Source organism: Erpetoichthys calabaricus, chromosome 2, assembly GCF_900747795.2.
Source record: "Erpetoichthys calabaricus chromosome 2, fErpCal1.3, whole genome shotgun sequence".
NCBI lineage: Eukaryota > Metazoa > Chordata > Cladistia > Polypteriformes > Polypteridae > Erpetoichthys > Erpetoichthys calabaricus.
The window spans coordinates 190,782,170-190,926,348 of NC_041395.2; positions in this window are offsets into that span (position 1 = coordinate 190,782,170).

Consider the following 144,179-nt stretch of genomic DNA (forward strand, 5'->3'; position numbering starts at 1 on the left):
TGGATTCAGAGCCCTACATAGCACTGAAACTTGGTTCATATCATACCTCAGTGATCGTCAGTATTATGTCTTCATTAGGGCATACAAATCTGCCACTACTTCAACTCATACAAGGTATCCCTTAAGGGTCAGTTCTAGTTCCAATCTTCTTTAATATATATATGTTCCCATTAGGTGAGATTATTCTTCGGTATGGTCTAAGCTTCTACTGCCATTCTGATGACACACAACTTTATATAAGTGCTGAAGCAACTGCAACATCTTCACCAGTTGCACTGACTGATTGCATTCGGGAAATAAATCATTAGATGACAGTTAATTTTTTACGACTTAATCCTGATATTGGCTGGTAACAAATTTGTCCTCTCTACCCTTTGTGGGCTAAAAATAGATGTTGATGGGACCCTGGTTGAACCTTCAGCATCAGTCCATTATTTTAGTGACATCTTTGATCAGCTCCTTACTTTCCAACCACACATTAACTTAATAGTACAGACAGCTTTGTTTTATGTCCTCCCGACTAAATATATCAATAGATTATAGTATGTTCAGAATTCTGCTGCTTGTTTACTTACACACACTAAAAAATCTGCTCACATCACTCCTGTCCTCTGTGATTTGCATTGGTTACCAGTTTCTTCAAGAATCAAATATGAAATTTTTCTCATCACCTTTAAAGCCCCTCATGCTTTAGCCCCTCAATATCTGTCTGAGCTACTGCTTCCTTACACTCCTTTCCATGCATTAAGATCATCGGATGCTAACTTACTCACTGTACCTAAATACAGGTTAATAACTGTGAGTGGCAGAGCTTTCAGTGTGATGGCCCCTAGTGTGCCCAGACTTGCCTCAGGAGCACCTGCAGCTGGTGTGGGTTCCATTGAGTTCCACACCACAAACGCTTTCTCATTGTAGTTTATGATCTGTACTCCAAGTGGTTCAAAGTGCTGTTTAAAGGGTCAATTACAACACGTACAGTGACTGATTTCTTGGATTCTCTGTTTGCCCTCTGCTATCATCACTGACAATGGACCCCAGCTGATCTCAGCAGAGTTCTCTTCTTTTCTAACCACCTGGGGCATTCATTACATTTGGACAGCTTTTCATCATCCCCAGGCAAATGGGGAAGTAGAAAGACTTTAAAAATGGTATTAGGGCTCACTTGGTTGAGTGCTGAATATTTTCAACTGTTCTTCTCCGCTCTCTTTCCCAGGGGAACATAACACTCAACTACAGGCAACTCTGATTGTTTGCAGCCCCAGACTTTTCACACTTCCTCAATGCCTCAGAGAAATATAGTTTCCAAACTCCAGCAAAAGATGAACTCATACTTTGATCAGAGGAGTATGGTGAAAGTTAAAAAAATTCAAGGCTCCTAACTCAGTAAGACTTTGTCGTCTCCACCATCACCATAAACTACAGTCTTTCTGGTCCTCACCTCTAAATTTCTTGACCAACTCCATCCTTTTACTTTCCACTTCTCAGATGGATCACAGTGGCATGCTGGTTGCCTATGCAAAGTGTCCCCCCAGTCAGTGCTGAGACAGAGAGAAATTTAGGCCTGGATGACTTAGAGAAAGTCCTCTTCCTTCACCTCTGCCGTACTCCAAGCCAGAGCAACCACTTTCATTCTCCCTGACCTGTTAGAACTCAGTCTAATCCAGACTAAGAAAAGTCAATGACTTTTAGATTTTCATAAGAATAATTCCTCCTAGTGATTTAGAAAAAGAGTGAACTGCTCTATTTCTCTTGTTCCAGCTTTTCATATTATGATTATTTCTGGTGGGGGTTATTTGAGGGGTGATGATTGTTAAATCTGCTCAGCCTTACGAAAATGCTGTGTTTAGTGCTGTCTTTTGCAATGCATTAGTAAAGCATGAGCATTTTTAAAATGGAGATACTGTGTCATGTAAAGAGATGCATGCATATTGACCATTGTGCTGTCTTCATTTTAGTGATATAACATTACCAGGTAAATATGACAATAAACATGAACTTGTCAGAGGGGGACACTTGTACATTTTTTTGTGCACTGGGTGGTTCCATTAGGCACCCACTGTTGGGACTGGGGGGTGAGAAGTTAAAAGGCTGTCTGTACTTATTAATGGTATTTGCTGTCTTGCAAGGGAGTCACTGCATTGAAGTCTGACCTTGGAGGATGCCTGTATTTACCTGGCTTGGAAATATTGGTTCCTAATCAGCATATCTGTACTTATTAATATTTGGTAACCATACATTTTGTTAACTTGTGTTTTCATTAATTGTTAAACCCAGGCAATTTAGATGTGCCATTGATTAAACTGTTTGTCCAGGACTGACAACAGCAGGGACTGAAGTAAATATAAACTCCTGGCCAGCAGAAGGCAGGAGGGAGAGTCCACAGGAAACGCTGCCAAGACACTCGGACAGGGCACAGGGGCTCGTAGGCAGAATAGGGTACCTGGCTGGCACGACGTAAGGCACAAGGACGGCAACATTTACTTCCAGGGAGGAAGAGACAGCTCCACAAGGAGACGCCAGTTGTGGGTCCAGCGAAAGAGGGAAGCCACATGAGAGGACCAAGCAAAGCTGACAGACGAGAAATGAGGCGTGCCTAGGTCCCAGCAACACAAGGAGCCCAGAGTGGAAGAAAAAGGAACAACGAAGAGACGCTGACAGGGAGTCAACAATTTGACACAACTTCTGTAGGGGAACGAGTGCCCGGGGAACAGAGTGCATCCATGGACAGTTGAACGATTATGTGTTGGGGTAACACAGTGAGCAACTTGGACTCTGCACCACTAAAGGTTGTATCCTCCAATTCTTGTTTTTACGGACTTTTAGAGTGTGGACTGTGTATTTTCCTTTTAAAAAAAAGGAAATTAATTCCTGATATGTTTAGGTTCTGTTATGTTCGTTTATCCTTTTTATGTACCTTATTTTGTTTTGTACAATAGAACTTACTGTTGCTTTTTTCTGAAATTACTGTTGTGTCTTTCATTGTGTGTTTACTCACCGCCCAATTTAAAGAAACCTGTGTGCTATTATTGGTAAATTTCAGGAGTTCCCAGTCTCTTAATAAAACTGGGTGGCGTAGTCGGATATTTTAATGGTGTCTAAGTTAGATTACCTATAAGTGTGACCAGACACCTGTTACAAACTGACTAGACCAAGATATTGATATTTGCTTGTGCCTGTTTTGGAAGTGGTATTAGTTGTTGGTTATATAGTACCACTGAGTATCTCCTTTCCAGTTTACTGAGTTTCTGGTATGCAGCAATAAATGCCCAATGTTCCTTGGAGTAAAGCTGTCAATCAGCCAGATGGCCACTTTAGTGAGTGTGTATCCAAAAGCAGTTGATACAGAGTTGAAAGGTAAGCGGGTCTTCTGTGTCATCCTGGACTCCACTGCATTTGCATTCTCCACCTCTTGAAAGTTATCTGCAAAATTCAGCACAGGAAACAAAACAATGCACTACACAAAGTCCAGTACATAAACTCTTATTATACTGAGTACAATATTGTCATTACTAACAACCTGTTCTTTCAGAAGTACAACATTCTGGAAGGAAAAAAATCTTTCTAGCTAGGGTATTACTTAAAGCAAGAATTACCACAGTATAATCTTAAAAAATGTATCTTACAAGCTAAAATCCACTGTAGATAGATAGATAGATAGATAGATACTTTATTAATCCCAATGGGAAATTCACATAAATAATTTTCTCATATTGCCCCATATAACTTTGACTTTTAATAAAATATACAGTCAGTGCCGGTGCTAGGCTATTTTGTGCCATAGGAGTAGCTTATTAGTGTGCCTAGCCGAATGTCTAATTTGCTTTAATGGTGTTGCTGGCCCTGTATACTGTTAAACATAAAATAAATCTAAAAGACACCAGTAAATTGAAATAAACATAGATTGCTTTTGTGAACTGTGCTCCATTCCGCCTTGAACTGGATAATATCACTACACATGGAGAATCCAGTTTTTGTGAAAAGCTTGTTCTTATATAGCATATTTATACTATGTTTGAATATATACAGCACTTAATTTCAATATTTGTATTTAACTTTTAATTTTTGGCTAATTTTACAGTTCTACTGTAAACAATTTCTTTTGTGAAATGCAAAGAAATCTCTGTTCTAGAGATTCAGCATATCTCTGTCTCAGTGTTGTTACTACTGGGTTCAAACGTGTTTTGCTGCTTACCTTCTTGTAATATATCCAGTGTTCCTCAGGGTTGACATCTATATAACAGTCCGAAAGGTGAGAAATCTGTGCAGGTTTATGGGACTTCCAAATAGGCAAACAGCACGAGGGGGAGTTATTGATCACAGTTCCACCCATCCTCGCTGTTACCTTGTGCCCACATTGTAAGCATCCATTCTCAGTAGGATGGCTTCCGTTATAATCCACCATTACTAGCATGTATTTTTGTCCCCTGGTTCAAAGAGCCTGACAATATCAACCCCGCTTTTTCATCAAAAGTAATGTCAGTGAGTGGGGCAGGAATAAGAGGAATGTGATCCTTTTTAGGAATCTGTCTCAATTGACACTCTGGACAAGAAGAGCCAAAGTGACAGACCTACTCCTCAATTCCTGTCCAATAAAAGAGGAGTTTGACACTCTCCAAAGTTTTTTCGGTTTTCAAGTGGTAACCTAAGTAATGGGCATGGGCTAGTTTGCAAACCAGCCGCTGGTAGTTCCGCGGGACATAACAAAAATGATCTCACCTCACCCTTATGCTTTGCTATGCGATAATATATCACTATTTAATACAAAGGGCAGCCCTTGGGGTATGGGATAATTTGTACGGTTTCCATTAATCAGAACTACTGAATTTATGGCTATTTAAGAGCCCACTTAAGGGTGTCATCTTTCTGTTGTTTCCTTTTAAATGATGCCAGTGTTTGCCTAAACTGAAAATGTAATTCAGAGAGTGGATCAGTGCTGACCACAAGGAGTGAAACAACACTCTGTAACACCTTGCATTCTTTCTCTGTAGAAACATCAGAATATGATGGCTGAGAGTCATTGACGTCCAACTGAGTAGCAACGTGACCTTGCTTAGAAGACGGCTGAAAGCATGATGTGGAGACAGGTTGTGATGGGTCTTCACCATCAATTACTACGCCCAGGGTCTTGACAGATAGATAGATAGATAGATAGATAGATAGATAGATAGATAGATAGATAGATAGATAGATAGATAGATAGATAGATAGATAGATAGATAGATAGATAGATAGATACTTTCTTAATCCCAAGGGGAAATTCACATACTCCAGCAGCAGCATACTGATAAAAAAACAATATTAAAGAGTGATAAAAATGCAGGTATAACAGACAATAACTATGTATAATGTTAACGTTTACCCCCCCCCCCCCCCTCCCCCAGGTGGTATTGAAGAGTCGCATAGTGTGGGGGAGGAACGACCTCCTTAGTCTGTCAGCGGAGCAGGACAGTGACAGCAGTCTGTCGCTGAAGCTGCTCCTCTGTCTGGAGATGATATTGTTCAGTGGATGCAGTGGATTCTCCATGATTGATAGGAGCCTGCTCAGCACCCGTTGCTCCGCCACAGATGTCAGACTGTCCATCTCCGTGCCAACAATAGAGCCTGCCTTCCTCACCAGTTTGCCCAGGTGTGAGGCGTCCCTCTTTTTTATGCTGCTTCACCAGCACACCACCGTGTAGAAGAGGGCGCTCGCCACAACCGTCTGATAGAGCATCTGCAGCATCTTATTGCAGATGTTGAAGGACGCCAGCCTTCTAAGGAAGTACAGTCATCTCTGTCCTCTCTTGCACAGAGCATCAGTATTGGCAGTCCAGTCCAATTTATCATCCAACTGCACTCCCAGGTATTTATAGGTCTGCACCCTCTGCACACAGTCACCTCTGATGATCACGCGGTCCATGAGGGGCCTGGTCCTCCTAAAATCCACCACCAGCTCCTTGGTTTTGCTGGTGTTCAGTTGTAGGTGGTTTGAGTCGCACCATTTATCAAAATCCTTGATTAGGTTCCTATACTCCTCCTCCTGCCCATTCCTGATGCAGCCCACAATAGCAGTGTCATCAGCGAACTGTTGCACGTGGCAGGTCTCCGAGTTGTATTGGAAATCCGATATATATAGGCTGAACAGGACCGGAGAAAGTACAGTCCCCTGCGGCTCCCCTGTGCTGCTGACCACAACGTCTGACCTGCAGTTCCCAAGACGCACATACTGAGGTCTGTCGGTAAGATAGTCCACGATCCATGCCACCAGGTATGAATCTGCTCCCATCTCTGTCAACTTGTCTCTAAGGAGCAGAGGTTGGATGGAGTTGAAGGTGCTAGAGAAGTCCAGAAACATAATTCTTACAGCACCACTGCCTCTGTCCAAGTGGGAGAGGGATCGGTGTAGCATATAGATGATGGCATCCTCCGCTCCCACCCTCTCCTGGTATGCGAACTGCAGAGGGTCAAGTGCGTGGCGGATCTGTGGCCTCAGGTGGTGAAGCAGCAGCCGCTCCATGGTTTTCATCACATGTGACGTCAGAGCGACAGGCCGGAAGTCATTCAGCTCACTAGGATGTGATACCTTTGGGACTGGGGAGATGCAAGATGTTTTCCAAAGTCTCGGGACTCTCTCCTGTTCCAGACTCAGGTTGAAGATGCGCTGTAGAGGACCCCCCAGCTCCAACGCACAGGCCTTCAGCAGTCATGGTGATACTCCATTTGGACCCGCTGCTTTGCTGGCACGAAGTCTCCTCAGCTCTCTGCTTACCTGGGCTGCTGTAATTGTGGGTGGGGGGAAACTCTCTCCTATGCTGGTATCAGCATAAGGATGGGTGGAGGGTGCAGTACTCCGAGGTGAGAGTGGATTAGGGTGGTCAAACCTGTTAAAGAAATTGTTCATCTGGTTTGCTCTCTCCATGTCTCTCTCGATGGTGGCACCCCACTTCGAGCTGCAGCCAGTGATGATCTTCATCCCATCCCACACTTCCTTCATGCTGTTATTCTGCAACTTCTGCTCCAGCTTTCTTCTGTACTGCTCCTTCGCCTCCCTGAGCTGGACTCGGAGTTCCTTCTGTATGTGCTTGAGCTCATGCTGATCACCGCCTTTAAAAGCCCTTTTCTTCTGGTTCAAAAGGCCCTTGATGTCACTTGTAATCCATGGCTTGTTGTTAGCATAGCAGCGTACTGTTCTTACTGGAACAGTGTTGAAGGAAGGGTAGGTGCTTTTCCGCTTTTATTTTGTGACCAGTCCTGTCTGAGGATGACCGGACAGGGTGGGCTGCGCATGACATCTGCCCTGATCTTTTTTGTCATCCTCTGATATGTAATGATGCAACTGGCTGAACTGTACCATAGAATTTCACCATGCTTATTGATTACAATCCCACATTGATGGATTCCTACATTGATGAATGATTGATGAACCAGAAGTCCACGTGACCGTCATCATTAAGTCATTCCATGAGAACCCTGAATACAATGAGGACTGATTGATGTCATTTATGTTAGGTAGAATGCCCAGAGGGGGCTGGGCGGTCTCATGGCCTGGAACCCCTGCAGATGTAATTTTTTTCCAGCTGTCTGGAGTTTTTTTTGCTTTTTCTGTCCTCCCTGGACCTTACTTTCATTCAATGTTAATTAGTGTTCTCTTATTTAAATTCTTATTTTGTCTTTTTTTTCTCTTTCTTCATCATGTAAAGCACTTTGAGCTACATTATTTGTATGAAAATGTGCTATATAAATAAATGTTGTTGTTATTAGACTGGTTGAACTAGTTTCCCACTGTTGCAGAATGATGGGCAATAATGGAAATGTTGCTGCCGGAATCAGTAAGTGCAGATATCTTGTACCCATTCATAACAGCCACCTCATTATGTGGAAGAGACAGAGGTTAGCAGTCAGTTAAACAGTACCTTTCTCCTTGTGCCCAACTGCAGTCCATTGGTTCATCAAAGAGGTGTGTGAACCTTGAACCTGGACACAGACAGACATGGACTCCAAATGTTCCAAAACACACGTTTTATTTTCATCACAACCCACAGTGCACAAACTAACCAGAATTATGCTCTTTTCTCTCTCTTCTGCTGCCTCTACTCCTCTCCCCACAAGCTCCGTCTTCCTCCTCCCGACTGAAATGGACTGAGGTGGCCTCTTTTATAGTGCACTCGGAAGTACTCCAGGTGTTCCCCAATTAACAACTGGCAGTACTTCTGGGTGTGGTGGAAGTGCTGCATAGGCATCAAGCTCCTCTTCTGTCAGCACCTCCGGTTGTGGCGGAAGTGCTGCGGACCCCAGTTCTGGAGCTGTCCGGGCGCCCCCTGGTGGTGACCACGTCCTCCCATCAGGTTGAACTTCCATGATCTGTGGCCCCTATACAATCCAGAGAGGTTGCTCTCTTGCGTTCCGGGGAAGATATAGCCCCTCTCCCAGTCCTTCCCGTCTCCAGGTGTCCCAGTGGGGCAAGGTCCCCGGACCTCTATCACACTGCCCCTCCCCATGGTGAAACCAGTAGGGCGAAGCGGCACGTCCTTCGAGGGCTGGCTCCTTCTGTGCAAGGGTGCCGGTATACCGCAGTCCACAGTCTCCTCCTGCAATAGAAAACGAGGAAAACGGCGCAGAGACGCTGCACTGATGCCAGCTCCAGGCATCCTCCGCAATCCAATGCGGACAGTGTCTCCACATGTTTCCAATACCATGGCACTCGTAACACCGGCATCCTATTTTGAACCGAACCCTCGAGGTATAAAAACAAGCAGGGTATCTCCGCTCCGCCTTGTTCTCCGGCTCACGCTTCTTCTTATAGAGAGACCTTCCCTTTTCCTGCGGTTTCCTGTTACTCTGGGGTAATATAACAGCTTGGACCCTCTTCTGACATGCTGTTTGTACCCCTCTCAACCAAGACGCAACTGTGGCCACTTTTAGGTGTGGGTCTGTTTGGGTGCAGACACACACAAGCCAACCCCTTCCCCACGCCCTAGATGCTTCTAGTGGAATGGTGCATTCGATCCATGTTTCCCGGTCTACTGTCGGATGCTCCGCTACTTGAGTCCGTTCAACAATATCACGGGTCCCTTTGCTAGGGCTTCCATTTTTATTTACGGTGCCGGTATCACTTACCTGAACCGCCGCGTGTGTTGTGAGAAGGCAGCCCCCGAGGTGCCGCAGATACCGTTCTACCTTCTCCAGTGGCAGCCTCGCTGTCTTCTCTAATTCGCAGATCACCGTTTTAATCATCCCGACGATCTTCAGCAGTACTTCAACGGGTTTTAATTCCTCTTGTAACTCCTGCAACGCAAAAACATTTACTTCAGCCAGCGAGGGGAACAGGCCCCTACCCCTTCGGTTCTCCGGCCAGGAGCCATTATGCAGGTGCCTTTGTTGCGCATGCATTGTCGGGTGCAGCACTGGCGTGGGGTGGTGATTCACCGTCCCTGGCTGCGGTTTCTGTCTGTACAGTGGGCCCTCGTCCTCCTCAGACTTTGCCCCACCACCGGCTCTGGAATCGGCACCTTTCAGCCAGCCAAACATCTCCGGATGGTCTCCCCCTGCGAGGTAGGGGCACGGAACAGCGCTACATCACTCCCAGGGCATAATGTAGGCTTTTCCAAGGTGGCCGCTGCCATCAGAATGTGCCCAGCCTTCTTCCTTCTCATTGGAAATGAAGGGCTTCCATGGCTGAACGACGAACTGCTGGCTGCAGAGTGCAAAGGTGTGCCTTGGCGTGCGCAAGTCTTTGTCTGCTGTGCCAGGCGGTTCACAAAATTATTTTTAACGATGGGTTCTTGCCTTGAACCAGGCAGAGAGTCCCATCTGGAATGCCATTGTGAACCTTGAACACGGACACAGACAGATATGGACTCCAAATGTTCCAAAACACACACGTTTTATTTTCAGTACCACCCACAGTGCACAAACTTTTATAGCGCACCTGGAAGTACTCCAGGTGTTCCCCCAATTAACAACCGGCAGTACTTCCGGTTCTGGCGGAAGTGCTGTGGACCCCAGTTCTGGACCTGTCCGGGCGCCCCCTGGTGGTGACCATGTCCTCCCATAAGGTTGAGCTTCCATGCTCTGTGGCCCCCATACAATATAGGGAGGTCACCCTCTTGCGTTCCGGGGAAGATATAGCCCCTTTCCCGGTCCTTCCTGTCTCCAGGTGTCCCGGTGGGGCAAGGTCCCCGGACCTCTATCACAGGGTGCATTTGGGGATGGTATGGCCCAGCTCCCTGTACATGTAGCAGTGGAGAGGATTTGCATGCTTCTTCTTCAGTCAAACTAATGGTACTATGTTGCAATGGGTAGGCTCAGGGATTGGTGATATGTCCAGGATGGGACTTATGGCAATCAGTTAACCATTCCATTGGTATCAAGCAGTCTAGATTTTTATGCTCTTGTCTTCGGACCAGCTGGGTGAGGTAATCAGTTACATTCCTCTGCTTCAGCAAGCTGAGTCTGATGTTCTCCCACCTGGACCTTTAGAGTCTGAATTTTGGACTTCATGGCCTGGATGATCGACGATTCATCTTGTGGTTCAGTCATCTCCTTAACCCACTCCAAATCCTCCTGAGTCCACTGTAATAAGATGACAAACAACATTAATGTTTTGAGGCACCTTGCGGCCAACCTGTTATTACATAATGTCATCTCCTGTCTTGGCAGAGAATTATATAATAATGATAGTAATAATACATTTTATGTATATAGCACCTTTCCCATGCCATCACCCAAGCCTTTAAATTGTCTCCCATGCCCACGTGGATTAAAACATCAAAGCCAGAAGCTGGAATAAACCAAATACTCAAACTTCCCCTTAAATTAAAATTGAATTCATTTATAAATGTCATTTTAAAACATGATTGAAGACAGATTGAATAGGGAACTATTTTTAAAATGTGGATTTCACATAAACACGTCAGAATGTTATTTTATTATAAATTAAGTCTTTAAGGAAAGCAACATTCATATGTATTTGATGCAAGACACACAAAATTTAGTATTCTTGGTCTCGCTCAACAGTCAAACCCACACACAGATTACACTAAAGCCTTTTCACTCCTATAAGAGGTAGTCTGACCTGACACCTCAAATATTACAAACATTATATCTATAGCACATTTTCATACACAGGATTTAGTTCGAAGTGCTTTACAAGATGTCAAAGAAATAATTACACAAAAAGAAGACAAAACAATTAGATTGAAATAATGAATAAATAACATACAAAAAATCAATATGCACTTACATAAAATAGATATATAAGTAGACCTTATGATCAGATGGCCATGAGGACAGAAAAAAATGAATAATAAAAACTCCAGAGGTGAGATGCTAGAGATAAAAAAAACAAAATCTAAAGGGATTCAAAGACTTAAAGACCATCCAGCCCCTCACTGGGCATTCTGCCTATAAATATACTTAAGTCATTCTTAATTTTTTTTAGGCTTCTTTCAAGAGGGTTCAATGCAGTGGGTCTCATGAATAGTTGGGTATCTGCTTTCATTTGAGCATCACAAACAGCTGCACAGTGCTTTGATCAGGTGGTGAATAGTAATGATTACAAATCCACTGAAGAATATAACCAATTCTATGCATGTATAATCTAACAGGAGTAGAACTAAAATGTAGCTATGAAAAAACAAAATTTAAAAAGTGGGTTTTTAAGAGTTTTTAAAGTGTTCCATGGTGCTAGAACATTAGAACAATCTAGAGGAGAACAGGCCATTCAGCCCAACAAAGCTTGCCAGTCCTATCCACTTATTTCTTCCAAAAAAACATCAAGTCGAGTTTTGAAAGTCCCGAAAGTCTTACAGTCTACCACACTACATGGTAGGTTATTCCAAGTGTCTATTGTTCTTTGTGTAAAGAAAAATCTCCTAATTTTTGCGTGAAATTTACCCTTAAGTATCCAACTGTATCCCCATGTTCTTCATGAACTCATTTTAAAATAACAGTCCTGATCCACTGTACTAATTCCCTTCATAATTTTAAACACTTCCATCATGTCACCTCTTAATCTTATTTTGCTTAAACTGTACAGGCTCAGCTCTTTTAATCTTTCCTCATAATTCAACCCCTGTAGCCCTGGAATCAGCCTAGTCGCTCTTCTCTGGACCTTTTCTTGTGTTAGTCTGGCAAATCCAGTGCCCAGTGTCACAACACACAGCATACAGGGTTACATTGGAGTACCTTCAGACCTTGTGGAATATTAAATACTTTAGCCTGTGTTTTCTTATCTTCCCAGTTTCAGTTCTAGCCTGCCTCTATTGTGAAAGCCAGTCAAAGATGCACGCTGTCCCCTCAGCACTAACTCACTTCCTGAGCCTATTCATAAAAAATTTTTGACTAATGCCTAAGGTCACTACTCTAGTTGACTGCCAATTAGTGAACTAGTAACATGCTTGTGTTTGTGTATGCATAGGAATTCCACAATTGATAATTAACCAAGAAGAAAAATTTCTATTTGGGAGACAGATATTCCAATTTATGACATACTTTTTAAACAGATTAATTAAAATTATATCATACCCAATAAATGGGCAATCGTAATCTACATACTTAACACTCCAGCATATCTATGTTAAAACATTAGAATATCAGAAAAATTTAGACAAGAACAGGCCATTCACCCCAACAAATCTCGCCAGTCCTATCCAGTTAATTCCTCCAAAATAACATCAAGTCATGTTTTGAAGGTACTTAAAGTCCTAGGGCCTCACGTATAACTGGTGTGTATGCACAAAAATATTGCGTATGCCCCTTTCCACTCTCACTTTGAGATGTATAAAAACTAAACATTGCGCAAAGCCATGTACATTTTCAGCCTCATACTGTTCATATGCACTTTTCTGCGTGGTTTTGTAAACTGGCAGCACCCAGCGTCTAAGCATTGGTACTGTTTATGTGTGGTTTACCTTTCTTTTTCATATTTGCATCCAAGATACAGGCCATACCAAATACACCAAAATTAATTGTATATTGTTTACAAATTTAAAACACTTGATTGTAATCATTTTTAACAGTATAATGGTGCACGGAATGGTCAAACTATTCCATCTACCATAGCTCATTTGGTGTTATTAGAAGACATTGCAAATGGAAGAATTAGAAGAGAGTACATATTTGTAGATGATAATGATTGGCTTCCAAGTCGATTTTGATTTCCAAGAACTATCCCCTTGGAGTTGTGTGCTGAACTGGTGCTGGATTTACAAGGGCAGACTTTGAGGAATTGTGCTCCTTTGCAAGTTCTGCCCATTCTTGGATTTTTAGCCACAGGACCTTTTCAATGTGAACTTGCTGACCAATCGAGTGTTTCACAAACATGAGTCGCGTCATGCCAACAGTATAAGATGGTATTATCTGCTTGTCATCCAGATAGATAAGATTTCCTTACACTGTGCAATTCACAGCAATGTCTGGTTTTCCAGATGTAATCGGAGCAGTCAACTGCACACACATTGCTATTGCAATGAGGTTGGACAAGTCACAACAGCCAAGGATGAAACACCAAAAGAATGGGCTGGCATTACATCATCTATAGCAGGAGAGCCTATAAAAACGACAACTCTGAACAGTGACAGGTGCTTTTTCCAACTAGTGTGGCAAAAGGTAAGCAGTCCTTTTAAAGATAGTGAGTTACCTCAAAGAGCCATGTAAAGAGCAGAGAATGGATCTGTTGTGGAGCTTGGTGCCAATGCTACACTATAAAGGTGCCTTCAGAGAATTTATTTGCTTATGTAAATATAAAGCATTTCCACTCTATCAATGTGCTGCTCTATAGTGCACAGAAAGTGTATTGCATTGTGCAACACGTAATGTGCTGCATAATGCGGCACACAATTGTGGCTTGCCCGTATCTAAAGAGATGCAGTATGATGAACCTGACCCTGACCCACCAAGTTATCAGGCAAATCGGACAACGTTACAGCTTCGTTTGAATGTAATTAGCAGAATGTAAAAAACAGGTAAACAGATGCTGCATTTACTTTTTAACCAATTTATTTAGTTTGTGGTCAATATTACATAGTACAGTCCTTATATTCCTTAGTTCATTGGCCACATCTTTTATAGCCTCCACTATTGCATTTTGTGACTCCAGAACAGCATCCATCAGTGCATGGCCAGATGGTCGCCCAGCACTTTGCAAGGTAGAGGTACAGTATGTGAGCAGCCAGTGTCTGAAGATGTACTGGGCACAGCAGCACCTGGAGTCACATTACACGGGAGTCAGCTTTTGTAATATTGTCTCAAATATAATAAACAGACTGTGGGTTGCGAGTAGCTTTTCACACTTTGATATCTAACCACTTCATTTTTATTTCAGGCACTATGAGACTTTCTGAACTTGAACTTTCGAGTGTGTCTTTCACACTGTATCACTCCATCACTTTCCTTTTGTTGCAACAAATAGTATGTTCATTGGGATTTATAAAGGAGAAGTGCATGGAACTTGGCACAGGCACAGTTTTATGCATGTGGATTGTTTTGTGTGTACGCGCATTTCCTAGTTTTGTCCGTAAGCTATCTTTTAGTGTGAATTCTACACACAACGTTATATATGAGGCTCCTACTGTTTGAAAGTTTATAGTGACAAGTCTGCGACGACTCCTAAATCCTTCTCATATGGTGTGCTTCAGTTTTCAGACCCCCACTGTGTATTCAAATCTAACATTTATAGTTCCTACTTATAATACTTTTATTTCTACTTACATTAAATTTAATTTGTCACAAATCTGCCCAAGCCCATATGGTGTTCAAATCCAACTGTAATGATTCAATGAATTCTAGAATATCTGCCAATTGTTCTAGCTTAATATCATCTGCAGACTTACCCAGCTTGTTATTTATTACTTACTCCTATCCAAATCATGTATATATATTTAAAAGAGTAGCTGCCCTAGCACTGACCCCTGTGGACATCACTCTTAAATTTACCAGATTCTGATAAAGTTTATTGCATCACCACCCTATCCTGTGTTATAGTTGATTCTGCATGCATCTATACATTATACCCTGGACTCCAACCTATTTTAGTTTGATGCCCAACCTCTCATGTGAGTTATTAGTCTTATACACCTTATACAACTGTTTTATCCTTTGCATCTTATTTTTTATCTCCTTACATACTGTGGACTTTTTTTAAACCTGTTCCAGTGTTTCTTGACTGTCTTTACACATAAAAACTTATCCCAGTTTATCTCTTTTATACTTTGCCTGTTTAAAATTTGCCCTTAACAGTTTCAGTCTTTATACCCATGGCTTTAAAAAAACACTAAGAATTGTATTATATTATGGTCATTTGACCCGATCGGTTCAATTACCTTTTCAACCTCAACCCTATCCTGGTTATTACAAAATACTAAATCTAGACAGGCTTCCCCCCACATTGGTAGTTTAACATACAGTATTGCAAGGTTTATCCAGTTAATATTCAGGTATTTAAGGTAGTTAAAGTCCTCAATGACTATCAGATCTCCCTGTAAACCTGCCTTTTTAATATTGCTAAAAAGTTGTGCATGTATTAATATTACTGTTTGCACTGAGGGGTCCATAGCACACTCCTAAAATAAGGCCTACTTTTGTTAATACTTTCCAGACAAATCTAGTCATCCTAACTCAGATGTGGCTCATTATCTAACTGAAGAAGACTTGGATTTAAATTCATCCATCCATCCATCCATTTTCCAACCCGCTGAATCCGAACACAGGGTCACGGGGGTCTGCTGGAGCCAATCCCAGCCAACACAGGGCACAAGGCAGGAAACAATCCTGGGCAGGGTGCCAACCCACCACAGGGGATTTAAATTCAGCATTACATAAACTGTAAACTCCTCTTTTTCTTTTCTGTCTGTCCTTATTAAAAAGGTGTAGCCATCTGTATTATACTCATCTTTTTTTATTTAAGCAGGTTTCTGTAATTGCTATCATTATGCTCAGCTACATACAACTCCAACTCAATTGTTTTATTTTTGATTCTCCTAGGATTAAGGCAAGCTATTTTAATGTGTTACTCATTTTATGTTTGCACTTAAACTTTGGTTTAGAAATAATGTTATTATGGATATTTGTTTTGATACCATTGTTCATCTTCTCCTATACAGGTCTAAACTGTTTCTTGCCACTCCCATTTCATAGTTTAAACAAACTAACCTACTTATAAGCCTTCCCAACACACTGGTGCCCCTCAGGTTCAGATGTAACCCATCGCAGCAGAACTGCCCCAATGCCTCATAAATCTATGCATATCTGTCCCACACCAAGATTTCAGCCATACATTAAGCCTTCTGACCTCCTAAATCTTACCTGGATTGGCATATGGTAAAGGTAGAACTTCACAGAAGACTACCTTGTCAGTTCTAACTCCTAACTCACTTGAGCACCCGGAAGGCAATAGACTGTGCAAGACTGTCTGTGTCTGAGAAAACCTGTGTTTCAATCCCTCAAATGATTGAAATTATCACAACCTTTCCCTTTCTTGGGACTGGTTTAGAGGTGGCCCTTTGGGGATCCTCTTTCCTGCCTACCTTCTCAAAGTTATCTTAGATACTGTCAAGCTCCATAAGGACCTGGGGCCTCATGTATAACGGCGTGCGTAGAACTCACACTATAACATGGTGTAAGCACAAAAGCGGAAATGTTCATATGCATAAAAAATCCAGATGCATAAATCTGTGCGACTGCTAACTTCCACGTTCTTCCACTACATAAATCCCAGTCAGCGTGAAATTTAATGCACATGCACGTGCTGTTCCGCCCCGTCTCCTCCCAGAATTATGCCTCTTTGAATATGCAAATCAATATAAATAGCCCTTAAGCTCAGCATTCTGTGAAAAGGAAATGGCAAAAGCAAGGGGGGAAATAGAAGAATTTCAGCGAATACCAAGAGGAGGCAAGGAAAAACGTACTATTTGTTGGTTTAAACAGTGGTATAAACAACAAAAGGAAGTTGATCGAGTGACATAGCGTGTCGGAGAAACTTGAAAGCTCAAGTTCACAAAGTCGCACAGTGCCCGAAACAAAAAAGAAGTTGAAACATATCAAAGTCGCCGTGAAAAGGCGAGTCATAGCCCACCATCTGAGTGTTATATGAAAGCTTATTAGGGTACAGAGAAAAAAAAAATAGGCACACAGTGTGAAAAAAGCATGAAATGTCAACTTTAATTTCGAAATTTCCACTTTAATCATGTAGTTTATTTTGTCATTAAAGTAGAACATCATAAACTTCATCTTAAAATCGTTTAATTTGGTAGTTTCACAAATCCCATTGTAACTAAAGTAGCACGTTAAATGCTTTGTTTTGTATTTGATCTTCTATGTGCTCTATGTGTGTGAATCACTACGTGCTTCTTAAACCGGCTTCCTCTTCCTCTGACAGGACACAGAATCCATTACATTCGTGATATTACAGCTCTCTGAATAATTAAAATACTGAGATGTATACTTGATATCATTTTCATGATGATAGGAGTTAAAGCATGTTATTAAACATGGGAAGACGGTGGTGCAGTGATTGTTCATGTCTCACGCAAGATGCTTGCTACGCCATGTGCGACCTTAAATACTTTATTGCAGCAGCACTGTCTCTTTCAAACGTACTAACCCCCAATTCCTGTCCTTACTTTTCTTTCTCCAAATACCCAATCGCCACACAATCAGCTCTGTAATAGACGTTAAGCCATCTGTAAGCTTAGAACACAGATTCTTCAAAACTTTTAAGGAACACTGAAATGTCTTCATAGTACTTGTTAAATTATTCTGTCCATCCAGTGTCGTGCCAGTCCCAGCAAGAATACAGCGCGAGGCAGTAACAATCTGTGAACGGAGTGCCAGCTCCTTGTTAGCGCTGCGACACCGTATCCTCAAGTTAATTTATTAACAATATAGATTATTTAAGTTAAGTTAAAGTTTTATCTGTATAATATAATAAACATATTTTGCTGCATTTCATCTTAAAAATGATATGATCATCATATGTAAAAACGCTCTTTATAAAGTGGCTCAGGTTGTGCAATATTATAACTATTGCAAGTTTACAGTGAGGTAATTGTACTTATAAGTACTGTAATAAGAACAAGACAGATAGATCAAGGTTTGGGGTTTTAAGCCCTGTATACTGTAAATCAAGGTCAAAATTCTTTCCAAGAAATCATAAGACCAAGAAGGGATGGGTGGACAGACAATTTAAAGAGCCGGACTGGAAATTAGAAACGTGGAATGCTGGGAAGGCGTGGTGGTGGATGGGTAATGGACATTATCAGTGTGGGACCAGAGGAGAGAAAGGAACCTGGAAGTGCTGTTCTTTTGGTTGTCCAGGTAGGATTATAGTGGCGGCGCTTTGGGAAGAGAGAGAGAGAGGTTAGTACCCTGCCATTGTCCCCTGGCACGACTTGTCGCGATGCGCGTTGGGTCTTTAAGCTGCTCCCCATGCGCTCGTGCGTGACATGACCCCCCCTTCAGCCCAGACCCATCGCTAACCCGGGAGAGAGCATCAGCGTTGGCTTGGAGGTTGCCCCGGCGATAAGTGACGGTAAACTTGTAGGGCTGCAAGTCCAAAAACCACCTAGTGACCCGAGGGTTCGAGTCCCTGTGGAGAGCCATCCACTGGAGAGCAGCATGGTCTGTCACCAGGGTGAACCCTCGACCCAAAAGGTAGTACCGCAGGTACGTTACCGCCCACTTGATGGCCAGGGCTTCTCGTTCCACCACTGCATACCTGGTCTACCGGTCCAACAGTTTCCGGCTGAGGTATTTCACGGGGTGCTCGACACCATCGATGCTCTGCCTCAGCACGGCACCTAGACCTGTGTCTGAAGCATTGGTCTGGAGGAGAAAAGGAAGAGAAAAATCAGGTGTTCTCAAAACAAGTGCCGTCGTGAGGGCCATCTTCAAGTCACTGAATACTTGCTCCATCACGCGATTCCACACCACATGATAAGGGGCCCGTTTCTTAGTCAAATCTGTCGAGGGTGAGGCCCTCTCAGAAAAACGAGGCACAAACCGGCGATAGTAACTTGCTAGTCCTAAGAAAGCTTGCACCTGCTTCTTGACTAACGGCCTGGGCCATTCTAGGATGTCCTTGATTTTGGAATACTGCGGCTTCACCATTCCCCCTCCAACCAGGTAGCCCAAGTATTTGGCCTCGTTCAAGCCAAAACAACACTTTTGGGGGCTGATACAAAGCCCGGCTTTTGCTAGCGTCAAGAGAACAGCATATACCTGCAATACATGCTCCTCCCAGAAAAAATGACCACGTCATCGAGGTAGGCGGCACAATAGGACCGGTGGGGCCATAGAACTCTATCTACCAGACGCTGGAAAGTCGCTGGCGCCCCGAGCAGCCCAAATGGAAGGATCTTGTATTGCCAGTGCCCACTAGGGGTGCTGAAAGCTGTTTTTTCTCTCGCGGATGCCGTTAAGGAAATTTGCCAGTATTCCTTTGTCATGTCAAGAGTAGTCAGATAATGGGCCGTTCCTAGTTTCTCGAGGAGTTCGTCTACTTGAGGCATAGGATAGGCATCAAATTGGAGACCTGATTGAGACATCTAAAGTCATTACAGAATCTCCAGGAGCCGTCTGGCTTGGATACGAGGACGATAGGACTAGACCAAGGGCTATGGCTTTCCTCGATGATGTCCATATCCAACATTCGTTGTACCTCTAGCTCCACCTCAACGACAATAGGGTCATTCCCTGACTACCACCCCTGGGTCCGTCACGATGTTGTGCTGAATCAGCGAGGTCTGGCCTGGTGCTTCACTGACCACTTCCGGGACAGACCAGATTGCACCCTCTAGCTCCTGTCGTTGGTGGGCAGTCTTATTGGAACCGAGGTTAAGCTTGGATTTCATCGAGAAAAGGGAGAGGGACGGTTCGGAGGGATGTAGCTCTTCCTTAACCCTCCAGGGTTTCAAAAGGTACACATGTTACACCTTCTTGCTTGGTCGACAATTTGGCTGAAGCACCAAATAGTCTACGAGCCCTTTCCTTTCTTTAACCTCGTATGGGCCCTGCCAATGTGCCAGTAATTTGGAATGGGAAGTGGGCACAAGCACCATTACGTGGTCTCCCGGCTGAAATTCGTGTAGGGAGGAATTCCTATTATAATTCTGGACCTGTGCTGCTTGAGCCCGAGACATGTGATCTTTTAGGAGGGGCTCTAGTCTTTTCTAGGATTTTCTCTAGTCTATCGCGTAACTGCACAATATGTTCTAGGATGTTGGTGGAGGAAATGGGCCTGCCCTTCCCAACCTTCTTTCAACACATCCAATATGCCCTGGGGTTGGCGCCCGTACAGGAGTTCAAAAGGGGAAAACTCCGTGGAGGCCTGTGGCACCAGCGAGTTGGTCCCAGTTCCTACTGTCCACGCTGACTACCTTGCGGAGCATCTGTTTCAGGGTCTGGTTAAAGCGTTCCATCAGCCCGTCTGTCTGGGGGTGGTACACCGACATCCTGAGTTGCTTAATACGGAGTAACTTGGCGACTTCCCTGAATGTATCCGAAGTAAACGACGTCCCTTGGTCCGTAAGGACTTCTTTAGGTATGCCCACCTGGGAAAAAAGTGCTACTAGTTCCCGTGCGATATTTTTTGAAATGGCAGCTTGCAGGGGAACCACTTCGGGAGATCGAGTTGCATAGTCGACCATCACCAGTATATATTTATGGCCTCATGTCGAAGGCTCTAGGGGTCCTACTAGATCGGCACCGATCCTTTCAAATGGCATGTCTATGAGGGGAATCGGGATGACAGGAATCAGGATGCAATTGACAGACTTGGCAAGACTGACAAAACCGTCGGACCTCCTCGTTGATCCCAGGCCAGTAAAACCGGAGCTTCACTCTCTCCAGTGTTTTTTCAGCCCCGAGGTGGGCGCCTAAGAGGTGGGCATGTGCTAGTTCACACACTTGCTGCCGGTAGGTCCGCAGGACTAACAGTAACTTCTGCACCTTGCTTTCATGTTCCGCAACTTGATACAACAATTCATTATCTAATACAAAGTAGGGTCCCGGTGGAGTGGAATCAGCTAATGATATGTCATTCGCGGAGACAATAGCATTCTGGGCAAACTTCAGGGAATCATTGTTCCACTGTTCTCTTTTAAAGGATGCCGGCGTGAACCGAAACTGATATTCCACGCCAGCGAGTGGATCAGGGCTAGCCTCATCCCGACCCGAAACCTCCTCCAGTTGTGTTTCCGGGGTGAAGTCCGTAGCCAAAAAGGGCTCGCCCGGCTCATCCACGTCATCACCAGTCGCCGAAGAGCACGGCGTGGGAGCAGCTGGGAGGGGCGCTTGCCCTTCCATAATCAGACCCAACTTGGGTTTCAGAGTGGTAACAGTTCTACCGCATTTACTCTCCGACAAGTCTTGTCCCAGTATAACAGGGAAGGGGGGCTCGGGCAGCACAGCGACGAGCATCTCTCTAGGCTCCCCCTCCCAGGTTATGAAGCACTTTGCAGACCTATACGACCTGATCTTCCCATGTATACAAGTGACTCTTGTGTTTGGAGCTCTCCACTGTCGCAGTAAAACGTAACGATGAGCAACAATTGTAATGTTACTCCCAGAATCGAACAACGCCACCACCGAATGCCTATTTATTAACACCACTCCTGTATTATTGATGGCCAGAGGATTAGACAGAGCACAATACCTCTCACCCTTGGCCCAGCTGCAGTCCATTGGTTCCTGGTTGAGGGGACAGGAGGTGATGATATGCCCCACCTCACCACACTTGAAACATCGCATTGGGGTGCATACCCTGTCCCTTGGTCTAGCCGGAGCCTCCGGAGCGCGGCGGGTGGGCTCCGAGGTGGTCACCCGTCCCTGTCGGACCCCGCGAGCCGGCTTCTCAGACTACCCGAGTTGGTTCACCGCCAGCTGTCACTCGAGTATCTCCAAAAGGCTGTCCATATCCTTAAACGGATGTCTCCGGACCTGCTGGGCGAGGCAGTCCTGTGCTTTAGCTGGGCCGCTGGAATCAAATTTCCAGTGCCGCCATTCCCTCGCCTGCTGGCCGGAGGTTACGCCGTAGTGCTTATAGATCACAGCCTTAAGGAGGTCGTATTGGGCGGCTACCTCCTCGGGAAGGTCATAATAGGCCCGCTGTGCCCGGCCCTTCAAGTTTGGGGCCAAAATGGACGCCCACTCTGCCCGCGGCCACTGGTTACGGGTGGCCATCCTCTCGAAAATCGAGACGTAGGATTCTATGTCATCCGCCTCCGAGAGAGGAATGATAGGAGGAGGTGGGGGTTGTGAGGGCTCCGGCTTTACCATCTCTGCCGCTGCCAGCCGTCTCTTTGTCTCAGCGAGCTCCGCCTTTGTGGCCGCCTGGTCCACCTGGAGCGCCTGGAGCTCGTTGGCCATAGTGGTGAGGACCGTGTTCAGATCCTGCCCTTCTGACATTGTTTTTCAGGCTGTATCCTGCCGGCTACACCACTGTAATAAGAACAAGACAGATAGATCAAGGTTTGGGGTTTTGAGCCCCGTATACTGTAAATCAAGGTTAAAATTCTTTCCAAGAAATCATAAGACAAAAAAGGGATGGGTAGATGGACAATTTAAAGAGCCGGACCAGAAATTAGAAACGTGGAATGCTGGGAAGGCGTGGTGGTGGATGGGTAATGGACATCATCAGTGTAGGACCAGAGGAGAGAAAGGAACCTGGAAGTGTTGTTCTTTTGGTTGTCCAGGTAGGATTATGGCAGCGGTGCTTCGTCTTTTCTACGGGAAGAGAGAGAGAGAGGTTAGTACCCCGCCATTGTCCCCTTGCACGACTTGTCGCGACACGCATCAGGTCTTTAAGTTGCTCCCCATGCGCTCGTGTGTGACAGTACAAACAGTTCTACATGGAGCACTTGATGGACTGATTGAGTGCGTTTATAGTTCCTAGGATGAAACTGTTTCTGAACTATGAGGAAAGGCTCTGAAGTGTTTGCCGTATGAGAACAGTTCAATAGACAGCATGGCTGAGGCAGCGTGTGCTTGATGCTGTATACCGATAATTCTCTTTCCAATCAGCTGCTGTACAGCTGTGATTCCACAATGAGATACAGTGATATAAATACTCCGAGTGGTGCAATGAGAGTAATATGGAAAAAGATGATCCGCTGTGGCAACCCCTAATGGGAACAGCTGAAAGGAGAAGAAGAAGATGCAGTGAGAGTAACAATGCTAAAGCAGCTATTGTATTTAGAATAGTTTGACTACTCTGTGGACCATTACATTGTTACAGGTTAATTACAGTCAGATGCATTAAACTAATAAACAATATGCGGTTAATTTCAGTGTATTTATAAAGCTGCGTCAGGGATGTGGATCTAAAAAGAAAGGGAAACCACACTGGAACAGGTGCACTGCTTTGATGCTGGGTGCCGCCAGTCTGCAAAACAGAGCAGAGAAGTTGTGTACACCAGGGTATGAGTTACCGTGGAAATGTGCGTGGCTTTATGCCACGTTTAGGTTTTATACATCGCGATTTGAACGTGGAAACGTTCGTACGCAATATTTTTGTGCATACGCACCGTTTATACATGAGGCCCCTGAAAACAAGTTGACACATTCAATTGGGGGTTGATGCCCCTGAACTTTGTACACCCTTTGTCTTGCACCTTGCCTGTGACCCACCTCTATATTTCTGGACCAGAGTCTCCTTACACTGCACATTAGGGGTGCACACTATCTCTCTAAAGGACACTTGGGCCAGGTCTGTCAATTCTTTATACATCACAGGCCTGCCAATTCCTTTTCCAATTCAGTGATTCTGAACTTGAGGTGCTGGATCAGCTGGCATTTCCTCTAGATGTAGTCTTCAGGGAGGACTGACTCCTCCAAGCCATCCTCCAAAAATTCCAATATCCAATCAATATTTACTGTATAATGTTATTTCATTTTTCATCATTTTCGCCTTCTTACCCCTCCTACTACCCCTACTACCACTGACAAGAGATCGCCAAGCATCTCTGTTCTGTTTTTTCTCTTCAGCTGGTTCCAGGTCATCCCCATGGTCTTGATATCTACCTCCAAATCCCAGCGCCAGGTGTTCTTTGGTCAGCCTCTTTTCCGCGTTCTCTAGGGATTCCATGTTAGTACTTGTCTGATAATATAACTTGCAGACTTTCGCAGGGTGTGTCCTATCCACCCCCAACGGCATTTCTTGATTTCTTCTTCTATGGGCAGCTGGTTTGTTATCTGCCAGAGGTCACTGTTGTTGATTGTGTCTGGCCAATGAATACGGAGAATCTTTCGCAGGCAGCTGTTAATGAAAACCTGCACTTTCTTGATGGTGGGAGCTGTAGTTCTTCATGTCTCTGCTCTGTATGGAAGGACTGCCTTAATTTTGGTGTTGATGAGCCTGACTTTGGTGTAGACTGGCAGTTGCTTGGAACTCCAGATGTTCCATAGTTGCACGAATGCTGCTCATGCTTTCCTGATTCGTGGTCTGACGTTGGCGTTTGTGCTGCTCTGCTTGTCAATGACATTGCCCAAGTAAATAAAGGAATCCTCCTCCTCTAGTGCTTCACCATCCAGCATGACCGGATTGGTGCTGACTTAATTTATTTTGAAAATCTTGTTCTTGTGTATGCTAAGCCCCACTTGCACAGAGGTGGCTGCTATGTTGTCAGTCTTCTCTTGCATCTGCAGTTGGGTGTGTGACAGTAGTGCTAAGTTATCAGCAAAGTCCAAGTCATCCAATTGTGTCCAAGGTGTCCACTATATCCCCTGTCTTCTCTGTGCTGTGGTGGTCTTCATGATCCAGTCAATCACCAATAGAAAGAGAAATGGTGATAGTAGACAGCCTTATCTAACACTAGTCCTTACTTTGAATGCCTCTGTAAGGTGCATGCTGTGGACCACTTTTTAGTTCAGTCTCTCATATGAACTTCTGATGATATTGGTAATCTTGGCTGGCACAGCATAATACCTGAGAAGCTTCCAGAGGGTCTCCCTGTCCACACTGTCAAAGGCTTTCTCGTAGTCAACATAGTTGATGTACAGGGATGAGTTCCACTTTATCAACTGCTCAGTGACGGGTTTCTTGAAGTGTTCTATCCATCTGTTCTTCTGTTGCTCATCACCCATGATTGGTCTTCCTTCTTCATCCCTCACAAGTCGCTCTGGTTTGCTACTTTCCTAACAGCTTCTTGGTTGTTTTGTACAGTTCTTTCATGTTGCCATCTCTTGCTGCTTGTTCTGCTTCTATTGCCAGGTCCTCTATTTATTTTCGCTTGTCTCTTCTGATGCTGTTCTTGGCCTTCTCTGCTCTTGTATGGGCTGTGGTTGATCACCATCCTCTTTAATTTCTTCCTGGATCTTGCACAGGCTGTCCACTGAGATCCACTCCTTGTGCTAGTACTTCTTGGGGCCAAGCACTTCCTCACATGTTGACATCACTGTCTCCTTTATCTCTTTCCATTTATTCTCCAGGGTACTCTTCTTTCAGCACGTCTTGTAGTAATTGAAACTTATCTGAGTGTGACTCTGAATTCTTCCAGCTTGCTAGTCTCTCTCAAGAGAGACTATGCTTATGTTGTGCTGTGTGTGCTGTCATCCAGTTTTGCTTCAGCTTCACAACGAAGTGATGATCCGAACCCATGTCCACTCCTCTCTTTACTCTCACATCCTGTATTGATCTTCTGAACTTTGCATTGATGCAGATGTGGTCAATCTGGTTCTCACTTATGTAATCTGGCGATACCCAAGTATCTTTGTGGATGTTCTTGTGGGGAAAACCGCTTCCACCGATGACAAAGTTGTTCAATGCACAGAGGTCTGCCAGCTTCTCTTCATTCTTGTTCATGTCCCCTAGTCCATGGTTTCCCATGATATCTTTGTACCCAGTGTTGTCTATTCCGATCTTAGCATTGAAGTCACCCAGCAGGATGTTAACGTCCCTCTCTGGGTGTAGAACTGGTTTTTGTCTGCCTCCTCACTGTCATTTGTTGGAGTGAATCACTATACAATGTTCATATTTATCTTCTTCTCAGTTTGGAAGGATGCTGTGATGATCCTTGAGCCATGGACTACTCCTTGGTTGAGGGAATATTATCCATTTGATATCTAGATTATAATATCATCTCTCCCGAGACTAGTCATTTTTGTCTAGACTTTGTCCATCTGGTCTCACTGACTCCAAGTAGTGTGAGGTTGTAGTTTTTCATCTCCACTGCTACCCGAAAAGTCTTCCCTGTCTCTTACATGGTTCTCACGTTCCATGTTTCAGTATTGGCTGCCCAGGTCGAAAGAAGGGTTGAAGGTCTTGTGACTTCCAGAGACTCTCAGCACATGTATACATGTATAATGTACATAGTAAATATATGGGAAGAAGAGATACATTTTGTTGTTTGTACCGACATTTTTACACTGCAGTAAGAAGGTGGTACATTTATTAGTACTGCTGTTTCATAGTTTGGACAGAGCTTCATCCCTATTTGTATTTGCATTCGTATATGTTCACATGGGGTTTCTCTGGTCTCATCGTTCTTGCCATATCCCAAAAACGTATAGTTGAGATTATTTGCAAGTCTAAATAGGCCCCATATGAAAGAATGTAGTGTATGCATTAGACTGACATGCTGTTCAGGCCTGAGTCCTGGCTGTGATCCAGCTCTACTGTCCTACTCTGCGTGCCACCATGATCCTATACTGGAATAAAATGGCCAAGAAATTAAATTAGATTAATTTGTTTTTCCATTTGATATTGTACTGTATACATACTTGCACTTTATATTATTGTTATTTTTTTATATTTTTTGTGCTATAAAGGTTATAATTTTCTTTATTTGTTAGATGTAATGTCAAAAAGAACAACACATCTTCAAGGTGCACTAGAAGCTTTGATTCTGTGTTTAATGTGCTTTCTAAGTTCTAATGCTACAGCAATTATCAAGAAGACACAGCTGAAACTGCTTGCCAGATCATTTTTCTCACTTACCTGCTAATTCTGTTAATGTATTAAGGATTCTCTCTAATCAACTGGTTTAAACAACTCAAAGCCCCATTTAATTAGAACCATTTTTGTTTTCAAACAAACTACTAGCAAAGCTGCTTTCCACAACTCCTTTCAAGCTGAATGGATAATCCTTGAATGGAAATGAATCTGTCTCAGCTGAGACAGAAAAAGTAAAGTATCAAACTGCTGCTGCTGGATAGGAAGTCTAAAGAATATCCAGTTTCTTTACATTGCTTTTACAGAAACCTTAGCTAGCAGCCATCCCAATTCAACAAGGTCATGTGAAAAGCAGAGAGGAAAACAAAAGCAGCACAATAGAGTAATTTAAACCATTGCGTCAAAACAACAGACTTTATATTTTTCTAGAAGGATGCCAGTTAAATTTTAGGTTTTTGGGATGGCAATATATTATTCAAATATATTGAATATTTAAAAGGAATTTTCTGCAGAACTAAGCACAGAAATACTATTGTATTATATATTGGATATACTTGTAAAAAGTCTACCTGAAGGTGGAAATGTAATTTTAATGACATTGTGGCCAAAATTAGACAACAATCCTTTTAGGCATCAAATCTCTCTTGTGCATATTTCAAGTAGAAAACATAGTCAGAGAAAGAGAGATTTTGGGATTAGCATATATTTATTTTCCTTGGATTTAACAGAAATTCAAGCATGTCATTAACAATGCCCACACTGTTTCTAGTCCCATTTGTGGGCAAACCTACATTTACCTTTATTTAGTCCTGAGCAATGACTATAAATATTCATTGTATTTAGCTGAAACTATATTCATTTTTGGAACATGCTTTCTTCAAGCGCATTCAATGTTGGAAGGCATTTAAACTGTAATCAGTGTTTGAACATGGCTAAAACCACTGCCAGTCAAAGGTTCAAATGAAATGTCATGTGTTTCAGACCAGTAATTGAAACCAGGGGTTCTTATGTATAAATGGTGCGTATGTACAAAAATGTTGCGTATGCCCGTTTCCATGCTCACATCGCAAGGTATAAAAACTAAACTTTGTGTAAAGCCACGCACAATTTCACACCAGCGAAATCCCTGTATGCAAGTTCTCCGCTTGGTTTTGCAAACTGGCGGCACATCGTGTCAAAGCAGTGCTTTTGTTCCAGTGTGGTTTCCCTTTCTTTTTTAGATCCACATCCCTAACGCTGCTTTATCAAATACACTGAAATTAACAGCATATTGTTTATTAGTTTAAGGCATCTGATTGTAATTAACCCGTAACAATATAATGGTCCACGGAATGGCCAAACTATTCCAAATACCATAGCTGCTTTAGCGTTATTACCTTCAATGCACCACTCAGAGTATTTATTCCACTGTGTCTAAGTGTGGAATCACAGCTCTACAGAAGCTGATCGGAAAGAGAATTATCGGGATACAGCATCAAGCACACGCTGCCTCAGCCAAGCGCACAGTCTGTTGAACTGCTCTCATACGACAAATGCTTCAGAGCCTTTCCTTTAGGGACATTGTGGTTCAAAAACAGTTTCATCCCAAGAACTATAAACGCACTCAATCAGTCCATCAAGTGATCCTTGTAGAACTGTTTGTACTTATAAGTACAATTACCTAACTGTAAACTTGCGGTACTGTTATAATATTGCACAAACAAAGTCACTTTATAAAGCCTGTATTTACATATGATGACGATTTCATTTTTAAGATGAAATGCAGCAAACTATATTTATTACATTGTACAGATAAAATGTTAACATCACTTAAATAATCTATATTGTTAATAATTAAACATCTGAGGACACAGTGTCACAGTGCTAGCGACAAACTGGCGCCCCATTCAGGAATTGTTCCTGCCTTTCGCTGTATTCTTGCTGGAACATGCGCAACACTGGATGGATAGATGGATAGAATAATTAAACATGTACTATGAATATATTTCAATGTTGCTTAAAAGTTTTGAAGAATCGGCGTTCTAAGCTTACAGGTGGCTTGACATCTATTACAGAGCTGATTGTGTGGCTATTGGGAACTTGAAGAAAGAAAAGGAAGGACAGGAATTGGTACACATTTGAAAGAGACAGTACTGGTGCAATAAATTATTTCATCGAAGGTCACGCACGGCGCAGCAAGCATCTTGCAGGAGGCGGGAACAATCTTTGGACAGGGCGCCAGCTCATAACTATCACTGTGCCACCGTGTTCCCATGTTTAATAACATGCTTTAATTCCTATCATCATGAAAATGATATCAAGTATACATCGCGGTATTTAAATTATTCAGAGAGCTGTAATATCACGAATGTAATGGATTCTGTGTCCTGTCGGAGGAAGAGAAAACCCATTTAAGAATCATGTAGTGATTCACACACATAGAGCACATAGAAGAAAACATACAATACAAAGCATTTAACATGCTGCTTTAGTTACGATGGTATTTGAGAAACTAGTAAATTAAACGATTTTAAGATGAAATTTATGATGTTCTACTTTAATGACAAAATAAACTACATTATTAAAGTGAAAATGTTTTTCCCCATTGTGTGCCTATTTTTTTTTTCTCTCTGTACCCTAATAAGCTTCCATATGATTCTCAGACAGTGGGCTACGACTCACCTTTACATGGCGACTTTGATATGTGACAACTTTTTTTTATTTTGGGCACTGTGCAACTTTGTGAACTTGAGCTTTCGAGTTGCTCCGACACTCTATGTCACTCAATCAACTTCCTTTTGTTGTTTATACCACTGTTTAAAACAGCAAATAGTGTGTTTTTCCTTGCCTCCACTTTGTATTCGCTGAAATTCTTCTATTTTCCCAGTGCTTTTGCCATTGCCTTTTCACAGAACGCTGAGCTTAAGGGCTATTTATATTGATTTGCATATTCAAAGAGACATAATTCTTGGAGGAGTTGGGGAGTGGTGACAGGCGCATGCACGTGTGTTACTTTTCACGCTGACTGAGATTTATGCATCTGGATTTTTTTGTACGTATGCACATTTCCTCTTTTGTCTGTACGCCATGTTTTAGTGTGAATACGCCATTATGCATTAGGCCCCAGATCTTGTTCAAGACAATAAAGTAAACTATCCCATACTGATATCTACTTTTAGTTCTAATTAGAGCTACACATATTTAAGGAGAGCTACCAAAATATGTCCAGTTCTACATATATCCCCACAACTAGCTCTAATTAACTGATGTGATTAGGAATGCAAAGGGTACGCTGCATGGGGTCCATAAATAACTTCACAGTTTCCTGGTTGCAGAAGACATATGTGAAAAAAAACAGTGCTCTGTCTTTAGCAGCAAATTCAAGTTTAGTACTTTGACTTCTAAGGAAGCAAACACATATCTCCAAAATGAACTAATGTTAATCTTATTTTTTTCAAATGGCTGCAATGAAAATGCCTGAAAAACATCCAGCTCTACACATATTTTCATATGCCATTTAGTATTGAAAAACACCTGACAAAAAAGCTTTATTCAGTCCCTGGTGAAATGGAAACTAAATGTTTTAGAATTTATACACAATGCAATATTGAATGCCATGCAGTCTTTATTAACTTCATTGAAATAGTGGAAATGTCTTTGGACAATAATATAAGTAAAATTCAGTTCCAATGAATATCTGTACAGCAAAATTTTCATTACAACAAAGTATTTTTATAGTCCCGACAGTTTCCCCATAAGACACGAGTCTATCGAAATCTCGTTACTACGAAGTACATTCAGCAGATATTTTCATTACAATGAAGTGCCCAAAAGACCTTGAAATGCCTGAATGAATCATCCACAGAGCAGTTAGTTCTGTGGTCGCAGCTTAGTTGTGCACCATGATCCCCAAACAAAAACATTGTAAAAAAAAATGTCTTTCTTCGAACTTTCCTCGTAGTGTTTTTTTTTGCTGTTTTTGTTTTCGGTGGTTTTCAGTGATATCTTTTGCTTATTGCTCGTCAACATTTGAAAAACATCCATTGGAATTTAACTCATTGTCACCCTTCTATAGAAATGGCAGACATAAAAAAATTATAATAGTTCATATTAGAAAAACAAAAACTTTACATTTTTGCAGCTCTCGATTGTGGCAAAAAGAAAAAAGACGTTGCCAGTGAATTCGGAATTTCGCCATTGACACTGTGAACTTTCTTGAAAGACCGAGCAAAAAAAGAAGAAAAATCTAGGGTTGCAAATGTATGTGTACTGCTGCATTTAAAGACGCAGAAAAAGTTTCTATGTTATTCAGTGATGCTCATTCAAGAAACATTCCTATTAATGCGGCACTCATTCAAGAAAATGTGAAGGACCTCCCCCAACTGGACAACACGCCGAAGAGCGTCCCGAAGTGCAATCACCATATCTGTGAAGACTGTTGCTGGGGCGACTGCTGAGGCTCAGCACTAAAGCAAACAGAAAAGATCTCGATGGGGGAACATTATAAATGCAGGGAACAGGATTACTTGGTCACTAAACTGGTCACAACTCTGTCTGACTGCTCTGTCTGTTTATAGGAGAGTGGCAGATCCCGCTACAGTAAATAACCCTGCTGTTCCTGTTTCAAGCTGAATAAAGCTGGTTTTGCTAAAGTACTGAGACTTAGTCTCATGTTTTAGGGTGTAAGACAGGGACTTATAGCATGCCAACAGTCTTTTAGGATTTGCTTCTGTGGAGTATCACTGCACCACTGTGAGCCTGCTGTTGCCCTGCCCCGGCAACGGACAAACAATCTTCCACAGAAGCGGCAATCACGCTTTGGGACACACTTCAGCATGACGTTCCCGTTCGGGTGGGGGGATCCCAAAAGAGTTCAGAAACCATCACAATTTGAAGAAGAAGAAAAGGATGATTCGGCTTCTTATTGATAACTGCTTCCGCATTTAGATAATGTTTGCATTGAATTCCTCCCACCCAATTGCACAGCAGTGCTTCAGCCATTGGATATGGGCATCATTCGCACCTTGAAAGTGTATTATTGCGAGGAAATGCTGAGAAAAATTCTCATCAGCATAACTTGTAGAGAGGAGGAGATTAAAATTAACGTGAAAACAGCTATTGAAATGATTGCAAAAGCTTGGATGCAAGTTAAAGAAAGTATTATAGTGACAAATACAGAATCTCATTACAACTAAATTTTCATTACAACTAAATATTTTTTAGGTCCCTGGCAGTTCGTTGTAAAGGAATTTTACCTGTATCTGTGAACCTGTGAGTAAAGGCAGTTGCAGCTTTTTTGGTTATAGCCAGAGCTAAAGTAATGAAGTATTTTGTAACTTGTTAAACAAATTAAAATCAAATTTTATATTATCCACCAAACTATGTAAACGTCATTCTCCTTATTAATTTTGTAGTTCACAATATTTTTGAAATGAAAATATCACATTCTTTACATTAATTCCAGTTTAACCCCAGATTCTATCCACTGGTGGTCATCAATAAGTTAAAGATTTTTTTTATTGTCTTCTTATATTTTATTGACTTATATTATTTTCTGAAGAAGACTAGCACTACTTTTTTTCTTCATTATTATGTTTTGTCTCCTGTTATGTTAAGACTTTAATATCCTGTAGGGCACAATTAATTGGTAAACATGATTGCACTCACTCTTTGGTATTAGTGTGAACCATTTTCCTCTACTAGTTTATCTATTGTAAGGGACAGCTGGCATCCTTACCTGACTGGGACGCCAATGAGGTGGATGGATGGGGGAAGGTAGCTGCTTTAGGGCACTGCCTTTCCTGAAACACTGGATGGGGGACCTCACGGATTACAGCAGTGCCCTGGATTCCCACAGGGCATCATGGCACATGGAATTCTTTGGCTTAGTCCTGTTGGGTTCCATGGGATCCACACTGCAAGAACTGGGGAGCCCTACTTTGTCTAGTTCCCATCTCACCCGGAAGTGCTCCTGGGCCAATTCTTTGGGATGCTGGAAGTACTTCTAAGTACTCTATTAAAGAATCACACTGCCTCAGTTCCAGTGAGCCAGACTCAGGAGGAAGAAGACGAAGCTTGAGAGGAAGAGTGGAGGAGGCAGTGACTGAGAAAAAGAGTGAGAAAAGACAAAAAGTTGCTAGTGTGCTTTACTGTTCTTGTGATTGTGGTGAGAAATGTTGATTGTGGAAGAGTTTCCCACTCTAACTAGAATAAGATGTCTTGAGGATGTGCAATTTCAATTCACAAAGCTTCCCCCTTCATAGCTACTGAGATAAGACTCTGAATGGTGCTATATTAAGGTGGAGCAGACACTCAATGAAGCTAAATTAATTCTGGCTAGATGATAAAAATGTCTTGACATAAGTTGTTACACTAGTTGTTCTGCAGGCAGAGCCATCTTTAAGAGAGGGTGGGCACCATGGACCCCATGCTGGTCAAAGCTACCCCCATGACCCCTGTTCAAACATGCATGAAAATATAAATACATCCCCCTTCTTATATTTTAACGCTTGTGTCACTCTTGGCCCCAGTCACCTCTTGAGATAGACCTCTTTGCCAGTTAGGAAAAAGAACAAGGAGACAGAAAATAAACAATATTGCTACCAGGAATCAACAAACTGCGTTATTATAAACAATTACAGTAAATGAATCACATCATACAAATAAACACAAAGAAACCCATTTATCAAAAAGTTAACCAAAAAACATAATCCTTAAAGGCAAAAGGGAAGGTTTAACCGCAAATAATCTTGTTTACCAGGCTACATTACATCACTCTTTTGTGATTGGCTCAGAACATTTCAGATATTGAGGAATTAGTGAATGCCCCAAACTCACATCATTTACAGTTATTTCAGGTCCTTTAACAGTATTATATGTAGTGGCACCATACATAATAAATGTACCAAAAATCTATAAGGGATATCCTTCACTACACTGCTTCATTGTAGCCTAGACTAGACCTTACTTAGCTGGAAGAATCCAACCCATTCACTATAACTGAATGGGAAAGTGATGTCTTAAATGATCTAAAAATAGATTCTCGTCCAAACCCACTGAAACTTGTAGCTTAACTATTCTCTAAAATAATTGGACAGGACTTCAAATCAGAAATTGAGATAGCACCAGTTTACCCCATATGTGGATTGAAAACCTCAAAACCTAGAACTCTCATTGTGCTTTTTGAAAAATCACAATTTAAATTACATATAATGTTACTTCTCAAACAGAAGCAAGAGATTATATCTGAAAATAACTACATTCGTATTTTTCCTGATTTCTTACTCTCAACAGCTACTAAGCATGCCGCATTTTACAAAATTAAACAACACTTATGGAAAGCCATTATCAGATACAGCCTCTTGTATCCCGCCAAACTGAAAGTGAATATTCAAAACAAATTCTACATTTTTACTTCTACGGATCCTGACACTTTTTGAAATTCGATCGTGAATCACATTTGGTCCTAGCATGGCAAAGAATATCTTACCTGCTGTTTGATCCACTCGCAGTAATACTGGTACCATAATTATACATCCTATTTCCTTCTCAGCCAGTTTTTGTTTACATTTTAATTACAACTATATGCGTGTATGTATGTGTAGTTTTTTTTTCATAGGGGACTGTTTAACATCATACCCTTTGTTTATTGTATTAGGGTTTACTATCAAATGTTATCGGCTTATCCAGGGCTCTTGTTTAACATCATTCTCTGGGTTTACTCTCTCAAGACTGTTTAAGATTGTATTTTATGTTTATAGTATTTGGTCTGTACTGTCAGTAGATATTTCTATTTTAATCCTTATATGCTGATCCTGGGGGGGCTTGTTTTATTTTGGATGTGCTCTGTCTCTAGGTATGTCAGAGGACTGGGACTTTATGAAGTGTGGTCTAGCCTCACATGGGGAGGCAAAATGGGGGGGGGGTCAGGGGGATTTAGGGGGAAAGAGAGTGACCTATTTCTAATCTATCCTTTTAATCCTTATAATTGTAAAAGTAAATGTAACAATAGGCTTCATGGTAATAACTCCTGGAAAAACTGGAAATTAAGGACACAGCTGTTTAATGTAATAATGTGCTGTCTTAAATTAAGACTACAAAATGTCATCAAAAGTTCAGAAACAATGTCTCCATGACCAAACTGTTAACTTTGTGAACTGGAATGTTAAAGGTCTCAATCAGGAATTAAAGATAAAGAATGTATTCTCTCATCTAACAGGTCTAAACACTAAAATAATACATTTACATTAGACCCACTTATTAAGCAAGAGACTTCACTGGCCAAATATTCCATTCCAGCTTTACAAAGAAAACTACAGGTGTGGGAATTTTTATACATAAAACAATCTCATTTTTAGTATCAGATTTAGTATCTGATCCTGAAGGGCGATATGTGATCGTCATGGGTAATTTTGTTTAACTGTAAAGTGATTTGGATAAATATCTATACACCCAATGTGGATGATAGGGACTTCATCCAAAACATATTTGCATCCATCCCCAATGTGAACACTCATAAAATTATAATGGCTGGTGACTTTAATTGTGTTTTAAATCCTGACTTAGATAGGTCTCCTGCCACAGGGGCGATGACATCTAACATTGCAAAAACAATTACACAGTTTATAACTGATCACAACTTATCAGACCCCTGGAGAATTGACTATTTCTTTATAGATAATAATTTCTTGCCTATGGTTAAATCTTGTAAGTACGACGGTATTGTTATGTCCGACCACACCCCTTTGATCATGGAGCTTAAATCACTATGCCCAACATACTCATCTTGCAGCTGGCGTCTTAACCCACTTTTATTAGCAGACGAGAACTGCACAGAATTTGTATCCAAGCAAATCGATTTTTTTAGAGACAAATATATCCTCAGCGGTGTCTGCAGAAATACTCTGGGAAACTCTGAAGGCGTTCTTAAGAGGACAGATTATCTCATATCTTTCCCACAAAAATAAATCGGAAACCAAGAAGTTATCAGAGCTAATCAGTGAAATTGCCAGAATAGATCAAGAACATGCCAGGTGTCCAAATGTGGCACTTCTTAGTAAAAGACAGGCACTGTATACAAAACTCAACCTCTTGACAACTAAAAAAACAGAACAACTAATTTTTAAATCAAGACATCATTACTATGAACATGGAGAGAATGCTGATAAGTTCTTAGCTCAACAAATCCATAAGCAATGCAATCCCAGCAATTACCAACAACGATGGAGACAAAATCATTGACCATAAAAATATAATGCACACATTTAGAAAAAACTATAACTCCTTATATTGTACTCAGTTTAACACTAGAATTCCTGAAACCTATGAAAAAACTTGTTATCCCGGCCCACCTTAAATCCCTTCACACCTCTACATTCAGTGTCTTTTGTTTTGTAAATGTGTTGATTAGCACAAGGAGCAAACAGCCTGCTATCCCGTCCCCCCACCAACGCATAAAGAGGAAAAAGCTCTCCCATCTCAAGTCTTGTTTATCTGGGAGTGAGGTACCTGAACCTATATAGGGTAAATAATATATCACTATTTGGAATACATACATTTCATGTGTGTTTCATGTCTACAAAGATCTATGTAAGTGTAGAATGACAGGAAATGCAAGAAATGTTGAACACATACCTAAAAGACAAACTTTTTTCATGTTTTAGTAATAACGACAAAATTTTGACATGAAGTTTATAATGTGTGAAGACTGAAGTACAAATATCAAATTAACACTTTCACAAAAGGTACAAGTATAGCAATACCTAGACACATAGCTTCCAAACTTCGACACCTGTTTAATATAATATATTCACCCACAAAGTCTAACACACCGGAGATATTATTATCATTGGATGCAGAAAAAGCATTTTATATGGTTGAATGGAACAACCCCTTCACTACATTGGAAAAATTTGGGTTTGGTCCAAACATACTGTATGTACATGGATCAAACTACTGTATACCAGTCAAGACTCTTCAGTTTGTATTAACAACATTATTTCAGACTACTTCAAACTAGAACGTGGTACTAGACAAGGATTCCCCTTGTCACCACTGCTTTTTGCAATCGCCATTGACCTACTGGCAGTTCACTTTCGAAATGCTTATGAGATAAAGGGGATTATCAGTGAAGAACTTGAACAGAAAATTTCACTTTATGCAGATGATATGGTTCTATATAGAGTATATCAGATCCACAAAATACTGTGCCTAACAGCACAAACAGAATTTCAAAAGATTTCTGGTCTCAGAATTAATTTGAATAAAAGTGTGCTCTTTCCAGTCAACTCTCAATCACACAATATTAGGTTGGACACCTTCCATTTTATCATTGCAGATCCATTTAAATATTTATGGGTGAACATCACAAGTAAAAATAAAGCCCTTTATTAACAAAATTTTGCTATCTGCATGGAAAAACTTAAGCAAGACTTGCATAGACGGTTTACCCTTCATCTCACTTTAGCTGGAATAATTAAAACTGTCAAGATGAATATCCTTCCTAAGCTTCTTTTTCTGCTTCAAAGCATTCCTACATAAATACAATCATAACCTCATTTACAGTAATCCCTCCTCCATCGCGGGGGTTGCGTTCCAGAGCCACCCGCAAAATAAGAATATCCGCGAAGTAGAAACCATATGTTTATATGGTTATTTTTATATTGTCATGCTTGGGTCACAGATTTGCGCAGAAACGCAGGAGGTTGTAGAGAGACAGGAACGTTATTCAAACACTGCAAACAAACATTTGTCTCTTTCAAAAGTTTAAACTGTGCTCCATGACAAGACAGAGATGACAGTTCCGTCTCACAATTAAAAGAATGCAAACATATCTTCCTCTTCAAAGGAGTGCGTGTCAGGAGCAGTGACTGTCACAGAGATAGAGAGAAAAGCAAACAAATCAATAGGGCTGTTTGGCTTTTAAGTATGCGAAGCACCGCGGCACAAAGCTGTTGAAGGCGGCAGCTCACACCCCCTCCATCAGGAGCAGACAAAGAGAGAGAGAGAGAGATAGAGAGAGACAGAGTTTGTTTTTCAATCAAAAATCAATACGTGCCCTTCGAGCTTTTAAGTATGCAAAGCACCGTGCAGCATGTCGTTTCAGGAAGCAGCTGCACAAAAGATAGCAACGTGAAGATAATCTTTCAGCATTTTTAGACGAGCGTCCGTATTGTCTAGGTGTGCGAACAGCCCCCCTGCTCAATCCCCCTACGTCAGGATCAGAGAAAGTCAGAGCAAGAGAAAGAGATAAGTAAGCTGGGTAGCTTCTCAGCCAACTGCCAATAGCGTCCCTTGTATGAAATCAACTGGGCAAACCAACTGAGGAAGCATGATCCAGAAACTAAAAGACCCATTGTCCGCAGAAACCCGCGAAGAACCGAAAAAACCGCGATATATATTTAAATATGCTTACATATAAAATCCGCGATGGAGTGAAGCCGCGAAAGGCGAAGCGCGATATAGCGAGGGATTACTGTATTTGGAATTCAAAATATCCACATATCCAAAGGGTGACCCTACAAAGACCTAATGCGGCATGGCTCTACCTAACTTTCAATTTTATTACTGGGCAGCAAATAAACAAGCTAAAAAAACATGGACATGGACACAAATAGATGAACATACACAAGCTTGGTCTGCAGTAGAAATGAAATCCTGCATTACTTCTTTATATTCCTTGCTTTGTACCCCAGTAAATACAAATTATTGCCAATATACTAACAACCCAATTGTGCTTCATTTACTCAGAATTTGAAGTCAATGTAGGAAGTACTTCAAGATAGAGAAGCTTTTATCTGTGGCACCTTTGCACGATAACCACCTTTTTCCACCTTCTTAAACGTACACAGTTTTTAAAGTCTAGAAAACATTTGGGATTAGATCACTTAGAGATCTGTACATAAACAACGTCTTTACATCCTGCAAACAATTACACTCCAAATTTAACTTTCCAGCAACACATTTCTTTCACTAACTTCAAATTAGAAACTTTGTTAAACAGAACCTGCCCAATTTTCCTCACCTCCCACCTCCCTCTATGCTGGAAAAAATATTGACCAGTCTTGAGGACTAAAACAATAATATACAAAACCATTTTACAGTCCCTCCCTTTCAAAGATCCCAGAGTACAGTGGGAAAAGGATCTCTCACTCAGCATTTCAGAAAAGGAATGGAAAGTAGCAATGCACAGAATTCACTCTAGTTCCATATGTGTAAAGAATACAATTATTCAACTTAATATCATCTATCGAACACATCTGTCTCGTTTAAAATTGTCCAAAATGTTTCTAGGGCAAGATCCAACCTGCGAACACTGCAGTCAAGTTCCAGCCTCATTGGGTCATATGTTTTGGGCCTGCACCAAATTAACATAATTTTGCCTTGGAGTCAAAATCCCACCTAATCCACTAACAGCTTTGTTTGGTGTACTGTACTTCCAGATGGGTTTAAAATGGAGAAGGACAAGCAAACTGTAATTGCCTTTACTAAACTATTATCACATAGACTTATCTTGTTCAACTGGAAGAATCCTAACCCACCTATTTTAAGTCAGTGGGTCACTGATATTATAGATTATTTGAAACTGGAAAAAATCAAATTCTCCCTTAGAGCATCTGTGCAAAACTTTTAAAAAGCCTGGCAGGATCTAATGAATAACATTTCAGAAAAAGCATTTAAATTGAGAAAATAGATTTTCTTCCCTTATTTATTTATTTATTTTCCTACTATTAAAGTTTTGCTCTGTTGGCCTAGCTCTCTTTCTCATGGGTGAGGGTTGATTTGATTTGAACTTAGTTTTGTAAAATTTGACTTGCTTGTATGGAATGTTATTTGCTTTTCACAAATTCAATAAAATGTTATAAAAAATGAATAAAAAAAAACTAAATAAAAATAGATTCTCTTTCTACCAGAAAAGTTTTAAACCTTATTCAGAATTTAGGAAAACTTAAACACTACTGTTCCAAAGTAAAAGCACCCTAATTAATTTCTTTGATATCTCAATTTAAAATCTGCTTTATACTGGGTAGTCTATTTGCATAGCTCTCAGAACTGTGTAGGCAATGGGTGTTCATTTTGATTTTGTTTAATTTGACTTTAATCATAAATGTTTGGAATGTAGTGTTGAATGCATTTTTAGCTTAACTACTTTTTACTCACTGTACTGTGATTTGTAAGCTCAAAAGAACTGAAAAAATGAAATGTTATGAATAAAGAAATTATTAGGTGTACTGTTCAAGAAATAAAAGCAAATTATGTAAAAAATGTGAAAATCATAACTTTGCTGTGAATCATAACTAAATTAAGTATGAAAAGAGATAAAAAAACTAAACTAAAATAACTCCTAATTTTTAAACAGCAATTACAAAACAGTTACAAAAGTGTCATGAAACCCCACAGTTTATAATATATTTGTGGAGATTTTTAAAATATTATTTATAAAGATTATTATGAGAATAATGACTTTTAAATTGAATTCCACAGTTTTAGAGTTTTTTTTATCTGAAAGAAAGTGAAAGATGGAATTTTTTAAATCTACTCTTCCCTCAAACTGTTGTATAAAACAAGTGCCGTCTTGTAGTCCTTCCTTGACAAATTTAAAGGAGCCCATTTGTTTTCAGTTTAATTTTATGTGCTTCTGGTTATGCTTAAATCTCAGCAGCATATATCCACATGCAGTTTGCATTTTCATATGTTCAGTTCCTAGTACATTGCAGATTGATTGTTGTGAATAAATCCTTAAGGCTGGATTTTAGATTACTCATGTAACTAATGTATTTCCAGTTAGAAGTGAAAAAGAGCAGGGTTGGATTGGGACACTACATTTTACCAGAAAAGATGCCTGTTCATAAATTAATGTGATTGATCTGTGCACCGTGATGTACATAAACAGTCCACACAGATAACAAGCTCAAACAATAACAATTAAAAAATGTAAAAAATATATAAATATATTGTGACAGTCAGCAGGATGCAGAGGCACACAGTGGGGTTTTCTTGTGCTGTCCAGGGGCTGGTCGGGACCACTGCCCAGACAGAAAGTCAAAATGCTGTCTGGGAGATAGTCGGGAGAAATTGCTCATCAATGGGAATGTATTCCCTTTCTTATAATTAATGAAGCAGTGCTACATAAAGTGTGTCAAGTGTCTGATATAGCAGTAAAGCTGTCAACAGGTAAAGTGTGCAGCAGCATCAATTTTACATGGGGAAAAAGAGAACTCTTGCTTGCAATGTTTTTACAGACATGAAAGATATGATAATGTATGCATTTGGTTTATTCATTCATGTCAGGCTGAGTCTGTGAAAACTTTGTGAATGAGGTATCATCACTCTGTCCACTATGTTCAATTGAGTTATAGTCATTTTTACCTATAGTTTTCAGATTTCTTTTCTTGCAGTGAAACAGTGTGTGCGATTAGAAGTATGAGATTTTTTTCTTTGATTAATTCATAGTTGTCTTATTATTATGACTAGGAGCTCTAAAGCATGTAAATTCCAAAAAGTTTCAAAACACTCTTCGAACAATGCATACTAATGGGGGATATATTGCCAAATCCCGGCTAGATACAGGGACTATTCTGTTCCCACTTTTGTCTCAAACATTGCCACTTAAGAACAGCCATCATTTTAAGCATTACTTTGTTAAGATTGTTCAGTCCTTTCTTTGAAGGCAGTGGTAGTGATGTTCCAGATACAGTGTGCCATCAGTTCTTTTACGTGAAAGTCTTGGCGAAGATATGCCTGTAAGTTTCTCATTTAAATGTTTATTTGGTAAATCATTGTCAGGATGTTCATCTGCCACAGCTAATTTGCTATATGCAGACGTTATTGCTGATGTACTTCCAGTGAAATCTCAGCCAGCTCTGTCACTTCCATCGTCCCTACTGCAGTTGTGATTTTTGTTTAGTGGTTAGAATGTCAGAGAAAAAGAAGTTTAAGTTTGAGCGTACATATAGCTGTTGTGGAAGTCCAGCCCTGGACACAGACAGGCACACACCGATTCCTACATAAAGCACACATTTATTTATAAATAATGTTCACAGCACACAGTGCCCTTGCAGCAATCACCCACTTCTTCACGTCTTCACCGCCTCCACTCCTCTCCTCCGAGCTCTGTCTTCTTTCTCCCGTCTGCAGCTCCCGACTGGAGGGAGGCGGTCCCTTTTATATCCACCTGGACGTGCTCCTTGTGCTTTCTGATGGACTTCCTGCGGCACTTCCTGGTGTGGCGGAAGTGCCACATGAGCACCCAGAAGCACTCCAGGTATCCTCGGTATTCCTTTCGCCAACACCTCCAGGTGTGGCGGAAGTGCTAATGTTCGAGGCTCCACCATTGTCTGGGGCCCCCTGGCGGTGGCCACAGGCCCTTACATGGTTGAGCCTCCATCCTCAGACCCCATGGCCTCCAAACCAGGCAGGGCGACTGCCCTCTCGTGGTCCTGGGGAGGCACAGTCCCTCTCCTTTTCCGTCCAGGTGTTGCGACCGGGCACAGCCCCCAGCCGACCACTACACTGTACAGCTGAACATTGCTGTATACCTTTTATGTCATGCTTCTAGTAAGTACAAGTTACTTAGTTTTCATAATTTTCCCACTGATGCTGAAACCCGATCTAAATGGATCAGCACTATCTGGAGCTTTATGGTTAGTTCCCATACAAGAGTTTGTAGCCAGCATTTTAAAAAAGAGGATTTTTGTGAGCCATGGTCTGAGACTGTTGAAGAAGGGAGTGGTTCCAGCATTGTTAGAGCGGTTTGAGTTGGTTGGTTTGAATGATTTGAGTTGGTTGAGTATTTCTAAATTCTACTTTCATGAACGGGAGTTTGGGAAAGGAGAAAGCGACCAATGGAGGATGACAAGCTGGACGAGGAGTAGGATGGTAAAATCCTCAAGGACCACAACTACACTTTGGCTCTAGGATCCTGCAGTTGTTGATCTAGAGCTTGATGAAAACGTGTCTCTTAGAAATAAGACTGTCTAGCTGAAAACAAACTGAGATGCTTACAATGAACCAGCGTTTTGGAATTAACTGTTTGGCTCAGACAGAGACATTTGCTTTTTTACAAGGTAAGATGTCCAGAAGACTCATGTTATTTTGTATTAACCTTATGTAGGTTTGATAAATATGGATGGATGGTCCAGATAAAACACATGGTTTGTGAGCAAGGTGAGTGTTGTCTCTTTAAGAGACTAATTCACCCACCTGTATAATTTTACCCACCTGCGAGGAGATCAATGGCAAACTGGATGTTGCAGTAAGGAAGTGAAATCTATGTGCCTCAGATGTTCACTTTTACATGATACAATGGGGCTTGTCACGTTATTCTTTACTCTCTTCACAATATTGTTAGATTGATTTGACATGTGTTATTGTTGTGCTGTCTGTTTATAGATTTTGTTTTTTTTTTGTTTTATTATCATTTCACTAGTTATTGTGAGGTTTGTGGGGTTTTATTGCACATTATGAAGTTCTTTTGTATTCATGTTTTAATGGAAGCCTGGATGAGTCGTATATACTTATGATACTTTCTCATATATTTACACAATGTTATTTATGGGCTATCATATGAAATATATATAGGCCCAGTACAGTGTATATATAGTAGGCTATTAGATCATAGTATTGTCATATGATTCACAGAAACTTGATTTCTCCCATGAACAAGCTTGCACAGATTCAGTAGGATAACTTTCCCTTACGCTGAAACTGTGAGGCTTTTGGCTTTTCTTCATTTATCTGTAGCACTGAGCCCTAATGGTAACCTGTCCTTTCTCTGAATCCATGTTTGAAACTCAGATTGACAAAGATGTTAGGAAAATTGTAGAAGTGATTGACAAAGACACGTAACATTAGCGGGATCACTATGTTATCTTTGGCTAGTACAAAAACATGTTAATAAGTCCGGATCTTACCTTCGCAATTGTGGATTCAGCTTGAAACATATAGTTTGAAGCCTTTTTCCATTTTAGCTCCCGATGTTTGGCAAAATGTTTGAATAATGCAACTTGCATTGTTTACAGAAAGTCTAGGCACATCGTGAAGCATTCGGGTGAAAAATGCTATTGCTAATTCATTTTGATATCAGCAGCTGAAGTGAAGCTGATGTACCCTGATGATTTATACATACAGTGAATGTATTTCTCTATTGATTGATTGTTTGGTGTGAGCATTAAACTGAAAGCTCCCTTTGAATTGTGTTTTGTAGTTTTACAACCAAGAATGAAAGATTTGCCAGTAAAAGCCTCACTCTGAGCAAGAAATGGGTTTAATGAAGTTTTTGTTGGTTATCTGTCTAGCTTTGTATGGACACTCAATCATGAGAGTAGAATAGGGACAAATACAGAAACTTAATAAGAATAAAAAGTTTTTTTTTTCTTTGCAAATAATACTCTGTAGTACTAGAGTGTTGTACCGTGGCCTGAGTTGCCTCGAAAGCTTGCATATTGTAATCTTTCTAGTTAGCCAATAAAAGGTGTCATTTTGCTTGGCTTTTCTCTACAAATAATACTCTGTAATATAGTGAAGCTCTTATGAGTACAATGGCAAATGGAGTTGCGTAAAAACGAAGGGCAATCCAAGCAAACAAAATCCAAAAACAGAATCAGAAGTCAAAAAGCAGCGGAAAGTCAAAAAATCTAATAAATCACAATGAGCACAAGGCACAGCAAAAACACAGAACTCACCAAAACTGTCTAGCACATTCGAAATGAACTGTGAGGGACATAATCCTGGCAACTTACATACAAAGACACAATCAAAAACAGAGAATAATGCAAATAATCAACAAAAGTAACATTAATGTAAATAAAAAAATTGAAAATTAAAAAAAAACAGACTTAAAACATGCATATGAGCCTTAGCTGAAAAACAACACTTCTGAAGGCAGACAGCAATTCACATTTGGGAAACAATATTCAGCAATGCTGATAACAGCAACAGGACAGGGTTTGTCAAGGTAAAAAGGATAAGCCCATTCAGTCAAGTGCAAGCTGGAGGAGACACTGGGTACCAATGTTCAGTGTTGTTGCTTATGGTAGTAATAAGGGCTCTTTCATGTAAACAAATAAAAAACAATGAAACATATGCTAAAAAGGTCAAGGAAGGACAAGAGCATGACATGCACAGTGATAACATACATAAATATTTAAAAATACAACACAATTAGAGTCAAATCAAATGTGATATTTTGAATGTTATTTTATTTCTCTGCTTCTCATGGTGTCCTTTTGAGCAGCTTGCAGTGCAAGGGGACCACAGTGAACATTTTGAGAACAGCACCTGTAGAGAGTTGTCCTCTTAATGAGCAACACGTTGGCAAGTACTTACATCATTCAGTAGATGACTTATAAAGGTTATTATTACCCATGTTATATGAGATTTGTGCATGACCACGGTTGTTCCAGATTTTCTTTGATTTCTGTCTATGTGAAAGTCTTTTTTCTCTGTCACTGAACCAGCTCTAGAAAATGACAACACATTTCAATACGTGATATAACTTTACCTCGGTGGAGGCACAGTGAAACAGTAGTTAGGACCGCTGCCTCAAAGCTCAGGATACATTTTTGGACACAATAATTAATGCAGAATATTTGGCAGCCACTTCTCTGGCCCTCAGTAACTCTTTAAAGACTATTCCACCATTATTATCCACTCAAAACTAATCCAGTTTCTCCTTCAACATTGACCCAGTTCACTGACATGAACCTTATGTATTTTACTGAAATTCCCACAATTTTGATGCTTGAGGCAAAGCAAATTCAACAGGGTTCACTCATCCCCGTTCAGCAGTATGACTTGATCCCTATGCTTCCATACAAATGCCATGCACATTGTTTATTTTATGTTCTTCTGTACTAAGTTGTTTTGCTATGTTTCATTGACAAATACATTGTCACACCAAGAAATGCTAAATACATAGAGGAAAGAAGAGTTGCATTTTCTCAAAGTAAATAGCCATTTTTGAGGTTGTATATAATTGTACTTAGATAAGAAAATAAGACATTTGACAAACAAGAGGAGACAATTTAGTCTGTCAGGCCCGTTTGTTTAGCTAATAGCTAAGCAGTCCCAATATCTCATCCATCTACTTCTTAAAGGTTGTCAAGGTTTCTGCTAAAATTATATGCCTTGGTGGTTTGTTCCAGATTCCAAAAACAGATTGAGTAAAAAAGTGGCTCCTGGCTTCATTCCTAAATGCATTTCTCCTTACTTGCCACGGGTGTCCTTGAGTATGTGATTCACCATTAATTTGAAAGAATTCTGCTGGATTAAATTTGTCAGTGCATTTCAGAAATTTATTGACCTGGATTACATTCCCATGCAGTTTCCTTTGCTCTAGACTAAAGAGGCTTAATTCCGTGAGTCTGTTGGAGAAGTGAATGTCATCAAATCCTTGGATGCACTTGGTTGCTCTCCTCTACTGAGCTACAAGAGCTGCCCTGTCTTTCTTGTAGCATGGTGGCAATAACTGCACACAATACTCCAGATGTGATGTCACTAGCGCATTATATAGTCTGAGCATAATGACCCTTGACTTATATTCAGTACATTTTGTACAGTTTTTACAATATAACCTAATATTTCATTTGCCTTTTAATAGCTTCTTCACAATTCTTAGATGATGAAAATGTAAACCCGTAATTCTATACAAAGGCTGCTTCCTGTAGGACAGTGTCTTCCATCTTGTATTTATAACTTTTTGTCCACATGTAACACTTTGCACTTTTCTACTTTAAACTGCATTTCCCATGTGCTCTGAAACCTGTCCAAACATTCTTCAGTTGTTTTTACAGCCTCCTCAGTGTCTGCCATTTCAAGTTAAGTATCATCTGAATATTTCACAAGTTTACTAACTATGCTGAAATCTATGTCATAAATATAAATTAGAAAAAATAGCAGTCCAAGGACAGACCCTGAGGAACTCCGCTGATTATCTCACTCCAGGTGAAGCATTCTCCTGTTATCTATACTGTATTCTCTTTAAAAGAATCTATAGACATCAAAAGTTACCTGCAATTCCTTGTTTTGGCATACATTGTGATTTCAATGATTATCTCAAATTTTGCCATGTTTTGACCAATGTTGCTTGCAGTAGCAATAACTGCTGTTCTTATTACTCTGCCTTTATTGCTTTAAAAGATGAGATCCAGACCATGTGATATACTGGAAACAGTCATTTGCCATTAGCACCACTTCAGTTTCCTCTTTTGTATTTCTGATAGGGACATCTCAATCAATGTTTGGAAAGTTAAAATCACCCATGATCACTGCATCCTCTTTCTTGCACATATGTTTTATTTGATTAAATATATGTTGTTGCTTAAATTATCAGAATCTGGTGGCCTGTAGCAAACTCCAATAACCAAATCTCTTACTTAAAAGCTTAACTCACATTGATTGTGATGTGTTCCTGTCTTCCATCTTGAATTTATGTTTGCCATATATAGCATCACATCTCATCCTTTCCTTCCTTATCTGTCTTTCCTGAAGCATGTATAACCTTAATATTATATTTCTCTCCTTTACTCTCATTTAGCCATGACTCCATAATTCCTACAATGCCATAGTCCCATTTCAATGCTGTTGACTCTAGTTAATGCATTTTCCTCCTAATACTCCTCACATCAAGGAATAAACATTTTAAAAAAGGAAAGCTACTTATTGAATTTTGATTAAGTTTTCTTTAGTTAGGGTTGTCTGTTTTTTGTGTCTTCATTTCATTTCAAATTCAGTTATTTTTCTGGTTTTTTTTTCTTTTTTTCTGACCAATGTTTATTTATCAACCATTGAAGTTTCATGTTGGAAGGAACATGATGACATAAAAGTCCTATGAAGCCACCTGCTTTAAAAGTAAATATATTTATATTTTAATACATGTTTACATTGACAAACTTTGATGTTTAAATTGCTATTTTTAAGTCATTTTTATGTGATACAATTTAACATTCCATTGCAGCTGACAGCCCACTGGAAAAAATCCCTCCTGTCCCAATCAGATGAATCCAAGAATTGTGAACTTGAAATTCTTTGTGCAATTTGATTCCATAGTTAGCTTGTACCAAAAAATGTAGTAGTCCATTCAATGCTATCTAGTTTCTTTCTATAGCCCTGTATCATCTCTCACCCTCTGGTTCATGAACCTTGTATCTTTTTCATCTGAGCTAGAACTGTGAGGTAACCAAATCAAAATCTGACAACCAAAAGCAAAGCAGAAACACTAAAAGAATGAATCATCATTCCATCACAAGATGACCACATACATATTACATTTTTTCTAAACACAGTTATGTCTAACCTGTCTGATTTTAAACGACACGCAAAGCATATTTTTGTACTAGATTGTATTCGAGTATGCATTATGCCCTTGTGTATCAAAACATTTTTTACTTTCCAAATTTAAACAATTTGAATGTTGCCTTGTTACTTTGTTTAACTTCAACTGTTCTATATTCATTCATTTAGCTTATTATCTATCTATCTATCTATCTATCTATCTATCTATCTATCTATCTATCTATCTATCTATCTATCTATCTATCTATCTATCTATCTATCTATCTATCTATCTATCTGTCTAATTTATTTAACTGCTATGATGCTTTTGTAAATGTTGCAGAAATTAAAATTTTCCTGTAATGTTCTGTCATTAATTTCTGTTTTAATTTTCAGCAAACAAAAAATCGTCCAACGCATTATAATTAGTGTTTCTTCAAGACTATATAAAGATTAGCTCAACAAATCCACACGCAGGAAATTCGCAATACAATACCAGTAATTAACAACGCAGACGGAGACAAAATCATTGACCATAATAAAAATATAATGCACACATTTAGAGACTATTATAAGTCCTTATATTCTATTCAGTTTAAAGAAGACAAGACACAATCTAATGTATTTTTGGATACATTACAGATACCACAGCCAGATACTCTCAGTGCAGAGGAATTGGATAAACCTCTGATACTCTCAGAATTACCAGATGCTATAAACTAACTTCAGAGTGGGAAAGCAGCATTCCATGTTGTCTAGCCTGCCGAATTTTATCAAAAATCTTCAAGTAAGTTAGCTCCCCTTTTATTAGCAACATTTACAGAAGCCAGAGACAATAAAATACTACATCAAACTTTTTGTCAAGCATTAATTACTGTCTTTTCTTAGGAAAATAAGTGCTTATTACAATGTGCATCATACAGACCAATATCACTTATGAATAATGATGCTAACATGCTCTCCAAAATTCTAGCTGAAAGGACTGAGAAAGTGCTTCCTTCGTTAAGACCAAAACAGGTATATTAAAGGTGTCAACTTAGCTTCCAATCTTCGACGCCTGTTTAATGTAATATATTCATCTACAAAGTCTAACACTCTGGAGATATTATTATCGTTGGATGCAGAAAAAGCATTTGATATGGTTGAATGGAACTACCTTTTCACTACATTAGACAAATTTGGGTTTGATCCAAACGTATATGCATGGATCAGACTACTGTACACCAGTCCAGAAGCTTCAGTTTGTATTAACAACATTATTTCAGACTACTTCAAAGTAGAAGGTGGCACTAGACAAGGATGCCTCCTGTCACCACTACTTTTTTTTTGCAATCGCCATTGAGCCCTTGGCAGTTCACTTTCGAAATGCTTCTGAGATAAAGGGGATGATCAAAGAAGAACTTGAGGAGAAAATATCACTATATGTAGATGATATGGTACTATATATTTCACATTCACAAAATACTGTGCCTGCAGTCCTGACAGCTCTATCTGAATTTCAAAAGATTTCTGGACTCGAATAAAAGTGTGCTGTTTTTAGTGAACTCTGTAGCACACAATATTAGATTGGACACCTTCCCTTTTATCATTGCAGATCAGTTTAAATAACTAGGGGTAAACATCACAAGTAAACATAAAGCTCTTTATCAACAAAATTTTGCTGTCTGCATGGAAAATCTTAAGCAAGACTTGCATACATGGTCTACCCTCCATTTCACTTTAGCTGGTAGAATTAACACTGTCAAGATGATTATTCTTCCTAAGCTTCTTTTTCTTTTTCAAAGCATCCCCATATACATTAACAAATAATTTTTAAGAAGTTAGATTCATTTATAACTTAATTTATTTGGAATTCAAAACATTCACATGTTCAAAGGGTGACCCTACAAAGACCTAAGGCAGAAGGTGGCATGGGTCTTCCTAACTTTCAATTTTATTACTGGGCTGCAAATATACAAGCTATAAAAATCTGAACATTTAAACAAATAGATGAACATACACAGGCTTGGTCTGCAACAGAAATACAATCCTGCAGTACTTCTTTATATATCTTGCTTTGTACCCCAGTAAATACAAGTTATTGTCAATATAATAACAACCCGATTGTGCTTCATTAACTTGGAATATGGAACCAATGTAGGAAGCACTTCAAGACAGAGATGCTTTTATCTGTGGCACCTCTGCATGATAACCACCTTTTTCCACCCTCTGAAACGTACACAGTTTTTAATGTTTGGGAAACATATAGGATTAAATCACTTAGAAATTTGAACATAGATAACATTTTTGCAGCATACGAACAATTACACTCCAAATTTAACTTTCCATCAACATAATTTTTTCACTATTTCCAAATTAGAAACTTTGCTAAAGAAAATGTGCCCAATTTTCCTCACCTCCCACCTACTTCTATTATGGAAGAAATATTTAAATATTTCTGTAATATATAAAACATGTTAAAGTTTCTTTCTTTCAAAGATCCCAGAGTGCAGTTTGAAAAGGATCTCTTACATAACATTTCAGAAAAGGAGTGGAAGGCAGCCATGCACAGAATTCACTCTAGCTCCATATGCGCAAAGCATACAATTGTTCAATCTAAAATCTTTTATTGAGCATATCTGTCTCATTGTCCAATATAATTCCAGGGCAAGATCTAGCCTGCGGATGTAGCAATCGAGCTCCAGCCTCATTAGGTCTTTTTTAGGCCTGCACCAAATTCTGGACCAAAATCTTTAAATGCCTTTCAGACAGCCTTGGTGTCACAGTTTCTCCCAATCCATTAACAGCTGTGTTTGGTGGACTCCTATATGGGCTTAAAGTGGAGAAGGATAAACAAACTGTGATTGCCTTCACTTCACTATTAGCACGTAGACTTACCTTGTTCAACTGGAAGAATCCTAACTCTCCTATTCTAAATCAGTGGGTAACTGATGTTACATATTATTTGAAATTGGAAAAAATCTAATTCTCCCTTAGAGGATCTGTTCAAAACTTTTTTAAAACCTGTCAGGATCTAATTAATCACATTTCAGAATGAGCATTTATACTGGGGAAAAGGATTCTCTCCCCATTTTTTCTTCTCTTAAAGTTTTACTCTGGATATTGGCCTTGCTCTCTTTCTCATGGGAGAGGGCTGATTTGAATTTAGTTTTGTCAAGTTTGACTTGCGTGTATGGAATGTCACGTGCTTTTAATAAATTCAGTAAAATGTAAAAAAAAAAAAAATTATAGCAGAACAGATAGCAAAGCACACAAACATGACTGTGGTTAAGGTACTCCGCCACTAGTAATTTATCATTTTAACCTTCTACCCTTTAAACAGTAGCAGTAATTACTTTATCTCACTTAAAATCTAGAAGAACTAAAGTATTATTTTACTCACAGTGAAAAGTGATACAATTAACATCTGTAGAATTCCGCAATGTTGAAAAAAATGTTATATAAATACTGAATTGAGCAATTTTAGTGTGTTAGGTTAACTGAAAATTCTAATTTGAGCATTCATGAGTGGGGGTGTTAGTAAATACCTGATTGGATGCCACATAGCATACAATATGTGATTTCCAGAAGTCCTGCATGTAACAATGGCTTCTCATGTCATAGCAAACAGCAGCAACAAAAATGTCAGCATCCTCATAAAACTACCTGAGGAAAAAAATTTGTTTCATACATGGTATTTATAGAAAAAAATACCTTTATATTCTGTGGGGTTTTAAACCTGTAAAGAAACTATTTTGAACTTCAGAAAAAATGTATATGCCTAGTAAAAAATGTTTGTCCAATCATAACAGCCAAAGTAATTTCTGAACCCTCCAATCCTTCCTTTACATATATGTCAGTCATCATTTTAATATTATATGACAATTATTAATTATTTTTTATTTACAAAGTAGCATGTAGGTCCATAGGATAAGGGGTCATTGGTCATACTGATAATTTTTTTTAGTGTGCCTCTTGGTTTAAATAAAAACAGATGGTGTTGCTGGCTCATGCATTCAGGCCAGCTTGTCTTGTAGTGCAAGATCATTTCTCATTTTTCTTACAACAGCCTTGTAAACAGTTCATTTTGGTTTATTTGTAATTTTATATTTAGTTTGGAGCAATGCAACCAAGCAGCAACCTTTCATTTTCTTAATGATATACAATGACTGAGATTCATTGAACCTGAAAAATTCAGGATTTCATTTTATGTAATTTTGTAACTAAATTCAGGCACTCTGAAACTGGTGTCTCAGGCAGATTTACTAGTTTATATTCCATAACACTCTTCTAAGGTATCCAATATAACAAAGTCAGAAAGCATAATGAGTTGGGGCAAAGAAAATGTAAAAAATAAAGAAAAAAGCAAACAAAATAGGTTGCAAGACAATGGTTTGATGTACAAAGGTCCTTAAAAAATAATTTTGAGAAGGAGCCCTGTCTCTACTTGGCAGATGAAATAGTTGTATAGTGGCATCCTGGAAGGGCTGAGGCTTCTGGAACTGTTGCGGAAATGAGGTCAAATATCTTTCAGCTGATGTCCTTCCCTACTTTGGATGGAAGTGGAGAACATGTTAACAATGGTGGTATTGTCTATCATATGAGAGCCCTGAAGATATTCCCTAAATGTACTGTACACGTACCACAGGTAATTCATAAACTTAACATTCAGGAATAGAAAGGCTAGATTGGACTTTGCTAAAGAACATCTAAAAAAGCCAGCACAGTTCTGGAAAAACATTCTTTGGACAGATGAAACCAAGATCAACCTCTACCAGAATGATGGCAAGAAAAAAGTATGGAGAAGGTGTGGAACAGCTCATTATCCAAAGCATACCACATCATCTGTAAAACACGGTGATGGCAGTGTGATGGCTTGGGCGTGCATGGCTGCCAGTGGCACTGGGACACTAGTGTTTATTGATGATGTGACACAGGACAAAAGCAGACGAATTAATTCTGAGGTGTTCAGAAACATACTGTCTGCTCAAATCCAGCTAAATACAGTCAAATTGATTGGGCGGCGTTTCATGATACAGATGGACAATGACCCAAAACATACAGCCAAAGCAACCCAGGAGTTTATTAAAGCAAAGAAGTGGAAAATTCTTGAATGGCAAAGTCAGTCACCTGATCTTAACCCAATTGAGCATACATTTCACTTGTTGAAGACTAAACTTCAGACAGAAAGGCCCACAAACAAACAGCAACTGAAAGCCACTGCAGTAAAGGCCTGGCAGAGCATTAAAAAGGAGGAAACCCAGCATCTGGTGATGTCCATGAGTTCAAAACTTCAGGCTGTCATTGCCAGCAAAGTATTAGAAGTGAACATTTTATTTCCAGTTATTTAATTTATCCAATTACTTTTGAGCCCCTGAAATGAAGGGATTATGTTAAAAATACTTTAGTTGCCTCACATTTTTATGCAATCGTTTTGTTCACCCCACTGAATCTGAGTTGTTTCATTTAAAATTCATTATGGTAATGTACAGAACCAAAATTAGAAAAATGTTGTCTCTATCCAAATATTTATGGACCTAACTGTAAAATGCCTTTGCATGCTTTCTCTTTTTCTACAATCAACAGTCATTTACTTCTGGATCTTTACATGTGTCTGTGGTAATTAAAGTAAAAAAATTAATTAAGTTATGTTGAATTGTTTTACAGAATCTTTCGAGAAAGTGGCGATACAAGCCTTCGATGCCTTCTGTGATCCTGGGAAATGTGAACTCACTACCAAATAAGATCGACGAACTGGCAGCGCTGGTGAAAAATGTCAGGACCTACAGAGAATGCAGTTTGTTGTGTTTTTGTGAAACGTGGCTAACAACTAGCATCTCAGATGCTAACGTGGAGCTACCCGGGTTTAGCACAGTTAGAGTGGACAGAGACGCAAATACCTGCGGGAAGCAGAAAGGAGGAGGACTCGCTCTCTATGTAAATACAAGGTGGTGCAACTCTGGACATGTAAACGTCAAAATCTTCACTTGCTCCCGGAACATCGAACTGTTTGCCATAAGTCTGCGTTCCTATTACTTGCCCAAAGAGTTTGGACACATCATTGTTGTTACTGTTTACATCCCTCCTCGGGCGAACGTGGAGATAGCAGGTGACATCATTCATTTTGCTGTTGCTAAATTACAAACACAGCAACCTGAGGCACTTGTGCTAATCGCTGGAGATTTTAACCATGTGACGCTGGACAAAACATTACCTGCCTTCTCCCAGTATGTGGATTGTAACACCCGTGGAAATAGGATTATTGACCTACTGTATGCAAACGTTAAAGACGCATACAGTGCCACCCCGCTGCCTGTGCTTGGGAAAGCAGATCATAACCTGGTTCTGCTTCAGCCTCACTACAAACCAAGAGTGAGGGAGCTACCTATAACCACACACTCATTCAGGAAGTGGTCCCCTGAGGCAGAGCAGTCTCTGAGAGACTGCTTTGGAACTATGGACTGGGATATCCTGCAAGGACCACATATTGAGAACATTGAGGAGGTTGTTGACTGCACTACTGACTATATCAAGTTCTGTATGGACATTGTAGTTCCAGAAAGAACAGTATGCTGCTATGCTAACAACAAGCCATGGATTACAAGTGACATCAAGGGCCTTTTGAACCAGAAGAAAAAGGCTTTTAAAGGCAGTGATCAGCATGAGCTCAAGCGGGTGCAGAAGGAACTCCGAGTCCAGCTCAGGACGGCGTTAGAGCAGTACAGGAGAAAGCTGAAGCAGAAGCATGAAGGAAGTGTGGGACAGGATGAACATCATCACTGGCTGCAGCTCGAAGCAGGGTGCCTCCATCGAGAGAGACATGGAGAGAGCAAACCAGATGAACAACTTCTTTAACAGGTTTGACCACCCTAACCCACTCTCGCCTCGGAGTACTGCACCCTCCACCCATCCTTCTGCTGATACCAGAATAGGAGAGAGTTTCCCCCCACCCACAATTACAGCAGCTCAGGTAAGCAGAGAGCTGAGGAGACTTAATGTCTTACCACCGTCAGAGGTGTGAACCTCAGGATTGTGGATTTAATGAGTTCTTTGAAAAATGTATTCAGTTATCTATTGTGAGAGCAACTTTAGAAATGTCATCTGATATTATATATATTGATAACACCATTGATAACTTTTTTTTTTGTTTTATTTATTAATTTTTATTGCAATCATTCCATACAAAATAGATCAATTTTTAACAAAACAAAATTGAAGACAAATCAGACCCCACCCCTGAGAAGGAGAGCTTAGCCAAAGGAGAATTGCTTAGGGCTTTTTAATAAGGCAACAATAAACAAAAGAAAGGGAGAAATATATATAGGTAAATAAGAAATGGAGAAGGGAATTAAATGCGGTAATAGTTGTTTCTCATTCTAAAATAATATTGATTAGATCCTGCCAGGTTTTGAAAAAATTTTGTACAGATCCTCTAACTGAGAATTTGATTTTTTCCAATTTCAAATAATATAAAACATCGGTTTCCCACTGACTTATCAGAGGAGAGTTAGGATTCTTCCAATTTAACAGAATAAGTCTGTGTGCCAAAAGTGTAGTGAATGCAATCACCGTTTGCTTGACCTTCTCCACTTCAAGTCCGTCTGGAAGAACACCGAACACAGCTGTTAATGGGTTAGGAGGAATTGTGATACCATGGCTGTCTGAGAGGCACTTAAAAATTTTGGTCCAAAATGATGTTAATTTGGTGCAGGCCCAGAACATGTGACCCAGTGAGGCAGGAGCTTGGTTGCAGCGTTCGCAGGTTGGATCTTGCCCTGGAAACATTTTGGACAGCGAGACAGATGAGCTCAATATATAATTTTTAGTTGAATAATTCTATGCTTTGCACATATGGAGCTCGAGTGAATTCTCTGCTTTGCTACCTTCCACTCCTTTTCTGATATATTGATTAAGAGATCTTCTTCCCAATGTCCTCTTGGATCTTTGAAAGGTAGGGACTCTAATAGGATTTTATATAATGCGGAAATGGTGTTTAATTCCTCGAAATTGAGCAGTATTTTTTCCAGCATTGTGGAGGGTATGAGGTGAGAAAAATCGGGCAGTTTCTGTTTAATAAAATTTCTAATTTGAAGATAGTGAAAGAAATGTGTAGCTGGGAGGTTGAATTTTGAACGTAATTGTTCAACAGATGCAAATATGTTGTCTATATAAAGATCTCTGAGCATTTTAATCCCAAAACTTTTCCAGGTATTAAAAACTGGATATGTTTGCGAGGGTTGAAAGAGGTGGTTCTCTTGCAGAGGTGCCGCGGATAAAAGATTTTCCATCTTAAAATGCTTTCTAAGTTGGTTCCATATTCTGAGTGAGTAAAGTACAATTGGGTTATTAGTATATTTGCGATAACTTGCATTTATTGGAGAGCAGAGCAGGGAGTATAAAGAAGTACTACAGGATTTTACTTCTAGGTTTTTATGGCTTGTATGTTTGCTGCCCAGTAATAAAACTGAAAATTAGGTAAAGCCAAGCCACCTTCTGCCTGAGGTCTTTGTAGGGTCGCTCTTCGGATACGTGGGTGTTTTGAGTTCCAAATGAATGAAGTTATTGTTGAATCTAATTGTTTAAAAAATGATTTATTGATATATATTGGAATGTTTTGAAATAAAAAAAGAAATTTAGGAAGGATATTCATCTTAACAACGTTAATTCTTCCGGCTAGAGTGAGATGAAGGGTTGACCATCTATGCAAGTCTTGCTTAATTTTTTGACGGCAAAATTTTGTTGATAAAGAGCTTTATGTTTATTTGTGATATTTACCCCTAGGTATTTAAACTGATCTGCTATGGTAAAAGGTAGGGTGTCCAATCTAATATTATATGCTTGTGAATTCACTGGAAAGAGTATACTTTTATTCAGATTAATTCTAAGACCAGATATCTTTTGAAATTCTGTTAGTGCTGGTAAAACTGCAGGGACAGTGTTTTCTGGGTCTGATATATATAAAACCATATCATCTGCATATAGAGAAATTTTCTGTTCCAGTCCTTCTCTGATAATCCCCTTTATCTGATAAGAATTTCAACAGTGAACCGCCAGTGGTTCAGTGGTGATTGCAAACAGCAGTGGCGACAAGGGACATCCTTGTCTGGTATCACGTTCTAGCTTAAAGTAGTCTGAACAAATGTTATTAATACAAACTGAAGCTTCTGGATTGGTGTACAGTAGTTTGATCCATGCACAAATATTCGGGCCAAACCCAAATTTCTCCAATGCAGTGAAAAGGTAGTTCCATTCAATCATATCAAATGCTTTTTCTGCATCTAATGATAGTAATATCTCTGGGGTGTTTGATTTTGCTGGTGAATATATAACATTAAACAGGCGTCGGAGATTGGAAGATAGGTGTCGGCCTTTAATAAATCCAGTTTGATCCTGTGATATTACTGAGGGCAGCACTTTCTCCATCCTTCTAGCTAGAATTTTTGAGAGTATCTTAACATCATTATTCAGGAGTGAAATTGGTCTGTATGAAGCACATTGTAACAAGTCCTTATTTTGTTTAGGAAAGACGGTGATTAATGCTTGACGAAATGTTTGAGGTAGTATTTGGTTGTCTCTAGCTTCTGTAAATGTTGCAAATAAGAGGGGAGCTAGCTGAGTGGAGAATTTCTTATAAAATTCTATGGGGTAACCATCAGGACCTGCTGATTTCCCGCTTTGTAGTGACTTTATAGCATCTAGTAATTCTGTTAGCATCAGAGGTTTATGCAGTTCCTCAGCACTTAAAGCATCTATTTGTGGTGTCTGTAATGTATCCAGAAATGCATTAGATTGTGTGTTGTCTTCTTTGAACTCAGTAGAATATAAGGATTTATAATAATCTCTAAATGCGTGCATTATATTTTTATGGTCAATGATTTCTTCTACATTCGTGTTGGTGATTACTGGTATTGCATTGCAAACTTCTTGTTTGTGAATTTGTTGAGCTAAAAGCTTATTAGCTTTTTCTCCGTGTTCATAGTTATGATGTCTTGACTTGTTGATGTTAAGTTCTGTATGCAGGGCCTGCCTTTTCCTGTAAAGAGCTTCACTTGGACGCCTGGCTTGTTCTACATCTATTCTAGTAATTTCGCTTCTTAGCTCTAACACTTTCTTGGTTTCTAATTTATTTCTGTGTGAAAGATATGAAATAATCTGTCCTCTTAAGAAGGCCTTTAGAGTTTCCCAGAGTGTTCCTGTAGAAACCTCTGTGGGCGTGTTTGTCTCTAGGAAGAAGCTGATTTGTTTGGATATAAATTCTGTGCAGTTCTCGTCTGCCAATAGAAGAGGGTTAAGACGCCATCTGCGAGGTGAGTGTGAGGGGCTTAATGATTTTAGCTCCAAGACTAGAGGGGCATGGTCGGAGATAACAATTGTGTCGTATTTGCATGATTTAATCGTAGGCAGGAAATTATTATCTATAAAAAAATAATCAATTCTTGAGTAGCTATAATGCACTGGTGAGTAGAATGAATATGAGTTTGGGTTAAGAAACCTCCAGGGGTCTGATAAGTTGTGGTCATTTAAAAACTATGTAATTGTCTTTGCAGTATTAGATGTCATCCCCCCTGTTACAGGAGTCCTATCTAAGAGTGGATTTAAAACACAATTAAAGTCCCCAGCCATTATAATTTTATGAGTGTTCACATTGGGAATGGATGCAAATAGATTTTGCATGAATTCCTTATCATCGACATTGGGTGCATAAACATTTATCAAAATCATTTTACTGTTAAATAAGTTGCCCATGACCATCACATATCTCCCTTCAGGGTCCGATACTACATCTGATGCTACAAATGGAACTGTTCTGTGTATGAGAATTCCCACCCCTCTAGTTTTCTTTATAAAGCTAGAATGGAACTTTTGGCAAGTCCAGTCTTTTTGTAGTCTGAACTGATCCTTGCTTAGTAAGTGGGTCTCCTGTAAAAATACTATTTTACCGTTTAAGCCTGTTAGGTGAGAGCATACTTTCTTTCTCTTTAATTCGTGATTCAAGCCTTTAACATTCCAGCTCACAAAGTTAACTGTCCCATCATGGAGACATTGATTCTCCATTTTTATGTCATTTTATATTCTTAACTGGTAGTGAGGCTGTTTTAATCTTAATTTCAAAATTCCCCATGAGTTATTGCATTTTAGCCTATTGTTGCATTGATGTTTATAGTTATAAGGATTAGAAGAATAGATTAGATATAGCCTGCTCTCCTTCTCTCCCCCCTTTATCCCCCCACCCCCCCATTTTGCCTCCCCACATGAGGCTTGATCCCGATTCGCGATGTCCCGGTCCTCTGACATACAAAGAGACAGAGCACGTCCAAAACAAAACAAACCCCACCCTGCAGCGGCGTTAGAGAATTAAAACAAAGAGATATCTATTGCAGCTGAATTCTTAATACTATCTGCTGAAAATATAATCATTAACAGTCTTTAAGCTTAAAATAATCTTCAGCAATTTTAAGATATTAAGATAAAAAAAGAATGAACCCTGGGAATGATTTTAAAAAGTAGTCTAGGATAAACAATACAGTAATTCCTAATGTACTAGTATAATGTAATAGTATAAATGTAATAGTAATGTAATAGTAGACATAGCAATAAACCAAGAGTATGATGTTAAACAGTCTACTTTAAGGTAGTAAAAAAAAAAAAAAATAAAAACAAATCCTACTTTAATTACTTCCACACTTCCACACTCACGTCTATAACTATAATTAAGACATAAACATATAAGGTCCAAGTAAAGAAAAGGATGTATAATTATAATACCAGTCTCTTTAAAAGTGGATCCGAGAGCAGATGATAGGTCCTTACCATGCCTTGATAGAATACGGCTCCTTATTAACTTTCAAAAGTGTGTCGGAAACAGCTTCTTTAGTTCCTTTTCAGCTTCTTCCTTGCTTGAAAAAATATAATATTGATCTTGAACTTCCACTTTCAGTTTGGCGGGATACAAGAGGCTGTATTTGATATCGGCTTTCTGTAGCAAGTTTTTAATGTTAAAGTAGGCTGTGCGTTTTGCAGCTGTTAATGGTGAGAAGTCGGGGAAAATACGAATAAGATTATTTTCAAATATAATCTCTTGCTTGTGTCTGAGAAGTGCCATCACATCAAGCTTACATCGTAGTCGCTCGAAGTGGACAATAAAAGACCTAGGTTTAAAGGTGCTTGATCTGTATGTGCGATAAGCAGCTGCTATCTCAATGTCGAGTTTAAAGTCATCTCCAATTATTTTAGAGAGTAATTCTACTGCAAATTTCACTGGGTTTGAGCTTTCTCGTTTCTCAGGTATACCCTCAATTCTTATATTGTTTCTTCTGTACCCATCTTCCAGGGCCGCAAGTCTGTCTCCGAGTTTTTTGTATTCGGAATTCGCAGCTGTAGCTTTTTCATCGGCGTTAGACGCCAATTGTTCCGCTGTTTCAACTCAATCCATGAATGCCTGCTTAACGTCATCCAGCTGATCTGTAACGTCATTAATCTGGTCAGCAAGCATTTTCAGTTTGGATATATTTTCTTCAATGTGTTCTTCTAATTTCTCCAACATGCCTTTAAAATTCACGTCAAAACGTTTAAATAGATGCGTTTCCCGGTCTTTGTTATCCTTTTTAATCTCGATGATATCCTTCTTAAGCTCGTTCTTAAGATCAATGTTAGCCTTCTTAAGCTCATTCTTGTTATCCTTCTTAAGCTCATTTATGGCCGTAGCCATGGCGGCAGCCAGTGTAGCAGTCATCTCTTTCAGTTCGGACAGTTCGCTATGGATTTCGTGCTCCGTGAGTGGAAATGCAGCTCCTGTTACAGCAGGTGCTGCGGGCTCGCGAGGAGTAGATGAGAGCACATCCTGCAGGGCCTTTTCTAGTCTCGGATGATCCTCAGAAATCGGCGATCCATCGCGACCTGTATCACTTGCACCTTCGCTCCCATTTTCACCCTCGACTAGAGACAATACAATGGAGCGGGGTCCTAGGAAATCTGCGCATTCGTCTGCCTGTTCCAGGTCAGTCTCCGAGAGGCCGTACCTTGCACTCGGGCCGGATGTCTGTCCAAACTTTGAAGCGCTTTAAGTTTCTTTTCCGGTTCTTTCTGACTTTTCTTCTTGTTACTCATGCTTGTATATTGTAGTGGAAGTTCCTTGGTCGGGTTAAATACAGGATACCTCTAAATAATATGAAATACGTGGGAAAATAAAGCCGCTGCTAGCGGAGCTCTGCTTCAGACGTCCATCTCCTATAGCGGACGAGACCAACCCCCCACCATTGATAACTTAACTGAATGAGCTGACAAATGAGGATAAATCAGACATGGAGCTTGGGGAAGGTGAAAGGTGCAAGTGCTTTCATTAAAAACAATCCAAACAGTCTCCAAAGTGCAGTTCTTAAAGTTCATAAATAATTAATAAAAACAGTGAAAAATCCAAATGTTTAAAACCAGGCTAAAACGAGACTAAAAAACCAGCAACAGCCATTGGGACAAATGAGCCAAGCACAACTCCTTCTATATCTCCCCAGCTCACCCATAGCTCGCTTAACTGCCAGAGTCTTCAGCAGCTGCAATCCTCTCAATCCCGAACCCCCATCTTTGGCTGCCTCCATCGGCGTCTTCCAGACCACTTGGAGTTGGTTGTCCTCTCATCATCCTTCATGCCCACACAGTCGTCCCACAATCAGTGGGTGCGATCCATCCCTAGAGCACTGATCTCTCGCGGGACCTCTGACCACACTGCCTTCTCTCTTTCTCCAGAAGGCTGGCTCATCTTCTTTCTCTGCCCCAATGCCACACTCTCGTTCTGCAAGCCTTTCTCTTTCTTTTCCTTTTTCCTCTTTCGTCCTTTCCTCCTTTTTTCATTCTGTGCTGGCCTGTACTTATAAGACACCATGGGCGCAGAGCCTCAATCATGCAACGCAGGAAGCCAATGAAGCAATTGAGAACGATAGCACCTTCACATGCAGGTGCATCTTTCCCCAATTACCTCATCAACTACCCGCAGCTGCATGAGCATGCCCATGGAGATCGACGTGGCCAAACGGAGTCATGTACCCACTATATCACACCTTGATGTTCAAGAAATTGTGGATATTAGAAAGAAGGCTTTGCTATTACACTGTTTGGGAGTACAGTGCCATTGTATCTTCTCCATTCTTCAATGGTGCCCATGTACAGTAAGCATATATTCAAAGGCAGTGTTAGTGTGTTAGCACTAGTGTCCTTAGGTACCATTTTCATTTTTGTCAAAGATATCAGCAGCCAGGGGAATTGACTACTCAGTACGTTTCTGCTTTACAAAAACTGGCAGGACATTGTAGATTTGGCGCCCTGCAAAACAAAATGATCTGAGATCAAATCATAGAGAAGACAAACTATTATCAGCAGCACTGCTACTTGAATCCGATGACCTCAATTTACAGAAAATAATGTCACTAAGAAGGTGAATGGAAAACTCTTTGGCAGATACACAAAAGTTACAGGGGGTGCAGGCACAGATGTTAAATCCAATTCCAGTGCACAAAATCACAATTTCAACTACATCACAGGCCTTGGCTACATTACTGTCTTTGTTCACTTTGTTCACATTGCCCAAGTGATTCAGCCCCTCCATTGAATTCCACTGGCACTGTGAAAGGAGGTCTCTATAGAGTTACAAAAGGCTGAAAGACACTGGCATCATCGAGTTGATTGACACCTCACCCTGGATAACCTTTGTTATTGCACAGAAAAATAACATTAAAATTTATTATTGTCAATTTATTTTATTTATATAGCATATTTAAAACAACATAGGAATGTTGTGGCCAATGTGCTTTACAATAAAAAAAGAAAACACATACAATTAACATAAATAGCATAAATAGAAATAAAATAAATGAACATAAATAAAATAAATAATAAATAGAAGTAAGAGTACATAATCACAATGAGGAAATCATCAGTATTACTGAAGGTCACGGAAAGCAAGTGAATAGAAATGAGTCTTTAATCTTGTTTTGAACAGTTCAAGTGTAGAATTGGAACCAGCCATCTAGAGCAGGGGTCCCCAACCCCCGGTCCGCGGCAATGGCGACTCACTCAGACTTTTCAGAACGCTTGGCGGGCGGGGCTTTGCAGTGGCGCAGAGAGAGGAGAGAGACCGAGGTGTGAGACTATTACAACAAAGTATTTTTATGGTCCCGACAGTTTCCCCATATGACGCGAGTCTATAGAAATCACGTTACTACAAAGTACATTCAACAGATGCTTTCATTACAACGAAGTGACCTTGAAATGCTTGAACGAATCATCCACAGAGCAGTTAGATCTGTGGTCGCAGCTCAGATGTGCACGTTTTCACAACGATCCCCAAACAGAAACATTGTAAAAAAAATTCTTTCTTCGAACTTTCCTCGTACTGTTTTTTTTTTTGCTGTTTTTGTTTTCTGTGGTTTTCAGTGATACCTTTTACTTATTGCTTATCAACATTTGAAAAACATCCATTAGAATATAACTCATTGTCACCCTCCTATAGAAACAGCAGACATGAAAAAAACGATAACAGTGTTAATGTTTGTGATGTGCAATCTGTTGGATTGGCAAATGCAAAACATATGTCTTTGTTATATGCAAAAAAAGAAGAAAAATCTCAGATTGCAAACGTATGCGAACTGATTAATTACTTTAATAATAATAGAAATGTTATGTAAATTATGTATAAAACTACCCCCCCCACCCCCGACCGGCCCGTGGAAAAATTTGCATCTAATAAAGTGGTCCTTGCTGTCAAAAAGGTTGGGGACCACTGATCTAGAGTGCTTAGATCTTTTGGTCAGTTGTCTCTTGTTGTCCCTCGTACCAAGTGTAAAACTAAGGGTGACAGGGCTTTTGCAGCTGCTGCTCCCCACCTGTGGAACTCTTTAACTCATTACATAAAGGATACGTCTACAATTGAACTGTTCAAAACAAGATTAAAGACTGATTTCTATTCACTTTCTTTCAATGACCTTCAATAATACTGATGGTTTCCTCATTGTGATTATGTAACCTTACTTCTATTTATCATTTATTTTATTTATGTTCATTTATTTTATTTCTGTTTATGTTATTTATGTTAATTGTATGTTTTTTCTTCTTTTATTGTAAAGCACTTTGGCCACAGCATTCCTATATTGTTTTAAATGTGCTAAATAAATAAATTGACATTGACATTGACACTGACATTAATATACGTGTCTGGCTGTGTTTTTGCACAAGCAGGAGTAGAGCATATTCGGCTTGTGTGGATCTGGACTCCCATCACATGCGGTCCAGTTTAAGAGTTAATGATCGCGTTTCCTCAAAAGAGATTAAAGTCAGAGGAAAACAAATACATTCCTTGTGTTTACCAACGTGTCTTCTCTCAAGTAAGAGCAGAGTTTTAACTGTGAAACCAATTACAGAAGATGAGCTTTCTTAGACATTTTAAAGACATAAGTGCCGTGAGACTTGAAACGCTCGTCATATTGCACTTTTACGGATACTGGAAGAACATATGTAACACCGAGGATGACCAGTTTGGTTTCATTTGGAATCCAATCATGCCTGCATTAAAGAGAACCTTAATATACGTGTCTGGCTGTGTTTTTGCACAAGCAGGAGTAGAGTATATAGGGCTTGTGTGGATTTGGACTCCCATCACATGCAGTCCAGTTTAAAAGATAATGGATTTGAGGGAAGTTAATAAAGTCATAATTCCTGATAAATATCCACTGCATATGACAGAAGACCTTGCAATACATTTCCAGGGCTCTACTGTTTTTGGTAAATACAACCTTGCACAAGGTTATTTACAAGTGCTATTACATACCACTACCCGGGACCTGACTGCCTTTGTCTCTCACCTGAGGGTCTTCAAGCTCACATGAACAGCCTTTGGATTAAGCTCTGCTATAAGCTGTTTTTTAAACGATCATGTCATTTTTGCTGGCAAACATCCCTGGTGTGTCAATATATCTGGATGACTTTGTGGTACATGTCTCCGCTCAGGAACAACATGATATTTGCTTACAGCAGGTACTGCACTGGATGGAGAAAAGCCAAGTCACCCTTAATGTGGAAAAATTTATTTTTAGTGTTTCAGCTATTGACTTGTTTTGTTGACCACAAACATACTTGCAAAATCATCCAGCCTCTGTTATCCAATGTGGATTCTATACTAGCCTCTCCATTGCCTAAATCAGCTGCAAAGCTGGCTTCATTCTTGGGTATAGCAAATAATTTCCTTCATTTTCTACCATATACTGTACGCTGATACAGAGGATCCACTGAGGCCGTTTTGAAGTTGAATGCTACATGGGCTTGGACTACAGGTACACAGGCAATTCATGACATGAAATGACAGCTCACTTAGTTTCTGGCTGCCGTTACTCTTGTCATATGTCATGCTTCAGCTGTGGCACTGGGTTCTGTTCTCTCCCATGTAGTTGATGGTGTGGAGCTCCCAGTTTCTTCTGCCTCACATGCCCTCACTGAAGCTGAACAAAAATACTCAGTGTTGGAGAGAGACATTGGCTTGCCAATGAGCCAGTGAACACTGGTACATTTATCTTTATGGCTGTAATTTCACCGTATGCATTGACAACTACGCATTAACCATTCATCTAGGAAGTGTGAATTTGGGTCACAAGCTACTCAGGCAGCTTTGGTGGGCAGACCCTTTCAACCAGTGCAACTTCAAACAGAAGTTGCACTGGCTCTGAAAACACAGTTGCTGATTTACTCTGAAGGTCTGTTTCCTAATCCCTGCCTGTGGGTTCAGTCTCAGAAGAGGAAGGTGCCTGGATCCATATGGTACAGGAACCACTTAAAGGAATAATTACAATGGAAGAATTACATCAAACTTCCCAGGATAATTAACTGCTCTGTCTTATATGAAGATATATTAGGGAAGGGGTGGGAAACGGTGGAGCCAAGGCTCTTTCCTTTTCACCAGGTGGGAGATGAACTCTTTTGTTGGGTGGTGGTATGTATAGCAAGGGGCCACTGAATCATGATCCCTGAATCTCTTTGTGCAAGTGTACTTCATGTGGCCCATGTAGGCCATCTGGGGATTGTGAGGGTAAAATATTGCTGCCTGGACAGAATGGAGTTAAGCATGTCACAGCAGTGAATCTCTCAAAAGCTAATGGTAAAGTGGAACACTTGAGCTGAAGACTGAAAGAAGGCATCAAAGCATACTTAATGGAAAGAAAGAGTTTTGATGATGCCCTCCACCTAACCTTGCTTCATACACAAGAATCCCAGCATGCTTCTACAGGGTTTTCTCCTGCTTTTTTAATTGTTAGGCCAGGAATTAAAGTTGCCTTTATCTTGACTAGCAGGAAAGTTTAGATCTGGGTATGAGGACCAGACACTCACAAAAGCAGGGAGATGGGTCTTTGAAGCACAAAACCGAATGAAATATAATTATGACATGGTCAAGCATGCACTTAGACTGGCTGTTTCTGAATGGGTTCAGATGAAGCAGGGAGATCACAAGAACAAGTAACAGACTTACTGGTTGGATCCCATTCAGATTCGAAGGCAGCTTTCCATTTAAAAGATAGGTCTCACTGGAATGAGAGACCACCTTTTAGGTCACATTTGCAGATGTCTTTATACCGCCATGCTGGGTGGCCCACTGGGCGATGTCCTGTGGCTAGCTCACCATGCATGACATGATTGGGAATGCGACTGTCTGGCATTTGATGTACATGTCCCAGGCAATGCAGCCGTCTCTGGTTAAGGAGACGATGTATGTTCAGTGAGTCAGGTCGCTCCAATACGGTGGTGTTGATAACTTTGTCTTGGCATATGATGCCAAGGATGCGTTGTAGGCAGCGAAGGTGGAAACTCACTAGACAAATTTCCTGCTTGGCATAAGTAGTCCAGAACTAGTTGCCATACAGCAAGTTGCTGAGGACACATGCCTGGTATACCTTCAGTTTGCTGTTCAGGGTCAGCTGATTGTTCAGTCTATTACTCTCTTGTTAAGTTTGGCCATCACAACGGCAGCTCTGTCAATCCGCCTGTTGATTTCACTATTGAGTGATAGGATACTGCTGCTGATGGAACCCAGATAAGTAAAGTGGTCAGTGACTTCAAGCACTTTGCTGTCAATGCTAATTGAAGGTGGAGCAGGGACATCCTGGACCATGACATTGGTCTTCTTAATGCTAATAGCCAGCCCAAACTCCTTGGAGGCATATACAAAATGGTTTATCAGCTGCTGAAGAACAGCTTCAGTGGGTGAAGTCAGGGGCACATCATCAGCAAACAGCAATTCTTTAACGAGGATTGTGCAAATCTTGGTTTTTGCCCTTAGGCAAGCTAAGTTGAACAGCTTCCTGTTACTCCTGATATGTAGGTTATGTATGTATGTATGTATGTAGGTTATGGTATGTAGGCTAATACAGTGGAGCACTTCAAAAAACTACTGAAAATACATTATTTTAACATGGCCTTCTCATAATTTCACTGTAATTTAGTCCTGATACTCTGTATATCCAATTCATTATAATAACTATTCATGGTGGCTCTAAAATCTGTACTAACCCATACTCTCTCTTCTGTTTCCTTTTCCGGTGTCCTTTTGATGGTGGCGCAACGCCATCTACTCAAAGTACCGTGATGTTCCAACAATGATGGATGGATTAAAAGCCAGAAGTCTGTATGACCATCAGCATCAAGTGACTCCATGAGAACCCTAACTACAAAGTGGACTGTTTCATTTATGTTAGGTAGAATGCCCAGAGGGGACTGGGCGGTCTCGTGGCCTGGAACCCCTGCAGATTTTATTTTTTTCTCCAGCCGTCTGGAGTTTTTTTTTTTTGTTTTTTTCTGTCCACCCTGGCCATCAGATCTTACTCCTTTTCTGTGTTAACTAATGTTGTCTTATTTTAATTTCTTATTTTGCCTTTTATTTTTCTTTTCTTCATTATGTAAAGCACTTTGAGTTACTTTTTGTATGAAAATGTGCTATATAAATAAATGTTGTTGTTGTTGTTGTAGGTTGATGCCTTCAACAGAGTCCTCAAGTATGAAGTTCAGTAGTAAGAAGAAGAAAATGCCAACAGAGTCGGTGCAAGGACACATTCTTGTTTCACACCACTCTTGATCTGGAAGGGGTCAGAAATGTCCCCATTGCAGCTGTGTATCATCATGAAAGTAGGTTCTAAAACTAAGCATTTGGTGGGGGGTGGGGTTGGGGGGGTGTAGCGGGTCCACAGCTTGGATTGAAAAGGCCAGTTTTTCTTAAATAGATAATTGCCGCACTCACGGCTTAAAGAGGGGGCATGGTAGTGTGGCCGTAGTGGTTCCCGGGTGCTTTTTGATTGCGGGTAGTCCTCGCTTAAGTACACAGGTGAGGAGTCGTCTGCATCCATAATTGATGCCAGGAGCTGCTAATCGCCACATCTGATCCACGTCCCCATTATATATAACTAGGGGGCTCCGCCCCCTGCTCGCTTCGCTTGCCAACCCCTGGTGTTGTGAAATTACAAAGAGCGTGATGTATGAAAGAGATATAGCATAGTGTGAAGGTGTAGATGACGCATATAGGAAGCAAATAAAGTTGTGCATGTCCAAAAACGGGCTCAGAGAGGTAGATGCTAACTTTGTGTATTGTTTGTTCTTGTGATTTGTTGATGGTCATGGCCAAAGTAGGTGTAATGGGGAACTGTCGCCGTTTAAGTGTAAAATGTAATTCCAGGTCAGAACTTGTAAGGTTAATTCTAGGAATTAGAACAGTATTGTTAGCATGTGATGTTGTAAGAAGTTTTGCTTCAATAACTTTGTGTGGCATGGTGTTGACGACTAAACGTGTAGCATTGCATTAACACTGTTTAGTGTTAAGGTTTCTTAATAGCATGATTATTGTTCCGTTTATAAGGCTAAGATTATGTTGTGTTAATCCGGCTGGGTTAATAGTGTTCAAATATTCTAAGGGGAAATTAAGATGGTCATTGTCATCATCAGAGTCAACTTTGTCAGAGCTTAGAAAGAGCTGTGCAACTCCAGGAAGTAATGAAATGACCTGGTTACTAATGTGATCAACATTAATATTTTTTGGACATAATATAGTTTGTTGTGTTAAAAAGGGTATTTGGTGTAATGAGATTGCTGTTCCAAATATCTCCGTAACTCTTTTGAAAGCAATGCCAATTGTCTGCGTATTTTAAGGTGGACTGCAGAATAGCCGAGCGCATGGAATATGGAACAATAGCTAAGCACTGTGTAAAATCTCCCCCTAATAAAAGTACCTTTGCTCCAAAGGGAATATTATTATTTATCAACGTTTGTAGAAGTTTTTCAATAGTGTTGAGTAAGTGACTGGATGGCATTAGATGCAAAAGCAAATGAACTATTGTAGGATCTAATGCAGTTCATAAAGTTTTCACTTTCAGGTACTTCGTCAGTTGGAAGCTTCTGTAGATATGCAGGATATGAATGTAAAGGAGGCAGTCTAATTTGACCCTTTTGACAATAACGTGTAAATTCATTACTTGTATTGCTAGTTGTTTCTTCAGGGAAGTTAAGTGAATGATAATGATTGCAAATGACATTCAGTAATCCCAGTGAATTTTCATGAATTGCGTTTATTTATTTTGTCCCTTCGCTGCCGTTTTTGTATCTCTGAGACTTGAGTGTTTCGTTTTGAACCCTTGCCTGTTTCGATGCAGCACTTTGAGACCCGTGCTGTATGCGTGTACGTTCATTGTGTCTGTCCATCTGCGCTCGTTTCTGTTAATGTGTTAGTTGAGCTTTGCGTTTTTGGAGCCGAGACATTTTTTCTTCCGGGGTTTCAGAAGCGCGTTGTATGCGCTGACGTGTATTGTTTTTTTTTCATGCGGGTTCGTGTGTTTGGTCCCGTCACTTGAGCCGTATCGTTTTGTACCTGTGATCGTGAATTCATTACTTGTTTGTTCTTCAGCGTTAGATATATGGATAAGTAATAAGGAGGATCGCACTCACTGTTAACATGGAGCCTTTTCTGTGGTTAAACGGTTAATAGTGGATCAGTATAATGAGATCGACCTATGCTGCCTAATTTGAATGTGTTCAGATGACGTATGTTTAATACGGACTGTTCGTTTAGTAATGGGCAGGGTTGCCACCCGTCCTGTAAAATACGGAATCGTCCCGTATTTGAGAATGAAATTGCGCGTCCCGTTTTGAATCAATACAGGACGGGTTTTGTCCCGTATTTTTTTTATCATTTTTTTTAAAGCAGCGTCTCATGCAAATCATCCCACACGCATTTTATGAAGATGCCTCCTTTCCTACTTTTGATTGGGTAATACTTGATGTCATCGTTATTTTGATTGGTCATTTTAATTGTCCAGTGAGGAGGGCGGGTCTTTTAAGTAGAGTCTGCAAAGTGTTGGCACTGGGATATGGCCCCCGCTGCAGTATGCGTCCCTTATTTTTTTGTATTAAAAGTGGTAACCCTAGTGGGGCTTTGTGTCTCTAATAAGGAGGATCGCACTCACTGTTAATATGGAGCCTTTTCTGTGGTTAAACGGTTAATAGTGGATCAGTATAATGAGATCGACCTATGCTGCCTAATTTGAATGTGTTCAGATGACGTATGTTTAATATGGACGGTTCGTTTAGTAATGGGCAGGGTTGCCACCCGTCCTGTAAAATACGGAATCGTCCCGTATTTGAGAATGAAATTGCGCGTCCCGTTTTGAATCAATACGGGACGGGTTTTGTCCCGTATTTTTTTTATCATTTTTTTTTAAAGCAGCGTCTCATGCAAATCATCTCACACACATTTTATGAAGATGCCTCCTTTCCTACTTTTGATTGGGTAATACTTGATGTCATCATTAGTTTGATTGGTCATTTTAACTGTCAAGTGAGGAGGGCGGGTCTTTTAAGTAGAGTCTGCAAAGTGTTGGCACTGGGATGTGGCCCCCGCTGCAGTATGCGTCCCTTATTTTTTTGTATTAAAAATGGTAACCCTAGTGGGGCTTTGTGTCTCATTTCTTATTTATGTTAGTGTGGTCGTGGGTCCGAATCCTCCTTTTTGTGTATGTTTCGTGTGCTATGTCCGTAGTCTGTCCCGTTTTGTGTCCAATGGGTTTGTGTGGCGCTCGCGTCTGACTTCTTTTTTTTTTTGTGTGCTAGGGGCGCGTTGCCTCACTTTTTTATCTCTGTTAGTGGAGGGGGTGTTTGTTTGTAGTGGGTCTGAATCCTCTTCTTTGTGTGCGTAGCGTTTCGTGTGCTATGTGGCGCTTGCGTCTGACTCCTTTCTTTTTGGTGTTCTAGGGGCGCGTCGCCTCATTTCTTATTTCAGTTATTGCAGGGGGGCTTTGTGTGTCGTGTGTCTCAATTCTCTTCTTTGTGTGTGTTCCATTTCGTGTGCCATGGGCTTCGTGCACACAGCGCCGGCGTCTGATTCCTTTTTTCTGTGTGCTATGGGCGCCTCATTTCTAATTTTACGTTGCTTTCCATCCGGTTTCCGTTGCTTGGAAGGGGGGTTTTGTGGGGGCGCCTGCGCAGTACGCCTTTTGCGTCCACGGCCCATGGCCGGATGTCCCTGCGTCCATCCGGTTTACCATTCTCGGTTAGTAATATGGATAGGAGCGCGAGTGTGGAGGAGGAAAGAAAGAAAAAGGGATTAGAGGTTAAGGAAGAATGCAGCTGGAAGCGAGGAAGCTGGTGTGTGAGAGAGAGAGAGCGAGTAAGCGATGTTTGCAGGCAGCTGGGAGAGGTGAGCCTGATGGCCCGACAGGGGCAGACGGTAGTAGTCGCTCCTGCTGAGCACTTGAGAGGAGCAGGAGTGACTACAAGTAGGTTGGTTTGCCGCATAAGGCCAAGAAGGCAGCGGGAGTTGGAGATTTGGAGTGGAACCACAGCGTGAGCGCCCTGGCCATTGTTGGAAGCCAAGTCTTGGTCTGATGGAGGGCTGAACAAAGCCAGGGATCATTAGACCACCAGACCAGTGAAAGTAAGAGAAGGTCAGCTGCAGGTAGGGTGATTCCCCTGGTGCATAGCCTGGATGGGAGAAGCAGGGGAGTCACCAGTAGGAAGAAGGCACTGGGCTTTGTTTAAAAAAGGACTGCTTCCAGCCATTGTTTCTAACCTCGTTTTTATTAGTTATTTTGGGTTATTATTAACCTCCACAATTTCACTTTTTTTTTAATGGATTATTTATTTAATGACTTTGTAACACTGCACTATTTATTTGAACACTTTTGCTTTTGGTTTTGACTGTTTTTAATAAAAGCACTTTAGCACTTTTTTGCACCATCCCCTTGTTTCGTTATTTCTTCACTGTCCAGCTCATCCGGTGACATTACCGATGGTGTTGGGTTCAAGAGCTACCAAAATGAAGACGGGAGCCTGAAGCAGAATGCACATCATCACGATGGTGGTGGTGGTGGTGGTGGTGGTGGGGGTCTGGGGCTGGCGGGGTTGAATCAGCTGATTTTGTTTAGCAGCTGAAACATACTTGTCCTACTCACGAAGTCAAAAGCTTTGGTCAGATCAATAAATGTGATGTATAGTGGATTGCCTTGTTCTCGGTATTTCTCTTGTAGCTGATTTATACAGAAGAAGCCACACTGTGATTTTGGATAAATGCGATCAGCAAGGACTTGCAATTAAGTTAGAACCACATGGGCAAAGACCTTGCCTACAATGTTCAGCAAGGAGATGCCCCGGTAACTGTTACAGTCACTGCGATAACCCTCATTTTTATCCACGGTGACTATCTTGGCATTACGCATGTCCTGTGCTACCTTGGCTTCCCTCCAGCAGAGGCACAGGGGCTTACAAAGTGGCTTTAGTAAGGCTGGCTTTCCACATTAAATGTTCTCTGGTGGTATGCTGTCATCTCCTGGTGCTTTTCCACACAATAGGGCATCGATGGCTTTGTTAAGTTCAGCCTCAATTAGTTCTGCATCTAGGTATTTGAGAAGACGCAGGTCTTCGATGATGTTTAACACTAGATAATGTTCAGCCCATCCACCCATTTGTTTGTTTTTGTCTGTGATTACCTCTCCTGTCTTAGATTTCTGAGATGCATACTTCTTCATTTGCTTACCAATTGCTTGTTTAATTCCTTCATACATGCTCCTAATGTTGCCAGTTTCTGATGCCAGCTGAATATTGCCTGACAGTTGAAGCCAATAATCATTTGTGCAGCGACAGTTTGTTGGACCTTGTGGCGGATATCTTTCAATTTCTGCAGATTTTGCTGGCTTGCGTCGCTCTTGTAAGTGATAAGTGCATTTCGCTTAGCATTAATGACTGGCTCGAACAGTGATATGCCAGCCTCAAACCAGTCTGCATTATGGCGGTCTTTTTTGCCATAAGTCTTGATGGCAACACAATAGATGGTGTTTATGAGGGAATTCTATCTTATTTCTGCGCACTGCTGTTGGTCACTAGCGAGAGAATTTTCATGCCTCTCTATGAACTCCTTGTTTTTATCTGTGTAGGCAGTCTTGGTGATGTTAATTTTTGGTTGACATTTCTTCTTGGAAGGATGGAATTTCTTTGGTTTGAGCTTTACATTTGAAACAATTGGGGAGTGGTCAGCATCACAGTCTGCACTGTGGTGAGCTCTGGTATTCCATACGCTGTTTAGGAAGTCATGTCTGGTGATGACCAAGTCCAGCTGGTGCCAGTGCTTTGACCTTGGGTACCTCCAGGAAGCGTTTTTGACATTTCTTATTCTGAAAATAAGTATTTGTTACACACAGACTTTGATGGCAGCAGAACTCAAGTAACCTCTGGCCATTCTCATTTATTTTTCCTATGCTGTGATGACCTAACATGCTTGGCCAGGATTCTCGATGTGCACCCACCTAAGCATTAAAATCTCCCTAGAGGTAAATGTGCTGTGACATTGGGATTCCGTTAACAATGCTATTTAGGTGTTCATAGAACTGGTCTTTGACTTCGGAAGTGGCTTTTAGGGTTAGTGCATAGACACAAGGTGCACAAGGTGTACAATACCTGCTGATGTGAAGTGGTGTAAGATACAAACTCTTTCTGTGCCACCCATTGGAGGTTCAATCATGAGGAGCAGGGTGTTCCTGACAGCAAAACCAAATCATTGTTCCCTGGTTTCCTCAACACCTCTTCCCTGCCAGAAGAAGGCATAATGTTCTTTCTTCAGGGATCCACTGTCTGATAGCCTTGTTTCCTGCAGTGCTGCGATGTCAACAGCAGTCTGTGCAGCTCGCAATCATTTACTAGGGTCTTTTAAGCATCCTCAATTTCTTTCAGGTCATTGGACAGTCCAGTGTGCATTGTTTGCACGTTCCAGCATGAGATACAAAAAACTGGGGTCTTAAGCTTCTTCAAGTGATATTTTCCCTGTGCATTGATAAAGATCTGCTGGTTGAGCAAAACTCGACACCCACTGAAGCAAGCAGACCATGGTCGATCCACACCTTACTGGCTGGGGGCTGCCCAGCTTGAGGTGGGCAATAGTTGACCAATGGGACACGAAGATCCTCCCCAACGTTGAAGACAGCCCGTGGCATCCAGCTCTACATCAGTTGAGCAGGGACTTATAACCCATAACTGCTGTCTTCTGTATTGTGCTCACAACGTAAGGTGAGACTGGAGTGACATCTCCAGGGCACTGGCCTAGGCAACAGTATATGATGCCCTTGTGCTGCCCAGAAAACATGGCCCCCCTTTCAGCCGTGCTGACTAGATCCAAAGGAATGCATAACATTACATTTGGAGCCAGCTTGGCTATAGGAGTTGCCGGCAGAAGGTTCAATATTGACATCCAACAGCCTTTGGGAATTTAACTCCATATTTTTATTTAGGGTTAACCCCGAAGCCTTTCTCATGACTGGGCATAGTCGCAAGACAGCAGAGGTTTGAAATCAGAGTTTTTCTTCTCCTAGATGAGCAGTCCTCCCGGACTGACAAGCCCCATCTGCCCAAAGCAACTGGTTATGGTGCCAGTAACATGCTGTCACCCCTGCCACACATGAAGGCCAGGAGCTGGACTTAGTTGTCAGAGGCTACAATATATGAGACACACACCATGGGAGCATTTGTAGATGGTGGGAGCTTGCCCCCCACCACCACCCCCGGCTATAACACCCTTTGGAACCAATTAGTAAGTAATATGCATTTTATACAGGGGCATGCAAGCATTGCCAACATTGTGCTTCATACCACACAGTGGCAGGGTTTTAAATCTTGCCCTGATCACTTTCTTTGTGGTGTTGGCCTGTTGCCCTTGTCTCCTCATGGGTTTATCTGCTCGAGTTTTCCTTTGACAAATTAAAGATATGCATGCTAGGGTCATTGGCCATATGATGTTCCCTGTGGCAAACTAACATCCCATTGTATCCAGCAGGGGGCATTAGCTCCCTTGTTGGAATGAGTTCTTTTGTAATTGCGGCATGTTACATAACCTGAATCTATATAGATATGATATTAAAAGGCGATAGCCCTCCCTTAGTGATACAGCAGTAAGAAATCACATAGGGGAAATAACTTAGCTTTCTTTAATGATGGCTTATGCTGCATAACAGTCGAAGGAGGCCAATAGCAAGGACCCAGTTCGGGAGTGTGTAGAGTTTGCCATTTTCATTGCTGCGTTGGAAGGATTTTCCGGATCGGATGACGTTATCTCCCATCCGTCCATCTGCTTCAAAGGTGTGCCGGGCAACGTTCCAAGGCTTTATACTCTTTCTTCATGTGCAGGCCCCTACTTAGGTGAATCATGCCATTCCAAACAAGGCAAAGAGGATATAATTTAATGCTGAGTTTAACACACAGAAATAGGATATAATGGTCATCAGTCTGGCTGCCCATTTCGCAGTTGTCCTTAACTGTCTTATCTTTAAATGCTTGCCTAGCACTTCTTATATGGTGAACCACTGTGCTAAATCTGGCTCTGTGTCAACTGTGCATGTGAGTAGAAAAAGGCAGATTTATAAAAAATATTTGCACAGGGCACAGTGACATATTAAAATGATACATTTATTACACCCATCCAGAGTTGGTTCTTGCCTTATGCCTAGTGCTGGTTTAATAGGATCATTTTCACTTATGACCATAGCTGTGATGGCTCTGAGGCAGTAAATCAATAGTTAGTCACCAGGCTTTTCTGACTAATTTGAGAATGATTGAAAAGTTGCAATTTACTAAAACCAAGGGGTAGCTGCATCAAGCATCAGAGCTTTGACATTCATCACCTGTTTATTTAGCCAGTGAATTTTATCAAGAGTGCTCATGTGAGAGCCTCCGAGTGCAATGCAAATGACTGACACATAAGACCTGACAGCACAAAGTGAAATTGCTTGTGCATGACTGACGCAAGGAGCAAGGGATATGCTCTGCAGAAGGCCTTAGCAAAGTAATTTGTCACACTTCAGTGAGCAAAAAAATAAAAAAAACACACCCAAAGTAATTCATGTGGCAGTGAAAATATTTTTAAATAAAAATAAAAATGGGAATCATGGAGCCATGCCGTATTTTCAAGTAAAAAGTCTTTTCACCACTAACCTTGTCACAATTCTAAACCAACCAAGGTTCCAAATTCAAACAAGATAAAAAAATAAGTCCATTCATCTATTTTGATCCAGTTGTTAGACATGGTAAGCCAGCACTTATTTCAGCAAAGGTAAATGGACAAGCTAAAAACCTTTCTTAAAATTGATGACTGACAATTTTAGAGTACAACCATACACTCATTCATAGCCTTGTAAATTCAGAAAAATCCAAAAGTAGGACTGTTGAAACAAAATGGTGAAGAAGAAACCAACATGAACAAAGCAGTCATCCCAGCTTAAAATTAAATCAAGGCCGAAGAACTGTGAATCCCAGAAGCCAAAGTGTCACCTTGTAGTAAGGTCTCTGTTTTCTCAACACAAAATAAATGTTTCTTAAGTCAAATTTTTTGACATGTGGGTTTCCTTTTTATTTTAATTCAATCATTTAATACATTATTAAAGTTGGATCATTACGTTTAACTAAAAAACTTTGAATACAATAAGTTTCTGGAGAATTAGTTGTTGACTGTGTTTCCAGTGTCCACACACTTTGAGCAAATATTATTTTGTTCCTGTATACCACATAATAAAGTTTCTTTTAGGAGCAATGTGAATATGTGCATTTCATCTGTGCCCTGTATAACTAATGCTCAGTGCTCCATGTTATTATTAATTCATGTTGCCTCTATGTTATGTTCTGTATTTTGGCCACTGGGTGGAGATAGAGAAGATGGATAAGGGAGAGTGTTAAGAAAAGTTCAGAGGACAAATTGTTTCCTGTTATTGCTTCCAGTTGTTGGATTAAATCTTTAACTTTTGGGCACTGAGTCTTTTCATTTTATCCTTTGACAACTTAACAAATTGGCGACGAGGTACTTACTTGCTTCTACTAGTCTACAATGGCTGTTGCTGCTACTCCTTTTCCTCCACCATTTCTGCCATGTCCGGGTGAACCTGCTATGACGTTCAAAATGTGGCTGAAAATGTTCAGTAACTACATGCTGGTTCTTGGTGCATCAGGAGATGAATGGCATGGAAGCATGCAAAAAGGCACTTCTCCTTCATTGTCTGGGAACAGAAGGTCAGAGATTGTTTTACACGCTTCCGAATCAAGGTATGCCAATGGAGGACACCATTACAAGCTCACTTTGCTCCACGGAGAAATGTTGCTGCTGAGCAGCATGCTTTTAGAAAATGTGCTCAGGCTGCTAATGAAACTATTTCATAGTACGTAGCCGCACTACATGACTTGGCAGTTAAATGTGAGTTTGACACTAAACTGGATGAAATGTTACGAGACCAGTTGGTGGAACACGTGGTTAGTCATCGCATACGCGAGCGATTACTTTTACGATTACTACGCAAATTGAAGCTGCTCATGAGCCGGTCAAAGTTTATTTCGGGAGATAGACCAGTGCCGGTACAAACTTTACACACTAAACCTGCGTCTGCTGCTGGCTGCCGCAACAAACCTTTCAAGCCACCGCCAGTTTCACAACCTAAAGCTGCTGTGCCGCCTGCAGCCTCTGTTCATGCTTGCTATTGCTGCAGTTTATTAAAAACTGCTCTGCTGCTTCTGCTAAATGTAAAAACTGTCAAAAGACTGGTCATTTTGCACGGGTTTGCTGTTCTCCGCAAACATGCTTTGTGCAAGAAGTTGCCTTACCTGAGCTTCAGATCCTTTACTTAAGTGACCATTCAGCGGACGATAGAATCCGTTGCAGTGTCACAATGAAAACATCAACTGCTACTGCACTTGTGAATCTAACTGTGGATTCTGGATCATCTATATCCATTTTGCCTAAATGTATATATGATGCAAACTTTCAAGGAGAACCTTTACTGCCACCTTCAGTTAAGCTAGTGACTTATTCATGTTCTCCACTCCCTGTACTTGGTTGCTTACCTGTTACTGTGTCTAAAGGTGATGTTACATGCTCTATGTCAGTCTTCATAGTGGAGTCTGGGACTGCTTTGTTGGGAATGGATTTAATAAAGGGTCTACATTTGTGCTTTAATGGCAGTACTGGCTTACAATGTACTACCACAAACTCTATTCCTGTCATATGTCTTTCTACAGCTCCATCACCTCCACTTGCCCTAGGTTGTGCAAAAGGCTTCATACACAAAATTAAAGTATTAGACTCTGTTACTCCAGTATGACAAAAATTACGTAGTTTACCACTGTCAGTTCGGCATGATGTCAGTGAAGAGCTAAATCGCCTTCTTCAAGCAGGGATTATTGAAAGCATTGATGCCTCTCCCTGGGTCTTGCCCATTGTGGTGGTCCAAAAGAGGACTGGGGGTATCCGTATGTGTGTTGACCAAATAAAGCTATTATTACAGACAGCTTTTCTCTTCCTCACATTGATGAAAAGCTGTCATTGCTGAGAGGAGCAACAGTGTTCTCCGCTATTGATTTAGAAAGTGCATACTTTCAGCTTTTGCTTCATGAAGACAGTTGTGATCTGACTGCCTTTATTACTCATGAAGGATTACTCAGGTTCTACCGGGTCCCATATGGGTTAGCATCTGCTCCATCTGCTTTTCAAAAGATACTCGCTACAATCTTGCAGGGGTTGCCAAATGTTGCAAACTTCTTAGATGATATAATTTTGTGGGTACGAACACAAGCCGACCATGATTGGACACTTCAAGCAGTTCTTAAACGCATAAAAGATGCAGGATTGCAGTTAAATGAATCAAAACGTCATTTTAATCAGGCCAGTCTGCGTTTTCTGGGTCATACTGTTAAAGCACAAGGGATAAAACCTGATCAGGAGCACCTTGCTGCTCTTCTGCATGCTCCAACTCCAACTGATGTTACCAAGTTACGTTCATTCCTTGGATTTGCATCTTGGTATAATAAGTTTATCCCAAATTTTGCCACCATTGTAGAACTCTTACGCGCCTGCCTCCGCCAAGATACACAGTTTTCCTGGTCTAAGGAAGCTCAGCAAAGCTTTATGTCAGAGAAACAGTTGCTAATTGACAGTCCGGCTTTGGTCTTATTTGACCCTGATTTGCCTACTATAGTTTCCACTGACTCATCTGATTATACTGGTCAACAAGCATTTTGCTACAGGGATTCTTTCACCTGTACTTTAACAAATTTCACTTGCAGACTCCACATCTGAAAACCGTTTTCGTCCAGCACATCCCATTTTTTAGTTATGATGTTCCAGGTCTTGCACAACTAGGGTGACTGGACAGTAAAGGCAATGCGTTTCAGCATTTAACCCTTTAACCACCAACTCCCTAAATATTCCCCACGCCAGGCGAAATCTGAACAATTTTCGTTTTTTTACTTTTTTACATTTTTTTTTACATTTTTTACATTTATTCAAGCAGTATTGACCACTAAATGTTGTGCAAGTTCTAGAAATGGGCAAACACATAATAAAGCACAAAATGTACCTTTTCTCAGGCTTCTGGATTTATTGTCAACTACAAAAACAGAACAGTCAAAAGTAATTCAAAAGTCAAAAGTAGTTCAGTCAATCATAGTTTCATTCCCAGTATTTGAGTTTGCTGTGCCACAGGCCAAAGCAGGGAACTGCACAAAGTCCTGGATTGCTGGGACACTTTGAGCAGAAGGTCTTGACGTCTCTACGCTGACCCTTCTTTGAACAGACATGACAGCGTTTTTCTGAAAGTCCAAAGTCCTTACATTCATCTGGCAACACTGCTGAAATACTACTCATAGGATCCTCTTTGCCAGTGTATACACGAAATCTATAAATGTAACCTGAATTCTCAGCTAAGCAAAACATCTTGATACCAAACCGTGCCCTTTTCAATGGTAGATACTGTCGAAACTGTAAGCGGCCCTTCCACGACAATAAACTTTCATCAACTGCAACTGACGGTCCTGGCATGTAGGGCAACTGAAATGCTTCAAATAAATGATCAATCAAAGGACGTAGCTTGAACAAGTGGTCGCGGTTTGGATCTTTCTTATCTGGCTCATTTCTGTTGTCATTCAAATGAAAGAATTTCAGCAGCAAAGAGAATCGGTTACGTGTCATGACAGCTGCAAAAATAGGTGTTGCATACATAGGATCTGTAGACCAGTACATCTCAATATCTGGTTTTCTGATTATTCCCATCAACATCAAAATCCCAATGAATTTTTTCATTTCGTTTTCATCAGTGTCAAACCAAGCATGAACACGGGAATGTGGAGGTAAATTGGGATTTTTCTCAATAAACTGTGCTGCATACAGATTTGTCTGATGAACAAAATGTCTGATCAAATCAGGTGACACAAACAGCTCATAAAACTGCTCAGCAGTGTAATTGTTTACATCAACAATAAAGCCACACGTTCCCTCAAATGAATGCAGAAAAGGTAGTTCACCACGGGCAGCAGCCCAGCTGAGATGCTGGGGATACACCCACTCAGAGCCGTCATCCGATGCGTCTTCATTCACAGTATCATGCAGCGCACGTTGCTGCTCATCACTGTCGCTAAAATCTTCTTCAGAACTGCTACAATCATGATCAGAACTGTCCAAAATCGCCTGCAAAGCCTCACTTGAAGTCAGTTTACGTTTCGCCATATTCACAGCTGTTACATGCGAATCACGTCACATGACCAGCCAAAACAACCACAGACTTGTCGAAATACAACGTAGTAATAATACCCACGCCAAACCGTCAGTTATACTACTTGCCAGGCATTCATATAACCACAGGCAAATGTGCCGGATAATTCCGGCAGTATAGCGTTAGCAATAAAACAACGGTGCCGGATATATCCGGCAGAGGGCGGTTAAGGGGTTAAGAAATAAGTTTGGTCTCGAGAAAAGTAAAGACATAATTAAGGAAGGTGTTTTTGTTGGCCCTGAATTCTGTGAACTGATGCTTGAGGATGAGTTCAAAAGAAAATTGAAGCCAACTGAATCAGCACCCTCATTCGTGTAGGTTGTCCAGAATTTTATTGACAGTCACAGAGCAGAGAATTATGCTGAGCTTGTGGAGAATATGCTGAAAGTATATTAGTTTACTGGAGCCAAAATGTCACTGAAGATGCATTTTCTACATTCTCATCTCGACGTTTTTCCACCAAATCTAAGCGATGCCAGAGATGAGCATGGGGAGAGATTTCATCAAGATATAAAGGTGATGAGTGACTACTGTTGGTTCATGCAAAGAGAGACAGATGTGCAGTACAAGCGCAAAAGCAATTGTCTCAGACAATTTTGAGCGCACTGACCTCGCTTTTATATTGAGGTAAATTGACATAAACATGTTTTAAAGTGTCTCTGGTATCGTCTTCTGGTTTGTTTTCAGAATAAACACATTCAAACAATTTTGGTGGGACAGAGTTCAAATTCTATATATTGTGTTGATATATTATATTGATATTCCATCCATCCATCCATTTTCCAACCCGCTGAATCCGAACACAGGGTCATGGGGGTCTGCTGGAGCCAATCCCAGCCAACACAGGGCACAAGGCAGGGAACCAATCCTGGGCAGGGTGCCAACCCACCGCAGATATTGATATTCAAAAGTGTCAAAATGGCAATGATGTGTATCTCAAAAATCTGATGTGCTAGCTTAATTCCGATTTCATATACGTATGAAATCAGTGTAAAAAACTTAATAGAGAGCTGGTCTGAAGTTCCCAGTAGCAAACAAAAAATATTTTTTGTAGACCAGTGTTATAGGCTCGGAGCTGTCCTGACCATATGGAGTGGACTGTTGCCTTTGCATCTAGGACTCTTACTTCTGCTGAAAGGAAATATTCTACAGTTGAAAAATAATCTCTTGGATGTGTGTGGGCTGTTGAAAAATGGAGGACTTACTTGTGGGGTCGTAAATGCACTGATCATCAAGCATTGACCACTCTACTGTCCTCAAAAGGGTCTGATCGTGAAGACATGCGAATTGCACGCTGGGCAGCACGACTGTTGTGTTTCAACTATACTGTTGCTTACTGTCCTGGGTCACAGAATTACATTGCTGATTATCTCTCTTCCTTGCCCGTGCCTGCTGCTGCTGAGGACATTTCTGCAACTGAATCTGAGTTTGTGGCAATGTTGTCTCCTGCTCTGACTGCCCTTGCAGTGAGTTGTCTGCTCTGCAAAATCAGATTACCTGTAGTTGGTCTTCTTCTCTTAAAATAGTTGACATAGTTAGTTATGCGTTCATATTTCCAATTAAAAGATGAATCTAGTGCACAAAATGAGTTTGTGTTCCGTGGTGCTCGTCTCATTTCTCCTGTTTCTCTGCACCATACCTTGGTAGCGCTTGCTCATGAAGGTCACCAAGGCATTGTGAGAACTAAACAGCATCTGCGTGAGGTATACTGGTGGCCAGGTAGAGATGATATGGTCGCAGCTCAAGTTAAAAATTGTCAATTGTGCCAGTCATCTGACAAGACAGCCAATCCTTCTGCTGCACCTTTACAACCTGTTCCATTTCCATTAGAACCCTGGCAAAAGTTGGCCATAGATATAGTGGATCCATTTGAAACAGCTGTCTGGAATTGTTGTTATGCTCTAACCCTCATTGATTATCATAGCAAGTGGCCAGTAGTTGCCTTCACTGCTTCTGTCATGGCTCAGAATGTTATAGATTTCCTCACTTCAGTCTTTAGCAGATTTGGAAATCCACATTCCATAGTGTCAGATAATGGATGTCAATTCACATCAACAGACTTTGCAGCATTTCTGAAAGAAAGAAATATACAACACATACGCACTTCAGTATACCATCCAGCAGCAAATGGTGCCATTGAAAGATTTCATCATGTTCTCAAAGGCTGTATCCAATCTGCTATCTTACAAGCGAAACCCTGGAAACCTGCCATCTCAGAATTCCTTCAGGTATATCATGCAACACCACATGCTACTACAGGAGTTTCTCCTTTTGAATTGCTTCATGGCCGAAAAATGCGAACACGCCTCAATGTCCTTCCTCCTCCTATTGCCTGCAAAGCCGATGATGACACTGTTGGTAAGAGAGTTTCCTCCCTCCAACAGAAAATGAAAAACTATATAAATACCAGACGTGGTGCACTGATTCCTGTTTTTCAAAATGGGGACAAGGTGCGTATTCGGAATCCAATACACATTCCAAAAGCACACCCAAGATTTTCACAAGCTGTAGAAATTAAAAAAGAAATTGGTCCATGTACTTACCTGTTGGCAGATAGTAAAAAATGTCATTCTTCCAATTTATCTAAGTCAAATACACCTGTGCCAAATGATACTTCAGGGGATGCTACAGTGGAATTACCATCCAAGTCTACATTGACGTCAATACCTGAGGTTTCTCACATTCCTCCAGCTCGTATGAGAAAATTCCCTTGTTGGCTTGATGACTTTGTTACATAAAGTTGAATGTTAGATGTAATTCAATGATCATTAGAATGCTAGTGATGTTTAACTACCTATTGTAATTGTACTATTCTTAAGTAAAGGGGGAATATGTTATCTGCGGTGGGTTGGCACCCTGCCTGGGATTGGTTCCTGCCTTGTGCCCTGTGTTGGCTGGGATTGGCTCCAGCAGACCCCCGTGACCCTGTGTTCGGATTCAGCGGGTTGGAAAATGGATGGATGGATGGATGGAATATGTTATGTTCTGTAGTTTGGCCACTAGGTGGAGATAGAGAAGATGGATAATGGAGAGTGTTAAGAAAAAAAAAGTTTGGAGGACGAATTGTTTCCTGTTGCTGCTTCCAGTTGTTGGATTAAATCTTTAACTTTTGGGCACTGAGTCTTTTCATTTTATCCTTTGACAACTTAACACTCTAGTTTAATTATAATTCTTCACTAGATGACTGCCCATCAGCTGTTGCCTGCAATCGAAAAGAAAATGTAAATGCCACAGATATTCAAACATTGCGATAAATACAGCAAAGAAGTGTGCCAACATGTAGATCATTATATGCAGTGGTGATTTTTTTTGCAATGTGTGATATATTTTTATTAAAGTAATTATGTGTCATACCTAATAAGTAGATTGACAGCCAGCTGTTGACAGTAAGAAATGACACAATAACAGTTGAACTGTAGACATAGCCTGGTTACCATCATTTACCTTGTAATAAAAGCAACACAAGTTCTTACATAAGAAGCTATTTATGAAGCTTTCACATGACAGAAAAATTAATTAAAAATAACAGAAAATAAATTAACTAATCATCACAAAATAAATATATTTGAAGTTTAACATTTTCTCATGCAGAGGTCAACCCTCATCAGATTGCCTCTGCCTGTAGTGTAACTCACTTTAATGTACAATTGTAGAAACTGCTCTTTATCCGATAAATGTGTCCACCCAGTATAGCAAGCTGACAGAGGAAAGTGATGATAGAATTCACCTTACAGGAGCAGTCTCTGAACAACAGTAGCAGTGAACAAAATACTGAAAATGGCAATGGACACAACACTAATTATTAACTTTGTTCTGAGGATCATCATCAACGAAAGAAGGAGGAGGCCTTGACTTTGAAGCAAAAGGAAACATAAAATAATTTGTGTAACAAAATACAAGATCATGGTAATATCCTTCAACAACAAGGTAAAGATACATAGTCTGTAACTCAAAAAGACAAATCTGATGAACGCTAGGTTGTTCCTTGATCACATGCAAAATTGCTGTTTGGTTAAAAAAAAATGCCTTTTCACCAAACAAGATTAAGAGGGTAAGTGAACAAGTAAGTGAACATTTTGTTTCTTATAATGAGTCACTACATTCAGTATTTCCAAAATGAAAACAATACAGTGCTATAAGCTTATTAATTGGTATACATTATGATATTTGAATTACAGGCTGTGTTTCATGTTGTTTGAACAAGAGTATTTTCAAAGTTTGTACAAGATAATCTACAATTTTAAAAAAAGTCACTTTAGTCTTGGTTATGGAGCTCATTGGTTGCTGATAATTAAAGATCATCACTGTTACATTTTTGTAGTTTATGGCTAGATGTAACAATACAGATACTCATCCATTCTGTGCTTATCTTTGGCAGTAATGCAGTCTGTTGACACTTCCCTAAATTTCACTGAGGAGTGTGACACAGCATGGGAGCAAGTGATAAAGAAGGACACAACCAAGTAACGATCACTACGTGATTTGGGGTCTGCAATGTAAATAACACTAATTTCTATTGCTTAATTTTACTTAGTTTGTATAATATTGATATTGTTAACGTTCCTTGCAATACTTAGAAATGTATTTCCACTTTTTGTAGATTTGGCTTTCACAATGGAAATTAACTGGTTTCTTTTATTAATAGAGCCCCCTTTTCTCTTTATCCAGTTCAGAAAGCACAAAACAGTTTTTTTATATTGGGCTCATCATCAACCATCACAGACAAAAGGGGAACAAAACAGTGTCCATCACTTGCTCAAGCAAACAAACAAAAAAAGCATCCAGCCTTACATCTGCCTTAAATCCACCAGTCTCTCTTGGCTCACCCAATTGCTTCAGCCTGACATTCTTACTCAGTTAAAGATGGCAGTAACCCAACATGTAAGGCTGGCTTACAACCTCTGCCCTGTATTGTGCTACAGTTCTCCCAAATATTTCTTTGAATTTAAAAGCTATTCAGTATGAAAGCCGTTTGCCTAGTCTGAAGCTTAAAGGTGCTAACACCAAGGGCCTCATGCATAACGCTGTGTGTAGAATTCACACTAAAACATGGTGTAAGGACAAAAGCGGAAATGTGTGTATGCACAAAACAATCCAGATGCATAAATCTGTGCGTTCGCCAACGTCCACATTCTTCCACTCCATAAATCATGGTCAACGTGAAAAGTAATGCACGTGCACGCGCCTTCTGTTCAGAGCCACCGTGTTCCCATGTTTAATACATTCTTTAATTCCTATCATCATGAAAATGATATCAAGTATACATGTCAGTATTTTAAATATTCAGATGGCTGTAATATCATGAATGTAATGGATTCTGTGGTCTGTTGGAGGAAGAGAAAGCCCGTTTAAGAAGCACGTAGTGATTCACACACATAGAGCACATAGAAGAACACATACAAAACAAAGCATTTAACATGCTACTTTAGTTACGATGGGATTTGAGAAACTAGTAAATTAAACGATTTTAAGATGAAGTTTATGATGTTCTACTTCAATGATATAGTAAACTATGCAATTAAAGTGGAAATTTTGAGATTAAAGTTGACATTTTGTGCTTTTTTCCCCACTGTGTCCCTATTTTTTTTTCTTTTCTCTGTACCCTAATAAGCTTTCATATGACACTCAGACAGTGCGCTATGACTCGTCTTTTCACTGCGACTTTAAAATCTGTCAACTTTTTTTTTTTATTTTGGGCACTGTGCAACTTTGTGAACTTGAGCTTTCGAGTTTCTCTGACACTCTGTCACTCAATCAACTTCCTTTTGTTGTTTATACCACTGTTTAAACCAACAAATAGTACGTTTTTCCTTGTCTCCACTTGGTATTCGCGGAAATTCTTCAATTTCCCCTCGTGCTTTTGCCATTACCTTTTCACAGAATGCTGAGCTTAAGGACTTTTTATATTGATTTGCATATTCAAAGAGGCGTAATTCTGGGAGGAGTTTGGGGAGTGGCAGCAGGCGCATACACGTGAGTTACTTTTCATGCTGACCGGGATTTATGGAGCGGAAAAACATGGAAGTTGGCAAATGCACAGATTTATGCATCTGGATTTTTTTTTGTGCGTATGAACATTTCCGCTGTTTTAGTATGAATTCTACACACGGCGTTATGCATGAGGCCCCTGGAGAATATGCAGGCCACTGAAGCAACAGAACCATTTGGTAATACTATGTGTCATATACTGTGTGGAGACTGGCTCGGACACAGACAGGCAGACACGCTCATGTCACCCAACACACATTTATTTATACTACTATTTACAAAGTCCAAGTGCCACAAACCCCAATCTTCCCCAAAGTCCAGGCCAACCACTCTGCCTCTTCGGACCGCCTCCTTCTCTCTTTCTAACACCTTGTCCTGGTTCCACCCGACTCCAGCCTTGAATGAAGGGAGGCGGCCCCTTTTATCAATACCCGGATGTGCTCCAGGTGTGCACCGGCAATCCCGCGGACACGCCCCAGTGTGGCGGAAATGCCGGCTGTCCTCCTGGAAGCACACCGGATGTTCCCTCTCTTCTTCCGCCCAGCACTTCCTGGTGTGGTGGAAGTACTGGGGTCCAGGTTCCTTCAGGCAGGGGGACGCCCCCTGGCGGTGACCATGGGCCCATACAGGGTTGGGCTTCCAAGCCCTGTACCCATGGCCCCCAATACAACCAGGGCGGACCCCTCCTCACGGTCTGGAGGAGGAATGAGCCCTCCTCCTGTCTTCCTGGGCGTCCCGGCTGGGCATGAGCCCCGTCCAGGTGGCACAACTGTAACATGATGCAATATAATGCTGGAAGTGTACATTTGAGTGTAGATAAACTATTGCCATGAATGGATGAACTTGGTTAACAACAATGTCCAGATACATCTGGCTGTTCAGTCACACTTCAGCAGCATTCATGTTGCTTGCATGAAATACGAGTCTTTCTACCAGTATGATGTATAAAGTACCTAGACTCATCTGAAAAATAATCTTGGTTTTCACTAACAACATCAGAATCCAACATGGTCACCAACTGCTATAGCGAATTTCAGAGAATGTCTGATAAGCAGTATGCTCTGAGATGAGAATCTAAGCACTGTACATCTACAGTACATGCAGTATACATAAAACATAAAATGACTTATGCTTAGTGCACTTAGTAAAAAGCCAAGCAAAATGACACCTTTTATTAGCTAACTAAAAAGATTACAATATGCAAGCTTTCGAGGCAACTCAGGCCCCTTCTTCAGACAAGATGTAATATTGTATATTGCATATTGTAATCTTTTTAGTTAGCCAATAAAAGGTGTCATTTTGCTTGGCTTTTCTCTACATTCATAATGGCTAACACGGTACAACACCCTAGTACTGCACTTAGTAAGAACAACATAAACATTCTCAATTCAATTTTGAGTAACAGTGGCAGAGATCAGAGCCTATCCTGGGAGCACTGGGTACAAGACAGAAAACAGCCCTGGACAAGGTGCTAGTCCCTCACAGGACCACTCATGCATGCATGTACAAAAGACCGATCTGAAATTGGGAGTAAACCTAAACACCATTTGGCAATATGAGAGGAAAATTTGTAGAGATATGTGCTGTACCTGCAGATACCACATGTTGGATTTGTGTGTACCATCATATTGCCCTTAAAAAGAAAATAATCAATTAAACTGAATTTACATATTACAAGTAAAAGTGTGGATAATTAGGTATTTTTCGAATATCTGGCATACCCCTAATGCTGTCCATATTTAAAAATAAAATTAGATCCCTTTTGAAAAATGTCATAGAGTTGTATGACTGTGAGCCATGCAATTTCAATCATTATCTTTAAATTATTCAGTGTTTTTGTCCATTATTGAATCCATCAATCTACTGCAATATTAAGAAAAGAGACAATGAGAGTGTTGGGCTACCCTTAGGCAAACCCTGTCCAATTGAAATAAGTTTTAGTCAAAATAATGCATGGGGAAATGCAAAAATGAGTCTTCTCAGACCAGAGTCCTATTTCAACTGTTGAAGATGGCGGTTCTTCTGGTCATATGGCTACCAGGCAGGAAGAGGCTGGTCCAGGTGGGCGGACACCGGAAATGATGTTGTTGGAGGAAAGCCGTCAGTCTTTTAGTCTGCAGAGGGAGGAAAATAGATAAATAGAGAGCGTTATCACACAGCACCACCCCTTAGATTGGTGGAGAATTACCATCACCTGAGTCCTTAAACTGTCTCCTATGCACATGCATGTTACAGTACCTCCCCCTTAGCTCACACCCATCAGGTCAGGCGATCTGTGCCATCAGGTCATGGACACGAGAAAGAGCATCAGCATGGGCATGGAGAGTACCCTGACAATGTAGGACTTCAGGTCCAAGAACCACCTGGTGATATTGGGAGTCTACTCCTTATAAAGGTGTATGTTCTGCTACCAGAGTGAACTTGCGTCCCAGGAGGTAGTACCTCAGCTGGTTAATAGCCCACTTAATTGTGAGAGCCTCTCTTTCCACCACTGCATACCTGGTCTCATGGTTCAGTAGTTTCCGGCTCAGATACATAATGGGATGTTCAACACCATTAATGCTTTGGTTCAACATAGCTGCAAGGCCTATGTCCAAAGCATTGGTCTGTAAAATTAAAAGGTAATGAAAAATCAGGTGTAATTAATATAGGTGCTGACGTGAGGGCCTGTTTCAGTTCATGGAATGTGGCTTCTGATTTTTCATCCCATACCATTTGTGTTGGGTGCCTTCTTCCTTATTAAATTTGTCAAGGGTGCTGTTCTCTCAGAGAAGCAATGGATGATTTACCAGTGGTATCTATCATATTATGGTATTATCTGATAATACCCCGCTAATCCCAAGAAAATTTGTACCTGCTACTTGGTTTTCATACAAGGCCTATTCTTAATGATATCAACTTTGGGGCATTGTGGTTGTGGCCTCAAAATCCCTGCAGATTTTGTTTTTTTTTTCTTCAGCCCTCTGGTGTTTGTTTTTGTTTGTTTTTTCTGACCTCCTGGCCATCGGACCTTACTTTATTCTTTCTTACTTAGTGTAGGTGGTCCTGATGTTTGAAGAGCATTTATTTACTCTCTCTCTCTCTCTGTTTTACAGCTCTCAAACACCGTGAAAACTAAAATAAAATAAAACTAGTAAATTAAACAATAAATGAGTTACACATGTGTAGAGATAACAAAATTAAAACATACAGTGTGCACCTTCTGACCAGAAATTCAGGAGTCTTTATTACAGTCTCTCTGATATTGCACTCATGACTATCTTATTAAAACTAAAACCTTTCTTCGGCTCAGCGTCCATTAAGTGTGTGACTATGTGCATTTCCGCTCCACCAATGAACTTTATCAAGTGACCACAGTGCCAGTGACAGGACAGAAAAAAAACAAAAAAAACTCCAGGCGGCTGGAGAAAAAAATAAAATCTGCAGGGGTTCCAGGCCATGAGACCGCCCAGCCCCCCCTAGGCATTCTACCTAACATAAATGATCAGTCCTCATTGTATTCAGGGTTTTCATGGAAGGACTTGATGATGGTCACATGGACTTCTAGCCTTTAATCCATCAATGTAGGGACATCACGTGCTTTGATTAGGAGTTGGTGGTGCAGGTCGCCACCACAGAAAACCGGAAAAAGAACAGAAGAGAAAGTAGGGGTTAGTACGGATTTTGGAGCCACCATGAATAGTAATGATAATTAATTGAATATGCAGAGCATCAGGATTAAATTAAAATGAAGTTATGAGAAAGCCATGTTAAAGTAATGTGTTTTTAGCAGTTTTTTAAAGTGCTCCACCGTATCAACCTGGTGAATTCCTATTGGCAGGCTATTCCAGATTTTAGGTGCATAACAGCAGAAGGCAGCCTCACCACTTCTTTTAAGTTTAGCTCTTGGAATTCTAAGCAGATACTCATCTGAAGATCTAAAGTTACAATTTGGAATATAAGATGTCAGACATTCCGATATATAAGATGGAGCGAGATTATTTAAGGCTTTATAAACCATAAGCAGTATTTTAAAGTCAGTTCTGAATGACACAGGTAACCAGTGTAGTGACATCAAAACTGGAGAAATGTGCTCGGATTTTCTTTTCCTAGTTAGGATTCTAGCAGATGCATTCTGCACTAGTTGCAATCGATTTATATCTTTTTTGGGTAGTCTTGAGAGGAGTGTGTTACAGTAATCTAGTCGACTGAAAACAAAGTGTGAACTAATTTCTCAGCATCTTTCAATGATATAAGAGGTCTAACTTTTGCTATATTTCTTAAGTGAAAAAATGCTGTCCTATTGATCTGATTAATATACGATTTAAAATTCAAGTCACAGTCAACAGTTACCCCTAAATTCTTTACCTCCGTCTTGACTTTTAATCCTAATGCATCAAGTTTATTTCTAATAACTTCATTATATCCATTATTGCCAATTACTAAAATTTTTGTTTTCTCTTTATTTAGCTTGAGAAAATTACTACTCATCCACTCAGAAACACAAGTAAGACATTGTGTTAGTGAAACAACAGAGTCAGGGTCATCAGGTGTTATTGATAAATACAACTGTGTGTCATCAGCATAGCTGTGGTAGCTCACATTATGCCCCGAGATAACCTGACCTAATGGAAGCATGTAGATCAAAAAGAGCAGCGGACCCAGGATAGAGCCTTGAAGAACACCATATAGAATATCATGTGTCTTTGAAGTATAATTACCACAACTATCAAAGAATTTTGTACCTGCCAGGTAGGATTCAAACCAGTTTAAGACACTGCCAGAGAGGCCCACCCACTGACTAAGGCGATTTCTAAGAAATCAATAAAATAAAATTACAATTAGAAAAGAAAATATCAACAATAAGATTGCATCACAACTATTATGATATACAATATAATTTACAAAATATATTTTACAAATTCAAACATCAAATTTACACACACACACACACATATATATATATATATATATATATATATATATATATATATATATATATATATATATAAACACATACACATATTTTGCGACAGCTACACTGCCACCAAAATTACAAAGATTTATGTTAACCATATTCAAACAGAATTTAATAAATCTTGTAATTTTCCTTTTACCCTTTTTATGCCAAAAATGAATTTTACATCTTGTATATTACCTCAAGACTCAAACTTGAGAACGATACCATGATTTAAGTGTCTAAGATATCTGTTTTAGTACTATCTCCATAGTAATTTAGGAATCACTCTCTACTAATACAACTAATTTGTGAACTGGTGGTTCTAGAATGGATGGTTGTGTCAGACGTTCACCTTTCTTTCCTAAATCCCTTTGTCCTATTTGAATTTTAACCTTTCATACTAAACCATCATCATCTTCACTTGTTTCTATGACTCTGGCAAGTTTCCATTCATTTCTGGGAATATTGTCCTCCTTGACAGTGGAGCAGGAAAGTGACAGCAGTCTGTCGCTGAAGCTGCTCCTCTGTCTGGAGATGATATTGTTTAGTGGATGCAGTGGATTCTCCATGATTGACAGGAACTTGCTCAGCGTCCATCGCTCCGCCACAGATGTCAAACTGTCCAGCTCCATGCCTACAATAGAGCCTGCCTTCCTCACCAGTTTGTCCAAGCGTGAAGCGCCCTCTCTTCTTTATGCTGCCTCCCCAGCACACATAAAAGCATAAAAGAGGGCGCTCCCCACAACCATCTGATAGAACATCTGTAGCATCTTATTGCAGATGTTGAAGAACGCCAGCCTTCTAAGGAAGTATAGTCGGCTCTGTCCTTTCTTACACAGAGCATCAACATTGGCAGTCCAGTCCAATTTATCATCCAGCTGCACTCCCAAGTATTTATAGGTCTGCACCCTGTGCACACAGTTATTACATCTCCAATTCATATGTTTCTTTTGGGTGTATGCCACTGTTGTCTAAGGCTTAGGTTGGTCAGGTATTCTTTGCACCATCTACTCCAAAACTGCTCTGACAAGTATTGCAAACTATGCCACCTTTTCTTCGCTTACAAATCTTCTCTGACAAACTTGCCAGGGGGTGGAAGAGGCTCCTCTTCAAAGGCTTCCTTTTGTGCTACTTTATGAGTACAAAGGCGGCTATTCTTCGTTCTTCTACACTAATGGGTCCTGTTTGGTCTTTATTTGCCAGCCTTAGAATTCTATCAAAAGCATTAAGAGCTGCATTCCAACCTGAGAATCTCAAGAACATTTCAAGAAAACTTTCTCTTTCAGAAACATCAGACTTCAAGACCCTTACCTCTGGGTCACCTATAAGTAGCTCTGGGGATCCTAGGCTTGTTACAGTCTCCCATTCCCATAGGAATTTAGGTCCTGTGAACCAATGCAAAGCAATCAAGTCTGCCACTTTGACACCCCTAGAGGCTTGATCTGCTGGATTTTGACTTGTTTCAACATGAACTATTGGCTTGGATCTGTATTGTCTCTTATTTTCTGAACACGATTAGCTACAAAAAACATGGAAGCGTTGAGCTTCATTTTTGATATACCCAAGTACTACCTGCAAATCTGTCCGGAACAATTCCTGATATATCTTCAATTCTAGCTCCTCTCTAAGGATGCTACTCACTGCAGCAGAAACTGTAGCTGCAGTCAGCTCAAGGCAAGGTATGGTAAAAACCTTTATGGGTGCCACTCTGGCCTTACCCATGATCAGAGCACAGTGAACTTGTTTGTCAGTCACAATCCTAATATATGAACACTGACCGTAACCATTATTGCTAGCATCTGAAAAGTGATGTAGCTCAATTTTTTGGATTGTGCCAAGGTTCTCGGGAAAGAGACATCTTTTCATGCAAATGTCTTGAAGGTTTTTCAAATCATGAAGCCACGCCTCCCACTTTGGTTTTAGTTCAGGGGAAAGAGGTTCATCCCATCCAACACCCTGTTTGCACATCTCTTAAAGTATTCTTTTCCCAGTCAAGATATAGGGAGAAAGAAGCCCTAATGGATCATACACACCTGTGACCATTGATAGTATTCCTTGCCGTGTGGCTGACCTTTCATCGACAATGACATCTTTCATTGAACTGGCACATTTATTCTTTGTAACTGTATTCAAAACATCTCTGCTGTTGGACACAAATTTGTGTAAACGTAATTTTCATTTAGCACATTCCTCCCATGCTTCCTTAATCAGATGCTTGGTCTTCTGAACAGAATCAATTCTGGCAAGTCCATCATCAACATAGAAATTTTTTTGGATGAAACTCGCTGCCAATGGGTAGTCCTTTTCATACTTATTAGAAAGGTACTTCATGCCATAGTTAGCACATCCTGGAGATGATGCTGCTCCAAAAATATGCACTCTCATTCGATATTCCTTGGGTTCCATTTCTGTGTTCCGATTTTCCCACCACAGGAACCTGAGAAAATCCCGATCTTCTATGTTGACATGGAAACGGTGGAACATTTTTTGCACCTCACAAATCGCCAATTAACCTAACCTGCATGTCTTTGGACTGTGGGAGAAAACCGGAGCACCCGGAGGAATCCCACGCAGACATGGGGAGAACATGCAAACTCCACGCGGGGAGGACCCGGGAAGAGAACCCAGGTCTCCTAACTGTGAGGCAGCAGCGCCACAGTGCCGCCCCTTTACAGAGATGCGTTGACAAAATCCTTTCACCTTCCTTGGGTTTATAAAAGGTGTTATGGATCCTATTATACTCCAGCCTAGTTCAGTCTTGACTGCATATGGCTCATAATTCTCCCCAGATATCACTTGTTTCGGTTTCAGGGCTCGTGCACAGTCATAGCCAATTAAAAGACCTGCAGGACAGTTCAACAGATCTGGCATGTTTGCTGCCACACTGAGAAGATGGGTCAAATCTTTCACTATTTCATGAGTAGGGATGCTACTTTGTGCTAGTGGGATGCACTCTTGTGTATATACGGATGGTACTCTTGTGAAAAGTACCATCTCACTCTTAGTTCAACTGCTCTTTGACAATTCACTATTGAACCTTTTTCAGTCATTGTTGACAGCTTTAATCTAACAGGTTTTCTCACAAACATCCTTGTCAATAAACATATTATTGCTCTGTGTGTTCAGTAATGCATACACTAAGAATTCTGGGCTGTTCCTTGCTGCACAAGAAAGCCACACTGGAACAATCATTGAAGTGCGATCGCTGCTGGCTACATTTACACTGCACAAAGCAGTGGATGAATTCTCCTCTAACTGTGGCAAGTCTGGCCCTTTTTCTTGAAGATGTTCTTCATGAAGCGGTGTGGGGTGGTTACGTCTGCTGACATTGCAAATAGCCTTTGGAAATGTGGCCCACCCTAAGGCAGCCAAAACACATGTTGCTGTTGATGATAAATTATTTCTTTTCCCACAAAGGCATTGCTGCAATTTTTTACATTTATACAGTATATAAAGTGGCTTTGTTGACAACAGAGGCATTCTACTTGCCTCAAGTTTTGAGTAGCGGAAGAGCTAGTTTTGGAATCTTGGTTACACTCTGATGCATTTGAGTCTCTTAAAGTGGATTTTGGATCTTGAGATGTCTTTGTTGATGTCATTAAGGTGCTTGCCTTAAGACGTTTTTGTTCCTTTACAGGTTTTTTCTTCAGTATGTTTCAATGCATGAAGTGAGGAAATTGGATAGCATGCAATGCGTGCTTCCACTTCCACAAAAACTGAAAATTCCTGGAAGCTTGGATATGGTTTGTCTTCACTCAGTTCTTCCAATGGGTTGTTAGCCAGTCAGGTAGCTTCTGCAATAATTTCAGATTCTCCTCACAATCATCCAAAATATTTAAGCCCTGTATATGCAGCATTACATTCTTGAATGAGATGAGAAATTACTAAACTCACTCAATTTAAGAGATTCCCTTGGTCCAATCTTTGGCCAATTACTCAGTGTTGCTCTGAATGCTCTTTGGACTACAAAGGGGTGACCATAACATTTGTTCAATGCAACCCAAGCTTGCATGTATGCTTCCCCATCACTCCTATAAAATATTCCTTCTACTACACTCAGTGCTTCTCCACTTATGTATCTTTTCAGATAGAACAACCAGTGTGCTGGGTTTGTGCAGTTTGTTTCAATTAAGGCCTTGAAGCAGGTGTTCCATTCAATAAATTTGAGTGGGTCCCCTGTAAACAAAAATGGCTCTGGTCCTGGAAGTTTAGTCACTGCCAGGGATTCTCTTAATGCCTGAACTAGCAAGGCTTCCTTCGATCCTGGTTCTGTTTTACCTTCAGGAACTGAAGTGCTTTGAGGAACTTGGGCAGGAGGAAGGCTCTCATGCTGCATTGGAGACTGACTTAGAGGCAGTGTGGTTATTAATCCAATATCTCCTATTTCGGCACTCAACTTTAATTCCTCTTTAGCATAAACACTGTATTCTGTCTCTATGCCTTTTTTTAATCTCTCTTGTTGGGCTAGGACCTCCTTTCTCTGAATAGATATTTCCCTTTCTCTGTTTATCTCAGCCCATTTTGCTGCCAAGCGTGCTGCAGCCTCTGCCCTTTTTGTTGACACATGACTTTCCTTGCTGACTACTACGTCCAGCTCTTGATACAGTTGAACCATAAATCGACCTGGCTTCTTCTCTTTGGAGTAACTGGAGGAGAGTTTCTTTCTCAGCAACTGCATCAAACATTTTGGCACCTGCTTCCATATAGCACCTTTCCAGAACTACCATTATTTTACTAATTACTGAGATGCTGCTATCCATTTTTCTTCTTATATCTTTAGATGGGGTAGCACGCAAACCCTCATATTCCTTTTTCAGATCTAACTCATATTTTTCCAAATCCAATATCATTTCACTTAACTCATCTTTGGATAATTCTTCCTTAAGTTTAGATCTGATAAGCTGAACCTCTGCTTTGAAATTTCCATACATGAGCATAAACTTTCTTTCCTTCCTAGCTATCTCATTTTCTTTTAACTCAAGCATTTTTTCTGTTGGGCGTCTAGCTCTTTCTGAGTGCCTAACATGCTGCTCGACATGAGATGGTTGCTCCTGTAGCCCTATTCTGTGTATTTCAAGCTCTGCATAAATTTCAGCAATGCATTCTTCAACCACTTGTCTTTCTGAGTTTTCAAGTTCAATTTCTAATTTCTTCTCTAATTGTGCCTTCTGAATTTCTAAAGCCTCAATTACTTGTTCTATTAAATGTACCTTGTTCCATTTTCACTAACAAACTTAGAAGCACTGTATTGCAATATTAAAAAATCAAATGTGAATTATAGAACTCTCATGAAAATATATATAATCAGTTATCAAACAATCTACACATTTCTGTTCAACTTACAAAACAAAATAACATATTAAATAAAATATGTAATTAGAACTTTCATAATATGAATAACAAGAAACGTTAATATCAACAATTAAGAATACGACTATATTTCCAAATTTAAAGATGCCTAACCTGATGTCCCAACAGCTTTATGGCTTATTGTAAACAGAATAGTCCAAGGATGTTAGGATGATTCCCCTTTTGTTGCTGCACTTCACTTCAAAACCATTTTCTTACTGCGTGCCAAACCTGCTTCGCACTGAATCGCAAGTTGAAGCTTGTGATGTCACGTGCAACAAATGCTGGGATTTGTAGGCAGATCCTTCCGTGGAACGTGGTAATGGAGTATCGAGACATGTGCCCTTCCTATCTTCACTGAAACGCTAGTGAACCTCTTTGATGACTCCCTCTCATAAACACAAACGTTTTTCACTGTAGGTGCTCCTGAAAGTTTTCTCCGGGTACAGATGATACCATTCTCCTACTGAGTTGCACATTGTAAAGAAATCACATGGATTGTGGGTGGGGTGTAGATTATAAAAGAAGTTTCTTTGGGTTTTAGGTTAGAGAGAGAATGTGACAGGAGAAGGACAGAGCAAGTCATAGCCTGGCTTTGGGTTTTTGTTTCCTGTTGTTTAGTAAAGAAATGTAATCGTTGTACGCTAGCCATGTGATAAATGTGGATAGTATGTATCTAGCTGTGTAAACTTTGTGAAGCTAGACAGCTAAGTTAGTGTTGTCCTCCTGCCTTGTTTCTGTTTTGCGTAACTTTCTCCATATTTTTTGAGTTTACCTTTCCTTTTTGACAATAAATGGAGTCTGTTTTTATTTAGCTGGTTTAGTTTTTTTCTGTGTTTTGTCTCCCTCTTTCTCTCACTTGTGTGTGGCCTATTTATATACCATTAGGCCTTTTGGTAGGCCATGACAGTCATCTAAGTAGGCGGCAGTATAGAAATTGTGAGGACGTAGCACTCTGTACACCAGAGATTGGAAGGTTGCAGGCACCCCGTGCAAAACATATGGGAGGACCTGATACTGCCAATGGTCACTAGGGGTACTGAATATGGTCTTTTCTTTTGTGGATTCTACAGTTTGGTATGTAGGAGAAAAAGGAAGAAAGAAAAAAAAAGCTGCACGGATATTGGGAGAACAAGCAAACTCCTAACACGGTTGACAGTTGAACCTAGGTGAACCTAGGTGCTGTGATCCATAAGACATTACCAATCACTGAATCATTGCTATATATGTAGTAGACATAATTTAATTCTTTAAAAAGTTCTCAAGAGCAGAATAAATCCAGCGAAGGCAGTGTGATGCTCTGGGCAATGTTCTGCTGGGAAAGCATGAGTCCTGGCATTCATGTGGCTGTTACTTTACATAAATCCTACCTAAAGGTTGTTGCAGACCACATACACCCCTTCATGGCAACAGAATTGTCTGATGGCAGTGGCCTTTTTCAGCAGGATAATGCACCCTGCCACACTATAAAAATTGTTCAGGAATGGTTTAAGGAACATAACAAAGTAGAATGTGTTGACTTGGCATCCAAATTCCACAGATCTCAATCTGGGATTTTCTGGAAAAAAGTCCAATCCATGGAGGCCACACTTCGCAACTTACAGGATTTAAAGTATCTGCTTCCACCATCTTGGTGCCAGATACCATAAGACACCTTCATTGTTCTAGTGAAGTCCGTGGGTCACAGATGTTTTATCGGCATGAGGGGGACCTAAACAATATTAGGCAGATGGTTTTAATGTTGTGGCTGCTTGGTGTATCTTTGACTGAAATATGGTAGCAATTCAGTCCATGCTATTATTCACTAGACAACTTTAACTGAGGAAACTGCAATTCCACATTGCTTTCCTTGATAATAAAATATTTAATTACATTTTATTAATTGCTGAAGTCTTTTTGAAATATGTACTCACAATTGTGCGCAGTATAACTGTTCAGTTCTCCATTTGATCAACAGCTTTACAGGCACATATTATCTCCTGCAGCTAAGATAAAGATTATTTTCAACCTGTCATGCAAACAATAACCAGAAAAATCTACACAATTTAGAACAAAACAGATAACCGCATGTTGTTCGCATGGCTGAAGAAGGAGAAGAAGAGAGGGGAGCCGTGTCCGGAGGAAAGAGGAGAGGAGGAAGGTAAAGAGAGTTGAACTGAGGGTAGAAACTTTGAATGTTGGCAGTATGACTGGTAAGGGGAGAGAGTTAGCCGATATGGTCAAGAGGAGGAAGGTTGATATATTGTGTGTGCAAGAGACTAAATAGAAGGGGAGTAAGGTCAGGTGGATCGGAGGTGGATTCAAATTGTTCTATCATAGTTTGGATGGGAGAAGAAATGGTGTAGGGGTTATTCTGAAGGATCAGTATGTGAAGAGTGTTTTGGAAGTGAAAAGAGTGTCAGACAGAGTAATGATTATGAAGCCAGAAATTGGAGGTGTGATGATGAATGTTGTTAGTGCATATGCCCAGCAAGTTGGGTGTGCGATGGATGAAAAAGAAGATTTCTGGAGCAAGTGTACCCAAGGAACAGAAAGTGGTGATTGGAGCAGATTTCAATGGACATGTTGGTGAATGGAACAGATGAGACAAGGAGGTGATGGGTAGGTATGTTGTCAAGGAGAGGAATGAAGAAGGTCAGATGATAGTGGATTTTGCAAAAAGGATGGGCATGGCTGTGGTGAATACATATTTTAAGAAGAGGGAGGAACATATGGTGAAGTAAAAGAGCGGCGGAAGATGCACACAGTTAGATTATATCCTATGTAGAATAGTCAATCTGAAGGAGATTAAAGGCTGCAAAGTGGTGGGTGGGGAACGTGTAGTTAGACAGCATAGGATAGTGGTCTGTAGGATGACATTGGAGATCAAGAAGAGGAGGAGAGTGAGGGCAGAGCCAAGGATCAAATGGTGGAAACTGAAAAAGGAAGAATGCAAGGTTGAGTTTAGGGAGGAGGTAAGGCAGGCACTTGGTGGCAGTGAAGAGTTACCAGATAGCTGGGCAACTACAGCAGAAGTAGTAAGGGTGACAGCAAGAATGGTGCTTGGTGTGACATCACAAGCAAGAATAGTGTGTTGAGCAGAATGAAAGAGTACTTTGAGAGGCTGATGAATGAAGAGAATGAGAGAGAGAGAAAAAGCTGGATGATGTGGAGATAGTAAATCAGGAGTAAGGACAGCTATGAAGAGGATGAAGAATGGAAAGGCCGTTGGTCCAGATGACAAACCTGTGAAAGCATGGAGGTGTTCAGGAGAGATGGGAGTGGAGATTTTAACCAGATTGTTTAATGGAATCTTGGAAAGTAAGAGGATGTCTGAGGAGTGGAGAATAAGTGTACTGGTACCCATTTTTAATAATAAGGGGGATGTACAGAGCTGTAGTAAGTACAGGGGGTCAAAATTGATGAGCCACAGCATGAAGTAATGGGAGAGAGTAGAGGAAGCTAGGTTAAGAAGGGAGTTGATGATTAGTGAGCAGCAGTATGGTTTCAGATAGATAGATAGGTAGATAGATACTTTATTAATCCCAAGGGGAAATTCACATACTCCAGCAGCAGCATGCTGATAAAGAACAATATTAAATTAAAGAGTGATAACAATGCCGATAACAAAGCAGGTATACAGACAGACAATAACTTTGTATAATTTTAACGTTTACCCCCCGGGTGGAATTGAAGAGTCGCATAGTGTCAGGTATTTATAGGTCTGCACCCTCTGCACACAGTCACCTCTGATGAACAGGGTCCATGAGGGGCCTGTTCCTCTTAAAATCCACCACCAGCTCCTTGGTTTTGCTGGTATTCACTTGTAGGTGGTCATAGTCGCACCATTTAACAAAGTCCTTGATTAGGTTCCTATACTCCTCCTCCTGCCCACTCCTGATGCAGCCTACGACAGCAGTGTCGTCAGCGAACTTTTGCACGTGGCAGGACTCCGAGTTGTATTGGAAGTCCGATGTATATAGGCTGAACAGGACCGGAGAAAGTACAGTCCCCTGCGGCGCTCCTGTGTTGCTGACCACAATGTCAGACCTGCAGTTCCCGAGACGCACATACTGTGGTCTTTCCAAGTGCGAGAGGGATCGGTGTAGCTTGTAGATGATGGCATCCTTCGCTCCCACCTTCTCCTGGTATGTGAACTGCAGAGGGTCGAGTGCGTGGCGGACCTGTGGCCTCAGGTGGTGAAGCAGCAACCTCTCCATGGTCTTCATCACATGCGATGTCAGAGCGACAGGCCGTAAGTCACTAGGATGTGATACCTTTGGGACTGGGGTGATGCAAGATGTTTTCCAAAGACTCGGGACTCTCCCCTGTTCCAGGCTCAGGTTGAAGATGCGCTGTAGAGGACTCCCCAGCTCCAACTCACAGGCCTTCAGCAGTCGTGGCGATACTCCATTTGGACCCGCTGCTTTGCTGGCACGAAGACTCCTCAGCTCTCTGCTTACCTGGGCTGCTGTAATTGTGGGTGGGGGGAAACTCTCTCCTTTGCTGGTATCAGCATAAGGATAGGTGGAGGGTGCAGTACTCTGAGGTGAGAATGGGTTAGGGTGGTCAAACCTGTTAAAGAAGTTGTTCATCTGGTTTGCTCTCTCCAAGTCTCTCTCGATGGTGGCACCCCACTTCGAGCTGCAGCCAGTGATGATCTTCATCCCATCCCACACTTCCTTCATGCTGTTATTCTGCAACTTATGCTCCAGCTTTCTTCTGTACTGCTCCTTCGCCTCCATGAGCTGGACTTGGAGTTCCTTCTGCACGCGCTTGAGCTCATGCTGATCACCGCCTTTAAAAGCCCTTTTCTTCTGGTTCAAAAGGCCCTTGATGTCACTTGTAATCCATGGCTTGTTGTCAGCATAGCAGCGTACTGTTCTTACTGGAACTACAATGTCCATACAGAAGTTAATTTAATCAGTAGTGCAGTCAACAACCCCCTCAATGTTCTCACTATAAGATCCCTGCAGGATATCCCAGTCCGTAGTTCCAAAGCAGTCTTTTTCAGAGCCTGCTCTGCCTCAGGGGACCACTTCCTGAATGAGTGTGTGGTTGTAGGTAGCTCCCTCACTCTTGGTTTGTAGTGAGGCTGAAGCAGAACCAGGTTATGATCTGCTTTCTCAAGCACAGGCAGCGGGGTACGCTGTATGCGTCTTTAACGTTTGCATGCAGTAGGTCAATAGTCCTATTTCCCCAGGTGTTACAATCCACATACTGTGCGAAGGCAGGTAATGTTTTGTCCAGCGTCATATGGTTAAAGTCTCCAGCGATTAGCACAAGTGCCTCGGGGTGCTGTGTTTGTAATTTAGCCACATCGGGAATGGATGATGTCACCCGCTATCTCCACGTCCGCCCGAGGAGGGATGTAAACAATAACAACAATGACGTGTCCAAACTCTCTGGGCAAGTAATAGGTACGCAAACTGCAGCAAATGGAGATTTACATGTCCAGAGTTGCACCATCTTGTATTGACATAGAGTGCGAGTCCTCCTCCTTTCTGCTTCCCACAGGTACTTGCATCTTTGTCTGCTCTAACTGTGCTAAACCCGGGTAGCTCCACTTTTGCATCTGGGATGTTAGTTGTTAGCCACGTTTCACTAAAACACAATAAACTGCATTCTCTGTAGGTCCTGACATTTTTCACCAGCGCAGCCAGTTCGTCGATCTTATTTGGTTAGTGAGTTCACATTTCCCAGGATCACAGAAGGCACCGAAGGTTTGTAGTACCACATTCTTGTTAGACGCTTGGCTTTTATCTTAGTGCCGGCTCTGCTTGCACGATACCGTCTTCTTACCTCGTCAGGTAAATAGGGAACCACACCGGTGCGGGCATTTGTTCTCAGCGCTTGAAGTTGACTACTTGAATAAATGAGTCTCGGCGTGTAAAAATCCATGTCCAAGTAGTAAAAAGTAAAAAAGTGTCCAGGGAACGAGTCCACATAAAAGAAAGTGGTAGGAGTGAATAGTGAAATAGAGAAAAATAGAGAAAAAGGGTAGAAGACAAAGTCATACACGGAGCTGCTGGAATGGCTGCCACTCACGGCGGCGCCTGAGTCACATAACAATTAGGGTTAAGGTCAAGGCTTCTGTGCAGATCACTGGAGTTCCTCCACAGCAAACTCATCAAACTATGTTGTAATGGGCCTAGCTTTGTGCACAGATAGACAGTCATGCTGCAAGAGAAAAAGGCCTTTCCCAATCTGTTGCCACAAAGTTAAAAGCACACAATTGTCTAAAATGACTTTATATATTGTAGCTTTAACTTCAGTACCATTGGAAAAAAGGGGCCTTGCTCAATCCCCCAAAAATATCCCCTTCTCCAAACTTCCAATAGACATTATGCAGTCCAGAAGATAGCATTCTCCAAACCCTGATTGGACCACCACACTGCCAGGTAGGCATGATTCATTACCCCAGAGGACATGTTTTCTCTGCTCCAGAGTTCTATGGTAGCATGCCTTACACTACTGCCAATGCTTACAGTTGTGCAAAATCATCTTCAGCTTGTGTGCAGCTTGTCGTCCATTGAAACCCCTTTTATGAAGATTCCAATGAGCAGTTCTTGTGCTGATGATGCTTCCAAAGGCAATTTGAAACTCTATTTGAATGATGCAATAGAGGATAGGTGATTTTTATGTTGTGTGTCCTTCAGTACTCATTTGCCCAGGTCCATGAGTTTACATGGTCTACAACTTTGTGGCTGAGCTGTTTTTGCTCCTAGACATTTCAACTTCACAATAATAGCACTTGCAGTTTACCAGGGAAGATCTAACAATGCAGAAATTTTATGTACTGACTTGTGGCAAATGCGGCCATCCTATTGCAATACCACATTTAAGGTCACTGAGCTCTTCAGTACGACCCTTTCTACTGCCAGTGTTTGTCAATGGAGATTACACATCTACATGCTTGATTCTATGTAGCTATTAATAATGGATGCAGCTGAAACACCCGATCAAAATAATTTTGAGAGGTGTCCACATACTTTTGTCCATATTGTGTAACTATCTGTTGTGGCGGACAGCCGGAGCCTTACTCAGCTGGGACGCCCTGACAATGAAAGAACCAGGGAAGAGACCTTTTTCAGACGTTTTCTCCCCTAGACCAATAGAGGGCAGCAGGACCACCACCATGGGGCGCCTGGACAATTACTGGGCCCTGTTTGGCAGCACTTCCTTCACATTAGGAAGTGATGCCGGAAGAAGGTCGTTGGACACATGGAGTACTTCTGGGTGTCCTATAAAAGGTGCCAGTCGCCACTATTCAACAGCCATAGTCGGGTGGAAGTAGGACAAAGCCTGTATGAAGGATTGGAGGCAAAAGGACTGTGCTGTATTTGTTGGCTTTTTATGTATTGTGCTGAGAAGTGGGGAGCAATAAAGGAATAAAACATGTGTTGTGTGCTAATCTTGTGTCCTGCCTATCTGTGTCAGGTTAGGGTGACTGTACATATCCGGGGCTTCACACTATGTAACATTAAACAAAATTAGCACTGACATAGAAATTTTAATTGGCTGGTAAGCTAATATAATAAAACATGAACATAACTATCAAAAACGTAGAAATATTTATTTGAGAACACAAAAATAAAAAGGGTAAGATTAATTATTCTGTTTCAGTAAATTTCGGAATATGCTGAAATTGATATAAATAAATACTGTGTAATGTTAAGACTTCCAGTTAATATGTTTTGTAGCTGCATTTTCCCAAAGTTTCTAAAATTCTGCAGCTCCAACTCAAAAAAAATAAATGGGATTCAGCAAAGGCCTGACGCGCAGAAATGATTCCACAGACAAAATATCTTCCGTTTTAAAAGTTTAGTTAAGTTTTAAAGTAAAACAGTTCACACAAAAAAGAAAATTAAAATAGCAAAAAAAAAAGGAAACAATTATAATAAGAAAAATGTAGTTCTAAGGTTAATCTTGTTTCAACTTAAATCGTTATTAATTACTTATAATTTCTGAACCATTTCAAAACATTTCTGAACCATTTCAAAGCATTTCTGAACCATTTCAAAGCGGTCAGAAAACTGTATGCTTATCCCATTTCTAACTGAAAATGGGTCTTTCAAGTCCCTGTTTACTGGGACCTGTTCTAAACACAACTAAACCTAATACATTGTTTCTCAATTATAGCAAGAAGATTCTATTTCTTACTAACTTATAGGGGGAAAAAGACTTTACCATTATCTATGACTATAGAAGAAATTATATTCTATTCAAATAAAGCAAACATTAATATGAGTTTAACTCAAAACTTTAAGTTTCTAAAATTGGCTCTTACATGTTTGTTACATCATTACACAAGATGTTATTTTTGAGCTCAAGCATATCTCAGATTTTACATTAAGCACCTTGATTGTGTGAAGCCAAGATTCCCCCTGGAAAGGAGACTGAAGAAGGTACACAGAGAGTTAATGTTTTGTTGGGAAAAAAGCTATCAGATTATAAAAATACTGAACGGTTTCACACTTTTTCCTTAACGATTTTATGTTTCTGCATTTATACATTATAGAGTGATCTGATAAAAGTACAAACAAAAATAAGAAACTCAAGCCCATCAAAAATGTTCCTAAACTGCGATAGCACAAAAGTATTAATACCCTAAAAAGTATATAACATAAAGCTTTAATTTTAACTGTATTTAAAAGTAGACATTGTCATTACTTTTTTTTAATTTATTTATTAATTTTATTGTAATCATTCCATACAATATAGATTAATTCATAACAAAAAAGAATTAAAGACAAATCAAACCCCGCCCTTGAGAAGGAGAGCTTAGTCAAAGGAGAATTGCTTAGGGCTTTTTAATAGGGCAAAAATAAACAAAAGAAAGGAAGGAATATATATAGGTAAATGAAAAAAAAAAAAAAAAATGGAGAAGGGAAATAAAGCGGTAATAATTATTTCTCTTATTCTAAAATATTATTGATTAGATCCTGCCAGGTTTTGAAAAAATTCTGTACACATCCTCTAACTGAGAATTTGATTTTTTCCAATTTCAAATAATATAAAACATCGGTTTCCCACTGACTTATCAGAGGAGAGTTAGGATTCTTCCAATTTAACAAAATAAGTCTAATATATTGATTAAGAGATCTTTTTCCCAATGTCCTCTTGGGTCTTTGAAAGGTAGGGACTCTAATAAGACTTTGCATAATGCGGAAATGGTGTTTAATTCCTCGAATCTGAGCCGTATTTTTTCCAGCATGGTGGAGGGTACGAGGTGGGGAAAATCGGGCAGTTTCTGTTTAACAAAGTTTCTAATTTGAAGATAATGCAAGAAATGTGTAGCTGGGAGGTTGAATTTGGAACGTAATTGTTCAAAAGATGAAAATATGTTGTCTATATAAAGATCTCTGAGCATTTTAATCCCAAATCTTATCCAGGTATTAAAAACTGGATATGTTTGCAAGGGTTGAAAGAGGTGGTTCTCTTGCAGAGGTGCCACGAATAAAAGATTTTCCATCTTAAAATGCTTTCTAAGTTGGTTCCATATTCTGAGTGAGTCAAGCACAATTGGGTTATTAGTATATTTGCAACAACTTGCATTTTTTGGAGCGCAGAGCAGGGAATATAAAGAAGTACTACAGGATTTTACTTCTATTGCGAACCAAGCCTGTGTATGTTCGTTTTTTTGTGTCCAGGATTTTATGGCTTGTATGTTTGCTGCCCAGTAATAAAACTGAAAATTAGGTAAAGCCATGCCACCTTCTGCCTGAGGTCTTTGTAGGGTCGCTCTTCGGATATGTGGGTGTTTTGAGTTCCAAATGAATGATGTTGTTGTTGAATCTAATTACTTAAAAAATGATTTATTGATATATATTGGAATGTTTTGAAATAAAAAAAGAAATTTAGGAAGGATATTCATCTAAACAGCGTTAATTCTTCCGGCTAGAATGAGATGAAGGGTTGACCATCTATGCAAGTCTTGCTTAATTTTTTCCATACAGACAGCAAAATTTGTTGATAAAGAGCTTTATGTTTACTTGTGATGTTTACCCCAAGATATTTAAACTGATCTGCTATGGCAAAAGGTAGGGTGTCCAATCTAATATTATATGCTTGTGAATTCACTGGAAAGAGTATACTTTATTCAGATTAATTCTGAGACCAGATATCTTTTGAAATTCTGTGAGTGCTGTTAAAACTGCAGGCACAGTATTTTCTGGGTCTGATATATATAAAATCATATCATCTGCATATAGAGAAATTTTCTGTTCCAGTCCTTTTCTGATAATCCCCTTTATCTGATAAGAGTTTTGACAGTGAACCGCCAGTGGTTCAATGGCGATTGCAAACAGCAGTGGTGACAAGGGACATCCTTGTCTGGTGCCACGTTCTAGCTTAAAGTAGTCTGAATAAATGTTGTTAATACAAACTGAAGCTTCTGGATTGGTATACAGTAGTTTGATCCATGCACAAATATTTGGGCCAAACCCAAATTTCTCCAGTGCAGTGACAAGGTAGTTCCATTCAATCATATCAAATGCTTTTTCTGCATCTAATGATAGTAATATCTCTGGGGTGTTTGATTTTGCTGGTGAATATATAACATTAAACAGGCGTCGGAGATTGGAAGATAGGTGTCAGCCTTTAATAAATCCAGTTTGATCCTGTGATATTACTGAGGGCAGCACTTTCTCCATCCTTCTAGCTAGAATTTTTGAGAGTATCTTAACATCATTATTCAGGAGTGAGATTGGTCTATATGATGCACATTGTAAGACATTGTCATTACTATAACATTATAAGGCATTTTCTCTGAGAAACACAATATGACCAAATGCTTTCATCACACAATACTTGCATTTAATATGGTCATGCCTATGGTAATCACTGCATACTTTCAGTCTTGTTACCTAAAGAAAGTTCAACTTTCTGATAGATGTCTATGCCACGAGTATCAGCTAAAGCTATGGATCTTTAATCTAATAGAACATTTGAAAATATTGTCCTTATTAGGTTTAAAACAATGTATTGCTTGTACATTTGTACTGCTGCATTTCTATTCTATGAATATGCCTTTTTTGGCTACATGGCAGACATTTTGTTTTGATTGAATTTAGTGAGATTACTTTGATCTGAAAATTAAAAAAAGCATTTGGCATAAAAGAAAGAGTGAAAATAAGAGTCTTTAAAATGCCATTTTGCACAACAGTGTCTGTAATTTTTAGATTCGGACATTTTTTTATTCAGAACCAGAAACTGCCATTGTAGTTGGAATAAATTTCCACCACCAATTAGAAGGTGAAAACTTTTTTCTTTTTTATATCTGGTCTTCACTTATTTGTTCGTTTTTTCATTGCTCCTTCTTTACTCTTTCCTAATTCTCTTGAGGCATCTTTTTATTTATTTTATCTTTTCTTTTTAATAATAATAATAATTCTTTTGTGATCATTTTAAATTTCTCAATATGTAGAATCAACATTTTGAGTGAAGAATAGAAAAGTTATGCTTATGTAACCAGCCTTCACTGAATGCACTGTACTTCTGCGCACTGGCCTTGAAGCCAGTTAACATCCGAAGCTTCTGTGTTGTCAAGTCAAGCCAACTCAATTTTATTTATAGAGCACATTTAAAAACAACAGAAGTTGTCCAAAGTGCTGTACAGTGTAAAAACATAAAATAATGTAATTGAACAAAATGTATGTGTGTACAGAAAATAGGACAGAATGATGAAACTTGTTTGTGGTTTGCGTACGTGACAAGAAGTATGTATACTTTCTGGAAGTTTTCTTTTGATGATGTGTGTGACAAGAAAATATACCTTTAGGGTAATGACTTTACAAAATTGGAAAAGTACAATGAGTCAGGACGCTATTTTTATTTCTTACGTGGTCAACGATCAGGAGATTAGAAAGGTATAAAAGAGCAAGGACATCTGCGCTCGAGGCAGATGAAGTGCGGTGTCCTAGGACTGTGTTTCTCTGACATTTTACCTTTGCCTGGTATGTATCAATAAAAGGTTTTGACTAATTTTAATTTTCTTCTCTGTCTTCAGTCACAAAAGTGTCCACAGTTTTTTGGCGCCCGGACGTGGGGCAAGAGACGGCCGGTCGACTCCTCCAGCGAGACCATTTCAGTGATCCGTCTTACCAGCGGACTGCCGTCAACTTGAGATCTCCGGCAGCAGAGCATGCAGCTCCGGCAAAAGTTAGGACTGCCCTGTCCTGAAACAGTTCTTGCGTGAGGAGTCCCTGGTCTCCTCTTTGCTACATCCACAGTGACTGAACGGATTTCCAGACAGAGCTTGCACACTTCCAGGCTGGGGTAAGCACCGGGGGATTTCCGAACATTTTTTATTTTCTAAATAACGGGAGGGCGAGTTTCCTGTTGACCGTCTAGTCATACTCATATCTCAACGGGTTGCTTAAGGTGATGGAGACTTGACCCAAGCAGTTTGACGCATACGAAAGGTCTGACGAAAGGATACTGGCCTCACCCATATCCTAGACTCGGCTGGACGTATTGATGTAGTATTCTGCTGAACCGAATCGGACACGAAGTCACCTGAGCTGGAATCCGGGGATGTGAGCGGACAGGCTAACGGGACGAGTAACGGGGTGGTATGGAAATATAAACCGAAAAGAGCACAGATTGCAAGATTGCTGTTAGGACGGAATGATATGTAGCGCTATGGAAGATATGTAGCGCTATGGAAAATAAATAAATCTACATACGGAATAAGCAACAATACCGTGTTCTCCTGGGAACTGGGACAGGACCGATAGTTAGGTGTCTCCCCTTGGGACTAAAGAAGGGAACAGTAAGGGAATAGTGAGTGGCACACTTAATACCTCGCTGATTCATACGTACAAGGGATTAGGCGAATCAGTATATAGTTGGAAAATTAAATACAGACTATGTAGCGCTATGGAAGATATGTAGCGCTATGGAAAAATAGTTGGAAAATTAAATACAGAACCCGGGAGAGCAAGGGGACATAATGGGAACTTATAACAGTAAGCCTGTTAATCGCCGCACAGGGGGATCAAAATCATTAGTGCTGGAAGGATTATTTTCGGAGGATCAACAGACGCCCCGTAAAAATGGGTCTCCTAGGAAATTTATAGAAAAGAAGACAGGTTTAGATTTCAAGAAGGCATGTAAGAAATGGAATAGACAGAGTGGTGGGCGTTGGCCGATAGAGGGGACAGGAGATGTAAGTGAAATACAGGAAACTAGGAAGATCCTGTGTAGGAATAAGCAGGGTTGTTATAATAGTGGACCGTATCGAATGGATATGTTCGATAGATGGGAATTAGTAATAAAAGACAGAAATTTAGAAGCAGTACAGAAACAGAATGAATTGTTGCGGGCAAATGAGGGAAAGGCTAAAAAGGAGAAAGAGGAATTACTAATTACATTACAAAAAGTTCAGATAGGCACTGAACCACAGGCAGATGGGAGGAAAAGGAAGAATAATCCAAATAAAGACCCCCCTTTATCCTATTATTTTTTCCCCTCCTCAGTACCAACCTCAGGCACCTCCATTTTCCCCTCCTCTATCCCCCATTCCGACTGCCCCCCCTGCACTACATCTAGCAGCCCCTGATGACCCACCCTGTACTAGACAAACCCCCGTCTCCAAATGCACTCGAAGTCACAAACCAGCTCCAACTTTTTTCTCTTCTGATCCTTCACCTTCACTTACTTGCCCTTTAATAGAAGTTCCCAATCCCCATTATAACCCTGCCCATCCAGCTGGACCCCAAAATCCCACAACAGTTATGATAAATCGGAATTGGGACATCCAAGAACTAAAAGATGTCGTGAATGCACTTCCAGATCCAAAGGAAGTAGGAGGACTAAAATTTGTTGAACAACTTGATCAGTTAGATAGCATGTATAAGCCTAATGCTGCTGAATGGACCCAGGTACTTCGTCGAAAGCTTGGGACCACATGGGCCACTGTTAGCAGGGGTGTCCGCAATGACGTTCCATGGGTATGGAACCCAGCTTTAACTCGAGGACAGGGGATAGGTGGAGAAGGCGAATTTAACCCACAATGGAGGCGTTGAGACAAAATATTGCAGAAAAATATAAAAAAGGAACGGACTGGTCCCTTATTTCTGCTGCAAAACAAAAGAGAGACGAAACGGTTGATGAATGGGCACATAGGATTCAAGACCTTATGGCTAATCACTCGGGCTTGGGAAATGTTGATGACCGCACCCGAGCTGCAGTTTCACCTTTTGTTTCCGGTTTGCGCCTTGATATACAAAACAAGGTCCGCACTTCCTGTATTGAGTGGGAAAGTGCCACGTTTGATGAAGTCAAACGACATGCTGAACATGCTGAAAAACAAACTAAGCAGAAGGAATCGGACTCTCATGCCAAATTATTGGCAGCACAGATGAACTATTATACCAGGAATACTCCTGACCAAGGTCGAGGATATGGCTTTAGAGGAAGGGGATGAGGACGAGGAAGAGGACGAGGTGGTTTTAGAGCTCCTCCTGTTGACCACAATAAGAATCCTTTTATTCCCTCTCCCTTAAATTCCAATGCTAATTCCTTCTCTTGCTACACCTGTGGTGAAACTGGACATTTTCGTCGGGAGTGCCCTCACAGACAGCAACAGCCCCCACCTCCCCTTATTCCACCTGTTTTTTCTGACACCCCTGACCAACAATACTGGCCATAGGAAAACGCTGGGACCTCCAGCCACTCTTTTCAACTACCTTTGCTCACCCATAATTCAGAGACTGATCCTTTATTGACATTGTTCGTTGATGGCACTGAGACTGTTTTCTTAATCGACACTGGTGCCACTCGCTCGCTGGCAAAGGTCCCTGCCTCGAACGAAACTGTTACTGTGCTTACTGCTTCTGGACAACCTCACCTTCTTCAAGTATCAAAACCTCTTCAAGTCCAGTCACGTCCTGGCGGACATACCTTACTGCATCGTTCAAATTACCCCTTACCCCAACCCACTTTTGCAGCATGGACTTTAGATATTTCCCCACACACCATTCTCCTCAAAGCCCTACACTCTTTTTCCCCTTGTCTTTTTCCCAATTTACAGGCCCCTGACATTTTACACTGTACTGCCCAATACTTCCCTATAGAGGTAGACACCACCTGGCTACAATCTTTCCTTACTTCTGGTACTTGCCCCGAAACCCTTCACATCTCCTGTGTTTTTATTTCATCCACAAAGGCAGCTGCTTCTGTTCATCTTACATGCTCACAGCACATATATTATCTTGGCGGCACAGTGCCTCATATTTCCTTAGCAAAATCACGCACTGTTAAATGGGGGAAATAGGACCATGGGTAGAAAAATGCCTTGAAAGAACAGACTGGTTACAAGTTACTCCAGGTATTTTTGATACTCCTGACCATTTAATAACTAAAGTAGTGTTTCAAAGGATAGCCCATTGTGAGCCTCTGGTGATCCACCCGAAATCCTCCTTCCGCCCGCACCGTGCCCAATATCCTTTGTCTCCCGAAGCAGAGGCTGGCATCTCCGCCGTACATTCCGATCTCGTCAAACGCGGTACCGCCGTTAGACATGGACCGTCATGCCTCAGGGATACAGAGAAGCCCTTTGTGTTTATGGACAAGCTCTTGCCCAAAATTTAGAAGGCTTTTAGCCGGAAATAGGTAGTACATTGATACAGTATGTAGATGGAAATAATATGTAGCGCTACGGAAGAAAATTGTACAATAGATACCCAGAAATTGTTGCTGTTTTTGGGGGACAATGGCCATAAAGTTTCTAAGGTTAAGCTGCAGCTAATCAAAACAACTGTAAAATATCTAGGTCATGACATTACGTATGGAACAAGAGCTCTCTCTAGCGATCGCATTACAGCCACTACAGACAGTGGGTTCTAAATTTTACTGAAAGAGCACAGCCGTTGCAACAATTGGCTAATACTCCTGGCATCCTCCTTTCTGGCCAGATCCAATGGAATGAACTGGCTGAGAAGGCTCTCTGTACCCTCAAAACTGCTCTTCTATCTGCGCCCGCGCTAGGTTTGCCTGATCATTCTCGTCCATTCACTTTGTTCGTGGACGAAAAGCAGGGATTTATGAATGCAGTACTGACGCAACAACATGGAGATAAACAAAGACCGGTGACTTATTTTTCTAAAAAACTGGATCCAGTGGCCGCAGCACTTCCTCCGTGTCTTCGTGCTGTGGCTGTAACAACAGAAGCTGTATTAGCAAGCACGGATGTAGTTCTCATGAGCCCCCTAACAGTTAAAGTGCCTCACGCTGTACATTCTATCCTAGTACAAGCCAAAACTTCACATCTCAACTAGTTACGCAGTGGTCCAAGGGGACCGCCTGCTGGAAGCAAATCGAATTTCATCAAGCTTAAGTGCACAAGCAGCTGAACTCGTAGCACTCACTCGAGCATGTCAGCTGTCCGAAGGGAAGATCGTAACAATTTATACGGATTCCAGGTATGCTTTTGGAACCTGACATGATCATGGAGCATTATGGAAACTAAGGGATTTAAGACCAGTACTGGCAAACCCATCCAACATCAGAAATTGATCGAATCCCTTTTAGAAGCCATAACCAAACCATCGAAGCTAGCGATTGTTATGGCACTCATTTTGTGAAAATAATAGCTCACACAGGAAAACAGGATCCTGTTAGCAAAGGAAATGAATTAGCTGACCACTTTGCTAAAGAGGCTGCATATAATAACACACCAATTTCTTTATTCCAACAGAGAAATGACCAGGACCCTGATAATCAAATTATTTCTTTACAGAGTGCAGCCACGGATATCGAAAGGAGAAAATGGTCCAAAGAAGGGTCCCTCTCTGATGGAGTCTGGACTCATAAACACACTAACAAACCTTTTCTCCCAAAAGCCTCTTTCCCAGGAATGGCAAAAATCGCCCATGGCCTCGATCACGCAGGAAGAGATGCCATGGTTCGAGATGTTGAAAAAACATTGGGAAGCTGTAGGTTTCTCTACATATGCAGAGCAATTTTGCAGACGCTGTGCAATATGTCAAAAGTTTAATGTGGGAAAAGGTACCCAGGTAAGTCCCGCCGTTACCCCTAATCCAATGGGTCCGTTTGAAACACCTCCAAATGGATTTCATTGAACTAACCCCGTCTAAAGGGTACCGATATTGTCTTGTGATTGTCGATGTGTTCTCCCGATGGGTAGAGGCTTTCCCTTCAAAACATAACGATGCCAAAACAGTAGCTAAAGCACTAATTAAAGAGACTATTCCAAGATGGGTATCCCTCAAAAGTTACAAACAGACAATGGCACTTTAAAAGCTAAACTCGCAAAAATTTTGTGAACAAACTAATTTATCATGGCCGGATGCACTACCCTTAGCTTTAATGGGACTAAGGGGACGGACACACCGACAACTGGGACTAGCGCCGTTTGAGATTCTGACCGGACGTCCCATGCCGTTGGCATGGTTGTAGGAAATGTGAATTTGCATACTGTGGACAATGATCTTCTCTCTAGTCTTGCAGGTTTACGAACCTCGTTGAAGGAAATCCACCAGCAGGTTAATCAAGCCTGGAGGACCAGCCCCTTTTCCGAGGATTTACCAATTCCCTTGGGCACCTGGATCCTGGTTCGAGATACTCGAAGGAAACACTGGCATCAGCCTAGGTGGAGAGGATCATTCCAAATTCTTCTACCCACACCACACGCCGTGAAAATTGAAGGACTGCCTGTCTGGATTCACGCCTCACATTGCAAGAGATGGCACCCTTGATTGCTGTGCTACTATGCTTTTCTTTTCCCTTGTCTACTGCCCTGGTCACCTTGACTTTCCCGTTAGGAATTACCACATCAGTGCAGTTTGATTTCTGCTCTATTATCAACTGTGGGACTGGTCGACAAGCCCAGTGGACCGGGTCTGACAAATACGTGTGTATGAGGGGAAGTAACTGCGACAACTGGCAATGGGTTTTTGCTAACACTGGAACTGAGGACTGGGGTTATCAACCTTTTGAGGCCCAAAAATACGGTTTGAAAAATCGGTTTTCTATCATAAAAGGACATGCCTCTCATGAATGTGCTGACAACCATTGTAACCCCTTGATCATTACTTTGAAGAACCCCTCTTTACATGACTCAGGAATATATGTATTAGGGGCATATGTATCTGGAACAGACCCTTTAGGGAGATTTCTAATTAAGATTGACAATCCTGTTACTAACACCCCTCATTCTCTTGCACACACACCCATCTCCCCAACTTTTGGTTCAGACTTTTCTCCTGTTAAGATTATGAATATTTCTACCCTTTCATCCACTTTTTCAGTAGAAACTGGTTATGGGGATCAGAATAGATGGTTGCAGTGGGTTCTCTATTCAGCTAAGCAAGTTAATCGTTCTCATTGTTATGCGTGCGCTGCAGCCCGTCCCCATTTAGCTACAGTCCCTTTCCCATTATCTAACATTTCTGACCCCGTGGGGTTGCCCTGCCTTCTGTACTTATTCACTACTTCCAAGAAACCCCTCTCTGGTTCAAAGTGTTCTAATCTATCTATTCTTTTTCCCCCCACCCGTCACATGGATACCCCTATGTTTCAAACTCACGAAGGAAATTATACATGTTTCAAACCTTATGGAACGACATGGGTAGGAGAATTACCATTTTCTTTCTGTTCTCAAACTTTTCAGGTTAACTTTTCTCTGAACACCGTTCTGTCTTCCTTTCTTCTCTCCCAAACCACTCCTAGATCAGATATTTGGTGGATGTGCTGTAGGTCCAAATTATTTGCCACCCTTCCCCCTAACTGGTCTGGTACCTGTGCTCCAATCCAATTAGTTATGCCTTTTAGACTTCTATCCTTACCTCCCTCTCACTCCCCATATTATTCCACACCTCCTTTTTATTTCCGACATACCCGCTCCCTTTTCCATATGCCTACTAATATCTCCTTACATGGCCCTGGAGTATACATAGATGCTATTGGAGTCCCTAGGGGTGTCCCAGACAGATTTAAAGCTAGGGATCAAGTTGCTGCCGGTTTTGAATCTATCATACCCCAAATTACTATTAATAAGAATGTAGACTGGATTAATTACCTTTATTATAACCAACAACGTTTCCTTAACTTCACCAAAGACGCTATTGAAGGCATACATGAACAGCTTGATCGTACTTCTCTGATGACTTGGCAAAATCGTCTAGCCTTGGACATGTTACTTGCGGAAAAGGGAGGTGTCTGTGCTATGTTTGGTGATGCTTGTTGTACATATATTCCAAATAATACCGCGCCAGATGGATCAATAACTCGTGCATTGGCAGGCCTCACTGCTCTCTCTAAAGAACTTTCCACTAATTCTGGCATTACAAATCCCTGGGATCAGTGGTTTGCATCCACCTTCGGATCCTGGGGACAATGGATAAGATCTGTTTTCATTTCTTTGGTTGTGGCATTTTGCCTCCTCCTCCTGTTTGGTTGTTGTATTATCCCTTTGTTTCGCTATATAATATCTAAGTACTTTACCGCCTCTATGGAAAGGGCATATATGCTACATGAGGAGCGCATGTCTCGTATAGCTTCTTCCAATTTCTCCTCCCCATCCCCTTTTTCCCCCCCTTCCCCTTCATCAACCATTTCAAGATAGAATTATATTGCCCACATCATTTTGTTCAAAAAGGGAGGAGTGTAAAAACATAAAATAATGTAATTGAACAAAATGTATGTGTGTACAGAAAATAGGACAGAATGATGAAACTTGTTTGTGGTTTGCGTACGTGACAAGAAGTATGTATACTTTCTGGAAGTTTTCTTTTGATGATGTGTGTGACAAGAAAATATACCTTTAGGGTAATGACTTTACAAAATTGGAAAAGTACAATGAGTCAGGACGCTATTTTTATTTCTTACGTGGTCAACGATCAGGAGATTAGAAAGGTATAAAAGAGCAAGGACATCTGCGCTCGAGGCAGATGAAGTGCGGTGTCCTAGGACTGTGTTTCTCTGACATTTTACCTTTGCCTGGTATGTATCAATAAAAGGTTTTGACTAATTTTAATTTTCTTCTCTGTCTTCAGTCACAAAAGTGTCCACAACAGCTTCCATAAATACACCAAATACATGCAGTATATTCAGTATATATAAAAACCACCATGAAGGAGTAATGCAACCATAATGAATTCCTGTATCTGTTGATGTTTATTAACAGGCTGAAGTGAAATGTTGAAACAGAAAAAATGACTGTCCCAATACAAATACAATAGACCCCCGCAAAGTCGCGGTTCAGGGTTCGCAGACTCAGTCATTCGCGGATTTTTTCTTGGAACCTAACTATTAATTGCTAGCGGAAAGCGCAAATATCCTCCGCAATTTTTTATGGCTTTTTTCGTGGCAATACTGTACTGTAGAGAGAACAAGAAGCAACCGCTGAGGGAAACGCAGTTTGGGATGGTGAAAGCAGCCAATCGGAGAGCGTTATTATATGATATTATATTAAGTACAAAATCTGATCTGTGTCTTCTCACTGAAACCTGGCTTAGTAAATGTGACACTGTTCCCCTAGCTGAGACGTCACCAGATGGATACACATTCCTTTATAAGTCTAGTGATTCTGGTCGAGGAGGAGGCCTTGGAATAATTCATTGTAACAAAATGCAAATCACTTCTAAAAATGTAGGCAACTTTACATCCTTTGAGGCATTCATTTTAAATATTACAACAGATTCCAACACAATTATAGTGCTAGTCTACAGACCACCAGGGCCATATTCATTGTTCATGACTGAATTTAGCAACCTTCTATCTAATTTGGCTAGAAATTATGATCACGTTGTACTGATGGGGGATTTTAATGTGCACATCGATGTGGAAACGGACAGTTTTAGCAAATGTTTTACTTATTTGTTAAATTCAGTAGGATTTTGTCATATTGTCAAAGGTCCAACTCATAATCATAACCACACATTAGATTTAATTATAACTTACAAAGTTGAAATTCAAAATTTAAATATTACTCCATTAAATGAAGTTATTTCCGATCACTACTTAATTACATTTGATTTAGTCCTGCCCTTGCCAACACACTCCCAGATTAAAACAAAGACAGTGTGACATCTATAGATTGTAATTCTGCTTCAAAATTTATAGATACTTTGAGTAAGTCGAGTGTAATTGTGGAAAACCATTTAGATCAGTTATGACGCTGATCATAACAATATTTTATCATCATTTAACTCAGTTGGAATCCCAATTAATTTTACTGAATCAGCCTGCAATCTAGGAGTTATCTTTGACTCTAGCATGACATTTAAAGCGCATATTGCAAAGTTGTCCAAAACATGTTTCTTCCATCTAAAAAATGTTAGGAAATTAAGGCGCTTTCTAAATAAACAGGATTCTGAGAAATTAATTCATGCATTTATCTCTAGTAGGATTGACTATTGCAATGGGGTTTTCACTAGATGTTCAAACTGTTCTCTATACAGCCTCCAGTTAATCCAAATGCGGCTGCAAGAATTATTACAAGAACAAGAAAATACGAAAACATAACTCCAGTTCTTAAATCCTTACACTGGCTCCCGGTTAAGTTTAGGGCAATTTTCAAAATCCTCCTTTTAACATATAAAGCATTAAATGGCCAAGGTCTGGCTTAGTTGTCTGAACTTATCATGACTTACAACTTAAAGAGCGCACATTAAGATCCCAAGATGCCAGTCTGCTTATGGTTCCAAGGATTAATAAAATAACAATGGAAGGTCGAGCTTTTAGTTACAGGTCCCCTAAACTGTGGAATGGTCTGCCTGCTACTATAAGGGATGCCCCTTTGGTCTCAGCTTTTAAATCCCGGCTGAAGACTCACTACTTCAGTTTAGCATATCCTGACTAGAGCTGCTGATTAACTGTACATACTGCATCTCTGTTAGTCATTAACTCTAAAACATAAGTAACATGATAGTTAGAATTGGATACTAACCCTCACCTTTTCTGTTTCTCTTCTCGGTACTCAAATGTGGCACTTGGTGCCACGGCCCACCTGCCAAGTTGTTTTGCCTGCCTAAGGTAAAGTCATCCCGGATGGAGGATCGCAGGAATCGTGGGAAAGAGGGGTCCTTTCATCGGATTGGCTGGCCTAGCACTGTTTCACCCGTGGAATGGCCAAATGGGGGGAGGCAGCTTGATGGATGAGGTCTTCAGGACTCTAAAAATATCCAAATCTTATATGATATCATCTACTGTTAAATTCTGCTCTGTACTTCTAAAATTTTTATTTATTTATTTTTTACTTCTAAAAAAACTTTTTATTTTATACTGTATTGAGGATTTGTTCTGTTCTGTGTATTGTATTGTATTGACCCCCTTCTTTTGACACCCACTGCATGCCCAACCTACCTGGAAAGGGGTCTCTCTTTGAACTGCCTTTCCCAAGGTTTTTTTTTCCTACAAGGTTTTTTTTTGGGAGTTTTTCCTTGTCTTCTTAGAGAGTCAAGGCTGGGGGGCTGTCAAGAGGCAGGGCCTGTTAAAGCCCATTGCGGCACTTCCTGTGTGATTTTGGGCTATACAAAAATAAACTGTATTGTATTGTATTATTTAGACACCTCAAAGTTTGGGATTTTTTCTTCACTTTTATTAATAAGAGATGTAGCATATCAAAATTAAGTAAATAATATTTTTTATTAATTGAATTAAACAAATTAATTACATGAATTACATTAAAATAATTCAAAATTAAACCTGTTAAGAAAAATTAAAACAGTTAAAAACTCAGCAATGGGTTAATAAAGAGTATGGCCACCAGGGATCCCCAAACCCGACATAGACACACACCAGGCACAAGTTCAGCAATACACACATTTTATTTTTCCGCTTGCTGAAACCCTTTCATTTATTCTTCAGCTGCACAGCACAGTACACAAGCACCAAGCACAGTGAAGCAGAACGAATAGGACTTTCCTTTCTTTTCTTTTCTTTTCTTCTTCTTCTTCTTCTTCTTCTTCTTCTTCTTCTTCTTCTTCTTCTTCTTCTTCTTCTTCTTCTTCTTCTTCTCTCTGCCTCCGGTAAGCTTCGCCTTCCTCCTCTCAACTCTGGCTCCCTGAATGAAGGCAAGCAGCTCCTTTTATGCTGCACCTGAGAGTACTCCAGGTGTGACTCGTTAGCAAGGTCCGGAAGCACTCCCAGTTGTGATGGAAGCCTGACAAAGTTGGGCTCTATAACTCCCCCTGGGAGCCCCTACAAAAGCCAAAAGTGCTCTACCAAACTCCAGCTCTCATGAAGCCCCATGGGAATCCAAGGGGCCATTGCAATCCAGGGGGGCTACCATTTAGCCCTCTGGGAGAGGTAAAGCCCCATGCAAATTCTCTCCCCCAGTCCTTCCAGCATATAGGCATTCAGGCCAAGTAATTGTTCTGAAAGTGGCAAATAAAAGTTTATAAATGTCTTTCATTTGTTTAAACACTACTGGTTAAAATTTCATTAAGCCCACTGTTTTTGAAAGTCATCAGAGCAATGAGTGCAAAAAACATGTCTAACTCTTCGAGTTAAGGCTTTTCAACAGTAAGCTCTTTTTTAACTCTGCCTCAAGCATGTCATTCATTTCTTCTTTTGCAAACATGGGTTAAATATTCATGTAGCTCATTTGTTCCCATGTTTTCTCACTTCCAATATTTTTTTTTTGAATTCTCCTTTATGTTTTATTTTTAAGTGCAATAGCATTAGAAATTATTTGATGCTTATCACAATATCCAAGGCTTGGCTTTTTTTCTGCTTTTCCTTTTACCCTTTGCATGTTTTTTTTAAATTTCTCGTTGCAATTTCCAATTTTCCTCGGTCTATTTTAGACTTTACAAAGTGGCTCTATAGTTGCTTATCTGGGCTGATCTAGACCATTTATTCAGTCTTGAAGTCAGTTTCAGGCTGTGGCCTCTTTTGTCATGATCATATGGCTTGCAAAAGAGAACAAAACAATGATATACTGTAGATTTGCAGTGACACTGTGACTCTGTATATTGTAAAGGCAAATAATAAAAGCAGCTTTTCAACAAAAGAACATCCTTCAGGATGTGAGTCTTAGATTAGATTTTCTGTTAAATGTCAGTCAGGCAGAAAGAGGTGGGTCTAGGTGGATGGGTACCGGAAATAATGTCAGAGATGGTGAAGTTGTCAATCATGCAGTCTGTATTATGGGAGGAGGGGAAGAGGCATTAGAATACAGCGCAATTAATTACTACCACCAAAGCTTTTAAGCTGTCCCCAAGATGCATGTGTATGACAGGCACTAGTGGTTGATCATTTCATTGTCTTGCCTTTCTGTTTTTATGGAGCTGTGGTTTCATTGCACAATAAAAATACACTTGTAATTTCAAAAGAGGAACAAATTCATCCTCCATGGTACCATGTGGGTGACGTAATGACTGAATAGATGTATGCATAGAGTTACTGTTGACCATTTACCCAAACATGTATGGTAGGAGATGTTATAGGCATCTGTTGGTTTAGCTAGATTTCAGGGCTTAGTGGGGTTTAGGCTACAGGGGATGACAAAAAGGTATTAAATCTTTGTGGCCTAAAACTTGGAAGAACACCACTCTCACAGTAGCTGCATTTATACCAAGTTACCAAAGTTCTTCAGTTAGGTTTTCTTCATAGGACAGTACTGGCAATAGCAAGATGTGTGTTCAAATAATTCCACACACCAAATATCTTCGTTTTAAAAGTTTTAGTGAAATTTCAAAGCAAATCAGTTCATATACAAATAGAAAAAAAATTGATATTAAAGAAAAGTTCTGGTTTAAAGAAAGTTCTGTTTAAGGCTTATTTATCTTGTTTAAATTCTCTAAGTTTGGTTATAAAGTCGAACTTTAAGCACATTAAGCATGGCCAGAAAACTATATGCCATCTCCTTTTTGCAAACATATCTAACAGTCCATGCTAGCGGTAATACTATTTCCTAACTGCCTTAATTAACACTCAGTTTTACAGATAATGTGATTTCACATTAACTTAGAGGAGGTAGAAGACTATACCATATTCTAAGAGAATTCTAAGAGAGAGTTTTGGTAAGAAACTGGCATTCTATTATTGAAATTAAGCAAACACTTACTTTCTAAGATTGGTTCTTACATTTCTGGCCCCTACTTGTTTATGTAAGATCAGAGACAGTTACTATATTTCATTTCAAAAAGTGCTACAAACTATTCTTATACTCTAAATATTGTTTTCAAATAGCTAGCAAATAACTGCAAACAAACATTTAAAAAATTCTTATTTCAGCTGTTGGCTGTTTCTTATAGCAGAAACAGTTTATTCACAGGTCTATCTAGTGTACTGGATTTGGTCTGCACAAAAACTCTTCTAACTGTACCTTTGGCATCTGGCATGGTTTTGGTGACTCATCCCATTACCCAAGAGTTGCAGGGTACAGAATTGTCAGCTATTAAAACAATGTTTACTGGTTCAAAATTTCTTCTTGGTGTTGGCCATTGTTGATGTTCTTCAAGTATTGGCAGATATTCTTTAGATAATCTTTTCCAAAATAAATCAGCCATGTATTGGACTTGCTCTCAGCGTCTTTGAGTATACTGGTTATTTTTAGAAAAGAGTCCAGGAGGCATGTTGGGCTGTGTCTTTAGTAACAGTAAGTGATTGGGTGTGAGTGCCTCCAAATCATTTGGGTCATTAGATGTGTTTGTGAGGAGTCTGTTATTGATGATTGGTTCAACTTCACACATTACTATTTCAAGACTTTCATCATCTAATGTTTGCTGGTTAAGTATTAAGTTTAAAATCTATCTTATGTTTCTGATTTGTCATTCCTATACATCACCTTGGTGAGAGGCAGATGGTGAATTGAAAATCCATTTTATTTCTTTTTTCATCATGGAATTGCAAATTGTAAATACAAAGACTATCTGTCAATTGACAGACCTTTGTCACTTAATGCCATAATAGAAATAAATATTATTTTATGGCATTTTATGTTTTTAAATATATATATATCTATACTAATAAAAGGCAAAGCCCTCACTGACTCACTGACTGACTGACTGACTCATCACTAATTCTCCAACTTCCCGTGTAGCTGGAAGGCTGAAATTTGGCAGGCTCATTCCTTACAGCTTACTTACAAAAGTTAGGCAGGTTTCATTTCGAAATTCTACGCATAATGGTCATAACTGGAACCTGTTTTTTGTCCATATACTCTAATGGAGGAGGCGGAGTCACGTATCACGTCATCACGTATTACGCCTCCTACGTAATCACGTGAACTGAAAACAAGGAAGAGATTTACAGCACGAGTCAAACGCGGGAACGAAGGTAAATTACGTTAATTGTTGAGTGTCTTTTAATACTGTGTAATTGTTGAGTGTCTTTTAATACTGTGTAAGCATACATATTAACACGTGCAATTAAACGTGTGCATTTACGGGGTGATTTCTCAGGCTTAAAAGCTCGCCTTTTATTAAAAAGGTAAATGCAAACTGTTTTCATTCTGAAGGGCACAAACCACGTTAGATTTCAGCCGTTAAACGCGCAAAAATGTCGGTACACCAGATAAATAAGCGCAACATATTATCAGTTGTATTGTATGCTTACAATACATATAGAAATGTGTTAATCGTTAACTAATATTATGGGATGGTGTTTTTCGACTCGCGCCTTGATTTAAACGATTGCATGTCTTGGTGGGTTTGCGTAGCTTATTGTCAATATCTTTACACCTCTTTTTAAGGCTTAATTTAAAAAGGTTTTCTTTTCTTCTTAATTAAAATTTAAAAGCAATACTTCACCGCTACGAAGCCCCTCTAGCGCTGACATCCGAGGTTCAATTACCGTAAGCGAGTGCAGTGAGTCTGTACGCCTGATGAGCCAAGAATAAGGGGGAAACACGTGTCGCGTACTCTTTGCATTATTTGACAGTAAACTATTTTCAACCATTCTATGATCTGCTTCTCACAACTGAAGGCACCGTGGCTGATGTTACCTGACTTGCTGGCCAACCATAAGCGTTACCTGGTAGGTAACCACCCACTCACTTCACTCCCTTACGGGAATCGAACCTCGGACGTCAGCTCTAGAGGCGAAGCCCCTAAAATTGCGCCACGGCGTGTGGTTCGTTTATTTGACAGCATGTAGATCAGGGTAATTACATTCACGGCATTCGTAGTCTGATTCACAATCTGATTGTATGGGTGGTTACCTACCAGATAACGCTTATGGTTGGCCAGCAAGTCAGCTCGAAGTGGTCACTCGAGTGAAGGCAGCTTCACAAAAAAACAGATCCTTAACAAACTGTTATTGGTGAATTTTCCCTCAATTTAAAAAGGTTTTCTTTTCTTCTTAATAAAAATTTAAAAGCAGTACTTCGCCGGTGCGAAGCGCGTGGATTTGAGCGACTGACACATACAGACGTATTCATGAGTGCAGGTACTTCAGAAAGAAAGCACCGTGTAAACCTAAAGTTTAAATTAAGTTCATAGACCTACAAAAGGTTGCCATTGATTTGAGGCAAGATTGCTTTTCTCCTGTACAACTATACGTTGCATTCTCAAGAGTGTGCTTGCACGGCTTGGTCATATTACAACCGGAGTGCTGAACTGACAACGTGGTATACAAACAGAACTATAACAATCATAATAAACGAACAAAAAAAAAAGCGAAGAACCCTTGGATTTAATAAAAAGGCTCCTTCCTTGACGAAGCAAGGAAAAAGGAAGACCTTATATGGTGTTCGTTTATAAAACAGCGGAAAAGCTTTGTTAAGGCTGCTTCACAAAAAAACAGATCCTTAACAAATTGTTATTGGGATATTTTCCCTCAATTTAAAAAGCTTTTCTTCTTAATAAAAATTTAAAAGCAGTACTTTGCGGGGATTTAGATATAGATATACATATATATATAGATCTATATATATATATATATATATATATATATATATATATATATATATATATATATATATATATATATATACTGTATATAGAAATATATATATATATATAGATATATATATATAGATGGATATAGATATATATATATATAGATGTATATAGAGATATAGATATATATAGATATAGATATATAGATATACATATATAGATATAAATATAGATAAATATAGATATATATAGATATATATATATATATATATATATATATGTATGTATGTCTATATATATATATATATATATATGTAAGCTTATAAGTACTGCCTTACTTCTCTTTAAGAAAGGAAGATGTAATGATACTTGATTTAAACGATTCCATGTCTTGGTGGGTTTGCGTAGCTTATTGTCAATATCTTAACACCTGTTTTTAAGACTTATTGACTGAAACGGGCTTTCATGAAAAAAGTTCAGGGCTTTGGTACAGGGTACACCCTCCACAAGTTAAGGAAGTAAAAATAAAAGTATATATTTCTGTTTTATTTAAACCTTTTAAGTTCGTATGCATAGCCCCATTTGGCTGTTTTAGTTTTTTTTTTCTTTCTTCAGTAATATTTAATCTCCTTAAAGAAAAAGAACATATGCATTTTACTTTTTTTGTATCTCTTTAGTAATATTTTAGTGTAAAAGGATAACCAGTATTTAAACCTTTTATGTTACTTTATAAATTTATTTTACACAATGTTGAAAAATTAATAAGAAAGCTACATATTTTGGCAGCTGCTGCTTTAATTTTCAATGAAATGGAAAAAGCTCTCCAAGAGAAAACGTCAATGAAGAAGAAACAGTTTACACTATCTAAAAAGGAGAAACCCTCATTTATAAAGGTTTGCTGCAGATGACTTAACTGAAAATAAATTAATAGTTCCTATGTGTATAATACATATTTATCTATTTTACTTATGCCTTTATTCAAGCAACTTGCAACATCTGAGGTACAATTTGTTACATTACTTTTGTTTTTTGCAGCACAGGCAGGTGAAGTGACTTCCTCAGGGTCACACAGTGGTGTCAGTACCAGGATTTGAACTGACAAGCTCCGGGTTTGCTGAAATATTACTGAAGAAAGAAAAAAAATGAAAACAGGCAAATAGGGCTATGCATACAGATGTCCATCCATCCATTATCCAACCCGCTATATATCCTAAATACAGGAGCCAATCCCTACCAACACAGGGCACAAGGCAGGAAACAAACCCCGGGCAATGTGCCAGCCCACCGCAGGGCGCACACATCCACACACACCCACACACCACGGACAATTTAGAATCGCCAATGCACCTAACCTGCATGTCTTTGGACTGTGGGAGGAAACCGGAGTACCCGGAGGACACCCAGACAGACACAGGGAGAACATTCAAACTCCACGCAGGGAAGCGAACCCGGGTCTCCTAACTGGCACCTTTCACTGCGCCACCATGCCGCCCGCATACAAACTTAAAAGGTTTAAATAAAAAAGAAATATATACCTTTATTTTTACTTCCTTAACTTGTGGAGGGTGTATCCTGTAGCAAAGCCCTAAGTTTTTTCATGAAAGCCCCTTTCAGTCAATAAGCCTTAAAAACAGGTGTAAAGCTAAACTTGCAGCACCACTATTCAATTACACTTGCCTAACGCCTCTCCTAAGGGGACATACTGTGGCATCTGGGCATCAGTCAAAGCACCAATCACAGGCCCGATTAGAAAGCGGGAAGCTGTGATTTGTCGTCTCCCTCCCATGTAACAATCACAGCCCGTATTACAACGCACTATGTATGTATGTATATATGAAGAGGATGGATGGATGTATATGTGTGTGTTTATGTATATGTGTATATGTATGTGTATATATATGTTGATATGTGTATATATATATATATATATAGGTGGATTGGCGATTCTAAATTGGCCCTAGTGTGTGCTTGGTGTGTGGGTGTGTTTGTGTGTGTCCTGCGGTGGGTTGGCACCCTGCCCAGGATTGTTTCCTGCCTTGTGCCCTGTGTTGGCTGGGATTGGCTCCAGCAGACCCCCGTGACCCTGTGTTCGGATTCAGCGGGTTGGAAAATGGATGGATATATATATATATGTATATATATGTATATGTAGATATGTGTATATATGTATATATGTATATGTATATATATATGTTTACATAACCTCTTTAACACACTACTTCTCCGATGCGAAGCGCAGGTATTTTGCTATATATATATATATATATGTGAATGTATGTATGTATGTATATATGTATGTCTTTATTTATATATACAGTGGAACCTCTAGATACGAGTTTAATTCGTTCCAGCACTGAGCTTGTATAGCGAATTTCTCGTATCTAGAACAAACTTCCTCATTGAAAATAATGGAAATCCAGTTAATCCGTTCCGCACCCCAAATATATTAACATAAAAATCAATTTTCCTAACAAATAACACTGATAAATTATATATACTGTAGTCTACCTTTAATAAATAACACCGGTAAATAATATAACTGATTATTAAAAGAATCAAAACAGGTGTCCAAAGTCCAGTAGAGCATTCAATAAATCTTTAAATAAATCCTTAAAACAGTTGTGAAGTGGAGGTTTAAAATACACAAGAATAACAATCCTTTAACACGAGGTTAAAACGTCAAAAGGATGCAGTCTTTAAAAAACAGATGACAATCCCCGGTGCTTCTTCTCTGTTAGCGTCTCATCTGCGGGCTCTGCAACAGGCGAGACACTCTTAATTCGGCTGACCTTCTCTACACCGTCCTGCTTCAGCTGTTTGGCTCGCCTGTTCAGCTACACGCGAGCCTTCACTCGCTCGCTCTCCCACACCGACTTCCTCCTACTACTGCTGCTGCTGCTGGCTGCCTGCCTGCCTGCCTGCCACCTCCGTTCTCTCTCCTCTCTTTTCTTTTACTTCTTCTCCCCCTTAACCGGCTCACGCTTCTCTATATATGCGGGGAGGACATGGCAGCTGCAGCCCATCAGCCACAGGAACAATCATGGATGTGGGCAGTTTCCCACCTGTGCACTTAAGTGAGAAACGCAGACACCGCAGATCGCGGCTCGCAACTGCTACCACGCCCCCCTCGCTAAGCCGCGAGCTATTCCCACAGCCTGGCTCGTGGCTCGTTAAGCGAGCCAATGCTCGTATTTAGATCTGAATTTTTCGCTCATACTTTCCTCGTATTTTGAATTTCTCGTATACAGAGGTGATCGTATCTCGAGGTTCCACTGTATATATATGTGCATATGTATATATATGTGTGTATATACTGTATATGTAGATATGTATATATTTATATGTATATATATGTAAATGTGTAAATTTGTATATGTATATATATGTATATGTGGATGTGTATATGTATGTATATATATGTATATGTAGATATGTGTATATGTAGATATGTATATATATGTATATGTATATATATGGGGGCAGCACGGTGGCACAGTGGGTAGCGCTGCTGCCTCGCAGTTGGGAGACCTGGGGACCCAGGTTCACTTCCCGGGTCCTCCCTGCGTGGAGTTTGCATGTTCTCCCCGTGTCTGCATGGGTTTCCTCCGGGCGCTCCGGTTTCCTCCCACAGTCCAAAGACATGCAGGTTAGGTGGATTGGCGATTCTAAATTGGCCCTAGTGTGTGCTTGGTGTTTGTGTGTGTCCTGCGGTGGGTTGGCACCCTGCCCAGGATTGTTTCCTGCCCTGTGTTGGCTGGGATTGGCTCCAGCAGACCCCCGTGACCCTGTGTTCAGATTCAGCGGGTTGGATAATGGATGGATGGATGGATGTATATATATGTTTACATAACCTCTTTAACACACTACTTCTCCGCTGCGAAGCGCGGGTATTTTGCTAGTATATATATATATATATATATATATATATATATATATATATATATATTTTAATATAGCAAATGATTATTTCAAGGTTTTTGGTTGGTACCCATTGCTGCTGTAATTTTTACCCTGTTTTTACATTTTTTTTTTTGTTGTTTTTTTTTTTAAAGTATGGATACACTTCTAACTTCAATTCCAGGTCTGTGTACCTTTGGTAGATATAACTTAATGTGCTTTTCATCTCTCTAATCGAGATCATAGATCTTTGCCCAATCCCTCACACATATTATTGAACCAACTTCATGGTTTTTAGAGTTCTGGACTTGATTTCAAACCTTTGCTTTTCTCTTGTTTTGAGCAATTCTAAAGTTTACTTTTTCCAAATTTTAACTGAATATTACTTTTATAAGCTATTAAGAATTTTACAGTACAGTGAATTAGTTGTATATGTTTTATGTTGAAAAGGCTTAATAGCCACTATATATATATTTGTATTGTCAATTGGTTTTTATATTTGAATTTTATTTTCAGTTTTTGTTGACAAGTAAAAAATAACAAGTAAAATAAGTAAAATAAGAACATATACAGTATTTTAACACAATAATGTGACAATTAAACATGAGATTGAATGACAGCATAAAGAAAACAGAAAGTGACACCGTATCATTAAAAAAAAAATACCATCAAAAAATTGATTTGCATGATAACATCAGATTTGCATGGCTATAAGCATACAAAAAAAATGAAAGATAACTAACAAATAACTGCAAATTATTAGAAATGTATTGATCCAGAATAGAGCTGATCCATATTTTGGATTACAGAACCATAGAGGAACTGAGTTGTGTTTTGAATCAACTATTGGTATGGAAAGGCAACGTTCCACACATGATGTGAAGCAGATAGTAGATGACACTTAGTATGCTGTTTATATGTTCTGTGTGAGAGAGATTCAAAGGCTTAGCTAGCCAGGAAAGGGTGGTAATGACAAGCAGGCTTTGCTGTAAGAAGTTAGCGTTATGTGATCAGTATTTTCCTGTCAAAAAATGGCACTAGACTGGCCTGCAACAAAAAGGTGAATTGAGTGTGACAGGATGACCTAAGTTTGTTGTGGCATTTCCAAGTTACCATGACCCAAGTGTAGTAGGAGATAGTGTACAACATCATATTACTCTGTGTTATGTTTGTGTGCACAATCAGAATTATGAATGCAGAGATCCTCACCGAAACTGACCTGATGCCATTATAGCTGCTCACATCTGACACCAACCCTGATATGGTCAGCAGTCATGTGCAGTCAATGGCTGATGTCATTATGTGGACATCTTGAATGGAGTTAAATTTTAACTCAGAGGTTGTTATTTGCTGATTCAAGGAAGGCTGGAAAAAGAATGGTATTGTGGAATGTTTAAAGCAATAAAGGGATCTACTGAACCCACTGTGGTTTTCTCTATGTTCTTCTAGATCTTTCTACCAAATCCTTATGACTATCTAAAAGCAATCACAAACAATATATTTTCCTTTTAGACAAGCTTAAAAACTGACAATATACAGATAAGGTGGATATGAATTAGATCAAGTCATAATCAGAGGATAAAGCAAAAATTAAAACCAGGAAGATACTAAGAAACAATTAGCAGAAAAAACAAATCATAATCAGGAGAGAGACATGTTAAATTCTGAAGTTCATGAAAGATATCAGGCCTTCTTAAAAAAGGAAGCAACCATAATCTTAATCAGGAAATTACCTGCATTAAAATGATAATTCTAAATTGCTTTATTATGTAAATTGAATGGTACTGGAGTGTTCAAGGACCAATGGCTGCTGCCCATGGACAAAAACAGGTAGGAAAAAAACAGAGTAGCTCATGCTAGCAGTAGGTAATAGACAAAGAGCTGCACAGAAAAAAATATGAACAAAGATTGCAGCCATCTGAGATGCGAACTGACAGGGTGCACATAGTGGCTACGGGGTTGTTATGTTCAATTCTACATAGACAAACAAAACAAATGAGCCATTACCAGCTGTTTGGTCGAGTCTATAGTTTCTTGCTGCCTTTTTGGTCGTGCATGGCTGTGACCATTGCATTCAATGGAAATGGGTTGCGTATGGTTTGCGACAGGACTTGCGATGAGTTACCATGGGCAGCTTAAATAATTGACATTGCTCCACTCTGACTGTCAGCAGTGATTCTACTAGGGGTACCCCTGCCACCCTTATGACTGTTGCCAGCCCACGATCTGATGGTAGCCATTGACTAAGTTCCAAAGACACTAAGAAGGGCAAGATTGGGTCCATGAGAAAAAAAAGTTTAAGAACTACTGGTCTAGTCAGAGTTAACTGATGAGAACTGGTTGGCACAACAGTCAGCTGGACAGGTTCTGCCCACCAAAATAGTGCACAAAAGAATAAAGCAGCTACCCTTGCAAAAAGACACCACACAAGCAGGAGTGTAGAAAGAAAACAAAACAATGATTTCAATTCTAGGAACATCAACACAGGCCCTTCTCAATGAAAATCCAAAAACTCAAATACAAAATTCTTTTATTTTACAGAAGTGCAGTTTGTCAGGGTTGAGCAATGGGTTTATCCCTGGTTCAAGTGTGATTTTTTTTTTGTATTTAATATTCGCCTTGCATTTTAAATATTACCTGGTAGTTTGTTTATTTGAATATATTTTTGTTTTCATTACTTCTACATTTTGTTTACAGAATATATTGTTTGTTAATTATTTTGCACTTAATGTATTTATTAGTTTTATGTATATTTATCCATATCACCTAATGCTACAGCTGGAGAATTGACCCAGCAGTATTTAAAACAAAGCAACATTTACTATTGCTGATTCAGAATTAAGGTTTTAGTTCTGCTTTGAATGTGCTGATGTTGAACCCATGGTCTTGTCTGAAGGTCCTGTCTCTGGTTACTGAGTTTTGAACTTGATTCCTTTTTTATGTAATATTTCAGCTAGGGTGTGTTCCCTGCTATCTGTTTGTTTCTTTTTTATGCTGTCTTGGTTATTTTTAAAGTGTATTTCATATTGTCATTTGCATCAGAGTGTCACCTTCCATGTTCTTCACAGGTAAGTAATTCTACTTCAAGCATAGAGGTGGCATTGCCTCCACTAACAATCTTGTCTTCTCTTTTTTAAAGGCTGCCTAGTAAGGACAACTAACTCCATCCCTAATGTTCACTGAGGTATAAACTTAAGACCTCCCTGAAAAAAGATGTCTCTTAAGGCTTAAACACTAAAGGAATGGAGCTCCACTCACAGACCAAAAAAGCCATATACAAAGAAGCCCTGAATACCTGATTGCTGAGGGACTACCTTGTTTTTTATGTTATTGTTGAACGCCATTGCATATTGTTTTATTTTTACATTTTCGACAAGTAAATGGGGACTGTCGTCTTGGTACCCAAAACTGCTGCAATCGTACCAGCCTGTTATTCCTCAGATAACCAAAGGTGGTGTGGTTGGCAAAATGGCAGAACAGATTTAATTAGCCAAGTTGGTGCACCAGCTCGCTGACCAAATCAACTAGTTTCAGCAAGCTGAGTTGCTCGATACAGAGGCTTGACATGAGACAGTGAATGTTCACCATCCCGGCAGGGGTCAAGGAACTACTCATCCCAATGCACCCTCGGAACAAAGTTGAAACTTTTTTACTTTTACTTTTTTGAGAACAGGGTGAATGGGTGCGCCTGCTTGGTCCTTTATCAACTGGCAAGACGTAGAGGGAGTATTATGACCTGGAGAAGAAGGCAGCAGCTGACTACAGTACCCTGAAGAGGGAGATCCTGGTCCGTTATGGCTTGACTCCAGTGTGCCAAGCTTAGAAGTGCAGGGAGTGGTGTTTCAAACCAGAGCGACCAGCGATGGAGAGTACTTTCTCCACCAAGTGAGGAGACAACCATGGGCAGACATTGAAGAACTTGTGGCCACCATCAAGTAGCACAGATCCGCCAGCCATATAGAGCAGCCAGAAGAGCAGAGAAAGACTCTGATCGGCATGCTCCCAGTGTCCTGAGACCAGTGCTAGAGAAGCAGAGACCCCCACTCGGAGACGATCTACTGCTGTCATATGCAATTATCCCTGAGTGGATGACCTCATTGAGTGCGGATGGGACCCAAGATAAAGGTACTGTTGTGCGGTAGCTCCTACCCTTCTCACACTGCCTTTTACAGGCAAGGCCCGAGTTAATGGACACACAGTCTATCCCCTATAGTGACTCCAGCAGTAACACTTCAGTTATTGTAGGAAGATATGTCCTGTTGCAACACTTTGATTGTCAACAAGCTGCCAGTCTCACCTCTATACATAGTGAAACCCAGCTATACCCCACTGTGCTTTGCTGGATTCTTGTACAAGAGCATTTAAGGAGGTAACGGGTGATGGTCATACTAGCTCCACCATTTGCACTAATCCTGGACCAAGACTAGACGCACAGCTAAGAGGAGGAACTTAACTATGGATGGTGATAAACCATCCAAAGAAGACACCCCACTATTCAAAAGAGTAGGTAAGGGCGTGGCCACCCAGTGAAATGGCCATTGTGGGAGAGGGGGCCACAAACCAACCACTGGTGTCATCTCTGGACCCACCCCCTGATCCAGCAATGTCTGTGGGAACCATGCCTGACACTTTGGTAAACCTGTAACAGAGGTTTTAATCCATGCCCCTTAACCTCCATGTCCTTTAACCTCCTTAGCATTGCATTTTATTCCAAAAAAACATGTAAAAAAGCATTGCATTTTTTGGTATGAAAAATTACATTTTTATTAAATCTCAAATGTATAATAATGATACAAATAATAATAGAAATGATGAATAAAAATAATAATATGAAATGAACAATAATAACAAAAATAATAATAAAAGTAATAATAATACTACTAATGATGCCAAAGCAGTATATAATCTCAAAATGAGTCCTTTGTGTATTAAATTTTAAAGCACGGTGAAATACAAAATCCAACATCACAGTCGGGACAATAATAGCATGTTTTTCTGGGGATTTTCTTTCCAGATTTATCAGTTTTTGAACAGCACACTACACAGGTACGGGTTGGATTCTGTTTTTTTCTGTTAGAGGTGCATAATCAATAAAATGTCTACCAATAACATGCTCTGGATTCTCCTGCGATGTGCTGGGTGGACCGCATCTCTTTAGCGGTAGTGAGGAGGGTTGGATGTGCGGCTTTGATTTGTTCTACAAACTGGCATGTAAAGCTTACATGAGATATAGTTTTGCCAGCTTTTTGTTTGTATAACACAAATGCAGTCCAAATGCACTGTTCCACTTGATGACGAAATATCTTTTTGTAGTATTTCTTTTGTTGCCTCCACATAGCGGGATTTGATCCACACGATCTATACCGCCTATCGTTCTATTGTAGTCGAGCACAGCACAAGGCTTCATAACCAGCTTGTTGCCTTTTGCCTGTTAAGTTACTGTAGCTGCATTATGTACAGTGCTAAGAAGACAAACATCTTTCTTGTCCCCCCCTTTCAAAGGAAGTACTTTACCCTTTTGCCAAGCTACTAGTGCACCTCGCTGTTATTTAGCTTTGCCAAAATCTTCAGGCAAGCCATGCCGGTTAGGACACACTGTTACATTTGCGTCAGTCTTTCTTTGCAGCGCGATGTCAAATAGCTGCAAATTACATGGTAACCTTGGTCCAACAGAGCATCTATCAAAGTCGGCACCGATGACGTAGTAACGCCGCACTGATTGTATTTTGGATCAAACATTGTCCCTTTCCCTGTGTACAAAACTGAATTCCAAATTTATCCCATTTTAGATTCACAAAGCTCATTCTGGTGCAGAATGTAAATGCTCTGAAATTTTACTACAATTGCCTGGTATATCTCCCAAATTTTCTTCATTTTAGGTGCTGGATGGGTATTTTCATTAAAGTCTTCATTGTTGGTAAAGTGCAGGTATTTCATAATTAGTGAAAACCATCACTCAGACATAATTTCTCCAAAGAATGGCAGCGCCAACAGTACTTTTACATCCCGAGTGATTCTCGATTCTAACGCTTACACAAGACGTATCTGTACAGGTGCCTGAGTGACACTCAGGACTAATGCTATTGGCATGGTTTACGTAGCCTAAGTAACGCTTGGGTCTAACGCTAAGGTGGTTAAACGTACGCAATGGAATGATGATTCCCTCAAGTTTGCAAGGAATGTAGTCACTGTGGTAGATGGTCACTTGACCAGTGGTTCCATACCAGCAAGTTCTCATTTTGTACTCAATCGAGGTCTGTTCTACCAGGAGACGGAAGCACAGGGCAATCTGTGACTTCGCTCAAGTCCATCTATTGGGAACTCACCTGGGGTCTGATAAAACTCTAGAGAGAATCATTGCTCATTTCTACTGGCAGGGGTTGCATGAAGAGGTGCATCATTTTTGTACATCCTAACCGAAATACCCTGGGGGGATCACCTCTTGTTCTCTTCACACTGATTGACATCCTGTTCGAGTGGATTAAGATTGTCAGTCAGCACACTCGAACCATTGGCACGGGAACATAAATGCATTATTGTCTTGATGGATTATGCCACCCTGTATCCAGAGGCATACCCCTATGGGTGGTGAATATGAAAGATATTGCCCAGGAACTGGTAGGGGTGCTCTCGTGAGTTGGTACCCCTAATGAAGTCCTAACAGTACCAAGGACTCCTTTTACATCTAGCACCTTAAGGGAGGTTACCAGACTGTTCCTTGTCACCCATCTGAAGACTTCTGTGTATCACCCTCAGACAAACGGTTTGGTAGAGAGATTCAATCAAACTTTCAAACAGATGTTGAGAAAGGGTTCCATTTGAGCTCCTATAAGAAGATGACTGCTCGATCTGTTTCAGGAGGGATGGGAGGAGGAAACAACGTGGCACCCACCTTCGAAAATTTGGCCCCGGACACAGGGGTATTGTCTTGGTCCACACGTCCCATTCAAAACTGTGGTATGGAACCCTGATTGCAAAGCCACATTCAGTTACCTGTAAACAGCCCTTATGTAATCTTCCATTCTAATGTCTCCTAAATTTTCTCTCTCTTTCCTCCTTCAGACTGATGCTTTGGACACCAGCCACGGCGGTGTAATGAGCCAAGTCGCTGAACACCCCATCATGTACTTCAGCCAGAAACTATTGAACCAGAAGACGAGGTATGTAGCGACAGAAAGCTCCCGCTATTAAATGGGCCATCACTGAGCTCCGGTATTACCTCCTAGGTTGCAAGTTTACCCTGGTCACCAACCATGCACCACTCCAGTGGTTATGTGCCCACAAGGATTCCAACCCAAGAGCAACTCATTGATGTATCAGTCTACAACCTTAGGCTTACACAGAGTTCCCTATACAGCAATGCTGATGCTCCCTCCTGGGCCCATAACCTTATGGCTTGGTCTGTTCGCCCCTGTGGGGCTCAGCTAAGGTGGGACGTGTCCACTAGATGACAACAGAATATTGTCCTGAGAGTTATTCAGGCTTAACATTGTAAATGGATCTTTACACATCACCTGAGTTGGACTCAGGCTTAAGTATATTTTCATAGAAATCCAAGCACAAGTCATGCTTGGAGTTAATGCTTCCACCTCCATCTGGCCACCTAATTCTGTGTATGTTGTTGTCTCTATTAAGCTACCGAATACAAGATATACTGTTACTGCTATAACTTTTATGCTGCCTACATCAACATTTGCTACCATTTCTTTTGAGCTATTGCCTCAATTATGTGCTGCTGAGTTTCTAGACAAACTGATTCCCATTAATTAATAATTAATTAATTGCATTTATATAGAGCTTTTCTAACTTACTCAAAATGCTTTGCAGAGGCAGTGAAGAACCACTTTAACCCCCACCACTGCAGAGCATCGACCTGGATAATGTAATAGCAACCATTCTTGTGCCATTACACATTAGCATTTAGGTGTTTAGGGATGGGAAGGATAGCCAATAAGGGAAAGGGGATAATTAGGGGACCAGAATGACAAGGCTGTGGTGGCAAATTTAGCCAGGACATTGGGAATAACCACTACTATTTTCAAAAGATTCCCAGGGATCTGTTATGATTACAGAGATTCAAAAGCATTTCAAAGGACAGTGGCAATTTTTACAGCACAGCTTTCCCATCATTGCACTGGGGCACTGGAAACCACACACAAACCACAGTGTCATTTTTTTTTCTTCCAGCAGCAAACCAAGATTTTTATAGATAGTCTTCCTGCCAAATATTGCTCAGGCCCAAACATGCTTACCTTCAGGAGGATTAGCATGGTGGTATGATTCCTGCACATTTTGCCAGCATTGTTGAACTTTTTTCACTATCAATGTCTGTTTTTGTCTGTCCTATTCAGGTTCTTGCTTTTGCCACCCTACCTGAGCCTCTGGCATTTGCCTTTACTACACACCTTGGGCCTCTAGCTTCTGTCACTGTGCCTTAGTCTCCAGATGCTGCTTTTACCTCCAAATTTGACATCAGGATAAATTGGTTCTGTAAGCTTTGAGTTGTTGCTGTTACCCAAGTTCCCATGAGGGGCTGACTCTGCATTGCTGTTGCAGTGTACATAACCTTGGGGAGGCACTATTGTGTCTTCCACCCCAACCCCAAGATGGAGAGCTAGCATTGTGCTGCAGAATACCCTGAGATGACCTTTCTGCCAGAGTGCCTTTGAAATTTCTTTTCCTCTAGAGTGCCTTTTCCAGCAGGGGGTGCTAGCTCCCTGGTTGGAATAAGTTATTTGTAATTGCAGTGTCTTAAGTAACCTGAACTTACATAGATATAATATAAAAAGGCGATACCCCTCCCTTAGTGATACGGTGATAAGAAATCACATACGAGAAATAGCTTTCTTTAATGACGATTTACGCGGCATAACAGAAGAGGAAGCCAATGACAAGACATTTCACCGAAGTGGGAGCTCGATGTATACAGTCAGCCATTTCCGTCGCTGCGCTGGAAGGATTTTCAGGATCGGATGACATTATCTCCCATCTGTCCATCGGCTTCAAAGGTGTGCCAGGCAATGTTCCAAGGTTTTATACCCTTTGTTCATGTGCAGGCCCCCTCTTAGGTAAATCATGCCATTCCAAACAAGGAAAAAAAGATCCAATGTCATGCTGACTCTGTCACACAGAAATAGTACAATGCCCATTTTCGTAGTTGTCCCTTTCATTTCTTCTAATGCTTGCCTAGCAGTGTTAAATGATGAGTCCCGGTGTGCTAAATCTGTCCTTGTGTTAGCTGTACATGTGAGAAGAAGCAGATTTATAAAATATTTTTTGTACAGAGCACGGTGAAATATTAAACATATAAACTTGTGCCCCAATGTTCAAGACATCAATCAATTCAGCAGACGAGCCTCTTAGTTTGTATTTTTGCAGACCAGTCTTCCCAGCCAAGAAGTGGTCTTTCTGCTGTCTTATACATTCCAGTCAGATAGTGTTCTTCTCATCTAGTCATGCCTCATCAAGCCTGAAAAATGAAAGCCTCCTGACCTTGTCATTACAACTGGAGAGTAGTTTTGTCAATTCATCTTCCTCATTTGAAAATGAACTGATTCTAGTTTTGAGGCATTTGCTTCCATCCATCCATCCATCCATTGTCTCCCGCTTATCTGAGGTCGGGTCGCGGGGGCAGCAGCTTGAGCAGAGATGCCCAGACTACCCTCTCCCCGGCCACTTCTTCTAGCTCTTCCGGGAGAATCCCAAGGCATTCCCAGGCCAGTCGAGAGACATAGTCCCTCCAGCGTGTCCTGGGTCTTCCCCGGGGCCTCCTCCCGGTTAGACGTGCCCGGAACACCTCACCAGGGAGGCGTCCAGGAGGCATCCTGATCAGATGCCCGAGCCACCTCATCTGACTCCTCTCGATGCGGAGGAGCAGCGGCTCTACACTGAGCCCCTCCCGGATGACTGAGCTTCTCACCCTATCTTTAAGGGAAAGCCCAGACACCCTGCGGAGGAAACTCATTTCAGCCGCTTGTATTCGCGATCTCGTTCTTTCGGTCACTACCCATAGCTCATGACCATAGGTGAGGGTAGGAGCATAGATCGACTGGTAAATTGGGAGCTTCGCCTTGTGGCTCAGCTCCTTTTTCACCACGACAGACCAATGCAGCGCCCGCATTACTGCGGATGCCGCACCGATCCGCCTGTCGATCTCACGCTCCATTCTTCCCTCACTCGTGAACAAGACCCCGAGATACTTGAACTCCTCCACTTGGGGCAGGATCTCGCTACCAACCCTGAGAGGGCACTCCACCCTTTTCCGGCTGAGAACCATGGTCTCGGATTTGGAGGTGCTGATTCTCATCCCAGCCGCTTCACACTCGGCTGCGAACCGATCCAGAGAGCTGAAGATCACGGCCTGATGAAGCAAACAGGACAACATCATCTGTAAAAAGCAGTGACCCAATCCTGAGCCCACCAAACCGGACCCCCTCAATGCCCTGGCTGCGCCTAGAAATTCTGTCCATAAAAGTTATGAACAGAATCGGTGACGAAGTGCAGCCCTGGCGGAGTCCAACTCTCACTGGAAACGGGTTCGACTTACTGCCGGCAATGCGGACCAAGCTCTGGCACCGATCGTACAGGGACTGAACAGCCCTTATCAGGGGGGCCGGTACCCCATACTCTCGGAGTACCCCCCACAGGATTCCCCGAGGGACACGGTCAAATGCCTTTTCCAAGTCCACAAAACACATGTAGACTGGTTGGGCAAACTCCCATGCACCCTCCAGGACCCTGCTAAGGGTATAGAGCTGGTCCACTGTTCCGCGACCAGGACGAAAACCACACTGTTCCTCCTGAATCCGAGGCTCAACTATCCGACGGACCCTCCTCTCCAGGACCCCTGAATAGACTTTTCCAGGGAGGCTGAGGAGTGTGATCCCTCTGTAGTTGGAACACACCCTCCGATCCCCCTTCTTAAAGAGGGGGACCACCACCCCGGTCTGCCAGTCCAGGCGATGTTGCAGAGGCGTGTCAACCAGGACAGTCCTACAACATCCAGAGCCTTGAGGAACTCCGGGCGTATCTCATCCACCCCCGGGGCCCTGCCACCAAGGAGTTTTTTGACCACCTCGGTGACCTCAGTCCCAGAGATGGGGGAGCCCACCTCTGAGTCCCCAGGCTCTGCTTCCTCATTGGAAGGCATGTTAATGGGATTGAGGAGGTCTTCGAAGTACTCCCCCCACCGACCCACAACGTCCCGAGTCGAGGTCAGCAGCGCACCATCCCCACCATATACAGTGTTGACACTGCACTGCTTCCCCTTCCTGAGACGCTGGATGGTGGACCAGAATCTCCTCGAAGCCGTCCGAAAGTCGTTCTCCATGGCCTCCCCAAACTCCTCCCATGCCCGAGTTTTTGCCTCAGCAACCACCAAAGCCGCATTCCGCTTGGCCTGCCGGTACCTATCAGCTGCCTCCAGGGTCCCACAGGACAAAAGGGTCACCGCTGGTGTCCACCAATGGGTCCGGGGATTGCCGCAACGACAGGCACCGACTACCTTACGACCACAGCTCCGGTCAGCTGCCTCAACAATAGAGGCACGGAACATGGCCCATTCGGACTCAATGTCCCCCACCTCCCTCGGGATGTGGTCGAAGTTCTGCTGGAGGTGGGAGTTGAAGCTACTTCTGACAGGGGGCTCTGCCAGACGTTCCCAGCAGACCCTCACAACACGTTTGGGCCTACCACACCTGACTGGCATCCTCCCCCACCATCGAAGCCAACTCACCACCAGGTGGTGATCAGTTGACAGCTCCGCCCCTCTCTTCACCCGAGTGTCCAAGACATGTGGCCGCAAGTCCGACGACACGACCACAAAGTCGATCATTGAACTGAGGCCTAGGGTGTCCTGGTGCCAAGTGCACATATGAACACCCCTATGCTTGAACATGGTGTTCGTTATGGACAATCCGTGACGAGCACAGAAGTCCAATAACAAAACACCGCTCGGGTTCAGATCGGGGGGGGGCCATTCCTCCCAATCACGCCCTTCCAGGTCTCACTGTCATTGCCCACGTGAGCATTGAAGTCTCCCAGCAGAACGAGGGAGTCCCCAGAAGGTATGCCCTCTAGCACCCCCTCCAGGGACTCCAAAAAGGGTGGGTACTCCTAACTGCTGTTCGGTGCATACGCACAAACAACAGTTAGGACCCGTCCCCCCACCCGAAGGTGAAGGGAGGCTACCCTCTCGTCCACCAGGGTAAACCCCAATGTACAGGCTCCAAGTCGGGGGGCAATACGTATACCCACACCCGCTCGGCACCTCTCACCGGGGGCAACTCCCGAGTGGTACAGAGTCCAGCCCCTCTCAAGGAGATTGGTTCCAGAGTCCAAGCTGTGCGTCGAGGTGAGTCCGACTATATCTAGCCGGAACCTCTCAACTTCGCGCACTAGCTCAGGCTCCTTCCCCTTCAGAGAGGTGACATTCCACATCCCAAGAGCCAGCTTCTGTAGCCGAGGATCGGACCGCCAAGGTCCCCGCCTTCGGCCACCACCCAACTCACACTGCACCCGACCTCCTTGGCCCCTCCCATAGGTGGTGAGCCCATGGGAAGGGGGACCCACGTTGCCTCTTCGGGCTGTGCCCGGCTGAGCCCCATGGCTGCAGGCCCGGCCACCAGGCGCTCGCCATCGAACCCCACCTCCAGGCCTGGCTCCAGAGTGGGGCCCCGGTGACCCGCGTCCGGGCAAGGGAAAATGCCGTCCAAAATTGTTGTTCATCATAGGAGGTTTGTTTAACCGCTCTTTGTCTCATCCCTCACCTAGGACCAGTTTGCCTTGGGTGGCCCTACCAGGGGCATAAAGCCCCGGACAACAGAGCTCCTAGGATCATTGGGACACGCAAACCCTTCCACCACGATAAGGTGGCGGTTAAAGGAGGGGAGCATTTGCTTCCCTGTCCTCTTAATGTGTAGCCTCAGGAGACGGGGCCATCTAATACTGCAGCTGCTCCCAGTAGTATTTAAAATAAAGAAGCATTTACCATGGTTAATTTGGCATTAAGGCTTGTTCCTGACTTTTGGATTGTGCTCTTGTTCTGATTTTGAATTTTGTAGCTTTGATCATATGTTCTCATCTCAAAGTATTGTCTCTGATTATTGATATGTGGATGTGTTTGCTTTTAGGTTTGCTTTTTAGGCAAATCTAATTTGTTTCTTTTTTATACCTGCCTTTCCTTATCTTAGTATAAATTTTTAGTGTAATAAATATTTAATTAACTATTAAAGGAAGCTCATTTCACTGTTTTGGGCCAGAGGTTTTTTTGGTTTATCATTCCTCCTTTTTAAAGGTATTCTTTTACTTTAAAGCCTTTGTCCCTCTTTTGGACATTTGGAGACCAAAAACAAGCCTTTTGAGCTTATTGCCTGGCTGCCTGAAATGGTGATACCAACTCCACCTGTTGTAGAGTGAAGGTCTGGTTTTGATTTTGAGGCTTTTTGCCATTTTTAAACTTAAAAACAGGTAGGACCACAAAGCAATGAGGCATGCTGTGCTCATAATGCAGCTTTCAAACATGTCATCCATGGCGTCACAAAAATGGGTGTATGTGCATGACAGCAATCCATTACCATGGTTAACGCAAATATGTTATGAAAGTGAATTGTCACTGAATACAGAGCACGGTTACATTTTTAATTGCATTTCTGACCAACATTCAACACGTCACCACTCTCCAACACCTTGATCAGTATGTGTTTCTCATCAAACATAAACAATACCCAGAAATTTTCCTACTGTCTGCAAAAAACAGCATTCTGAAGTTAAGTACCAAAACCAGGAAAAAGCAAGCAATATGTTTAAAGTTAGAAAAGGTCTGAAGCCAAAAGACTGCTCAAATTAAAACACAAAAATCAGAAACCATGATCAAACTCAAGATCAAAATAAACATGCAATGTGAACTAACTAAAGTTTTACACAGTATCCATAAACTTGGACAAAGAACCTTGTGTGACAATATCTTAAATATTGACAATACAGTGATGTCACATTCTGTCCTTTAGGCTGTCACGTGGCAGAAATATAATTAACAACAACATGGCTACCACCATACATCAAAATTGATAAACAAAATGGCTTCACAAAAATGTCATAGCAATAAATTTTATTGAAAATAAAAAATAAGGAAATAATTAAATTCTGTCTGTGCCAAAACCTTAAAATCACAAAAGAGCCTTCCTTCCAACTCCAGACACATCTATCAGAATTTCTTGGGTGTGCATAATAAAACTGGCAAAACTGTTCAGATTCTGTTTTTGTTTTCTTGTTATATTTCATTTTATTTTAGAACATTGGAACAATCTAGATGAACGTAGGCCATTCAGCCTAACAAAACTCACCAGTCCTTTCCACTTATTAATTCCAAAAAAACATCAAGTCGAGTTTTGAAAGTCCCTAAAGTCTTACAGTCTATCACGCTTATTACAAGTGTCTATCGTTCTTTGTGTAAAGAAAAACTTCCTAATGTTTCTGTGAAATTTACCCTTAGCAAGTTTCAAACAATGTCCCCGTGTTCTTAATGAACTCATTTTAAAATAACAGTCTCAATCCATTGTAGTAATTCCCTTCATAATTTTAAACACTTCAGTCATGTCACCTCTTAATTTTCTTTTGCTTAAACTGAAAAGGCTCAGCTCTTTTAATCTTCCTCATAATTCATCCCATATAGCCCTGGGATCAGCCTAGTCGCTCTTCTCTGGAATTTTTCTAGCACTGCTTTGTTCTTTTTGTAGCCTGGAGACCAAAACTGCACACAGTACTCCAGATGATGCCTCACCAGTGCATTATAAAGCTTGAGCATAACCTCCTTGGGACTTATACTTAACCTAACATTCTGTTTGCCTTCTTAATGGCTTCTGAACACTGTCAGGAAGTCGATAGCTTAGAGACTACTATGACTCCTAAATCTTTCTCATAAGTTGTACTCTTGATTTTCAGACTGCCCATTGTGTATTCAAACATTTTTCACTATTCTTATATTTGCCCTCTAGCTACAGTTTGTTTAAGACTCCAAAACTTCATCATGGCCTTCCATTTTACCCTTT